Source organism: Meles meles, chromosome 2 (assembly GCF_922984935.1).
Source record: "Meles meles chromosome 2, mMelMel3.1 paternal haplotype, whole genome shotgun sequence".
In the NCBI taxonomy this organism is placed as follows: domain Eukaryota; kingdom Metazoa; phylum Chordata; class Mammalia; order Carnivora; family Mustelidae; genus Meles; species Meles meles.
In genome coordinates this window covers 155,069,388-155,213,566 of record NC_060067.1, presented here as the reverse complement: position 1 = coordinate 155,213,566, position 144,179 = coordinate 155,069,388, and the positions used below count along the sequence as shown (strand labels likewise).

The window sequence follows — 144,179 nt, the reverse complement described above, 5'->3', positions numbered from 1 at the left end:
TCAATACTCCAATTTCAATAATGGACAGAATAGCCAGAGAGAAGATCAATAAGGAAAGAGAGGACTGGAATAAAACTATAGACCAATTGGACCTAACTGACATATACAGATCACTCCACCCAACCACAGCAGAATATGCATTTTTCTCAAGTACATAAGGAACATTCTCTGGAAATGACCATATATTAAGTCACAAAACAAATCTTAATAAAGTTAATAATAACATATCTTTGTTAACCACAATAGAATGAAACTAGAAATCAACAGAAGAAAAACTAGTAAATTCACAAATATGTGGAAATTAAACAACACATTCTTAAGCAACCAATGAGTCCAAGAAGAACTCATAAGGCAAATTAAGATGTATATCTTGAGACAAACAGAAGTGAAGACACAACATGCAAAAACTTATCAGATACAGTGAAAGAAAGCAGTACTAAGCAGGAAAATTATAGCTGTAAATGTTTACATTATAAAAGAAAAAAGTCTCAAATCAAGAATCTAATTCTGTACCTTAAAGAACTAGAAAAAGAACAAACTAAACCCAAAGCTAGCAGAAGGAAGGAAATAGTAAAGACTGGAGCAGAGATAACTAAAATAAAGAATAGAAAAACAATAGAGAGCACCAACAAAACCAAGAATTGGTTTTCATTAAAGATGAACAAAATTGGCATGCCTTTAATTAGGTTGACTAATAGAGAGCACACATGCATGAGAGGATTCAGGTAACTAAAATCAGAAATGAAAGAGAGGACACTACTACTAACTTTAGAGAAACAAAAGGGATTACATATAAATATTCTCTTATAAAAAAGTACTGTGAAAAATTGTATGTCGGGGCACCTGGGTGGCTCAGTGGGTTAAAGCCTCTGCCTTCGGCTCGGGTCGTGATCCCAGGGTCCTGGGATCGAGCCCCACATCGGGCTCTCTGCTCCGCGGGGAGCCTGCTTCCTCCTCTCTCTCTGCCTGCCTCTCTGCCTAGTTGTGATTTCTCTCTGTCAAATAAATAAAATATTTAAAAAAAAAAAAGAAAAATTGTATGTCAACAAACTGGATAACCTAGATGAAATGAACAAATTCCTAGGAACATACAAACTACCAAGACTGAAACATGAAGAAATAGAAAAGTTCAAGTAGAGCTATAAGGGAGATTGAATCAGTAACCAAAAATATCCCAAGAAAATCCTGGGACGAGATGGCTTTACAGGTGAATTCTCCCAAACACATAAAAAATTAATACCATTTTTTTTCAAACTCTTCTAGAGATTAAAGAGGGTGAAATACTTCCAAACTTATTCTATGAAGCCAGTATTATTTTGATACCAAAGCCAGACAAAGACACAAGAAAAACTATAAACTAATAACCCTTCTGAATACAGGTGCAAAAATACTCAACAAAATACCAGCAAACTGAATTCAGCAGCATACTGAGAGGATTACACAATAATCCAAGTAGGACTTATTCCTGAAAAACAAGAATGATTCAAGTACAAAATCAATCAATGTAATACACATAATTAACAGAATGAAAGGGAAGAAAACCGATGCCATCATCTCAACTGATACAGAGAGAGAGAGAGAGAGAGAATTTGATACAATTAAACACTCTTTCATGGTAAAAACACTCAACAAATGAAGAAGAGAAAGAAACTACCTCAACATACTGAAGGCCATATATGAAAAAGCCACAACAAGCATCATGGTCAATGGAGAAAGACCTAAATGCTTTTCCTCTAATATCAGGAACAATTCAGTGATGTCTACTTTCACTATTTCTTTTTTCTTTTCATTTCTTCTTTTTGTAAAAAAAAAAATTTTAAATTTAAATTCATTAGTTAATCTATAATGTAGTATTGGTTTCAGGAGTAGAATTTGGTGATTCATCACTTATATTTAACACCCACTGCTCATCCCAACAAGTGCTCTCCTTAACACCCATCACCCACTTAACCCATCACCCCAACCACCTCCACCCATCAGCCCTCAGTTTGGTCTCTTAGCAATCACTCTCATTATTTCTATTCAGCATAGGACTGGACATCATAGAGAAATTAGGCAAGGAAAAAAAGAAAAGAAAGAAAAAAAGTATCCAAAATTCAAAGGAAGAAGTAAAACTATCTCTGTTCACAGTAACAGGGTCTTACAAGCAGAAAACCATAAAGATTGTAGTATTTTTTAAAAACTAAGAATAAACAAATTCATCAAAGTTGTAGGATGCAAAATCAACATACAAAAATCAGTTTGTTTCTATGCACTAACAATGAACAATCCAAGCGGAAATTAAGGGAAATTTTTCATATAAGATAGCATCAAAAAGAATAAAATACTTAGGAGTAAACTTAACCCAGGAGGCTGGGTTAAGTACACTGAAAACTACAAAATATTGCTGAAAGAAATTAAAGAAGACAAATAAATGGAAAGACATCCAACATTTATGGGTTGAAAGACAACATTTTTAAGATGTTATGCTACCCAAACAATCTACAGATTCATTGAAGTCCTTATTAAATTTTAATGACAGATTTGTGCAGAAATAGAAAATTCTATCCTAAAATTCATATGAATCCTCAAGGGACAAATCTTTAAAAAAAAAAAACAAAAACTTAAAAAAAAAGTTGGAAATCTCACATTTCCTGCTTTCAAAACTTGCTACAAAGTTGTAGTAACTAAAATACTGTGGTACTGGCATAAAGACAGATAAATAAACCAATGGGAGAGAGAATAAGCAGGAGCAGTGGGGGAGGCAGAGGGAAAAGCAAACTCCCTGTTGAACTGGGAGCCCCACCATGGGCTTGATCCCAGGAACTCGAGATCATGGCCTGAGCTGAAGATATGCAAATAGCCAAAAAGCAAGAAAATGGTCAACCTCACTAGGGAAATGTGAGTTAAAACTACAAGAAACTAACTATTTCACACCCACAAAGATGGTATTACAAAAAGGAAAACAAAAACAAAAAACAAAGTAACAAGTGTAATGAGGATGTGGAAAACTTGGACCATTTCCCCCACTCCCTTCCTGCTTGAATGATTTCTGAACAAAAGTCCAATGTAATTCTTATCCGTGCTCCTCTATAGGTAAGGCAAGTTTTCCTCTGGCTTCTTTCAGGATTTTTTTCTTTGTCTTTGATTTTCTGCAGTTTGAGTATGATATGCTTAGGTGTAGATTTTGGAGGGCGGGGGGAGCAATTAATCCTTTTTGGTGTTCTCTGAGTTTCCTGAATATGTGCCTTGGGAAATTCTTGGTCATTTTTGCTTCAAGTATTTCTTCTATTCCTTTTTCTCTGTTTTATTTTGCTATGTGAGGATATGTGTAATTCCCATACACATATGCTACACCTTTTGTAGTTGTCCCACAGTTCTTGAGTATTCCGTTCCTTTCTCTCTCTCTCTCTCTCTCTCTCTCTATCTATCTCTCTGCTTTTCAGTTTGGGGAGTTTCTTTTTTGTTTTTTGTTTTGTTTTGTTTTGTTTTGTTTTCAGTGTTCCAAGATTCATTGTTTATGCACCACACCCAGTGCTGCATCCAATACGTGCCCTCCTTAATACCCACTACCAGGCTCACCCAACCCCTCACCCCCCTCCCCTCCAAAACCCTCAGTTTGTTTCTCAGAGTTCACAGTCTCTCATACTTCATCTCCCCCTCCGATTTCCCCCAATTCACTCTTCCTATGGCCATTTCTTCTATGCACATTGGGGTACACATGGCCCTTCTTTTCACTCTCTGTATCTTCGGGGTAAATACCCAGTAGTGCAATTGCAGGGTCATAGGGTAGCTCTATTTTTAATTTCTTAAGGAATCTCCACACTGCTTTCCAAAATGGCTGCACCAACTTGCATTCCCACCAATTGTGTAAGAGGGTTCCTCCTTCTCCACAACCTCTCCAACACTTGTTGTTTACTGTCTTGTTAATTTTGGAGTTTCTATTGACATATCCTCAGACTTGCTGATTCTTTGCTTAGTCACATCCAATCTACTACTGAACCCATCAAAAGCACTCTTCAATTCTGTTATAGTGCTTTTACTTTGAACATTTCTTTTTTATTCTTTCTTAGAATTCCCATCTCTCTGTTTGTATTACCTGTCTGTTCTTGCATATTGTCCCCCTTTTCCACTAGAGCCCTTAGCATATTAATCATAGTTATCTTAACATGATAATTCCAACATCTCTTAATATCTGAGTTTGGTTCCAATGCTCACTCTGTCTCTTCAAACAGTGTTCTTTGCCTTTTAGTATGCCTTGAATTTTTTTTTTCTTAAAAGCCAAATATGAGGTACTGAGTAAGTGGAACCTGGTACTGGTTCCTGTGGAAGTTTCTCCTCGTGGATTTCTGCTCTGGTAAGTTGTGACTCTTTGTATCCACCTATCTGGCTCTCTAATCTTGGAGACAACAGTTAGCCTTGTGTTTGGAAAAACCTCTTTTCTTCCTTCTGTATAGGGAGAAAAACCCAGTTCTTCCCTACTGTATGTTTCTTCCCTATGAGTCTCCTTTACTACTTGCATGAAGAACTTCACTTCTGGTCGCCATATGTGTGGAAATTCTTCAAAACACCAAGAAATTCTCTGAAATACCTGTTGACTCTCCTATAATTTACTTCAATTCTGTCATTATCTACCCAGAGATAGCATCAGATCCCACAGGTTAAGGGCCTAGTCCCACAAGACTGCCCCCATGTGCACACACTTCAAATGCCAGTTGCAACACCTTCTTATCACCTATGCTTCTAAACAACTGATTATAGATCAGAAGTTCGAATGACCTCCTCCTTGGGCTCCACCAATTTACTAGAGTGACTCAAAGATCTCAGGAAAACCCTTATATTTACCAGTTCGTTAAAGGATACGATAAAGAATACAGATGAACAGCCCCATAAAGAGGTAAATAGGGCAAGGTGTGGGAGTGTCCTGAGCACAGGAGTGTCTATCCCTGGGGAGTTGGTATATGCCAGCTTCGTGCTGTGTCTGTGTTCATCCACCTGGAAGCTCTCTGGATGTCTGGATTTTGGGACTTTATGAAGGTTTTCTTGTGTAGATATGAACAATTGTTAACTCAATTTCCAGCCCCTCTACCCTTCTTGGAGAAGTAGGGAGTGGGGCTGAAAATTCCAAATCTGATCTTTCTGGTGAACCCCCCATCCAGGAGCCATCCAAATACCCACCCAGACTCACTTGCAAAGAACAAAAGATGTTCCTAGTGCTCTTATTAGGGAATTGCAAGGCTTCCAGGAACTCAGTCCTGGGAACCAGGGACAGAGACCAATATAGTTTTTTATTACCTCATTTTCACGACCTTTCATGACCTCAATTCTCTGATGGATCTAGAAAGAGTTGTTGAATTTCAGTTTATCTTTTTTCTTATTGTTAGAATGGGATTGATGATTTCCAGGCTCCTTACATGCCAGACTGGAAACAAATTGCGATGTTTTTAATCTATCTGTGTATTTGCTTCTAAAGTGAATTTTTTACAGGCACCATATAGTTAGTCTGGCTTCTTTTCCAATCTGACAATCTATTCCATTTAAATGAAGTGTTTAGGCCATAAATGCTTAATGTAGTCATCAATATGGTTGTGTTTTAATCTAACAACTTACTATATGTTTTTCTTTTCTTTTTTTATTTAAGATTTTACTTATTTATTTGACAGAGATCACAAGTAGGTGGAGAGGCAGGCAGAGAGAGGGGGGGAAGCAGGCTCCCCACTGAGCAGAAAGCCCGATTTGGGGCTTGGTCCCAGGATCCCAGGATCATGACCAAAGCCAAAGGCAGAGGCTTTAACTCATTGAGCCACCAAGGCACCCCTATGTTTTCTATTTGTCCCATCTGTTTTTTCTCTTTTTTTTCCTCATTTCATGTTAATTAGATTAATTAAAGTTCTTATGATACAATTTTATCAACAGTAAGTCTATTTGCTTTTTTAAAACACTGGTTGCTATAGAGCTTACAATATGTATCTTTAATTGATCAGTTTACCATTAAATAATGTAATATCACCTCGCATATAGAATGAGAACATCACAACAGTATATTTTCATGTCCCTTCTTATGGCCTTGGGACTATTGTCATAACATTTTATTTCTACATATTTTAAAAGTGCCATAATATAGTGCTATTATTTTTGCTTTAAAGAATCAACTATCTTTCAAGGAGGTTTTTAAAGTAGAAAAAATATTTTATATTTACCCATATATTATCATTCCTTTATGTGGATCCAATTTCCATCCAGTATCATTTCCTTTTGCCTGAAGGACTTCCTTCAGAACTTATATATATATATATCCAGCCTACTGATATATATCTATATCGATATTGATATCGATATCAATATAGATATATTGCCAGCCTACTGATAATGAATTCATGAAGCTTCTGCCTCTTTGAAAAGCCTTTAATTTGCTTTCATTTTAAAGGACATTTTTGCTGAATATAGAATTCTATGTTGAGGATTTTATAATTTTTCGTGGTTTAAGCCGCTGCCTTCGGCTCAGGTCATGATCTCAGGGTCCTGGGATCGAGTCCCGCGTCGGGCTCTCTGCTTGGTAGGGAGCCTGCTTCCCTCTCACTCTCTCTGCCTGCCTCTCTGCCTACTTGTGATCTCTCTCTGTCAAATAAATAAAATCTTTAAAAAAAAAAAAAAAAAAAAAAAAAAAAAAAAAAAAAAAAAAAAATGTTATTCCATTGTCTTTTGGATTGCATAGTTTCAAGCATGGAGTCTACTGTAATTCTTATATCTGTTCCTCTAATTATGTGTCCTTTTAACTGGTTGCTTTTAAGATTTTCAGAAGTCCAACTATGATGTGTCTATTTGTGGTCTCTTTATGTTTCTTCTGGTTGAAGATTGTTGATCTTTTTGAAACAGTGGATTTGTAGTTTCCATTAACTTTGGAAAATTTTTAGCCATTATTTTCTCAAATATGGATTTTAATATCTCCTTTTCTTCTGGGACTTCAGTTGCTTTTATGGTGGGCAACTTAATATTGTCTCACAGGTTATTGCTTCTCTATTTTTCTCTCTGCTTTTCATTGTGGATAGTTTGTCTCTTGTCACTAATATTTTATTCTGTAATATCTAATCTGATGTTAATCTTAGCTAGTTTATTTTATATTCCAAATATTGTATATTTCAATTTTAAAAATTTGATTTGAGTCATTTTAGATCTTTTATTTCTTTCCCTATTGTATTTTTTTCCTTATCTTCTTGAACATATGGAGTAAATTTAAAATAGCTCTTTTAATATTCTTATCTGCTAGCTCCATTATCATTTCTCTTTCTATTTCTATTGTTGCTCATTTTTATCCTGGCTATGAGTTGTACTTTTTTTTAATGAGGCAGTACTCTTCTGAGGACAATACCTGATGCCTCATGTATTAAGAGCTTTACACCTTGACCAGTGGGAACAGGAACTCCTTCTGGCCCCATGTGAACTCAGATTATTCCTCCTACTTTTTTTCCAGATTTTTTCCCACATAGCATTAGTCCTTTTTCACCTATATGTACAGATATCTGAGTACTCAGCCAAAGATCAAGGAGACCCTTCTGCAACTCTTTGAGGCTCTTCCTCAGTGCAGTCTCTTCTTTGCTTTGTCCTCTCTGAGCTCAGAATATTGTCTCCTTGACACAGCAAAAACCCTGGTCTTTATTTCAGTTTCTCTTCCCCGGGCTGTGGCTGGAAATTTTCTCCAGACAGTGAGCAGGGGAATTTACTGGGTTCACCTTGTTTATTTATCTGTTCCATGATTATTGTTCCACACTGTCTGTGTACAATGTCTGAAAACTTCTGTTTTATATTTCATCTAGTTTTGTCATGATTTAAGGTGAGAAGATAAATCTAATCCCTGTTTCTCCATCATGGGCAGAAGTGGAAGTTTCTATAACTTAAAGTTTACTTTCTTACACATCATATTATTTGTTTATACACAACCAGCCTCATTTCATTTGAAAACTACATCTTCTGGAGAACTAGCAATGAATGGGTCTTCCTGAGAGAACCTTGGGCTGAATCATTTTACCCATTCTGCCACTCACTAGCTGTCATTTAATGTCTGTGAACCTCAGTTGCTCATCTACAAAACTAGGGTATTAATAATATGTGTTCCTTGCTTTCCTTGTAGGATGTTTGGAAATGAAATGGGATGTGACTTGTAAGATCACTTTCAATTTTTTAAAAAATAAACAGCTAAAAATAAATAGGTAAAATACCTGTTTATATAAGTAAACAAGACTGTTATTAGTTCTGCTTCAAAATTACGTTGACTAAATTCAGTATTGAAGTGAGAGGATGGCAAGAGTTAAAACCCAGTTGAAGAAGGCCTTGGAAACTGTTTTCCCTACTTGTATTTCAATTCTTACCAAATAGCCCAAACCCCCTTCCAGTAAAACTTTACAAATTCCAGTTCCAAATGTGGATCCATAACTCATTAAGCTTTTTTCAAAATGTAATTTTGGTATCCAGACCCAGTCCCATCCTTTAAATTGTTTTATGGCCCTAATATACCTTGTGCCTCAGCAGTCTCCATCTTTGAAATGATATTATTGTTACCCTATTTCTATTATTTTCTTTGGGAAGCTTTGAAAAACCTTTTAAAGGAATGGCATTGTGTAATATATGTGGGCAGAAGAAATGAAGAAGAGGGTGACATACTTCTTTGCCTTGACTTTGACCTTGGGGTAGGAAAGAGTGCTGTTATGAGTTACTTAGTTGAGTTCTAAATTTATGGTGTTCTTACCACAATCATCTCACACATACACACATCTCATGTGGTTTCAAAGGTATGCCAAAATTCTTTAGCATTTCCCATACTGAGACTTGGGATCTATGTTCCCTCCCCTTAAATCTGGCCAGGCACTAGTAGGACTAGTAAAATTCTGTTTCATGATCTGAGCACTACTTATGTAGGTGTGTTCACCTTGTGAAATCTCAGCAGAGTCACCAGTGACACACTTCTCCATAGGCATGTTATACTTTATTAAAAAGCAAAACATAAAATAATGGTAAAAGCAAAACATAGAATAATGGCAAGCTGAAATCTATTAAAGAAGAAAATCTCATAAGGTAAACAAACAGAACGTATCCTTAGCTTCTCACACCAGAATTGCTGGTTGATGACACAGTTCTCCATGATGAGATCTCTGTAAGGATCACCTCACAATGTCAGTCATGATCCTGCCACTATTTACCCAGAAATCAGACTCCTGAACAGAAAGCCCAAGAAAAGACTCATTCCCATTTCTTCCTATTTCCACTGTAAATTATTTAAAGATGACTTTTAATCAGTTTCCCTTCTTCCTCCTAGGCATTTGGAAAAAATAGGCAATAGGATAAAGAGATAGAAACAGACCCCCTTGAACCAACTGTTAGTTTTTCTTGTAATTTGTTGGCTTTTTCATCTAAAGTTTGAAAGTCTAGCTTCTGAGTAATTAAAGAGAGATCATTTCAGTGCAGTAATCCTACATACATACTCCCTTACAGAAGAAAAACTGGCCATTGTTCAGAGTGGAGTAGGAGAAAATTAATGTAGAAAAAGTGTGTTCTTGGCTTGGAGCTCTGCCAGCCCTCAGTGCTAGGGAGAAGCAAACACAAAACCCAGAATGTGCACTGGCTTCCCTCTGTGTTGCCCTGGAGAATGTATACAACACAGGCAAGCCCTTCTTCTCACTGGGCTTCATGTTACTCTCCACCATGTGCACTGGTTAGGTGACTAGCTTAAACGTGTCAGCCAGCAGTAGCCGATGGGACTGGACTTACATCTTCTGGCTTCAAGTCAGGGTTCTTCCCACCATTGGCTGGGAGACAAGATTAATCGGCAATGAACACTTTTGTGTAGGGGGGGATTCTGTTGTGAGTGACAAGTTTGATGTGGGCCATCTCAGGAAATCTTGGGCTTCTGCACCCCAGTCCTTTTTTAGTATTAAGTCCTTCTTACAAAGGGATTTTGATATTGGCAAGAGGTCTACCCTCCCCACATTCAGGAACAATGTAGTTTGGAAACCCTATTCCACTTCCCCTAGTGCCTGTAGAAAAGCAGTTAAACCTCAGAGGCAGTGAAGCTCTGTCCCGGTTTCCTTGTGCTCTGCCTACTTCCAGGCCACCCAGGCAAGCCTACAGGTACATCTTAAGTCCACACAGTGTTGTTTAATCCCACCTGCCCAAATGATTCTAAATTAGGGACCTTGATGAATTCCTCCTGAATGACTATGAAGAGATTGCTCTAGGTTAGAAAAGAGCAACCCTGAGTACAACTGCTTAGAGGGAAGTCAGGGTCTCTTTTTGCTGGATCAGCTGTGAGGAGTGGGGGGAGAGGCAGCTGGCAGGCCTGGGCAGGTTTCCTGGCTCTCCAACATGCACCTCACCCATGGCCAACAGGGTTTGCTCGTTTGCTTTTCACATTTCCTTGAACTTCAAACACCCTTTGGGTGAGGAAAGCTCCAGTGGAACTTGGAGGGACCAGACTGGAGAGGGCACAAGGACAGAGGTAGACACAGCAGCTGGTTAGAAGCCCTTCTCTCTGGCGTGGGGCTCTGCTGAGGGTGGGAAGCTGGGAGCAGACCCTGGAGAGCCCTGCAACCAGGGAGCAAAAGAACGAAGGCGAGAGATGTGTGTTCATGTCTCTGCTCTGCCCCTTGCAAGCTGCAGCCTCACCTGTGTCATCAGGGAAAGGGCTTAATGACACCACTGGGTCTGCCTGCTTCCAAGAGGGTTTGTGTAGAGGCCCAGATGAGTCAGCAAATGACCTTTACAAAGACTGCCAGTCAAGTACATAAATTAGTGTGAGCAAAGATGATGGTGGTGATGATGATTTCAACCAAGGGATGAAATGCACCAGCAAACACATACACAAACCATTGTAGACATGAGAGCTGGCAGCTGTGCTCCCCCAGCCCAGTGCTCCCCCAGTCCAGATGCTGAGCTCCTGTGCAGGAGCTGCCACTCAGAGTAAGGAATGTGCACCAGACTCCCCTCCTTCCCCTTCTCCCAGGGTCACCAAAATTCTTAGGTTTGGAACAGAATAAGGAAAACTCCTTGAGAGGGAAGTTTCTGAAGGCCTGACCCTATTAACTTTATGTAAAATGTCATCCATTCATTGTAACAATTCACAATTCTTTAAAGCATAGGAGATGATTTCACAACTAATGTATCAGTCATCCTGATTTTGTCCCCATTTTACAGATGAAGAAACCCGGGGCTGAATCAAGTAAATGACACTGCTAGTAAATTGTAGCAATTTACACTGGGGCTTTCAGACTCCCAAGTCCTGTATTCCTGGAACCCATGTTCAACTACAGAGCTGAGCTGAAGAAAGACATGGGAGGGAGCAGAGAAAGAGGGGGAAAGTGGGAGGGGAGAAAGAAGGGGAAGGAGCGAGGGAAGGAGGGAAGGAGGAAAGGAAAAAGAAAAGAAAGGAAAGGAAGCAAAAGTCATTTGAGGGAGCAGAGAGTGCCGGTTCTCACAATACACACGGGAAGTAAAGGCTTGCTCAGGTCCCTGTGCGGACAGGTCTTATGTGTTGTACTCGCATGGCGCCCACTGTGTCCCTGAGGCCTCACACGCAGACCGCTGCTCAGACTCTTCTCTCCGGTGTTTGACGGAACTCCCATCCCATCCCGCTGGGGACCCCACTCCATTGCCCCTACTGGAGACTTCTTGGTTCGATTGCTTGCGAATTCACCGTGCAGAACCTCAACGGACTACTGGCTGCAGTCCTGGGCCCAGCGCAGGTCCAAGCGTAGGGGCTGTTGCTCGGTGAAGGAGATGGGGGGTGGGAGGTCGCCAGCCTTGGCCCTCCCGCTCAAGGCTCGGGAGCCCCAGGCTTTGGGGACGCTTGAGGTCCATTCGGAGTTCCTGAGACTGAAGGTCGCAGTGACCAGAGAGGTAGAAGGACACGCATCTCTTAGCACCGCCCTCAGCAGGGCACGTTCGCATAAACTTGCCCAGGTAAATCAATGCGCGGGTGCAAATTAAGAAGTGAAGAAAAGGAGCGAGCAAAAGAGCCCAAGTTCCCGTGAGCAGAGCGCTCATACGCTGAGAGCAGCGCTCATGCGAGCCATGTGGCCCTTAACGTTCCAGGTCCTGGACGACTCAGTCTCGTGCACTTTCTCCAGACGAAATGCAAGAAATTAAACAATTGGAAACAACAATCACAGCGTGTATTTTCTCTGCGCCCGCCCCCGCCCTTTTCGCCAACTTTGCCAAAGACGTTTGGAACCCAACTTGACCGCTCCGCGCTACCCGGATCCCGCGCCTCTTTCTAACCTGGTGCCTGGGCGCGGCCCCACTGCGTGCTCTCTCTGCTCCCGAAACGCGCCGGCAGCGCGCCAGAGGCTGGGGGCTGCAGTGGGAACGTCCGCGGCCGGCAAGGGAGCTCTATCCTCTAGAGGCCTCTGGGCCCTCGGAGCACTGTCTCTGCCCTGCAGCGGCGGTGGGCTTAGAAAGAAGTCGCAGCCGAGTTATTTCAGGGGCCCACGTTTGCAGCGCATTTCCCCCTCCGGAACCCTCAGGCGTGGTCCCTTCTTCCCTCCTTACCCCATCGAGGTGCCCTCCCTGGGCCTGGCTTGACTCTGGGACCCGGGGTTCCTAGATTATCCTGGCCTGGGGATTTTTCTTGAGGAATTTCTGGTAGAGGGGTCTTACACAGGAATTTACCTAGGCTTCCAGGGGTAGGGATGTCCGCCTAGACTGTGGACACATTCTCTCTACACGCACCACCCTCCCCCCCAATTCTCCCCACTGTCCACTTGGTCCCCGGCGCCAGCGAGGCCCTCCGCTCCACCTTGGGTTCCAGGATGCTCTCCTGGCTTCAAGACACCCCCTTTCTTGCCAGCACCTGCTCCCTTTGCTGTTCAGCTCTGGCCTGCGAGGGTAGTGTGTGGAGCACATGGGCCTAAGGTGCTGCTGCTGGATCCTTCTGGAAAAGGGGAAGAAAACTAAGCAATCTATTATTTTATGAGTAAAGCCCATTCTGAGATGAAAATTATCCCGGGTTCTATAGATTAAAATTGGGATTTAAAAACAGAAGTTGCATTTCTCCATCCACTTGCCTTGGGGTCCGTGGGGCCTGTCTGGGAGTGCATGTTGCACACGAGGCACTTATGAACTGCTTGCACCCTAGGGCATTGAAATTTGGTCTTCAGATTTACAGGGCTTTACATCCAGAGTTGTATTAACAGCAAGCATCATATAGAATTTAAGCTTTCACGTGTATTATCTCACGGAATCTTCACAACAGCCTCATGAGATCAAGTCTTATCATTGTCCTCCTTTTAGGTTTAGAAAAAAAGGCCTAGAGAGATACATGACTTGCCCAGAGTCATGCATTAAGTAATCAAACACTGAAGACAGGTCCTGGCTCCAGACCCCAGGGTCCTCCCAAGACAATGCTACCTCCTTTCATGGTCACCTCTACTAAGCCCTAAACAGGGATGGCGCTCAGTAAATACTTGTAGATTGAATTCCAGGATCTAATCAAGCCTCATGATTGCCGTGTTTTATACAGTAGGGTGTGTCTAAGCCTTATTTACTCACTCACTTATTCTTTCACTTATTTGGCAATCCTGAGCGCCTACTGTGTGCCAATGCTGCCCTGAGAGCCAGGAGGACAGCCCTACTCATATGAGTTGTCCTGGGGGCAGAGGGCTGGCATCTTGGAGAGACTATACTGAGCTCCCAGCTCCCAGCCCTCCCAGTTGAGCACAAGTCCAGAACCTGCCGCCATCTAACCTGGGAAGTTGGAAAGCCATTGAGCAAGGGGGGAAGGGAGGGCCATAGCAACTCCACTCCTAGAAGCAAGAGCCAGACGGAGACAAGATAAAATACAACCAGAAGGAAAATACAGAGAGAAGATGAGGGAGCTGGAGACCCCGAGGACCTCCGAGACTAGTGTGGTGTGGAGATAAGGGTGTTAGAGGAGAGAAAACAGAGGGCAGAGTGAATAAAGGAGAACTGAGAATGCAGTCAAGCCCTCAAGACAGCCTGGGAGTTGCAGGGGCTCTGTGAGCACTGCATAGGACCCCATGCAGAGTGCATCCCTCCTCCTGGCAAGTCTCTGGCCGCCAAAGCTGGCTGGGAGTGAGGATGTTGGAACCCTGTTCATTTTAGAAGAAGGGCAAGAATGTTCTCTTCAGAACGGTTCACACAGGCTGCTCTGGGGGGATTCATGGTCAATTCCTCTCCCACCCGGCCTGGCCTAGCGAAACCTGTCTGGCTTCAGTTCTCCATGGGATTCCAGACGCGGGAGGAGCTGGTGGAGTGTGGCTGGGAGAGGCCACGGCCAGTCGGGACAGGGCACTGGAGTCTGGCTCCCGCTCCGGGGCGACGGCACTGCGGGCGGCGCCAGCCTCCTGGCTCTGCGACACCTGCACCCAGAGCGGGCAGGACGGGAGGCGGCCAGGGGCGGATTCCCGGGAGGGACTCGGAAGGCAGAGGGGCGGGCCCGGGCGGGCGCGGGGAAGTGGCCCTCCCTCCCTTATCCCCATCCTGGCAGGTCGGAGCGGGGACGCGGTGGCCCAGGACGCAGGGAGTGGGCCCGAGCCTAGACGGAGGGAGGGGCCGCGCCGCCTTCGAGAGTCATTGGAGGACGCGGCCGCACGAAGCTGATAAATAAAGGGACGGGCCGCGGCTGCCAGCCAAGTTGGACGCCCGACCCGTAAGAGGGCCAGGTCAGCCCCTGTCCTGCGAGGCGAAGCGAGGGGACCCCCGTGCGGCCATGGCCTCGCTGTTGGGAGCTTATCCGTGGCCCGAGGGTCTCGAGTGCCCGGCCCTGGAAGCGGAGCTGTCGGATGGGCTGTCGCCGCCGGCCGCCCCCCGCCCGCCGGGGGACAAGGGCGCAGAGAGCCGTATCCGGCGGCCCATGAACGCCTTCATGGTGTGGGCCAAGGACGAGAGGAAACGTCTGGCGGTGCAGAACCCGGACCTGCACAACGCCGAGCTCAGCAAGATGCTGGGTGAGTAAGCCAGCGGGCGGGCGGGGCGTCCCGGGAGGTCGGCGGGCCGGGGGCGCGGGCAGAGGCGGATCCCAGGGGCTCGCTTCTAGGGGCCGTGTTGCGGTGCCTGGGTAGGACCCGGCGTGTGGGTATGCTTGGGGAGTGCTCGCACTCGCTGTGCCCGCGAGGTTGGGCATCTGTGCGAGCGTGGGTAAGCGCACAGTAACCGGGATTCAGAGCCGGGATACCTCGACGATGCCCAAAGTGAAACCGCGCGGCCTGCTGGGGTGGGCCAGGAAACCCACTCGCGGGAACCCAGGGGACAGACGGGGCCAACAGCTGCCAGGCCCTGGTCGCCGGGCTACCGGGACCTACGCGCACACAGGTCAGGACGGAAACCGGAGGTTGGGTGGAACCGGTGTTTGCTCGGAATATCGAAGCGGGAAACCCACTATTCCCTGAATTTACCACTGGCACAATCACAGAAGGAGGTTGTTAACTATTATTAACTAATATTCGTCAAGAGAGACCTTGCAGGAACGCATCCTTTAACTTAATTATTAAACCTACAGCAAAAAATACGCACATAGACTCGATTCGATAATGTATTTCTCAATCGCAGGAGGTAGATACTGTGATTGGGACGCTCTGGGCGGCCACTGAGGTCTGTCCTGAAGCCTGCCACTTTCCAGAGGGCTGCTGAGGAGGGGCAGCGGGCCTCGGGACAAAGACAAGCCAGGCCAGAGGAGCCCAGAGAAAGGAGTTAGGGCAGGTCTGAAAATTTAGAGTTCCAGTGGGGTTTTTGTGGGGGTTTCTTCTTTCCCAGGTCTGGAGCTGCGTACTTTCAACTGCTCTACTCCTTTTTGCCCTTCCACGGAGGTTTTATTCATTTTAACTTGTGGAAACATTTCAAAGCATTTTGTAGGCACAGTGGGACAAGGGGAAGTATGTGGTCACCTGAGGCTGGACTGACCCTCCCCAACCACACTCCTCCCCCCAGAACTGAGCTTTTTTTCTTTTCCCTCCAGAGCTCCAAACCCTGGAGTGAGGGCTGTCACCCACCTTTCTTCTGGCTAAACCTACAAGCCCCCAGAAGGGGTCCTTCCTGCAGTGTAGATGCCCTTTCAAAGCTGCCGGTTTCCAAAAGTCTCCTACCCATGCATAGCCCAGTCCCCTGGCTAGATAAGCCCGGGACACAATGGTGGATCAGTGTCTTAGTGAGCCCCTTTGTTCATAAAAAATATTAAAAATTATATTTCATACTGTATGGGTATAAAGACAAATATATTAATATATACAACAGTAAAGCATTTACCTAAAAGTTCATTTTTTTCTTCAGGTTTTTAAAGAAATGAAAATACTTTTTTTATTGGTGGGTCCTTCAACATTTTTTTTTCATGGGCCCAGGCACTGTGCCTTTTGATCAAGCGCAGCTCCTGTGACCAGGACAGAGTGAGTTTTCCGTTGCAGGCCCAGGCCAGAGATGGGAGAGGAGCTCAGGCTGGGGAGCCTTTTGGGACTGAGGCTGCCTGCAGCCCAGGGAATGGGAAGGCAAAAGGACCTACCTGACAAATGCCTCTTGTGAGCTGATCCCTGTTGGCAAGTCTCACTTAAGCTTCCGGAGGTTATAATTCATTTTGCAGGAAAGACACTGATTCCTTCCTGCCTAGCACTGCATAGCAAGGGGCAAGGGGCTTTTAAAAATATGGACTTCCTACACCTGTTACTAGGGGGCAGCATGATGATCCACTTCCACCCATGATCTTGCCCAGCCCTTTCCTTTCTGACCTAGTAAAGGGTCCCCAACTTTTTTGCCTCTAAGCTTTCCAGTCTTTAACATCACAATTTCACCTAGTAGCACTACTATTTTTAGGATACTATGAATAAAAAGGCACATAAAAACAGTTAATACATTTAATGGCATTTAAAATGACTATTTTATTAATATTATGATATCTATGTACACTTAGAAACTAGAGTCACATTTTAAATTCAGTCCACAGACAAGGTGTGGGGTGTGCCTCTATTTTAGGCCTCTTGCAACAACTTTGCAGTCTCAGGCACAGGCTGGGAGCTGCTGACCAATCCTAAACCCAGAGTTCCTGACACTTTTGGAGTTGCCCTTTTAAGTGACACCTAATTATATTAATTGATGGGTCTGTCACAATAGTTATAAACTTTCATCCCAATGGTAGAGTGCCCTTTAATAATTGCCCTCCTCCAGTGCTCTCTGAGGGCCAGGCATGCAGAGTCGGCCAGTGCGGGTACCAAGGTGACAGGACACGGAGCTCTGTATGGGGCCCTATGCCGAGGGTTCTGGGTGGGACATGTGGCTTCTTTCCTTACAGGGAGTGGGGATGGGGTACTTACCTCCAAGCTAATAGGTCTCAAACTTCAGGATACATTAGAGTCAGGTTGGGGTAGGGGACTTCCAAAGTTGCAGAACCCTGGATCCACCTGGGAGCTAAGGGTCCAGAAATGACCTTCAGAAATGCAGCAGCCAGAGGGATGTGCAATGAATGTACTGACAGATGAGAGAGAGAGAGAGAGATGCTAAAACAATTTATAAAACTATACAGAAGGAAGGATGAATAGAAAGTCCAAGTGAAACCAGCACTTTGCACCAATCGGTTACAAGCGTGAGATGCTTCTTAAAGAGAGAGTTTTGAATTGGACAATATCACAATACATTTTATAATGAGGAAAATAAAGACCCAGGGAAGTCAAAGAACTTGCTTCTATGAGAAGAGTCAGTGACTGCGCAATTGGCCCCGGCCACAGTCACAGGCGACTAATTAAGTAGAGAGCAGGAAGCCTTATCATGAGTGCATGTGTGCATGCTTGTGCACCTGTGTGCATGTGCACACATGTGTGTGCATGTGACTGTGCATGTTGCAGGCGGAGGCTAGCATGCTGGCAATGGGCTTCATATGGCAGGGTCCTAACTGACCTTCAGATGTGAGGGATAACTGTCTGTTCCCCTAAGTGAGATCCTGTAATTTACTTACATCTGTGAAACGATGGACTGAACCCAGAGTTCCCTCACAAGAGGGCCTGTGGGATTTATGCCATAAATAAATATAGCATCACTTCCTGAGAGGCAGCGATAATCAGCAAAGGCAGAGAGTTTTCATTAAAATGCACAAATGAGTAGACTTGGTCCACTTAGGGTAAAAAAGAGCCCAGATCAAAGTGGTCGTTGTATATATTTTTTATTTTTTTCTTATTTTTTTATTTTTATTTTTTTAAAGATTTATTTATTTGACAGAGATTACAAGTAGGCAGAGAGGCAGGCAGAGAGAGAGGAGGAAGCAGGCTCCCAGCTAAGCAGAGAGCCCGATGCGGGGCTCGATTCCAGGACCCTGGGATAATGACCGGAGCTGAAGGCAGAGGCTTTAACCCGCTGAGCCACCCAGGCGCCCCGTATATATATTTTTTTTAAATGAGGATCCTATTTCCTTTCTTTCTTTTTTTTTTTTTTTTTAATATTTTATTTCTTTGACAGAGAGAAATCACAACTAGGCAGAGAGGCAGGCAGAGAGAGAGGAGGAAGCAGGCTCCCCGCGGAGCAGACCCTGGGATCATGACCTGAGCCGAAGGCAGAGGCTTTAACCCACTGAGCCACCCAGGCGCCCCGGTCGTTGTATATTTTTATCCAGCATCTGACCTTGGGTCTGGTGGGCTTTTCACTGTGAACCCCGCATTGTTTTTATGTTTGAGTGATTAGCGGCTTTTAGGCTTTTATAGGAAAGGTGAAGCGACCCTGTGCATAGTTGTCCTTAGTGGTTTTGCGGGCTGCAAGTGGGAGAGATTGATTTGGCCCCACAGTGCCAGGATCTGGGATGGGAGCCGGGTGCGAGGGGTGCAGTGTCCTTTGTGTCCTTTGTTGGGGGGGCGGGTGGAATGGGGATATGGGATGGGGACGGAGGCTGACGGCGGCGTGTGCGAGTGTGGACGCGGGGAGGCAGGAGCGTCTGACACAGGTGAACCGGCCTCTCCAAGCCGCGCAGGTGCTGAAAAGGGCCTTCTCTGACTTGTGTGAGCAGGAAAGTCGTGGAAGGCGCTGACGCTGTCCCAGAAGAGACCCTACGTGGACGAGGCGGAGCGGCTGCGCCTGCAGCACATGCAGGACTACCCCAACTACAAGTACCGCCCTCGAAGGAAGAAGCAGGCCAAGCGCCTCTGCAAGCGCGTGGACCCGGGCTTCCTCCTGAGCTCCCTCTCCCGAGACCAGAACGCTCTGCCGGAGAAGCGGAGCGGCGGCCGCGGGGCGCTGGGGGAGAAGGAGGACAGGGGTGAGTACTCCCCCGGCTCTGCCCTGCCCAGCCTGCGGGGCTGCTATCACGAGGGGCCCACAGGCGGCGGCGGCACCCCGGGCAGCATGGACACTTACCCATACGGGCTACCCACGCCCCCGGAAATGTCGCCCCTGGAAGTACTGGAGTCGGAGCGGACTTTCTTCTCCTCCCCTTGCCAGGAGGAGCATGCGCACTCCCGCCACATGCCCCACCTGCCTGGGCCCGCTTACTCACCGGAGTTCGCCCCCAGCCCCCTCCACTGCGGCCATCCCCTGGGCTCCCTAGCCCTCGGCCAGTCCCCGGGCGTCTCTATGATGTCCACTGTACCTGCCTGTCCCCCGTCTCCTGCCTATTATTCTCCTACCACCTACCACCCACTCCACTCCAACATCCCCGCCCACCTGGGCCAGCTCTCCCCCCCTCCGGAACACCCCGGCTTTGATGCCCTGGATCAGCTGAGCCAGGTGGAACTCCTGGGGGACATGGATCGGAATGAGTTCGACCAGTATTTGAACACTCCTGGCCACCCAGACTCTGCCGCAGGGGCTGTGGCCCTCAGTGGGCATGTCCCCGTCTCCCAGGTGACATCAACAGGCCCCACAGAGACCAGCCTTATCTCCGTGCTGGCTGATGCCACGGCCACATATTACAACAGCTACAGCGTATCATAGAGTACAGCCTATCAAAGAGGCCGAGGCAGGCTCTGCCTCGCGCAGCCTCTCCTTCCCGCGCGCTGAGCAGAAGTGACCGCGCAGTGTTACCGACGTCCTCCAACGGCCTGGGGCGTGCATGTTTGAACTGTCAGCGGGGCAGAACCGGGCTCTGCCGGTCTGAGTGCCCTTTAGCTCCCTGCCGCCTACGTTTTGAGTATATTCCTTCAGATGGGTTTTCATTGGCTACACCAATATAATATAATAAGGCAAGGTAGTTGCCAAAAAGATGGTTAACTGGTAGATTTTCATTTACTTCTCTGGGTCCCCATCGTGGAAATAAAGGTGTGAAAATCTCAGCGGCCTTCACACCTCTCCAGCTTCTGACACAGACGCTGGTGGGACCCCCACTCAGTTCTTTTCCCCTTGCAGCCCCTACCCCAGTCTGTAAAGTTGGGGACAGACTTGACATCTAAGGCACCTTCTGCTCCGGGGTTTTCTGATCTAGGATTCTTTCAAGGCTAATTAAAAGGAAAACGAAGTTTGTCTTAGTAAATTCATTAATGTCCAGCCTGGTGATAATCCGTGTGTGCAGCCCAAGAACACACAGCTTTCTGCACTCGCACTACCTTCCAAATGATCGTGGTCTTTCGAAAGGACAGTACTCCTCTTGATTTGGGAAATTAACCACTAGAATTGACTGTGCTACTGAAAATGAGATTGAATTCAAGCCACTGGTTTTTAGACCATTTTTAAAGATAAATTATTTTTTTATCACACATTTCAAGAGAATATACACAGCCTGAACATATACAGTGTGGGACATGCACAACACACACACACCTTCATGCTCACCCTTAAATGCATGTCTGTGCAGCGTAGATCAGATACTCTTGTTGATGTTGGCAATTTCTTGTTAACTCCCTGTTCCCAATGACCCAAAGAGCAGGGAATCTAAAAAGAATTTCTACACAAAAACATCACTTACCTCCATCTGAATATATTCATTTCTTGAGCAAAATTTCAACACACTCTCCCCTCTGTGGGTGCAAAAAGAGCTTCCTTCTCACTGTAGCTGACTCCCCTTTGTCCTTTCCTGGGATTACTTTTTCTCTTTTTCACTGTTCTTCCTCCACCCTTGAGTTGCCCAGGAATTCAAAGATCCCCTGGCTTAAAAATCCTAAACATCATTCCTATGGCTGAGATGGGAATTCAGTCTCCTCACCAGACAGCTGGTTCTTGGGAACATCATGGGCTAACACTTCAAAACAACTTCCCCTTTGCTATACTGACTTCCCAAAGAACAGAACTGCACTGTGATTCAGAAAATGTTTCTGAGCCCTGACCCCACCCCAAAAACATTTCCATCCTTCTCTCAAACCTCCTTTGAAGGAACATACCTAGCAATGAGGGAAAAGACTGTTGTCTTTTAATTCCAGCCTATTATTGCCTGTATGAAATATGTAAGTGTTTTATATATTATCCTATTTTTAGCTTATATTTTATATTGTTGAGAGATCCTTTTTTTTCTTCCAAGACGTCCTACTATTAAATTACTTATAAGATATAATTAATCTTCATGCTATTGCTGTATACGACATTTGGTAATAAATAGTGAATCATTCACAACAGTATGATTGACTGGTGCAGTCCAGAATGTATATTAATAATCTTGTAAAACATTATCACAGACGTTAAGCTAAACTGTTCCATTTTTTTTTTGTAAGAACTACACATGCTTTGGAACGGTTGTAGATATTGATCTGTCTAAAATATTTAATTTAAATAAATGTTTTTGTACCATGGCCATTCTATCATTTGAAATGTAGTTTTGCAAACAGAAAAGGTTGTCCAGGGAGCCATAGATATTATGCCCAGTTCCCCTTTATAGTACTGGTCAAAATACTTTATCAATTTTTTTTATCTTAAAAAATTATCTTGTAGGGTTGGTTTATTTTATGAATTATGATAAAGAGATAAAGCCTAATTTGACATGTTAGAAACAGTGTTGTTATCATGAATATTGAAAGAAAAAACGAGTTCATAACCTACCTGCAGAACAATTTTCTCCGGATGACTTCACACTTGCAACGTGGAATGAGGTGATTATCAGGCGCTCTCAAGATAGGACGTAAGTTCTGCCCAATTGCTTCCTTAAGGCTGCCACATTTTTTCCCTCCTTTGAAATAATCTAGAAAAATATCTAGCTTTCTCCCGTTAATATGCATTTATTGATGTGGTATAACAAGAAATCACTGGCTTTCAAAACCCAGTGGAATGTTGTGGAGAAGGCAGAGAAGTGCCTGAATTGGTAATTAAAAGATGTAACATCTTGTGAGGTTTAGGATTAAAATCCCAGCCAAAAATGCCTGGAAAAAGCTGATGATTACTCAGTCCCCTTGCGGGTCGCCGTGCCTGGCTTCTCTCCGTGGGGAAGCAGTTGTAACTTGTTCTTCTCCCAGACTCTCTGGGCCAAGGAGTGGGTTCTGGGAGGGTCCAAATGGGCATATGTTTATCCTTCAATTCTGATCATAATCTATAGTCATTACTTTCATAATACGTTATAGATGTAGGGAAATTTACGGCAAGTTTTATGGGCTAATCCTCACCCACGATCCCAGGTGGGGTCCTGTCACCCATCCACCCGCTGTGCAGCCGGGACACTAAGGCCCAGGGTGGGAGGTGATGCAGTGTAGCTCACCCCACTCAGATGGTGGAGGCTGGCGTCCCTCCACTTCATCGGATACATTTGTTGGCAACATCAGTCAAAGAGTCTAGAGGCTTCATGCCTCTTTTAGCACTTCACCATGGCATGGGACGACATGCAGTCCAATTCCTACCTCTCACAGCCCTGGGAAAAGAAAGAATGGGCAAAGAGGAAATTACAGGGTCAGAGTCGGATGAAACCCAAAGTCATGGCCATCCAGGCCCACTGCTGTGGCTGGCTGGCAGTGGCAGACTTCAGGGCCATCAGCTGTCTGGAGGATGCGTCGTGCAGTGTCTGCACAGGACATGGGCCCTCGGCACTGCCAACTGGGCATTTTTCATTCCAGGACATACTGTGGGGACAGGACCATTGTCCCTGCCTCTGGGAGGGCAGGAAACAGGCAGGCGATGGGGCTGCTCTTTTATTTCTGCTCAGCCATGAGTGAGACAGTTGTGCCCAGAAGCCCAGAGTACTTAGGAGCTTTAGCTGCCCATTCGGAGAACACACCTGTCCCCAGCGACAAGAGCACCTTTTGCTTTGGCTGATGAGGATTGATGGGTATGCACAGTTGTCCTTTTTTTCTCCAACGTAGTTGTAGATATTTCACTTTTCCTTAAGATCCTTCAGTATTTGCTCATAGTGCACAGTACCCAGGGTGAGCACAAAGTGGGGTCACATGAATGCAATGAGGTTCCTGCTTCTATGGTTCTCACTTATTAGCTCCGGTAATATATTCATATGCCAGCTCCCCATCCCCAGCTTCCCAACTGTATTAGCTTCAGGATGCACAACACCTTGCTGAGCTCACCATGTGAGTACCCCTATGGCTAACCTTCTTCCTCTTTCCAGAAGCCTTGCACAGCCACCCCCTAACCACCATTGGATGCCTACTGCACAAAAAGCCTATTGTTCTCTGAGATGTTTTCCTTTCCCATACTTCTGTGTTTAACCCAGTGCTCTTACCCTACAGGGGAGATCCTCACTCCCATCACCTGTCTGATGACATCCCACAAACCCTCCAAGTCCAGCTTACCTGTTCCCAACCCTGCCTGGCAGAGGGGCCATCACTGGTGTCCCTGAGCTCCCATGGGTCTTGGGTAGACCTTGGTAACAGCCCTTACTGCTTGGCAATGGAATCATCCACGCATATGCATCTTCCCCAGCAGGACAGACACATAGTAGCTGCTCAACAGAAATATGAAGCAATAAATAAATAAATGTCTGAGGTATTCCTGTTCATCTTGGTAATAAAGACCTAAAACCTCCTGGGTCCCTATTTCCCTGCCCATTTCTCTGGATACTAACACCCTAGAGCTTTTGTGTGTGTCTAGTTCTCAGGGCTCAGGCTGAATGTGATGCATCCATGGCTATTCAGTCCCACCAGCTAGACCTGTAGTAAATAGGTCAGGAATGGGTGCAAGGGTACAGCAGGAAAATCCCCTATCCCATCCCATCCTAGAACAGCTGAATAGACCCGAGGCTTGTAACATTTGTAACTGCCTGCTTTGCTTTTGGAAAATTATGTTCTTGATTTCCTCCCAGTGAAAAAGATTTGGAAGGAAGGGAGGGAGGAGGGAACGGGAGAGGGAGGAAGGGAGAAAAGAGATCTATCTATCATCTTTTTTTTTTTCCATTTTATTTATTTTTTCAGCGTAACAGTATTCATTCTTTTTGCACAACACCCAGTGTTCCATGCAAAACGTGCCCTCTCTATTACCCACCACCTGTTCCCCCAACCTCCCACCCCTGACCCTTCAAAACCCTCAGGCTGTTTTTCAGAGTCCATAGTCTCTTATGGTTCGCCTCCCCTTCCAAATTTTTTTTTTTAAATAAACATATAATGTATTTTTATCCCCAGGGGTACAGGTCTGTGAATCGCCAGGTTTACACACTTCACAGCACTCACGATAGCACTTACCCTCCCCAATGTCCATAGCCCCCTCCGCCTCTCCCAATCCCACCTCCCCCCAGCAACCCCCAGTTTGTTTTGTGAGATTAAGAGTCATTTATGGTTTGTCTCCCTCCCAATCCCATCTTGTTTCATTTATTCTTCTCCTATCCCCCTACCCCCCCATGTTGCTTCTCCATGTCCTCATATCAGGGAGATCATATGATAGTTGTCTTTCTCCGATTGACTTATTTCACTAAGCATGATACGCTCTAGTTCCATCCACGTCGTCGCAAAAGGCATGATTTCATTTCTTTTGATGGCTGCATAGTATTCCATTGTGTATATATACCACATCTTCTTTATCCATTCATCTGTTGATGGACATCTAGGTTCTTTCCATAGTTTGGCTATTGTAGACATTGCTGCTATAAACATTCGGGTACACGTGCCCCTTCAGATCACTATGTTTGTATCTTTAGGGTAAATACCCAGTAGTGCAATTGCTGGGTCATAGGGTAGTTCTATTTTCAACATTTTGAGGAACCTCCATGCTGTTTTCCAGAGCGGTTGTACCAGCTTGCATTCCCACCAACCGTGGAGGAGGGTTCCCCTTTCTCCGCATCCTCGCCAGCATCTGTCATTTCCTGACTTGTTAATTTTAGCCATTCTGACTGGTGTGAGGTGATATCTCATTGTGGTTTTGATTTGTATTTCCCTGATGCCGAGTGACGTATCTATCATCTTTTTAATCTATCCTTCTATCCATCCATCCATCCATCCATCCATCCATCCATCCATCCAGTTATCCACCAACCTGACCCATCCATCCATCCATATCTATTATCTATCTTCTACTGATATTTAAAATTCTCAAAAGAGACAGTCTTTGTAGAAAGTTTAGAGAAAAAATATCATCTATTATCCACATTTTCAAGACATTGCTAGTAATTTTTTTACATAGGTCATCCAGTCTTTAAAATTTTGTTTGCATCTAGCTCTATGAACACATATGTTTCTTAAAATACACATTTTTATTCATTGATATTAAGTAAACATTTTCCTGTGCTACTAAACTTAATTTTTCTGCAAAAGGTGTTTTCTTGCCAGTTGAAACAGCAATTTGAAAAAAAGAAAAATCAGCCACCCCATGACTTTGATGTAACTATTTTCAATATGCTCATTTTGGTATCCTGAACTTGCCAGGCTTATATTTGTGTGTTCAAAGTTGTACCTGGTGTGATCACAGCATAGATATAGATACTGCTGGCATTTGGCTTTAATTTTCTCAAGAATCATAGAAAACATCGAAGTTCGCCATATTGATATTTATCTTCATAATATCATTTCCAATGATGGCTCAGTATTTCAGGGCATTAATGTAGCTTAATTCACTTGACCACCCTCTTGCTATTCTCCAACTTTTATTTTTTTCCATTACAAATAACACTGCAGTGAACATTTCCTTGTTTATGTCTTTGACTTGACTTCCAGCAGGGAATCACGAGATCTAGACAAATGAACAAGTTTACAGCTTTTGCTTCAAACTGCTTTATTGTTGGGTTCCCAAAGAGTCTTGATTGATAGCTAAAGCACAAAATGTCTCCGTTGATTTCCCAGGATGAACTAACTCTCAACAGGAAGAATTAAAACTCCTGAATACTACTTCTGACTGATTTAAATCTGACCATGCTCACTTGGCTTCACTTGTCACGGAGACTTTGTTTTTCCGAGGACCTATTATGTGCTCACTGCTGGTTTCCATCGTCAAATTGTGATGTTCCTTTCCCCCAACACCACAATGGATGGCATGTGTTTCCCTGAGCATCAAGTAACTACGTAGGGGAAAGGATTACTCTATCAGCAAGGCACTTGCTAATATCAGCTGGGTTAGTCCCAGAGCCCCTCAGAATACCATCAGCATGCTGGCTGCATTCACAGGGCACTCAGAGCTCTAAACTCTCTAGGAGAGCACCTGGAAAATGCCTGGACCTGGAGGCAAGTGTCTGACCTAACTCCATCACTGGATTTTAATGGGGACTTGCATAAATACTAAGACTCGTTCTCTCATCTAAGGGGATAGTGAATTTGTAGACTCTTTTTTTTTTTTTTTATTTGACAGAGAGAGATCAGAAGTAGGCAGAGAGGCAGGCAGAGAGAGAGGAGGAAGCAAGGCTCCCCGCCGAGCAGAGAGCCCGATGCGGGGCTCGATCCCAGGACCCCGGGATCATGACCTGAGCGGAAGGCAGAAGCTTAACCCACTGAGCCACCCAGGTGCCCCGAATTTGTAGACTCTTAAGAAATTGTAAACTTTAAATGCATGTATAGGATACCTGTTTTCTATGTTTGATTTCTTCAAACAATTTAGTTTTGTTTGTTTGTTTGTTTGTTTGTTTGTTTGTTTTAGGCTTGGAGGCTGGTACTAGTTTGAAAAATCTGGAGCCATATGATTGTCCTACTGGGGTTGCTTGTGTGAGAGAAATAAGGGAAAGGGACTCCTTTAATATGGCTAAGGGGATTACAGAGGACTCACTCAGTTTCCTTGTCTGGACACTGAGTGGGATTGAAAGAAAGCATGGAGTCATTTAGACCATTCTCTATTGAGGGCTGCCTCTTAGCCACTCGTGGCCGACGGCTTTCCATCGGATGTGAGTCCTTCCCAAAAAAGGGATCTTCCTCTCTGTAAGCTAATCTAACAATGTCCATCATCAGAAAGTTCTTTCTTGTACCTCACTTAAATCCTTCCTGTTTCAGTCCATGTCCTTGTGGGCTTGTCATCATCTATGGAGAGGGACACATTTGTCCCCATCTTGCCCAGGTCATTCTCATCCCTGCAGGCTGGTGGTCATGCTCCTCTGCTCTTCGCTGTGAGACCCAGGTTGGGTGTGCTTTCCTCCAGGTCTTCCCTGAGGTCTGGATTCCCTTTAATCAGATGCTGAACTTTGTAGAGATATGGGAGGGGCAGGAGGAGGAGGTCTCGTTGTATGCTGCATGAGAGAGGGAGGCTGGGGATTTCACCAGGGAGTGGGAGAGTGGACTCTGTGGGCACTATTGGAATGTTCTGTGAGTAGGCATAGGGTGTAGTCATTTCTCAGAGGGTCACACAGCTGGGTCACATGGTGGGTCCCCTGGCGCTGCTCACCATCTTTCAATGGTCACTCATCTTCAATCACTCTGAGGGGCCATGGGGTGGCCCAGGTCTGGGACAAGTGGAGGGAACCTTAAAACAACAAAAATGTTCCAGTGGATTCTGGAAAAATCACTAGTTTCTGATAAATGAAGAGCTTTCAGCCTTCAGGGGCCTCAGGGAGCTGGCTGTTGCGTCTTAGAGGTTCTGATGACAAAACTTAAAGGTGGGGCTGTGACTTCTGTGGGGATCAGGTCATGTGAAGGGGACAGGTAGCCACAGGCATCCACCTGCTCCAGCCTGTGTCTCTCCACACCGACTAGTTCTTATCATGTCAGAGGAGCTGGAGAGGTGCAGAGCTCTTCCCTTCCAACCCAGCAAGTCCTGGAAACTGCTTTTCCTTCATTTCTTTCCCTGAAAAGCAGAAGCAGCAGTTCCACATCTCAGGGCCCTGTGAAGGTCAGGGGAAGTGTGCAACCTTCAAATCACGATGAAGTGATTTGTTCTGATGATGACTGTCACTCTGCTGGGGGTATCTTCATGTAAACAGAATGGTTACATTTTCAGTGGAAAGAACATGGGGCTAGAAATTAGGAGATTCTCGTCCCAATTCTGTGACCTTGAAAAAAATCACTGGAGGTCAAAACTGGAAGGAATCATTTTTCTCATTCTGTCAACCCCCAGGTTTGATGAGAAAGGAAATGGAGGCCCAGAGAAGTCGGGGACTGGCCTAAGAGCAGGCCACTGAGAGTAGAAGCGGGTGCAGGTCTGTGGGGGGAGAGCTGTGATGGGGAGGTGAGGGGTGAGACCCTTCAGGACCAAGGTGGTCAGTCTTCCTTAGCTATGCAGGGTGGCTAGGATGGAGCTGTGGGCGAGGGTGCCCCCACAACTCTCTCTGTTACATGGGCAGGGGAGTTCCTGAGCAGTGGGCAGAGGCTAGTGGCATAGGTACAGGGGTGTGGGGTAATGGGAAGAAAGAGCCCTGGGAATGAGATGGGAGGAGGGGCAGGAGCACTGTGGGTTAGCAGGTCTTCAGAAGACCTCTGGAATTTCTTCTTGCACTTCTTGAAACCCAGCTGGTCTTGGTGGGTGCTAGCCCAGGAAAGGGAGGCTGGGAACAAGCCTCCCAAAGGACAGAATGCCAGTGCACTCTGCTGGGAGGCAGGCACACGACCCTAGGGTTCCCAGACACTCCAGAGGCTGGCCCAGAGGGGCCTGATGAGCACACAGAGACCTCTCCGGGAGCCAATGGAAACTTGTGCTGTGTTTCTGCCGTCCCTGCTTGCCCTCCCTTCCTGCCCCTCCATGTCCAGGCTGTAGGGACCCTGAAAGGTAGCAGGGGGTCGGGGGCAGCTGAAGGGCTGGGAGGCCAGGGTGCTGGGGCAGAGCTCCAAGGGCAGCAGGCCATGGCCTTCCACGCCACCTCTCCAGTGTGTTGAAAGTTGAAGAGAAAGGGATGGGGGAGGGGCCTAGAGAGGGCGGAGGAGCAGCCTGGCTGCTGAGTATTTTCCTGCCATGGGAGCTGCTGTGACCAGGAGGAGGAGGATGTGGCCGGAGCCCAGTGTTTCCTGCCTGATAAGCCAGCCCCTCCCTGGGAGCCCTGGCTGGGCCCACCTTCTCGCCCAGAGCCCTGCACAGGGAGGGACTGGCTGAGGAGGAAAATCACTTCTCCAGATTAGCTCGCGCAGGCTGAGCCTTCCTCCTCCACCCCTGTCCCTACGGCAGTCACAGGAAATGAGGCTGGGGCCCAGCAGCCCAGAGGTCCCCACCTTCAGAGCACTCAGGCTCCAGGCCTAGGGACTCCGGTCTGTCTCAGGACCCCTCTGTCCAAGTCTCCCAAGAGCGGAAGCCTTCTTGCTCCAAAGTCAACCATTTCCAAGGGGGGCAGTGAGTGCAAAGCTTTCATGTGTTTGTCAGATCTTATGCCTGGAGTTGGGGCCTAGAAAACTAGACCCTTTACTCACGGTCAATCCACACCGCTGGCCCCTCCCACCTGGCTAACTGTCCAAGGGCACAGAGTGAGGAGGACTTGGGAGGCAAGACGCTAAGCAGGCCTGGGAGACCCAGCCCCTGCCCTGCTCTACCTGGCAAGCGTGCGGTTGGGGTGAGTCTCTGACCCTTTCTAAGCATTGCCTCCCCACCTGTACATAGGAGGGGAGAGCCAAGTGGGAGCTAGAGGCCTGTCCTCCTCCCAGCATTCATATCGAGGACTGGACTCAGGGCGCTCCTGGAGAGGCAGGTACAGTGGCCATTGCTGAAGAGGGCTGGGCACACTGAGGGCAGTCCATCCCCACTGAGGGAGGGAGGGGGGCTGGAGGGAGAGCACCTACTCTTCAGTGTCATCTTGGACTGACCAGGCTTTATGCTCCCCTCTCTGCTGCCCATAGAGAACATCCTCTTCTGGTTTCCCACACGCCATCCTGTCCCCTGAGGCCAGTATCCTCCCTGGGAGCCAGGGAGCCTTGGCTCCAGGTTGGAAGCAAGGGTTGTGCGTAGGCTCTCAAGGCAAAGAAGAGATGCTTTTCAGAGAACACTGTTTCAAAATAAGGACAGAGTCCCAGAGAGTGTAGGGACACTGCTCAATGACATATTCACAGATACAAGCCTTACCGGGACTGCAGACCACCGACCCCAGGTGGGCCCCTACTACAATGGTATGGTGTTCCCAGCATGCATGGAGGGCCACCACCTTCCCTGCAGCCCAGACCTTCTTCCCAACACGCTGGAAAAGGCACCCCCCTACACACCCCCACCCCCACTGGGAAGCTGATTCTTGGTAACCAAACTGGCCAAAGGGAGTATTTAATCCCAGTACAGATGAACGCGCACTTGCCTGGGAGAAAACATCTACATAGGTGTGGACAGATACCTGAGTATGCACACTCATGTGGGTGAGCAGGCAGCCCCTCTCCCTTCACATCTGGGGGTTCACTGCCTTTTATAAGGCAAGTCCTTATTTGGCATTTCACATAATCTTCACAGCAATCCCGATGTAGGTATGGTTATGCCCCGTCACAGGTCCCGGAGCTGAGGCTCGGGTGGGGCAAAGAGACTGAGGAAGGTCCCATCGCTGGTAAGCGGACAGGGACCCTGCCCAAGGATGCTCCCCGGGGTCTGCTCCCAGGGGTGAACATCCACACAAGCTCAGCTGAGACTGAGGAGCCCAGGTAAGCCGAGGAAGGTCTGGAATTCCCTGGGCAGCAAGACTACCTGCATCCTGGCTGAGCACTGGGAGCTACCTAGGCTGCCAGGCCTTTGCAGTCCTCTCTGCTAGGTGGTCCCCTGGTCACAGGATACTTGGAGATGAGAGAGGTGGGTGAAGGGGAGAAGACTGGGGGTTACACCTTTTCATTTTATGCTCTGCAGGGCTGGGCCAGCCAAGTGCCTGCTGTGCTGCTGTATGACCTGGGGTAATCACTTTCCCTCTTTAGGCTTCCATAAATGAGGAGCTTATACTCAAAAGTTTCCAAGGGGCAGAATGCTCTGCATCCCTGAGCATGTGAAAGAGAAGCAAAGAAAAGAGGGGAGTTCCCTTCCTTTCTGTTCCTGGCCTCAGCATGGGCAGTAGTCTCTGGGAAGATGGTCATGGTGGGCTGTCCCTGGTAGGTGTCACTCTGAGCAGAGCCAGAGCTGTGGTTCTGACATCCAGGCCCTGAGCACCTCCTACCACATCATCCGTTCTGTCTCAGCTACCCTCGGGGGCTGCCCAGCCTCTGTCACCAGGCTACATCATGAGGCCCCCAGACACCTGATCTGACCCTATTCCTTTGTGTCACCCGGCCCCACCTCCTTGGGACTCTGCCCCACCTTACTTACATCAATGATCTTTCTACCTCTCTGCATAGGTTGTTGGGCTGGACAGGATGAGGTAAGAGGCCTCTGTCTTCTGAGCCCAGCCTGGCAGGTCCTCACGTAACCCTGACACAGGGGAGCAGCCCTCCCCATCAGGTATGACCTAGTGCAAAGTTTGCAGCTGGTCTCTGGAGAGATGCTGGGATTCCTCCATGGTCTATGGAGACTTCTGGGCCCTGTCTGGTCAACCCCACTCCAGGCACTCACCACCGGCACTCACAGGCTATCACCCTGAGCCTCTCCACCTCCAGTCCTGCTAGAGGTTCCATAAGGTCTGGAAATATGACCCTTTTCATTAAACTTTTGCCTACAAGGTGAAGCCCAAATTTTTCAGAAGACATTCAGCCCCCACTCTCCTGGCCAGTATCTTCTCCCCTGACTTACTCCTCATACCACAACCTGTGTTCTGGGCACAGCAAATTTCCAAATAGGACCTGTTTCTTCATACCCCAGTGCCTTTGCATAGGTTGTTCCCTCAGGGTGGAAAGTCCTTTTTCCCACCTTCACTCTGTAGATTCGTCCTTCATGTCTCGGGACCTAGTTCAAATGTTTCCCTCTCAAAAAGCCGTTTCCACATGCCTTCCACTCATCTGACCTACCCTGTCCCAGTCCTCCCCACAAGCCCCATCTATTCCCATAGCGCTCTCACACAGCATCTATGGTGCGATGAGGCAATCTCTCTGTCTTTGAGCATCTGTCCTCCCACTGGTCTGGGAACGTGTTTATCTGGGAAGGCATCTTATTTATCTTTGACTCTATGGGGCCTACTTCGTGTCAGGCACATAGTAGGTGTCCCATCAACCTCAGTTGGTTGACAGATCAGCTCTGCAGTGTTCAGACACTTATAGGTCTGTCCTCTGCCCAGTGTTTGATCTTAGACATGTCACCTCATTTCCCTGTGACTCAGTTTTTCTGTCAGTTGGTGCTGGTTTATGTCAAGAGTTTTGAGATTAGGTAACATATAGAAGCAAGGGGAATAGCTCAGGAGATGATCAATGGTGAGATATAAATTTCTGAGACAATCACCTCTTGATGATCCCTGGAAAAATTCGATTCTACACTGGCTTTCTGCCACATCCTAGCCCACATTCAGACCCCCAATTTGGCCATCAGTCAGGAATGAAAACTATTTGTACTATTGTCCCTACCAGAGGAGATTAGGAGGAAAATTGTTGCTGCATTTGGGACGATGATATGTGTGTGTGTGTGTGTGTGTGCGTGTGTGTGTGTGTGTGTGTGTGTGTATGTATGCATAGAATTTATCACAAGAAGGAGCTAACTGTTAATTCTACAGTAATAAGGATGCTAAACTCACTTTGGAAGTAAATTTAGCCCTTTGGTAAGTTACCTTTTCTAGGCCTAATTAAAAAATACTTTTATTATTTCTTCTATTAAACATGCTATGTAGATACATACAGAAAACTTGGAAATACACAGGTACAAGGAGAGAGAGAGGGAGATGGAGAGATTCCCCCCTCTAATCTCCATGAAAAGGACACTTGCTGTTATCATTGTGTTGTATTCCTTTCAGACTTTTCTTTTTAGGTATATATGTGTGCTCACATGAGTATTTTTTTAACTTATTTTAGAATATTGGGATTACATTGTTTAGTGACTCACTTTTTTAAAAAGTGAAAATGTATCCTAAATATGTTTCTGCATCAATGCATGTCTCTTACCGGATGATGAATATTCTTTTTTTTTATATTTATTTTTATTTGTTTATTTACAGCATAACAGTGTTCATTGTTTTGGCATCACACCCAGTGCTCCATGTAGTACGTGCCCTCCCTATTACCCACCACCTGGTTCCTCAACCTCCCACCCCCCCCACCCCCCGCCGCCCCTTCATAACCCTCTGGTTGTTTTTCAGAGTCCATAGTCTCTCATGGTTCATCTCCCCTTCCAGTTTCCCTCAACTCCCTCTCCTCTCCATCTCCCCATGTCCTCCATGTTATTTGTTATGCTCCACAAATAAGTGAGACCATATGATACTTGACTCTCTCTGCTTGACTTACTACGCTCAGCATAATTTCTTCCAGTCCCGTCCATGTTGCTACAAAAGTTGGGTATTCGTCCTTTCTGATGGAGGCATAATACTCCATTGTGTATATGGACCACATCTTCCTTATCCATACCGGATGATGAATATTCTGTTGTGGGCTCTTCTAGAAGTTGCTTTTCCATTCCCCATGTTACTGGATCCAGTGAACAACCTGTGGTTTGCTGAAGAAGTCTGAGTTGCCCTAAATGAGGACCCAACTCTTCCACCAGAATGAGTGAAGTATACAGTCCCCACCTTTGGGGGTTTCTTAGACTTCAGCTGGATCCCCTTTCCCCTAAGACTCCCTCCCATGCAAGTTCCCCAAGAGGTATGTGGAGCTTTCTTTCCGGTGGTGTGTATTATGAAAATAAATAGGCACGGTTTTCACTTTCTAAGTCTGGGATTTGTTTTCCTGCTAAATGGCAGTTCTTAAACACCACATTCCCTCGTCTCCCACATCATGCAGCCCCCTCTCCATGCCACCAGCTGCCGCTCAGCTCTGGTGGGAAAGGCTGCTCTGGCACGGGGAGTGCAGGCTCAGATCCAGGCAGCCAGGGACACAGGGATGCCCACTTTCATTGCTATGCTGGGGGCCTGGGAGGGAAGTGACTTGTCTCAAGTTTGTTTAGTGAGTCAGCAGCTTGGCCCGGCTGTCCTGAGAGTGCTGGGAATCGGCCCCAGGCTCAGGGCTGCCAGGCCTCAGCCTCTGACATGCACAATCTTGCTCAGGGTGGAAACCTCTCTTCCTGGGAAGGCGGGGCAAAGGCCCTGGGGTGTGCGCCTGAGCCTGGGATGATCTCCCTCTGCTAAAAACTGCACAGGGTGCTTCTGGGTGGTATTTTCCTGTGTTCGTCTTCTCTGTCCAGCCAGACTGTGACTGGACAGGACATGTCTTCCTGTCTCCAGTACCTTTCCAGGTTGAGCCCCTTCTAGCACATTGCTGCAGGGGAGAGAAAGTGTACACAGAGGGCAGAGACTTGGACCCGGCTCTCAGCTCCTCCACTTGCTAGCTGTGAAAGCCAGTGTGAGTCACCTCATTTCCTTGAGCCTCAGCCTCAGTTTCCTCAGCTGGAAGAATGGGGATACTGAGACACCCCTTCCCCCAGTGGATAAGTGGATTGAAATCTCATGCTGTCATCTCGTGACTCAAAGCAGGCACGTAATAAATGAGCACTGCTCCTTTATGCTTCATCTTGCCATGACCCATCTGGGAATCACAGCGGCTCCCTACCCTGGGCAAACAGCCTTACATTTAGGGCCCTTTCCATACTCCTGTCCCCAGCCCTTGTCTGCACCGAGACAGGCTTCATGGAGTGGGCACGGTGCCTCAGTAAACAAACAATTTATAGAACCACAGAGCTTGCTATGCAAATGCAACTTCAGGCCAGGATCCCCCAGTCCCCTTGTTGAACTAGGAGGAGAGGAGGCCCCCAGCACTCCTACACAGACATCCTGAGTCTCTAGGATCCCAGCAGCCACACTCACCTCCAACACTGCTGCCAACTTGAACCATCTGCTCTTCTTCCCAGCAAAGAGCCTTTGCTCAGATCGGTGCTCTGCCCGCTCAGATGCCCCAGCCTGCCTCCCTCTCTCTGAAGCCTCCTCTCCCTGAGGCCTGGCCTCCTGTTCCCTCCTGGGCCTAAGGCCTGCCTCTCCTGTGACTCGTCCGCCCCTGCATGCCTCTGGGCCTGCCACCCTCTGTCACATACTACCCTATGGTGTTTGGCTTCTCCTCCAGATGGAACCTCCTAGAAGACAGAGAGATCAAATCAGTGTGATGGCTGATTTAGGGGAAAGGGTGGAGAGTTAGGGTTAGGTCAGGGTTTGAATCTCAGAAGGTTACTTACCAGCTCAGGCGGGAAGAACAGGTAAGTTCCCCAACTCCTCAGAACCTGTTTCCCCGTCTGTGAAATGAGGATAATGAGATGGAGTGTCTGGCACTTGGTAGGTCCTCATTATTAAGTTGAAGATGGCTTTTATTGTGTTATGTCTGCATTCTCCTCTGCACCTTGCACACTCCAGGGGTTCCTCAAGTACTCCCCAAAGGAGGAAGCAGCACACTGTGGATGCTGTGAGTGGTGGGGCCAGGACAGGGACACCAACTGCCCAGAGTGGCCTTACTGGGTCCAGTTTGAGCTCCTCCCCTGCGTTGACACCTTCAGCCCTCTCACAGGCTCCCTTTCATGCTCAGTTTTAGAGAGTTTTCCATAGGTACTCACACAGATTGGAGGGTGGCATGTCCAGGGATAGAGACTAGAAAGGGACTCAGAGGCAGAACTTCCTATGGGGAAGGCAGCCCTTCCTCTACACACATACACACACACACACACACACATACATGCCTGCCAGGATCGCAGTGTGGTGGGAAGAGTGGGACTGGAAATTTTGGAAAGTTGGGCCCTGGGTTGGTGTTTTCCTTGCCAGTGGGCATGATACTGACCTTGGGCAAATCCCTTCCTTTCCCTGGGACTCACTTTCCTCCACTTCAGGTGGCTGAAGTGGATTCTTGCGTCTCTAATATTCTATGACTCTGAGGTCAAACAAACTTCCAGGCTCAAATAAATTAGTATCAAGGTAAGAGCTTACTCTAAAATTTCGGATAAGTGACAGTGGCTGTACAGGTGCAGGGAAGATTACCATTGAGTAATGGCTGGCAGTATTAATGAATGAATTTGCTTATGAAATTTAACATTTATTTAACCCTTCATTTACCTAGTGTTCTGTACCAATGTGGCAGATCAGATATGGTTAAAATTATGCCACTCCCTGCACTGAGAGGTATGTCTATTTTCCTACTCCCTTGATTCTGGGCTTGATTCTAACACTGCTTTGGCCAATAGAATACAGTGGAAGTGGAAGTGAGGCTCTTTGTGTTCCTTCTACTTCCTCCTGCTTGGAGCCCAGCTGCCATGCTGCAAGAAAATCCAAGTAGCATGTAGAGAGGCTGACGTGAAGGAGAATCAGGGCTCTGTATCAACAGTCTCAGCTAAGCCAACCAGCATCAACTTGCCAGCCATGGAGCTCAAGCATCTTGGAAGTGGATCCTTCAGCTCTGGTTGAGTGGTCCTAGCTGATGCCTTGTGGACAGAGCCAAACTGTCCACATGAACCCTACCCAAGTTGCAAAGTCATGATTGTTGTTTTGCGTCACTGAGTTTGGGGAGAATTGTTATACAGCAAAAGATAATGGACACAGAGCTAGTGCTGGTATATAGGGATCCAAAGATGAAGAAAGCTGTCTTGGCCTATACTCCTCCCTGAAAAAGACCCTGAGACAAAGATTTGCTTACAGCATATAGTGTTTTGGGGAAGTCATCTCACAAAATGGAGGAAAACAGAGAAGGAGGAAAACGAATGTAGGGTGTGCCTCTGAGTTTTCCATCACTGTGGGTGACTGGTGCTTGATACCACTGGGACCTTCTGAGGAGCCTTACAGATCATGTCTCAATATCTCCTGACCAAGGAAGCACTTAGCCATGAGTTCCCACTTCGAATTGGCTGGATTGTTCCATGGGATGTTAAGTTCCCTGTACTTCTGGGATGTGCATGCATGAATATCATGTGAGTTCCTGATGGTGCCCCATGCTGTGACTTCAGAGAGGTCCCCAGGCAGGAAGAGGAGACATTCAGCATATGCTGGAGATGAGCTGTTGTCAGCATAAAGTGGACAAAATCTTGATGCGGCCATGAGAAGAAGAGGTAGCTCACAGGAGGTGTCCAGGGTTACATGGACCTTTGAGGAGGTGGTCATCTAGTTCATCTCGTGGTGGCTATTCCATGAAGCTGTCAGCCTATCTCAGCTGCCCCCAAAGGCTGGACTTTATCCTGGGCTTTTGAGTCCCAACCACCAGCTATCTCCAGGTTCAGATTTTGAAAATGAGTGTCCTCCAAACACCTAAGATGTCCAACTGGTATTGTCCTTGAGACAGAAACCACTGACTCAAGTTAGTGCTTCTTGCCTCAACTGCCCCACTTTCACCAATAGATCTATCCTTTCATTTGTCCACCTGTCTGGCCTAAATTGTACACAAATGCATTAGGGACATTTGGGGTCCAGATCCCAGATACCAAGTCTGTTCACATGAGAAATTCAGGGCAATTTTGAACTGTGCTGTTTCCTTTGCTGTAGGGTCATGGAGGTGCATTTCCAGATTCTGCTGGAAGTCTGAAACCCACAGGAAGGACAACATCTGGGGAAACTCTTCTGGGATGATGGGGCCTGGATAACATAGTCTCACTGTGTTATCCATAATATCCATATACTATCTGAACCATATTAGGTTCAGAAAACGATTTCCCTGTTCTCACTACGGCCCAGGTGCATGTGAACCTTGGCTGGAAGCCATGCTGCCATGTTCTGAGAATGCTGGAAAAGGAAGTAGCCTCAAAAGGGATATGAGTACCACCTTGTTCCTCATTTCACACATGCAGGGACTGGGAATGGCCTGTTTTCTCACCCCTTTAAGAAGGTAAAAATAACTAAAGAAAATATTAGAAAGCCTTTTCTGTTCTTTAAAGGATGTTTTACAAGCACCACTGTGAGGAGTTAAAATGAGGCATTAATAATTGATAAATTTTGGACTTAATGCATGTTATAGTAGACACCCTATTGAATGAGTAAGGGCTGGTGACCTTGTTTTTGGGGGAAGACGTTTTCTGAAGAGGGAACAATGATAACTGGTAAATTCTGTATAGAGTTGCTCAAATCTTCCATTTGACTTTGACTTTGTGTGTGCAAGTTCCCAAGGCAAAGGTTTGATCCTCTGGCCCCTGAATGGTTTTCCAGCATTGAAGAGTAGATGCTGTGGCTTCATTCCATGTCCAAGTCCAGAACAAAAAGAACGGCTTATACCCAGATGCCTTTGCACAAGAGCACAGGGTGATAAACATGTGTATAAGGGCTTTGCCCTTTAAGGCTATGGATGAACCAAGAGCTCTCATCCAGAGGACGGAAGTTCTCGTTGCTTTTGCTAAGGCTTCACCACCTATTAGTCAAGTGACCTTGATAAATCACTTTACCTTTCTATCTCTGTGTCTTCATCTGTCATGGGGGAAGCATTCCTTGCCCTGCCTGTCTTACTGACCTCAGTCAGATCATGGGAGTGTGCACGTTGGCTCAAACCACTGACAGGGGAGAGATGTCTCTAGGATGACAAGATAAAAGAGCAACCTCGCAGAGTAGTCAAGATGGCGGAGAAGTAGCAGGCTGAGGCTACATCAGGTAGCAGGAGATCAGCTCGATAGATTATGTAAACATTGCAAACACCTACAATTCCAACGGGAGATTGAAGAGAAGAAGAATAGCAATTCTAGAAACAGAAAATCAACCACTTTCTGAAAGCGCATTTTTCTGGGGTCTTTGCCACCCTTTTAGTATTTTATTTGATCCTTCATATCCTCTTATCTGGAAAAAATGACAAGGTGGAAAAAAATCACCACAAACAAAAGAACAAGAGGCAGTGCCGAAGGCTAGGGACCTAATCAACACAGACATTGGTAATATGTCAGATCAAGAGTTCAGAATGACGATTGTGAAGGTTCTAGCCGGGCTTGAAAAAGGCATGGAAGATATTAGAGAAACCCTCTCTGGAGATATAAAAGCCCTTTCTGGAGAAATAAAAGAACTAAAATCTAACCAAGTTGAAATCAAAAAAGCTATTAATGAGGTGCAATCAAAAATGGAGGCTCTCACTGCTAGGATAAATGAGACAGAAGAAAGAATTAGTGATATAGAAGACCAAATGACAGAGAATAAAGAAGCCGAACAAAAGAGGGACAAACAGCTACTGGACCACGAGGGGAGAATTCGAGAGATAAGTGACACCATAAGACAAAACAACATTAGAATAATTGGGATTCCAGAAGAAGAAGAAACAGAGAGGGGAGCAGAAGGTCTATTGGAGAGAATTATTGGAGAGAATTTCCCTAATATGGCAAAGGGAATAAGCATCAAAATCCAGGAGGTGCAGAGAACCCCCCTCAAAGTCAACAAGAATAGGTCCACACCCCGTCACCTAAAAGTAAAATTTACAAGTCTTAGTGACAAAGAGAAAATCCTGAAAGCAGCCCGAGAAAAGAAGTCTGTAACATACAATGGTAAAAATATTAGATTGGCAACAAACTTATCTACAGAGACCTGCCAGGCCAGAAAGAGCTGGCATGATATATTCAGAGCACTAAATGAGAAAAACATGCAGCCAAGGCTGCATATCCAGCTAGGCTATCATTGAAAATAGAAGGAAAGATAAAAAGCTTCCAGGACAAACAAAAACTGAAAGAATTTGCAAACACCAAACCAGCTCTACAGGAAATATTGAAAGGGGTCCTCTAAGCAAAGAGAGAGCCTAAAAGTAGTAGATCAGAAAGGTACAGAGACAATATACAGTAATAGTCACCTTACAGGCTACTAATGGCACTAAATTCATATCTCTCAATAGTTACCATGAATGTTAATGGGCTAAATGCCACAATCAAAAGACACAGGGTATGAGAATGGATAAAAAAACCAAAACCCATCAATATGTTGCCTACAAGAAACTCATTTTAGACACGAAGGCACCTCCAGATTTAAAGTGAGGGGGTAGAAAACAATTTACCATGCTACTGGGCATCAGAAGAAAGCTGGGGTGGCAATCCTTATATCAGATCAATTAGATTTTAAGCCAAAGACTATAATAAGAGATGAGGAAGGACACTATATCCTACTCAAAGGGTCTGTCCAACAAGAAGATCTAACAATTTTAAATATCTATGCCCCTAACGTGGGAGCAGCCAACTATATAAACCAATTGATAACAAAATCAAAGAAACACATCAATAATAATACAATAATAGTAGGGGACTTTAACACTCCCCTCACTGAAATGGACAGGTCATCCAAGCAAAAGATCAACAAGGAAATAAAGGCCTTAAATGACACACTGGACCAGATGGACCTCACAGATATATTCAGAACATTTCATCCCAAAGCAACAGAATACACATTCTTCTCTAGTGCACATGGAACCTTCTCCAGAATAGATCACATCCTGGGTCACAAATCAGGTCTCAACCAGTATCAAAAGATTAGGATCATTCCCTGCATATTTTCAGACCACAATGCTCTGAAGTTAGAACTCAATCACAAGAGGAAATTTGGAAAGAACCCAAATACATGGAGACTAAACAGCATCCTTCTAAAGAATGAATGGGTCAACCAGGAAATTAAAGAAGAATTGAAAAAGTTCATGGAAACAAATGATAATGAAAACACAATGATTCAAAATCTGTGGGACACAGCAAAGGCAGTCCTGAGAGGAAAATATATAGCGGTACAAGCCTTTTTCAAGAAACAAGAAAGGTCTCAAGTACACAACCTAACCCTACATCTAAAGGAGCTGGAGAAAGAACAAGAAAGAACCCTAAACCCAGCAGGAGAAGAGAAATCATAAAGATCAGAGCAGAAATCAATGAAATAGAAACCAAAAAAACAATAGAAAAAATCAATGAAACTAGGAGCTGGTTCTTTGAAAGAATCAATAAGATTGATAAACCCCTGGCCAGACTTATCAAAAACAAAAGAGAAAGGACCCAAATAAATAAAATCATGAGTGAAAGAGGAGAGAACACAACTAACACCAAAGAAATACAGACAATTATAAGAACATACTATGAGCAACTCTACACCAACAAATTTGACAATCTGGAAGAAATGGATGCATTCCTAGAGACATATAAACTACCACAACTGAACCAGGAAGAAATAGAAAATCTGAACAGGCCCATAACCAGTAAGGAGATTGAAACAGTCATCAAAAATCTCCAAACAAACAAAAGCCCAGGGCTAGACGGCTTCCCAGGGGAATTCAACCAAACATTTAAAGAAGAACAAATTCCTATTCTCCTGAAACTGTTCCAAAAAATAGAAATGGAAGGAAAACTTCCAAACTCATTTTATGAGGCCAGCATCACCTTGATCCCAAAATCAGACAAGGATCCCACCAAAAAAGAGAACTACAGACCAATATCCTTGATGAACACAGATGCAAAAATTCTCACCAAAATACTAGCGAATAGGATTCAACAGTACATTAAAAGGATTATTCACCACGATCAAGTGGGATTTATTCCAGGGCTGCAGGGTTGGTTCAACATCTGCAAATCAATCAATGTGATAGAACACATTAATAAGAGAAAGAACAAGAACCATATGATACTCTCAATAGATGCTGAAAAAGCATTTGACAAAGTACAGCATCCCTTCCTGATCAAAACTCTTCAAAGTGTAGGGATAGAGGGCACATACCTCAATATTATCAAAGCCATCTATGAAAAACCCACCACAAATATCATTCTCAATGGAGAAAAACTGAAAGCTTTACTGTTAAGGTCAGGAACATGGCAGGGATGACCCTTATTACCACTGCTTTTCAACATAGTACTAGAAGTCCTAGCCTCAACAATCAGACAACAAAAAGAAATTGAAGGCATCCAAATCGGCAAAGAAGAAGTCAAACTATCACTCTTCGCAGATGATATGATACTATATGTGGAAAACCCAAAAGACTCCACTCCAAAACTGCTAGTACTTGTACAGGAATTCAGTAAAGGGTCAGGATATAAAATCAATGCACAGAAATCAGTTGCATTTCTGTACACCAACAACAAGACAGAAGAAAGAGAAATTAAGGAGTCAATCCCATTTACAATTGCACCCAAAACTATAAGATACCTAGGAATAAACCTAACCAAAGAGGCTAAGAATCTATATGCAGAAAACTATAAAGTACTCATGAAAGAAATTGAGGAAGACACAAAGTAATGGAAAAATGTTCCATGCTCCTGGATTGGAAGATTAAATATTGTGAAAATGTCCATGCTACCTAAAGCAATCTACACATTTAATGCAATCCCTATCAAAATACCATCCACTTTTTTCAAAGAAATGGAACAAATAATCCTAAAATTTATATGGAACCAGAAAAGACCTCGAATAGCCAAAGGAATATTGAAAAAGAAAGCCAAAGTTGGTGGCATCACAATTCCGGACTTCAAGCTCTATTACAAAGCTGTCATCATCAAGACAGCATGGTACTGGCACAAAAACAGACACATCGATCAATGGAACAGAATAGAGAGCCCAGAAATAGACCCTCAACTCTATGGTCAACTAATCTTTGACAAAGCAGGAAAGAATTTCCAATGGAAAAAAGACAGCCTCTTCAATAAATGGTGCTGGGAAAATTGGACAGCCACATGCAGAAAAATGAAATTGGACCACTTCCTTACACCACACACGAAAATAGACTCCAAATGGATGAAGGACCTCAATGTGAGAAAGGAATCCATCAAAATCCTTGAGGAGAACGCAGACAGCAACCTCTTCGACCTCAGTCGTAGCAACATCTTCCTAGGAACATCGGCAAAGGCAAGGGAAGCAAGGGCAAAAATGAACTATTGGGATTTCATCAAGATCAAAAGCTTTTGCACAGCAAAGGAAACAGTGAACAAAACCAAAAGACAACTGACAGAATGGGAGAAGATATTTGCAAACGACATATCAGATAAAGGGCTAGTATCCAAAATCTATAAGGAACTTAGCAAACTCAACATCCAAAGAACAAACAATCCAATCAAGAAATGGGCAGAGGACATGAACAGACATTTCTGCAAAGAAGACATCCAGATGGCCAATAGACACATGAAAAAGTGCTCCACGTCACTCGGCATCAGGGAAATACAAATCAAAACCACAATGAGATATCACCTCACACCAGTCAGAATGGCTAAAATTAACAAGTCAGGACATGACAGGTGCTGGCGAGGATGCAGAGAAAGGGGAACCCTCCTACACTGTTGGTGGGAATGCAAGCTGGTGCAACCACTCTGGAAAACAGCATGGAGGTTCCTCAAAATGTTGAAAATAGAACTACCCTATGACCCAGCAATTGCACTACTGGGTATTTACCCTAAAGATACAAACATAGTGATCCGAAAGGGCACGTGTACCCGAATGTTTATAGCAGCAATGTCTACAATAGCCAAACTATGGAAAGACCCTAGATGTCTACCAACAGATGAATGGATAGAGAAGTTGTGGTATATATACACAATGGAATACTATGCAGCCATCAAAAGAAATGAAATCTTGCCATTTGCGACGACGTGGATGGAACTGGAGGGTATCATGCTTAGTGAAATAAGTCAATCGGAGAAAGACAACTATCATATGATCTCCCTGATATGAGGACATGGAGATGTAACATGGGGGATTAGGGGGATAGGAGAAGAATAAATGAAAGAAGATGGGATTGGGAGGGAGACAAACCATAAATGACTCTCAATCTTACAAAACAAACTGGGTGTTGCTGGGGGGAGGTGGGGTTGGGAGAGGGGGAGTGGTTTATGGACATTGGGGAGGGTATGTGCTATGGTGAGTGCTGTGAAGTGTGTAAACCTGGCCATTCACAGACCTGTACCCCTGGGGATAAAAATACATTATATGTTTATAAAAAAAAAAAAAAGAAAGGATGAATACCCAACTTTTGTAGCAACATGGACGGGACTGGAAGTGATTATGCTGAGTGAAATAAGTCAAGCAGAGAGAGTCAAGTATCAAATGGTTTCACTTATTTGTGGAGCATAACAAATGACATGGAAGACATTGGGAGATGGAGAGGAGAAGGAAGTTAAGGGAAATTGGAAGGGGAGGCAAACCATAAAAGACTCTGGACTCTGAAAATCAACCTGAGGGTTTTGAAGGAGCGGGGGTGGGAGGTTGGGGGAACCAGGTGGTGGGTAACAGGGAGGGCATGTATTGCATGGAGCACTGGGTGTTGTGCAAAAACAATGAATACTGTTATGCTGAAAAAATAAATAAATAAATAAATAATTAAAAAAAAAAAAGAGCAACCTCTCAGTCAATGTCTCCCCCTTCTCTTCTGCTTCCTTTGTATGTAGTCTTCCTTCTCTCAGGCTAGAATCACAGCTACTGGCTGTTCTGATCAGAACCCTGCCTGTTCTCTAGAAAAATACATGAATCAATCAACAGGGCTGGGGGCATGTTGGGTAGGGTGAGAATAGAGTATTTTGATTTGTCCAATGTGGGTCATGTGCCCATGCAGGGCCCAACCACTGTAGCCAAGTGCAATGGAGTACAATGTGCCCATCCTTCAGCTTGGAAGGACTTCACTAAAGCTAGGAACCCCCCTCAGAAACACTTGACTGGGGCAGAAGAAGGAAAATAGTTCTTCAAAGGAGATTTTGACCTAGACAGTCAAAACTGGAAAATTCCATGGAGGTGCAAGGCTACTTTGTAAACTCATCTGTAAGCCAGGTAATTGTTAGATGCCACTGGTGTCTCTGTTGTTATTCCTGTACCTGAGTTTCTACAGAAAGGAAGAGGGACTGGGACCCTGGTCAAGAATGATGAGAACATAATTCCTTACTTGTCACTGAAAATGCTGGTATCTTTTAGATAAAACAGTTCTCCCCATTGACACAGAGAACCTAGAATGAGTGCTTCTTATCCATCATGGTTCTCCTTTCCTACCCCACCCATGCAGCCACTTGATCCCCCCTGAACAGCTGGCCTTCAGCAATGCTCCAGGCCCAGAGCCTGGACACATGTCCAGATGTGTGAGGTAAAGAAGACACAACATATGTACAATGGCTCCTGGCTCTTGTTGGAGTTATCTGTCTACTAGCTGGCAGCATAGTAGACAGATAAGCCACCACAATGCAGAGGGATGACTGCACAATAGCTGCTGGGGTAGAGGAGCTTGGGTTGCCTGGACTGGGGAGAGGAAGTCCCCTTTTTTGTGGACTTCTCTTCCCCACCCTCTGCTGTTGCCAGACCACCAACCCTTGAAAGGCAGTAAAACATGGAGGTGAAGGGTGTGAGCTCTGTGGGCACTGCCTGGTATTATTTAACCCCTGCTCATCAGTTTTCTCATTTATATAATAGGGATGATATTACTAGTATGTATATTATAGGATTATTATGAAAATAAAGTATGTGATGACATAACACGTGCTTACCAGAGTGCCTGCACACAGTGTGTGTTCAACGCACATAACTTTTCACCATGTGTTACACCCAATATTTACTTGTTTATTCATTTTCTCTCTCTCTTTCTCTGTCTCCCCACTAGATTAGAACCTTCCTGAGCAGGGACTTATTTACTGTTTGGTGCAATATTCTCAGGGCTCAGAGTTGCTAGCACACAATAGACACTTACTAAATATTTGTATATTTCACACATGTTGGCGAATATTATACTTGGCTTGAATTATTTTAATAGCCTCCTTCCTAGTTGCCCTCCAGCCTCTATATCCCTACAATAATTTTTCTCCCCTAAGCCCTTTTTAAAAACATGGATATTTTCTTTGTTTTTTTTTTAAGATTTTATTTATTCATTTGACAGACAAAGATCACAAGTAGGCAGAGAGGCAGGCAGAGAAAGAGAGAGAGGAAGGGAAGCAGGCTCTCCACTGAGCAAAGCGCCCAACTTGGGGCTTGATCCCAGGACCCTGAGATCATGACCTGAGTCAAAGGTAGAGGCTTTAATCCACTGAGCCGCCCAGGCACCCCTTTTTCTTTTTTTCCTTCCTTCTTTCTTTTTCTTTTTTTTTAAGATTTCGATATTTTCTTTGTTTTTAAAAATTTATTTTACCTACTTAAGAGAAAAGAGAGAGAGCATGCATGGGAGTGGAAGGAAGGTCAGAGGAAGAGAATCTCAAGCAGACTTCCATGCTTAGTGTGGAGCCTGACACGGGTCTTGATCTCACAGTCCTGAGATCATTATCTGAGCTGAAATTGAGAGTCAGGTGCTTGCCGACTGGACCACCCAGGCACCCTTCCCCTGCCTAAACATTTTGTTTTTTATTTTTTAAATTGTTATTTAGATTCAGTTAGCCAGCATATAGTACGTCATTAGTTTTTGGTGTAGTGTTCAATGATTCATTAGTTGCCTATAATACCCAGTGCTCATCACATCACATGCCCTTCTCTTATCCAGTGCTCATCACATCACATGCCTAAACCTCTTAAGGTCTCCTTTCCCCACAGATTAAGAGCCCACACTCTTCCTCCTCTTTTTGTTGGTTGTTGTATAATAACCCCCCACCCCCGAGTGTGGATGGCTTTGTCACTTGCCCTTGCACTATCCTTGCAACCACCTGGCCCAGTCCACTTGCCGTCCTGGCTCCTGCTTTTTCTCCTCCAACCATAGCCTGTAAATACGCTTTTATTTTCTTCTATTTAATGTGCTTTCTCCAATTTCCCCCCTCAGCTATAATCCTAATTATCTTTCAAAAATCATTTCACATTGTCCTTCAAGGAGCACCTCTCCTTGATCCCTCCTATAATAGTTTATTTCTCCCCTTTGAGTGTCTATTTTAGCACTGTCTCCTTCTTCCTTGTGTTAGCATTAACAGTGTATGCATCTGCCTCCTGTTTAGACTGCAAGCTCATTGGGGCACTAACTGTGTCTTTTTCATATCTTCATATTTGCCCAGCATCAGGCATCTAATAGACACTTAACATGTGCCTGTTGAACAGCCTCAGTAATAAAGTCCCAGTTACCCCAGAGTTACTCGAGTTCTGCACCTGCTTACAGTCTCCATAGCTCATATCCCAGCCGGTGAATATCTTGCTTATTTAATTGCTTCATGTTTTGCACTGAATGTGAGCTCATGGATGGGAACCGTGTCTATCTTTTTACTCTTGAGTCCCTAGTGCCTAACAACATCCGGTATGAACATTGGTCAAGTGATATTTGGGGGATGAATGAGTGAATTCCAACTGGCTCTGAAGCATAGTCAGAGGAGTCTGACTCTTGTGCGGAGTTGCTCATCACTTTCTCCCATCCCTTCTCCACCTCATTTTTACTTTCTGACCCTCTTGGTGTAGGTCTGACATCTATATGTCCAACAACCAATTCTAGGTACATTTCTGCTCCATTTTTTTTAATTTAGTGAGAACATTGATTTTACCAACATTTATATATTTGAAGTGATATTATCACCTCAAAAACAATTACTTGCCTCTGTCATGTTGAACTTTTAAAAAGCAAATTTCCAGTAATACTCACAATACTGACAGATAGTTCACCTTGAATGAAAAAATTTCTAAAGGATTTACTTTGATTGCCTGAATTATATGAAAAAAGCGAGTTGTTATTGGAATTACCAGATTTTTCTTTTTTTATTGTTGCACCGGATTCCGTGAGTATAACACTGGCATCATTTAACCATGTGTGACGTTCTTCTCTGGGTGGTGCTATCAAAGAAACACTTACCACTTCACTTGTAGCATGTGTGCAAGAAAACTTGGAACTGACAAATGTTCTAGGCAGGATTCTCCAGAAAAACACAACCAATCAACAGAAGATTATATACATTCATGGAAAAGACGTATTATAAGGGTTGGCTCACGTGATTATGGAGACTGGCTAGTCCCAAATTCTCACAGCTGATGTCTCTGGCTGTCAGACTGCCATAGAAATAGGAAGAGCTATGTTCCATTTCAAATGCTGTCAGACAGGGACCATTCTCTCATACTCAGGGTGGGGTTGGTGTGGGGAGGTCAATGTTTTGTTTTATTCAGGCCTTCAACTGACTGGACAAGGCTCACCCACCTTGGGGGGAACAATCTGCTTTATTTAGTCAGTCAATTCAAATATTAGTCTCATTCAAAAACACCGTTACAGACAAAGCCAGGATAATATTTGACCATGATTTTTTTTATTTTTTTAAAGATTTTATTTCTTTATTAGATTGAGAGAGAGAGAGGGAGAGAGAGAGACAGAGAATGAGCAGGGAGAGGGCAGAGGGAGAAGCAGACTCCCCACTGAGTAGGGAGCCCAATGAGGGACTTGATCCCAGGACTCTGGGGTCAGGACCTGAGCCAAAGGCAGATGCTTAACCGACTGAGCCACCCAAGTGTCCCTGAGCAGGATTTTAGACAGTGTTCTTAAAGTCACTGATAACCTTTGAGTTAGATGGTGATACTCTCTGAGAAGATTTGTGCCTGCTTTTTATGTAGTCAGTGGCATCACCATGATTCTCAGGGCTGATGGTAAATGCTGATAACATTTTTTTGTGATTGTTACAGTTTTCCATTAACTTTATTGAAAAAGAGAAAGATATTTACATTTTCATGACTCATGCACTTTCCTTTTTTGTGGAACTCCTTGCTACTGAGGGTTTATTGAAAAATGAAAATACAGTAGCAAACACTAAGATAAATAGTTGTAGGTTGATAGTACATGCTAAGTGGGAAAGTCGCTGCAGCAGCGCTGCCCATTACTGCCTATGAACTCTGGAGCAAGACTGCTGCCTTCTCAATCCTGCAGTTCATACCTGTCACTCCTTACTTTCCCCACTAACCTGGAGTCTGTTGGCCTGCAGCTTCCTGAACCTTGCAGGCCATGGCATAACTGACAAGAGCAGAAACACTGAGTCTTTACCTTCCCACCACCCCAGAGGGGAAATGACTTTCCTCCATTGCTTGTGTCTGTGCACATTTCAGGGTCTAGGGGGAACTGCATGCGGTGTCCCTGAGAGGTTGCACTGGGTTGGGAAAGGATTGGGAAGGAGAGGCAGGTTGGCCCTCATCATCTTCCAGATTTAGCCTAAGTTTAAGTGAAAACTCACTTGCTCACAGCACACATCACTCACACACCAAGAGATGCAACTGTGGCAGAAGCTGGAAGTACAAGCAAAGGGGTACCGATCTGATCTTGGCTTCTTCTAAAGCAATTCTTAATAGGACTTCATTAAGCAATGACAAACTAGATAGAACACCAGGACAATAGGGGGCAACTGACACCATCCATGACAAACAGAGCATTTGGTTGCCTTACCTACAGGAGCTTTATCCTTCGGCTCGAAGGGATGCTCTGATCTCAGCCCAGTTTTAGGGTAGTTTCTCCGTTTGGGGTTTCCACGTCTATGTGGTGTCAGTGTCCAGGCCTTGCGTGAGCATAGGGGCACAGGTGGAGACTCTGCTCTTCCACAGTTGACTTGGGGTCCTCTGACAGTTGCAGCAAAAGCCTGCTCAGTGCTCCTGGGTGTGAGGGAGGGAGGGTTTTCTCAAGGGGATCACCCATTCTCTGATCTTACCTTGATGTAGGCCCAATTTTAACTCTCAGTATATATATGTGGCCTGAGGCCTCCACTCCTGTCCCCATGCAGGCCTTAAATCCACTCGTTGATGTGGCTTCTCACCTTGTTTCTGGTCTCTTGTGACTTCTCTGTCCCAGTCTCCTTCCCAAATGCAACTCAGCTACCCCTAAAATGGATATTTAACAAGCACTGAAACCAGAACTTTGGTATATTTGAGTAGGAGCTGGAGGAGGCAGAATGCTTAGAGTGTCCCTCTCCCTCCCAGACACCAACCCCCCCCAGGCCTCCTCTGCTTATCCTTGAGGAGATGACACCAAATGATTGTGGAAGTCTGATGGGTATTGGGGTATTTGTCTCCCTTGCTAATTGGGGAGAAACATATTTTCTTTTTAAGAGAGAGAGAGAGAGAGCGCATACGAGCAGGAGGGAGAAGCAGAAGGAGAGGGAGAGAGAGAATATTAAGCAGGGTCCATGCCCAGCATGGAGCCCAATGTAGGGTTTGATCTCACAATCTCGAGATCATGACCTGAGCTTAAATCAAGGGTCAGATGCTTAACTGACTGAGCCACCGTGATGCCCCCAGGAGAAATTCTTGAGGGTAGAAACTTCCAGCACAGGGCTGAGCCCAGTGGAAGATTCCATTGGGAAGGCAGGGTAGGAGAGAGTCCTACTTCCATCATATGGTAAATCCTACAACTCTGTTTTACCTTAGCAAGAGGGAGGAGTGTTTTATATCTGAGAGGTTTGGTAAGATTCTCCATATCTGTTTGGACAGAGAAGTTCTAAGTTCCAAGTTACAAGTGGCAGATTGGAAGTTCCAGGATTTCCTTAACATTTTCACTCATTCATTAATTCATTCATTCATTCTTTCTTAATTCCCCAGATATTTTTTAATATCTACACCTAGTGTGGGGCTGAAACGCTAGTCCTGACTCCAACCCTTCCAGGTTAAGGAGAAGAGCTACCCCTGAATGGGAGGGAGGGCCCTGCAGGCTGACTGTGCAGACACAGGGCTGCAAGAGACACTTTCTTCTCCCTCACAGCCACTACAGGGAGAACCCACCCCCTTGCTGGAGGAGTAATAGGAGGATACTGGTCAGGCTGTATGTCCACCGGGGGTGGTGATTGGGGGTCCCTTAGCAGGAGAATTCCTGGGAAAGGTCCAGGTCCAGTGGGGAGGACAACACCAACAGACCACTGTCCATACCCCAGGGTCCAAGTGGCCTGAGACTGAAAGGTTTCAAAGCCTCAGGGGTTCTGTGGGTCTATCTGGGCACTGGACACTGGGACAGGACAAGGCTGGGACCCTGGGTATGGATGAGATTGTTGAGCCACCAGCCATGTGGGGAAAAGCAAGGCAAGAAGGAGCTACAAATCCTTTTATACTTGATTGACAACCACTACTTTCAGTGTCTCCTGGACATGAGAACAGAGCTTTCATCCCAGTTTCTTGCCAGGCTGGCCAGGGTGCCTGATTCTCTGCTGCTCCAGCATCAGGAGTCTCCAGCTTATGGTCTGGGCTGGAGTACTGCCCACTTGCCCCTTCCACCTCCCCCCCAAACACCTACACATACTCACGCACATGCACGCACACATACTTACAAGCATAAGTACACCCACATGTGCACGTGTGTGCGCATAGGCGCACACACACACACGTCTCATCCACATAGGCTACCAGAATGTTTTGCGGGCCTGGTCAGGTCTGGGCAGGATAGGATGGCAGCTCACATGCTTCTCTCTGGGTCACTGTGTTTTCAGCCACACAGAAGATGTGGATATTAAAAAAAATGTGAAATATGACTATGTTAATGGATGAGTGAATGAAGGGATGAATAATTTAGGAAAACCTGGAACTTCCTTTCTCTGTCCAAAGAGGTATGGGAAAGCTTACAGAACTTCTGAGATACAAAGCGCACTCCCTGTGGCATTGAGGTAGGTGGGAGAATGGGGGAGTGCTCCTGGTGAGGCCCCTTCCCAGCTGAGGGCCTCCTGTCTCCTGGACTTCTGTTAGAAGTCTCTGGGTAGGGGCGCCTGGGTGGCTCAGTGGGTTAAAGCCTCTGCCTTCAGCTCAGGTCATGACCCCAGGGTCCTGGGATCGAGCCCCGCATCGGGCTCTCTGCTCAGCAGGGAACCTACTTCCTCCTCTCTCTCTCTGTCTGGCTCTCTGCCTACCTGTGATCTCTATCTGTCAAATAAATAAATAAAATATTAAAAAAAAGAGAAGTCTCTGGGTTGATGATATGCCCCCTTGGGGATCCCTCTCTCTACCTGAATCCAGCTTGGCCTCCAAAAGCAGGATGCGTTTGCCTGGAAACACACAGAGCCAGGCACACTTTGGTTACAAGACCTCAAGTGCGGCAGTGGCGATGGAGAGATGATGGGTATGAGATTGGTACAGTACACAGAGGCCCATCTGTAATCAACAAGGACATGGGGCAGATGGCAGAGGTGTGCAGAGCAGGTTGCTGGTGTGGGAAGGGACAGTGAGTGGCAATGTCTTTTCTGCCCTGATCCTGGAGGCCACAGTCTCTTGTCAGTTACATGGCTGTGATAAGCCAACTACTACAGGATTTGTATCCCTATCACCATGAGACATGATGCCGTAGGGGAAAGAGTGCAGAAATAAGAGTCCAGACACCTGAACTCTAGTCCCAATTCTCTCACTCCCTCTTGTGTGACCTTGAGGTGGGTACTTGATCCCCTTGACCCTTGAATCCCTTGAAAAATGGGAATATCCAACCTTGCTTCATCATCTCCAGGTTAGAGTGGCAGAAAGACCTGACGCCAGCGGGCAAGACTCCCACCTAACAGAGAGGGAGAGGTGGGCACTAGAGATAGAAGGGATGTGGGCAAGGTCACACAGCAGACCAGAAGCAGAGCTAGGTTCAAAGGCAGGTCTCTGGCTTCAGGCAGTACCGAGTGCCCTGCCTCAGTCTAAGCGATGTAGGTTCTCACCAAAGGAAGAGTTTTGCATAGGTTCTAGGCAGCTCTAGGTCTTCTAGCAGAAAGACTGGCATGTGAATAACAGGCTGTGAGCTGTCAGTCCTGTTGTACAAACTGCAGAATGGAAACAGAATCCTAGGTCCTGTTCCCACTCTAGCCAGAGAACCACTGTTTTAGCTGGAAGTCCTTCCTGGTGTCTGGTGTCACCCTCTTATCCACTTAAACCTACTGGTGGTGGTTCTATCTTTAGTGTCTAAACTCAGACTTAGTTAACAAGTGATGTTTGCCTGCCCATGCAACACAAATTCTGTGCTCAGCAGAGAAAGACAGCTTTCTTCCACCATGCAGGAAAAACCCATTTGGGTTGGATTCTCATGGGGTATAAGATAGAGGAAGACAGAAGAGGAAATCTGAGGACTGTTGTTTTATTTCTTTTAATCACTAGAAACCTCTGATCTACTGGGTGCTGAGCACATCACATAATACTTCCAAAATTGTCAATGGCTTTTCCTCAGTCAGTGTCTTCAGTCAATGGACACCAAGGGCTTTCTACTTCTTCTTTGCTTTTGCTTTCTTTCCTCTGCTTTGTTGAACTTAAGAGATTCATCTTGCCCTTGCTGGCCAGTGATTGCAAGTGGGGAAGGAATAGGAGCATTGAGGTTCAAAGTCTTCTTCTGAAGTTTCAGATCCAAAATGTCAAAAGTTATTTGTATCTCATACTGCAGCAACTCCTTCAGGCATTCGATCTGGATGTGAATGGCCTCACTGATGAGATTTTCTAACTCCTGGAAGAAACGGAACATGGCTGGTGATCAGGGGGCTGTAGGAAAGGCTGAGGCTGTCTACAGATACAGTCCCTCCACAGGATCCAATGCTGAACACATCGGCTCCTTTTTCTGTATTCTAGAACTTTCCATTTCCCCCACCAGCTCTCTTGACCACCATTCTCCACCCTACTCTGTGCTCTGAGAGTCTAACTTATAAAGGCTGTCTCAACTGACTACCTTACCCCTCTGGCTTTAGGGTGAATTCAGCCAATGGGAGGCACTGGCAGGAGATCTGAAGCTGGAAAGAGAATGAAGTCTCTCGCCTCCCTCCCAATCTGCTGCGGGTTGGCCATGGCTCTGATCTTCTCCTTATAGTGACATCTCCTATCCCATAGCCCTCTCCCATAGCTCTCCTTTTGGACTTTCTTCCCTTCTCGCTTCAGGACTACTGTAGCAATAACCCTATTTGAGTGGGTCATTTATTACTAATATTGTTCTGGGTCTATATGCCAGTCCCATATTCCCATATCTTCTGATCAATGCGTGTTTCATTTGGATATTATCCCCCTTGCCTACCCTCCTGCCCTCATCTTATTTTTACATCTTGAAGTTTTAGTAGCAGGCTTCATCAGAAGGGACAGGGCAAGTTGCTCAGAGAGTGGGCCTGTCCCTCAACCAACCAGTCATGGGAAGAATAGAAACTCAGCCACCATCTGCCATGTTAAACAGGAGACACTATCTGTCATCTCAATAAGGACTATGGCATCATGGAATCCTGGAGACATGGACCATGTAACTGTGTTTCTCCAAATTCCCCGTTCGAACAACCAAACTGTAGAGGAGAATTTGTGCTTGTCTGGAGGGGAAATACTTGGAGTATCTGATTGCCTAAAAGATATCACTTTGAGATCTCATATTTTAACTTAAAAATTCATGCAAAATCTGACATTTTCCCTGTACTATCTCCTTGATTGTTTTTATATAAAAATAATATTCTTCCCCTAAGTCCTTGGGAAGGATCATGCTCCAAGAGGATGTATCATGTTTATCCCATGGTGTTCATTATCTCCAGCTCAGGCACAAGACTGAAGGCACACAGTGGAAGGGACTCTAGTCCCTGAGCTCCACCAGGCAGGGACCAACAACAAAGTAATGAGGGCTGGCAAGGGAAGCTGGGAGGGGCAGAGAAGGACAGCTGTGTGGAGAAGCAAGAGTAGGAGGGAAGGCAGACCCTCACATCTCTGGGCTGGTCCACATATTCTAGAGTAAGGTCCCCCACAGTGGGTGGAGACAAGCTGTTGCTTAGGTTTTGCTGTGTTCTTGTTTGCTGGACATCTTAATGCACTAAGATTGCATGGTAGCCTGATGTGTTATTTCTCTGGAAGACTTGACTTAACCTTAGAAGAGTATCATTTATTCTATTGTGCTAATTTCTCTTTAAAGATTTTCCCCATATTTTATATATATATTTAAGGGAATATTTCCTAGGGCCATTCACTCTTTGACTGATGATTTAGAGACCTTTTGAAATATATAGGCTCTGGGACTCTCTACCTCCACCTCAGCCCCAATCTCCTCAACACATGTACACAATTGTGTATACACATACAAGGACAATTGTCTATGTGTTTACAGATGATGTGACAGTGTTGATATAAGTGCCTATGTCTAGATTAAAAAATGAATTTGGACGCTTCCAGGCCCTTAAGAAGTTGGTGGCCCTGGGGCCATGCTAGTTACCATTAGTAAAGGGCTGGTCATTGAGCCTCTGGCTCCTGGAGCCTCAGTGGACTTAAGAGTGGTCAATGAAGGAGCTCAATTTCTTAGATCCATGCCAGACTCTTCTAGGTTCTCTGACCCCCTAGCCCCACTCCTTTGTCTATCTCAGCATATCACCCACTCGGGCTACCCCAGTGGCCCTTCCTGTATCATCTTCCCCCACTACGAGGCCTCAAAGGATGAAGGGCACTGAGAGAATCTGTGGTGATTCAGAGCCTAGGGTCTTCTTTAGTGGATCTGTCACTGATGAATGTTGCAGTGGAAAGAACTTAGACTTTGGGGTCAGCCAAGCCTCAGCCCAAATGTAAACTCTACCTCTTGCTAGCTTGGTGACCCTGGGTGAGTCAATTAAATTCCCTGAGCTCCACTCCTTTCATTTCTAAAAATGGGTACATAAATTAGATCTCACAGAGATGTTTCATGAAACATGCACACAAAACCTGTGGCCCATGTTCAGTGACTGTCTGTCCCCTTCTGCCCCATCCCATGTGTGCAGACAATGGGGTCCTCTCTGAGAGTCTGACTCCAGCTGCCATGCTTTCTTGGTAGGAATGGGCATTTGTATGTGGCAGGTGAACATCTTTCCACCTCACAGGCACAGGCTTACCTCTCTCTTCAGAACCCGACTGGGCTGCTCAGGCACCTCCGAGAACGTTCTCTGTAGCTTGTGCTCTTGCTCCAGGTGCAATGCCTCCTTTAGGAGCAACATATTTGTGCGTTTCTGCACCTCAGCCATATTGAGTTCTGCCATCTGCTGCTCAAGCTGCCAGATGTCCCTGTCCATGCCCTCAGCCAGAGGGAGGGGATGGGGCGGTGCACACACTTCCAGGTGTGTGATGGTCAGGTTAACTTCCTGGTCCTGGCCCAGGACATACTGGTAGAGTTTGTAGTGGCGGATGAAAGTGTTGTGGAAGTAGTCACAGAGGGCCAGCAGGTGGGTGGTGTTGAACTGCCCCTGGTAATCTCTGAGCTTGTTCCCCAGAATTGTCACAGCCTCAGTGATGGAGCAACCTGCAAGCACAGAGGGGCTAGACATTAACATTAAGCGTGAACAGACGTAGAGCTGCATTGATAGCTGATCAGTATAGGTTCTGAACCCAGACCCTATGAAAGCAGAGCCCACATCCTACCAGCTATTCTATATTACCATTTATTAGCTCTTAAAAACTATGGAGTGTATCACATTTTCCCTTTTGTCTTGGCTTCTAGGAAGCTCAGTGCCTATTTTATGTAGTAACCTACATTTATCTCATTTTTATATGGTTATCTCACTCTTTACCTATATTTTGACTTTTAACTCTCATTTTAAAGGTTTACTTCAGCTGTGATTTATATTGTTTCTACTTCAAACCCCTCAGAAAGGAGATGAGGGTGTAAAAAAGGGATTCTGGTAAGAATGGAGCATGAGATGATGAGAGACAGATGTCCAGGCAATCATTATGCTGTAGATGTGTGTCACAGAGTTAGGCAAATATTGTTTCTACCATGCAAAATTCTGCTCTGGAGTTACACCATGGGCAATGCTTTTCCTGAGCAAACCTCTTCTCCCATCTCCTCCCATTCATTCCTTTTGCTCACAAATCCATCAAAAGCTTGGGGTAGTGTTATGGTTAAGGAGGTAGGACTCTTTGCAGCAGATGATTGGATCTTAACACAGAGGGTGGTTCAGTAAATGGTCATTGCTAAATGATATGTATGCCCTGGCGAACAGACATCAGGCAGAGAAAGAGGCAAGACAAGGGAGAGAGAAAGAGCATGCCCTGGTGTAAGCATATCTGGGTCCTCACACAAATGCCTTCCCTGAAGTGCACTGTAAACTCAGTCAAGTGTTCTCTTGATTCAGTGTCTATGTATGACATATGGACATATGTCTATGGGAGCTTGGGCTAGATGACCAACAGGTCACATGCTTTTGGGTCTCCCACAGTTTCATCCACTGAAGATAGAGATCAAGCGTTGGATGCAGGGAACCTGGCTTTATTCCTGGAGTGGAGGTCCAACATGTGTGTAGCTCCCTTTCCTTGTCTTTCCTGTGTGAGTCCCCCAGGGGGCCCTGGAAGAGTCTCTCACCTTTCCAGCCAGAGGTCTCCATATTCTTTTAGGAGGGGCAGTCTCAGTCTTGTCTACATGGTTTTTGTAAAGTCCTCCACACCCCACCCCCACCATATGTTCATCTTGGCTCCTCACTCTTGGCTCTGTATGAGAATATTTACCTTAAATCTACCCAGAATACTGAGATAGTAAGGCATCACTGTTTTAGAAAAATAGTAGTAGAGGGGCGCCTGGGTGGCTCAGTGGTTTAAGCCTCTGCCTTCGGCTCAGGTCATGATCTCAGGGTCCTGGGATTGAGCCCCGCATTAGGCTCTCTGCTCAGTGGGGAGCCTGTTTCTCCCTCTCTCTCTGCCTGCCTCTCTGCCTACTTGTGACCTCTCTCTCTCTGTCAAATAAATAAATAAAATATTTTAAAAAAAGAAAAAAAGAAAAATAGTAGTAGATGAAGCACTACTCCACTTTGAGCCTCATTAGAATGTGCTGGGAAGTATTACTTGGATGTAGACTTCAGTCTCTTGCAGAAGGTATGAAGAGGGACTTCTCACTGTGCAGAATTGAAGGTTGTTGGGCTGTGTTTTCCCCTTCTTTTCAAGGCAAATAAGCAGGTTCAGAGGTCCAAGAGAGTGCTTCTGTTTCAGAGTGGTGTAGAGGGAAGGTTTGGAGGCCTGAGACAGCTCTGTCACTTTCTAGCTATAACACTTGGGCCTTCATTCCCACAGATATAAAATGGGATAATTATATTTAGTTGATAGGATTGTTATGAGAATCAAATGGGATGATATGTCCAAGTGCTTGCACAAAGCCTGCTACATGGTAGTAATTAATAAATGCTGTAGGAAAAGAAGAGTTTGTTTCTGCCCTCTGGGAAAAGTCTCTTTTAGCCACATCTATATTTCCTTCCTTCTATCTCTCCATCTATTCATCCACCCACCCATCCATCCATCAATTTGTCCGTCCATCTATCCACCGTCCATCCATCCATCATCCATTCATCCATCCACTTGTCCATCCATCCATCCATCCATCCATCCACTCATCCGCCTACCCACTTACCCATCCATCCAAGATTAATTTGTCAACTGTTACTGAGTGCTTATTAATACTAAGCACTATGCTAGGTATGGCAGTACTATGACAAATAAGACACATCCCTTGCGTTCAAAGTGCTCATAGTAGAGACACATAAGTAAATATTACATGTATAAAGAGAAACAGAATCAGGTGAAGAGGAATGTTCAGCTGAGGACAGGGATTCCCCCCGAGAAGATAATGCATGAAGTACACCTCAGAGACTTAGTGAGACTGAGCCAGTAAAGATAGTGAGAGAAGCACTTCATGGGTACAACTGAGTGAGACCATTGAGGCAAGAAGCTGTATGGCATGGGTGGAGAATAAGACTGGGTTTGTTGTTGTTGGCACTTAGAGATGGAGACAACATATGGCAAGCATTGAGTGGAGAAGTAGGTGGGAAACAGATGGGAGGGCCTTGGAGGCTACATTCAGAATCCAGGGATTTGCACTGTAGGCAGTGCAGGGTCGGCACGGTGTTGTAGGCAGGTTGTACACATGGCTGTGGTTGCCTTGAATTAGATCGCATTGATGGTCCTGTGGTGCTGGTGCATGGTGTGGCCCAGTCCAGATGAGAGTTACTGTGGCCTGAGAATGCCAGGTTAGCAGGTATGGGCAGGAGAAGATTTGAGTGGCAGGACTGTTGGTCAGATGTGGAGTGTGGTAGCAACCTGCACAATGCCCACGTGCTCACTCTGGGACAGTTGGAGGGTGGCAGGGCCACCAATAGAATATGGTATAGGTGAGACATTTACCTCTGACATGACCTCTGTCCTCAGAGCTTCCAGTTTGTAGAAAAGGTGACAATTACACAAATGCTTAGCCCCTAGAACAGGGCTTTGCGCACAGTAGGAGCCGATGAGTATCTAGCAAGTAAATGGACAAATTCTGATACTAAGTGTAGTGATAGAACTGTTCATTTAACCATCCAGCAAGTATTAGGGGCCTTCCATGTGTCAAGAGCTCATCTGGCTTCCAGAGAGGCACTGAAGGGCTAGGGAGGAAACACAGCATATAACCCTGCTCAGAGCTACACAGGCTGGGTGCGCACAGAATAGGAAGAAGTGACTTTGTCAGGAAAGGCGGGGAGCAATTCTCTGAGGAGGTGATGAAAGAGATGAGATGAGCAGTGTCAGAGGAGTTACTTGGCAAAGAGAGGTAGGAAAGAGTGAAGCAAGCAGGGGTAACATTGAGGTAAAAAGGGCCTGTGGTTGAAGAAAGCATGGCCTATTTGAGGAACTAAAAGCCTGGGGATGAGGAGTTGGCAGGCTAGAAGACAGCTGGTAAAGATGAGGTTGGATTCTAGATGAGGTTGGGAGATGGGCAGTGACCTGGAGGTTCTGGGCCTCCTAAGCCCTTATGGGAGGAATTTGGTCTTCAGTCCTTAATAGTGGTATTGTTAAAACAATGCCCCTTCCACAACATGGTCAGATCATGGTCCTCCTCCTTCCCCCTCTCCCTTGGCTCCTGCCTGGCACACTGGCTTTTCCCTATTTTTCCACCATACCCTGTATACCCTTGTGCCAGACCTTGACCTAGGATGCCCTTCCTGGCTGTGGACATACTCCTCACTCCCAGGATGCCAGCTTCCCACAGACTCCTCCTGGGCCACCACACCCCCACCCCATTTTCCCTATAAACTAGTTATTTACTGTATGAGGCAAAAGTGAAAGAGCTGAGATGCCCTTCAACAGACGAATGGATCAAGAAGATGTGGTCCATATATACAGTGGAATATTATGCAGCCCTCAGAAAGGATGAATACCCAGCTTTTGCATCTATTTGGATGGGACTTGGAGGAGATAATACTGAATGAAATAAGTCAAGCAGAGAAAGTCAATTGTCATATGGTTTCACTTACTTGTGGAACACAAGGAATAGCATGGAGAGCATTAGGAGAAGGAAGGGAAAAATGAAGGGGGGAGATTGGAGGGGAAGATGAACCATGAGAGACTGTAGACTCTGAAAAACAAACTGAGGGTTTTAGAGGGAAAAGAGGTGGGGGGATGTGTTGGCCCAGTGATGTTAAGGAGGAAACGTATTGTATGGAGCACTGGGTGTTATGCATAAACAATGAGTCTTGGAACACTACGTCAAAATCTAATGAAGTGTTGGAGAGTTTGTGAAGAAAGGGGAACCCTTTTACACTGTTGGTGTGAATGTAAGTTGGTGCAGCCACTTTGGAAACAGTGTGGAGATTCCTCAAAAAATTAAATATAGAGCTAACCTATGACCCTGCAATTGCGCTACTAGGTATTTACCCCAAAGATATAGATGTAGTGAAAAGAAGAGCCATATGTACCCATATGTACACATATGTGTACATAGCAACAATGGCCACAGTCACCAAACTGTGGAAAGAGCCAAGATGTCCTTCAATAGACAAATGGATAAAGAAGCTATGGCCCATATATGCAATGGACTATTACGCCTCCATCAGAAATGATGAATACCCAACTTTTGTATCAACATGGATGGGACTGGACGAGATTATACTGGGTGAAATAAGTCAAGCAGAGAGAATCAATTATCATATGGTTTCACTTACTTGTGGAGTATAAGGAATAACTCGACGGATGTTAGGAGAAGGAAAGAAAAAGTGAATTGGGGGAAATTGGAGGGGGAGACGAAGCCAGAGACTGTGGACTCTGAGAAACAAACTGAGGAAATTAGAGGAGAGGAGGGTATGTGGACAGGTGAACCCGGTGGTGGGTATTAAGGAGGGCATGTATTGCATGGAGCACTGGGTGCGATGCATAAACAATGAATCTTGGAACACTGAAAAAATAAAATCAAATTAAAAAAGAATGATGTACTGTATGGTGATGAACATAACATAATAAAAAATAAAATAAAATACCCCCCAAAAGTTTTAAGTTTACTGAAAATAACTAAAACAATTAATTTTGAAAATTTTTTGTCAAAGAAATGGCACTTTTGCATGACATTTTAAGATTTGAAGCATTGTTATTATGTATATATATAAATTGCTTCTTTGAACGTGTAATTTGATAATCACAATTTACATAAATAAATAAATTACATTAAAATTACTTAGAAGGTACAGTTGTAATGTCAAGTTAGATGTTGACAGCTTTTTATTTTTTATTTAAAAATTTTTTATTGTTATGTTAGTCACCATAAAGTACTTCATTAGTTTGATTCAGTGTTCTAAGTTTTATTGGTTATAAATTTTTTAAAAGATTTATTTATTTATTTATTAGAGAGAGAAAGAGAAAGAGAACAAGCGTGAGTGGGGAGATAGGAAGGAGCAGAAGGCAAGGGAAAGAGAAAATCCCCAAGCAGATTCTCCGCTGAATATGGAGCCCGAAATGGGGCTCAAACCCAACCATGAGATCATGACTTGAGCCAAAATCAAGAGTCAGACACTTAACAAACTGACCCACCCAGGTGCTCCCACCCATCGATACCTTTTAAATTTTGAATTTAATTTAAAAATTTGAGTCATCTTTAAAAATTTTTTAAAAATTTTTAATTAAAATTCAATTAGCCAAGGTTTAGCACACCCCGTTAGTTTTTGATATATATAATGTTTAGTGACTCATTAGTTTAACTCTAAATTAAATACAAAGAATAATTTATATATATATAAATTATTTTATATATATATAATTTATATATATATAAAGCAGATGTACCTACAATATGTAATCAGAATATTTATGATGCTAAAATTTGAAAGGGGTGGATCATTAAGGAAAAATGTGTAAAATGCGTCCTCGGTATGATCCAGCAACTCCACTTCGGAATATATACCCAAGGAAATGAAATCAGGAACTTGAAGAGCTACCTGTACTCCCTTGTTCATGGCAGCATTATTCACACTAGCCAAGACACCTAAGTGTCTGTTGATGGATGAATTGTTAAAGACATTGTGAGATATATAGAGAGATAGAAAATATAGAGAGAATTCTGTGTCTATAATATATATATCTCTATGTAGAATATATATAAAGAATATCTATCTATATACATAGAATATTACTCAATCTTAAAAAAGAAGGAAATCCTGTCATTCCCAGCAACACTGAGGGACCTGGAGGACATTATGCTAATTGAAATAAGCAAGATGCAGAAAGACAAATGCTGCATCATCCCACTTACATGTGAAATCTAAAAAAGTGAAACTCAGAGAAGCAGAGAGTAGAATGATGGTTGCCAAGGGCTGGGGGAGGGGAAAATGGGGAGATGTTGGTCAAGGCATAAAGTTCTAGTTATGCAGGATGAATAAGTTCTGGAGATCTTCCATACGGGATAGTGCCAAGAGCTAGCAATACTATTTGCATATTTGAAATTAGCCAAGAGAGTAGATATTAAATATTCTCACTACAAATAAAAGTGGTAACTGTGTGAAATAACTAATTAGCCTGATTGTGGTAATCATTTAAATATTTGTAAATATTTTTGTCAATTATACCTCAATAAGGCTAGGGGTATTTCCCACAGAAAATATTCAGAAAATAAAACAGCTTCTAGGGAAATGGGTAATGCTTTAGTGTGCTGCAATGAGCAAGGCCCTTTTTCTCCATTTTCTGTTTTGATTCTCAGAGCCTCTCACCTGTGTCACAGAACCCCAGCAGGCCCTGGAACAGTGGCCCATGTGTTCCTTGGTCCATCTCTTGTGCTGGGAACTATCTGTCCAGGCAGATGATCCTGGGAACACTTTCATTTCTGAACTTGTGTCCCAGGTCCGCAGTGGGGAGGGGGCCGTGGGGCCAGTTGGAGCCCTGTGTTCCATAATTACTTGGTGCTTTCCAAAAATACAGACACCCCCCCTACAAACCCCAGCCACACACACACACACTTCTCAAAAAATGAAGTGCTGACCCAAGAGTGGGGCTAGCTTGGGAATGGCTGTCCCTCAGTTATGAGCCAGACTGAGCCCCCAAAACTCAGACATTAACACGCAGGGAGTCATGAAATTCTCAACTGGTAAAGGATAAAACCAAAGCCCCCAGATGCCCCATTCTGCTGAATGACATTTACACACGGCACTAGTCTTCAGGACCTCAGTCCCCTCACCTGTCACATGGCCACTAAGTCCCTTCCTGCATAGATATAAGCTTTGTGCTGCTCGGATTGGGTGGGCCTTTCATTCTATTCTTTTTTTTTTTTCCTTTGGTTTTGGAGAGGGCATGGAATATGACACAGAATATACAAGTCTCCATTTTTTAAAAAAATTTATTTGACAGAGATCACAAGTAGGCAGAGAGGCAGGCAGAGAGAGAGAGGAGGAAGTAGGCTCCCTGCTGAGCAGAGAGAACCTGATGTGGGGCTCGATCTCAGGACCCTGGGATCATGACCCAAGCCAAAGGCAGAGGCTTTAACCCACTGAACCACCCAAGTGACACATCCATTTTTTTTTAAAATAGTACTCATGTACATTACATAATGACATAACAAGAGCTGAAGACTCCTCCAAAAGAAACATTCAAGCAAGTACCCCGGTGGAGGCAAAACCAGGCCCTGCAGTGTGGCAAGGAGGAAGGGGAAACCTGAGGAGATGAGGTGGGTGCTTGCATGAGGAAGGCATCCTGATGCAGGATACTGGGGGGCCAGAAGTCACGGAGGGCTTCCTACAGAAAGGACACTGGGAGTCCAGAGTGGAAGAATGGGGAAGTAGGTAGGAGATGGTGGGGAAGGGCACTCCTGGAGAAGAGACGACAGGGATAAAGGCTGGAAGGAAGTAGGGTACAGCATGGGCATGTGCATGATCCACATGGCTCAGAGTTTCTGGGAGGAAAAGCTGGAGTCTGGGAGACTTGCCTGGGGGAACAGAAGGGCTTTGTGTCTTCAGTTTGCAAGGGGCAAGCTTGTGTATGTCACATGAAAGAGCTGGACTTCGAAACAGAAGCTGGGCTCCTCAACCAGAATTTGTGGACCCCAAGGATGGGCCACGAGGCTGACTAGCACTTCTAAAATTGCATCCAGAATTTCACATGCACTTTCCCCCGCCCTGGGGAGTGTGTGCAAAGAAAGAACCATCACATTTCTGAAAGGAAATGAACTGTGGCTAGAGCTGCAGAGCCACTCAGAGGACTGAAGCCGGGAAGGGAGAGGTCAGCTGGGCATTTCAGAAGCATGGTGGTGATGTGCAGAGGATGGCAGGTATGATCAGTAAAGGAATCTCAGAGGTTGGGGGACCAGGGTGAAGTCATTGGTTTCTGATCATCAAAGCTGGACTCCAGGTTGGTGTAATGGCGACTGAAATTCACGAGGTGAGTCATTGCATCTTCTCTGAGCTCCACGGAGCCAAATGAACATCCTGGCAAGTGCCCTTTCTCTCCTCCAGCCTGGCCTGGAGTATGTGGTCACTTGCATCTTCCAGACGTGTGGGTGGCCACAATGGCCTGTTTTGTCAAGGCCGGCCCCTGGTCTTTTTATTCAGCTCCCAGCACAGAGCCCAGGTTTGAATCAAGAAGTCTGAGGGTGGGGCGCCTGGGTGGTTCAGTGGGTTAAAGCCTCTGCCTTTGGCTCAGGTCATGGTCCCAGGATCCTGGAATCGAGCCCCGCATCCGGCTCTCTGCTCAGTGGGGAGCCTGCTTCTCCCTCTCTCTCTGCCTGCCTCTCTGCCTACTTGTGATCTGTCTGTCAAATAAATAAATAAAATCTTAAAAAAAAAAAAAAGTCTGAGGGCCAGGGTACCTGGGTGGCTCAGTAGGTTAAGACTCTCCCTTCAACTCAGGTTATGATCCCAGGGTCCTCGGATCAAGCCCTGCCTCTGTCGGACTCCCTGCCTAGTGGGGAGCCTGCTTCTCCCTCTCCCTCTGCAGCTCCCTCTGCTTGTGCTCGTTCATGCTCTCTCCCTACCTCTCTCCCTCTCAAATAAATAAATAAATTCTTTAAAAAAACCCAAGAGGTCTGAAGGTCCAGTCATGTTGAGTGACCTCAGCAAATGCAGGCAAGTGCTCCCAGCTACCTATTATCCTGGCAGATGCCCTCTTATGGGCATAACTATGGCCTTAGCCTAAAGGTCATAAAACCCAAGTATGGACCTCCTCCATGGTCACAGGAGAAGGAGTGCCTGGGCTGGATTTTAACTTCCAGCCCCAAGACTCTTTTGACCAGCTCTGGTTTTCAGCAAAGATCATCCCAAGCTGGCTCAGGAGACACATTTTCTTGGCCCTCAGACCATTCTCCATTTGCTGCAGGTTGAAGAGGTTCCGATGACTCAGAAAGCCAAGGATTAAGTCTCAGAGAGAAGCCTCTAGCTGCCGGGGGACAGATCTGTACGTGCAAGTTGCTCTTCAATAACAGGGAGTGGCCTTCATTTGCATTGGCTGCTGGGAACTTCCTGAAGATGGTCCCCAAACCCCTGGAGGCCAGCACCTGCATGGGGATGCAGGCACAGGAGTGGAGGAGAGCAATAAGCTGGGAAAGAGCGGGGGTGGGGTGAAAACACCAGATGCTCCAGAATCAGGGCAAAAAGCCACTGGGCTTGGACCAGTCACTGTGGGTGCCCTCCTCCCAGTGCCCCTCATATGTGGAGTTTCAGGCTGGGTGAAAGCAAGGGAGATGTGCCACGTCCCAGAAGGGTTGGGAACAGTGAAGAGATGCTGCTCCTTTTGGGTGGGAGTGAGGGGGAGGATCCAGGTGCCATCAGTGCCCCCTGACAAACCAGTTTGTTTGCCCCTGCCTTGGCTCAAAGGGGAGGAGCCAAGTCAGGCTGCAGCCTGGCTGGCTTATCTTTTGGAGCACCTACAGGGCTGGCATGGGACAGTGGGAAGCAGACAAAAGCCCAGGACCCACATCTCCACCCCCATCCTGCATCCTTGAATGCTGTCCCCTGCCTATCTCTCTGCTCATGGTAAGGTTCTGCCAAACTCATTTATACCAAGGTGCCAATGACAGTGACAGCTCAGAAGACAGGGTATGCTTTCCTTGAGCCAGCAAAGGACTCTTGTTTGGGGAGTTCCCACTGGGCCCCGTGTGCCCTGGGTCATCTCAGGCTCCACCCAATCCCTCCCAGCTCTGTGAGGCAAGTGTAGACACTTTACCCACAAGAGAAACTGAGGCTCAAGGAGTAAAGAGATTTGCTTAAGGTCACATAGCTGGTGGGGTGGGGAAGTCAGAATTGAAAGCCCAGTCCTACCCAACCACCCATTTCCAACCAGCCACGGGCTCTCTCTCTAGACCCTTGGAGGTGGACACTGGAAGGAGGCCCCAATCCTCTCTGCCATGGTTTTCCAAAGGATGTTCTGCAATCTGTATCACACAGAAATGATGCAGCCAGAGACCTTGAAGATATGTTGGACCAAGAGAAATTAAATGGAGCCCTTAATTTGCTGGTGGGCTCAGGGAATAGCCAAAAATGGTAGAGTGTAGGCAATATTGCTCAAATTTATTTGAGGCAAATGGTCTCTCAGACCAAGAAACACATTTTGACAGCTATTGAATTAGTCTAGTCCTCTCATGCTAGAGATGGGAAACTGAGGCTCCTTTCTGCCTCCATGAATCTGACTGCTCTAGATACCTCACACAACCACAATCCGACAGGACATGGCCTTTTGTAGCTGGCTTATGTCACTTAGCATAATGCCCTCAAAAGTTATCTAGAATTTTGGGGCACCTGGGTGGCTCAGTGGATTAAAGCCTCTTCCTTCGGCTCAGGTCATGATCCCAGGGTCCTGGGATCGAGCCCTGCATCAGGCTCTGCTCAGCAGGGAGCCTGCTTCCTCCTCTCTCTCTGCCTGCCTCTCTGCCTACTTGTGATCTCTGTCTGTCAAATAAATAAAATCTTAAAAAAAAAGTTATCTAGAATTTCCTCCCTTTGTCAGGCCAAGTAACATTTCATTTTATGTATGCATTCCATTTTGTTTATCCATTCACATGCTGATGGACATGTAAATCCACATGGATGGGTTGCTTCTGCCTTTTGGCCATTGTGAACAATGCTGCCATGAACATGGGGGGACACATATCTGTTCAAGTCCTTGTTTTCAGTTCTTTGAGTGGGGGGCGGGGTTAGACCCAGAAATGGCATTGCTAGGTCACATGGCAATCTATGTTTAATTTTTTTGAGGAACCTCCCTACTATTCTCCTGCCTAATAGGTGCTTTGCTTTTGTTTTTAAGATAAACCAATAGTCACATTACAGAAAAAACCCTACCCCAACAGCAGGATTAGAAAGACTTTGTTGACCTTGTAACTATTTCCTCATGGTTCACTCTCCTGGGACTCAAAGGGCAAATACAGAGCCATGTATTTTGGAATGTCATGGACTTTTGCCAAAACTCTTCTCTTTGCCACAGGTGGTCCCCCCAACCTCATCTGCTTAGCCTAGGCACCCCCTTCACTGTTCCTCACCCCCCATTCCTCAAGAAGTTGACTTTTTTTCCATTAAAAAGGAAGTTTTTATTTTTTTAAGTTTTTATTTAAATTCTAGTTAGTTAACATACATTGTTATATTAGTTTCGGGTGTGCAATATATTGAATCAACACTTCTATATATCACCCAGTGCTTGGTGCTCTTCACAAGTGCCCTCCTTAATCCCCGTCACCTATTTTACCCAAACCCCAACTACGTCCCCACCGATAACCATCAGTTTGTTTTCTATAGTTAGGAGTCTGTAAAAGAAGTTTGCATGCTTAATGCTAAAGAGCTTTGGCAGGAAGAACAGACTCTGGGGCCAGAAGATCTCAAGGTTAGTGATGGTTCTGCCCTTTACTGTGTGATGATTTGTAAGTTACCTAACCTCTCTGAACTTCAGCTGCCTCATTTTGAAATGGGTACAGAGTACCCACCCATCTGCAATTGCTGTGAACATTAAAGGGATGATCTATGAGGAGAGCTCAGCACGTAAGGAAGGCTTCATCCCCTCACACAGTACCCTGGCAACGTTTGCTGAAGAATGGCTGAGTGAGGGGTGGATTGGACTGATTCAGGGAGGAGGCTTTGGAGGACAAACAGAAGTCTTCAGGCAGAAGGCTCAAAGCAACCCATTTCAATTCAGCAGCAGGAGAAACATTCTAGAAGCAAGAGCTTTATTAAAGGAGCAGTCTAGACTTGAGGAGTGAGGAGGTTTTTGGCTGGTGAGAGGATTCTTGAATAACATGTGTGTGGTGGTGTTGGTGCGGCTTAAGTCAGGTGATCTCTTGGGTTCCTTTTTGATTGAGCTGACAGTCTTCCACAGCCACATCTAAGGGCACTGTAGGCCAAGCCCTGCAGCTGTCTCAAGTTTAGTGAAGGGAATCCTGACTTCGAATCTTCATCATCATCCTTGTTGTCATCATCCTTGAGTTGAAAATGACTAAGTAATCCCATGGTCTCAGGGACACGGAACTGTACCTAGACTAAAAACAGGCTATTCCATCTCCGGGCCTTGTCCCCGCTGATGTCCAGCTGACTAGGGAAGGACATGGGAAGTTAGAGGTAGAGCATGAGGCCACTCCAAAGGGCCAGAGGTCAGGTTTGAGGGCACCCGTACCACCCGCCCACACACAGGTGGCACATATGGGCCAGGACACATTAGCCAAAGGACACGGCTCCTCTTCTCAGCTGGGCCTGCACCACCCACCACCTTGGAGCCATCCTACTGGGGGGCAGGTTCCCAGGCACATGCTGTAACTCCAGGTGACCCAGTTAGGAGCCCCACCCCCAGGTGTTCCACACCTTGTTCTTCCAGGTGCTCAGCTCTTCCTGCATGCTAGCAGTCTCATTCCACTTACCATGGGGTGCTCTCCCAGGTTTCATGCCTGTTAGACTCTCATGTAGCCCATGTACAGAGACCTTTGGTCAAGATGGAAGGTCACATGGCAGGACATGTGCTCCACTGTCAGACGGACCTGGATTCAAATCCCAACTCCATCTACTGGAGGTGTGACCTGCGCCAAGTTATTTCGACTCTTCGGGCCTCAATTCCTCATCATTAAAATAATGTCTGTGATGCAAGATCACAGTGAGGATTATAGATGTTACATGGGAAAATACCAGGATCATAGAGTCCTCACTGTTCTTCCCTCTGAGGGGTGTATGTCCCTCAGGGAAGGCTGGGGGAGGTTTCTATGGCACAGTCTTGATTTCTGGCCTAACAGTCTCACCTAGAGAGCTGTGACCTTCGTGTATGGGCTGAATTAACATCGTGTCCCCCATAATTCATATGTTGAAATCCTAACCCCTGTGCCTCTAGACTGGATCGTACTTGGAAATAGAATCTTTGAAAGAGATAATTCAGGTAAATGAGGTCATGTGAATAGCCGTAATTCAATATGACCAGTGTCCTTGTGAAAATAGATTAGGATACACGTACACACACAGGAAAGGTCATGTGATACGCACAGGGAGAAGGTGGCCATCTAAAAGCCAAGGAGAGAGGCCTCAGAAGAAACCAACCCTGCTGATACCTTGATCTCGGCTTCCTGCCTCCAGCACTGGGAGACAATAAATGTCTGTTGTTGAAACCTCCCAGTCTGTGGTACTTTGTTCTAACAGCCCCAGCAGACTGACAGACTCATGGAGGTAGCTCTGGAAGGGCAGTTGCCCATTTGTCCCAAGAAATGCTCTCTCAAGATTTCAATCAATGGTCTTTGTGGAAGCTTCCACTCTCCAGCAACAAAGAAGTTGTCACCAAAGGCCCCTCCTCCGGGTCTAATGGGAGAGACATGGGGTTCAGGCCACCCTGGAGAAGGCTGCTGGACAAGCTACTTTCCAAGACAAGTGAAAGTGCATTTTTTCTCAGCTTGTGCTAGTCCTGAATCACTGGAGGCTCCCCGACACAGGGTGGGGTACTCAGGGGGCTGGTGGTGCAGACCCTGGGCAAGGCTATGAGTGTTCTGGTAGGAAGTGCTTGCATAGGTTACCTTGGGGGAAGTAATGCCTCCTGTTAGCCCCAGGTTTCTGGAGACCGGTGGTATGGCTGCCTTCAATCCTATGTCTGCCAAGATGACATTTCCTGGAGAATCAAGAGTGGCCATGGATGGAACTACCAATAGGGAGCTATGACTGATTGAGCACTGCCTATCTCATGCCTCCACCAACCGATCATCAAGGTCCACTTCCTCAAAGCCCCAGGAAATGGGGCCAAACCAGAAGGAAAGAGGTTTTTCTAGCCCAGATGTGTAGGGAAAGCATCAGAAGGTGAAGTCTGAGGCAAGATAGGTTGTTCCCCTCACCCCTCACCTGCTGCAATGTGTCAGTCAAAGATAGGATGTATGGGCCTTCTGGGTATTCCAAATCTCTGCCACTCCCAGTTGCAAAGTTGGAGACCTCAAGGGTTCCCATATGCCCCAACACCTCTCTCTTCTCCTTTCCCAGAGCAAAATCTGCCCACTTCCTGTGATTTCTTCCCATTAAGACAGAGCAGCAGCTTGTTGTTTCTCTGTGCTGGGCCCAGTAACTTTCCTCCAGGCCCATGGAGACAGCAGGATGGGATCTGCCCAGGGCTTCCTGTAGGCTGGCAGTGGAGGTGATGTCGACAGGACTCTCTCTTTTGGCCTGGGGTTGAGATTGGAGCATCCTGGTGAGACATTTGCCAGGACAGAATCAGCTTGTGCTTTTGAATAAAGGGCAGTTCTTTCTGTCCTGGTAGCAAGGCCCGAATGGGCCAGGACCTGTCAAAGCTTTGAATCACTGTTGTACAAACCTGAGCTTCCTTAAATACTATCAGCCAGATTTGTTATCTAGTATGCAAACAGAATTCAACCATCCTTAGCCTCAGATTAACAACAACAACAACAACAACAACAACAAGAAATCCCTGAGAAGTTCCCTTCTGAGAAGAGTGACAGTCTCCTGTGGACATAGTCGAAACAGAAGCTTGCATGTGAGCTGGCCAGCCAGGAGGACCCTACAGTCTGCATCCTGCACCTCTCTATCTGTGATGGGTGGGACGCGGATCCCTGAGCAGGCGCAGGGTAGGATGTGAGATGGGAAGCACTACAACTCTTTCAGGACCTGACCTGCTGTCTTGACAGCTCTTCCTGCCCCTTGTTGCCTGGATCCCCTTACAAGGGTAGTGAACAGATGCCTTCCCCCTTAGGCTTTTGGGCAGTGGCACTTCTTCACATGTGTGCCCAAGGGCAGGTCATGGCTGTGGGGTGGCTCCATTAGGCACTGGGCTTGAGGTTGTCTGGACCTCCATTCTGCTGGCCTGTGATTGGAATACATCTGCAGTCCTGCCTGCAAGGTGAGGGGAAGACAAAAAATTTCGCAGACAGTAAGCCCTCTGAGGAACGTCAAACAGCAGCTTCTATTCCTGGACAGACAGCACCTTCCGTTCATCCCATCTCCTGTCCGTGTGTCATGGGCACATGGGAGTTAACATTTATTGAGCATTTACTATGTGTCTGTCACTGTGCTATACATTTAGCAGGCCCTGTCTCATTTAATCCTCCCAACTACACTAGGAGTTGGAACTATTATGACCCTCATTTTAGAGCCAAGGAAATGAAGGTACAGACAGATACAGTAACATTTTCAAGGTTACACAGTAATAAGTAGTGGAGGTGGGATTTCAACCCAAATCTTCTGACTGCAGAGTTTCGTGCTAATCCCCCTGCTATGCTGACTCTGACATCACCTGGACATGCAACGCTCAAGGCAGTCACCCTGGACAAGTCAAGCACTCTAACCTCCTCCCTGCCTACAGGAAATATCATCTCCAGGGGAACCAATAGTTAATTAATTTTCTTCACGTAGCACCTACTGTGTGCCACATGCTGCATTTGGCATGGGGGCACAGATAGAGGGAGAAAAGTGAAGTGGGTATAGACCCCTCTCCAGGGTCTCCAGCCTCCTCAGGGTCTAGCCTTTCTTGCTGTCTGACCATGGCTCTTTGGGGGAAGAGTTTAGATCTGAATAGATAAGGAAGGAGGATACCTCCATGGACACAGGGTTTGAGCAGAATGAATGAGGCAGCCACTGCTGGCGGCAGTGGCGGGATGCTTGCATCCATGTGCGTGCCCAGAGAGGATACAGCTGCAGAAATCCAGTTATGAAGCGTTGAGGACCTTGGGAAGGTGTGGCCGTGGCTACGAGAGAGGGGGCCAAACTTGGGCCTGATGTGGCAGGGTCCAAGACTGGCTCTGGGTGGCAAAGTCTGGGGACCTGGAGGGTGAGGAGATGGAATAGGGTGTGGGAGTGTGAGAAGGCCCTGGGCTCTAAGATCAGCACAGGGGGCATCTCAGAGGTGGTGCACAGGGCCTCGGGAGGGGCAGGGGGAACAGAGAAAACATTTGGAAACACCCTCCAGCAGACGGGGCTGATGTCGTGTGCCCCTTTGTCCACTTGGACAAAGTGGCCCCCACTGGGATTGTGTCCTGGATTAGGAGGGGAATCTACCCAGAGCTGGTAAGCACAGGAAGGAGCAAATGGTACATGGACCAACTCCTTAAAGAATGTGGTCTAGACCTGGGTAGTGTGGCTCAAACAACACCAGGCGGGAGAGAAAGAACAGATTAAGGTCGGGTCGGGAATTGGGTTGAGTGGGAACAGAGCTAAGTAAGCAAAGACAGGGGTTTTGGGAACAAAGCCAAGAGGAGCAAACCAGGTTCCTCCAATGAACAGTGCTATAGGGTTTCTTCCTGCTGCAGTGGTAAGACCTACACTTCTGGATGGACAACAGACCCAATGGGAGTGCCTGAAATCCCTGAGGAATGGGTATTATAATAATAATGGCTAACCAACTGCACATTCACAGGGCTTCCTTGTACCAATCACTGTTCCAAGTGCTTTACATAAATGAACTCATCTAATCCTTGCAATGATCCCATGAAGTTGGTGAGATTCCTGTCCTCCTCTTGTCCTTACAGTCATCTGAAGCAGAGAGAGATTAAGTGATCCTCACAGGGTCACACAGCAAGGAAATGGCAGAACCAGGACTTGAACCAGGGCACCAGGAATGTTGAGGACCAGTCCAGCTTGAGACTGGTGTTGACTGTAAAGTGAGGAGGACACTCCCACGGAAGAAGGAGGCTTCAGCTGAAATTCTATCCCCTATCTCAGGAGAACCGATGAACTTGTTCATGCTCTTTCAAGTGTCCCTGTACTGGATTTCTGAGAAGCAGTGTGGGTGTGGCATGGAGATCATCTGGGCCAGGCTGACCATCCTCAGGAGCAACAGGCATCATCCTGAATGGCACCATGGGGGACCCAAGGTGAGCAGGACCTAGCTCAGGATACCTGGTTCTAGAGTGGCTCCGTATCCATGGGTGCTACCACCGCAACCCACTGTCACTCCCTGCAATTCACAGCCAGCCGGTGGTATTACTCTCAAGAGTCAGCTCAAACGAGTCTGTTACCTGGGAGCGGAGCTGGGAACAGTCTTGCCTGCCTCTTTCTCGCCTCCCCACTTCCCAAACAAGTCTGTCAGTTTCCTTTACCTCCTTGGACTGCCTCTGGCTGAAGTGCCAGCCCCTTTGCTCTCAGCCCATTGTCCTGTCCCACTCTGTGTGATGCAGAGTCAGCTGCGTTAGTGCTGGCGGCTGAGGAGAAAGGGCCTCGGATGATCTCTGCTGCCCTCGGGAGGAAGCTGATGCTGCTTCTGAACCTGTGGAGGCTGATCTGTCCTGGGTGCTGCATTGAAGTGCATGCAGCCACTTCTGATCATGCCGTCTCTGAACCACATCACTCTCTCAGGTCTTCTGCCTTTGTCCCTATGGTCCCCTCCTAAGAAAAATGGCTAGCTCTCACTGAGTCCTTATTAGGCACCAAATTCATGTTATGAGCTTTATGTATATAACCTCATTTAATCCTTAAAACAATCCCAGGAAGTAGGTATTCTTGCTTTTCCCATTTTCTGGATGTGTAACCAGAGGCATGGAGGTGATGTGACTTGCCAAGGACCATATATCCAGTAAGGGACTGACATAAGATTGGAATGTTCCCTTTGGGTGCTGAGCCTTCTGATGGATTCTGTTTTCAGTGAGTCAAATTTCAGGCATGAGGGGCCCACCCAAGAGCTTGTTCCTATTCTGTGTTTGTACCAACCATGTTTCTCAAATTTGGGGATGATTTAAAGGTAAGAGGAAGACCTCATAAGCTGGAGAGCCCAGGATCAAGATTTAGAAGATGTCAGGAGGAAGGAAAGATGGCCAACACTGACAAGATGGAATCAGCGGAAATAATTGGGAAGTCTTGCATGTATAATCAAAATTTCCATTACACAAGGGCAGGATTGGAAAAGTGGATCCCATGTGGGACTGCCTGCCCAATATAAATCAATGTGACTTTGATGTTGATTAAGTAAACTTACCCATAGGCTATATAAACAGGAGCATCATCACCAGGACAGAGGAGGTGATAAAATCCCTAATCACTTCACTGATCAAATTGCAGGCTGTTTTGTGTTTGGATTTGGATGACATATTTTAAGAACAATATTGGCAATCACAAGTATACCCCGAGAAGGACAGAAAGGAAGATGACAGTGGTGGGGAGGTAGGGGGAAAGGGTCTATGGAAATGATTTCATATTAAGAAAGACAAAAGTAACTGGGGATTTCTGGTCTAAATATAAAGACATGATAGTCACATTTTATAAAGCAAACGAATTATCTGCAGGTCCTGCATTCTGGTTCTAGAGGACAGACTTTGATCATTTGAGAAAAAGGTGCAGAAGACAGATGTAGCTAGATATAAACAGGAACTTCCAAATAAGAGGAGTGGTTGTACAACGGAATGAATTGTTTCAAAAGGAGGGAGCACCCAATAGCTTGGAGGGTGTCGGCAGAGGCTGGAAGAACCTTGCTGGCTGGTTGAAGGGGCTCCCTGCAGTAGAGGGAATTAAGTTTCTGGATCACCAACTGTCCTTCCAACTGCACGGTTTTAGAAATCCACAAGGCATAGCTAGGCTGTGCTGGCAAGTTATGCGATAACCAGAAATGCTGAAAGCACCAGTATGAGCTAATCTCCCAAGTCTGAGGCTGGGTTTGCATCATCATTGACTGCCTTTCACAGACTCAGCTTGTGGAAGTCTCTGATGGAAACTTGAAAGAGCCCGTGTTCCCACCTGCTTGGGGCTGACATTCTTCTTCCTGCTTGTCAGTGTTTGTTCTGGCCATGAGCCACTACAGAGCTCAGTCATCAGGCTTGAACTCTGATACCTGTGCATTGCTGTGAGCAACAGGGAATAGGACCAAGAGGGACGCCAGGAAGGCTGTAGGGATGAGGGCTGAGTGGGGGGTTGGGTGGGATACAGTTACCAAGGATCTCTAAAGCCAGCCCAGAAGCATTGCCATGTCTGGCTTAAGCCTTCAGACCGGGATCACTGGTTTGGAGGAGAGAAGTGGAAGGAAGGGTACATGAGCAGTTTAAGAAATAAAAAGAGTCTAATCCACATGCATATAAAATGCGTGATTCAGTGCCAGCCCCTAAATAGCTTGAAATGGAGGATTGATGGGATTTTATTTGTATCTGAACAAAATCACCATGCTGTTCAGTGAAAAGATGCAGTACAAGATTTGAAAGCTGTGGGTTGGCCAAGAGATGGAGGTGGGTTAGAAATGGTGGTGGACAAGGAGCTGGTGAAAAGTAGTAAGATTAAGGAGGGACATCGAGTTACTGTTGCTGGGACTGGTGCGTGAACTCTGGGCACATAAAGGATGGGGATATCATGTATGAGGGACAGGGCGTCGTGTGTCCTATTTGCTTGGCAGCGGTTGGAGGCCTTGGACAGAAGTCTAGAAGAGGACCTCAAATATGCCACATGTTAAAAAATATTATACTGAGGGGCGCCTGGGTGGCTCAGTGGGTTAAAGCCTCTGCCTTCGGCTCAGGTCATGATCTCAGGTTCCTGGGATAAAGCCCCGCATAGGGCTCTCTGCTCGGCAGGGAGCCTGCTTTCCCCTCTCTCTCTGCCTGCCTCTTTGCCTACATATGATCTCTCTTTCTCTGTCAAATAAATAAATAAAATCTTTAAAAAAATATTATACTGAAGAAAATGTCAAAATAAAGAAATACAGAAAAGTTTCAAAAAGAGTATATAATCAAGGCAGTATGGTATCGGCAAAAGAATAGACAAATAGACGAACAAGGCAGACACAAGAGAGAGCCCAGAAACAGACCCACACAAATATATGTGACTGATATTTAACAGAGGAGCAAAGGCAATATAATGGAGCCAAGATAATCTTTTCAACAAATAGTGCTGGAACAGCTGGACATCCGCATGTATAAAAATGGAATCTAGATACGGATCTCATACATTTCCCAATAATTAACTCAAAATGGATCACAGGTCTAAATCTACAATATAATACTATTAAATCTCTAGAAAATAACATCTATAAAAAACGTAGATGATCTTGGGTTTGGTGATGACTTCTGTAGGTACAACACAAAGACATAGTCTATGAAAGAAGAGCTGGTAATTTCGACTTCTTTAAAATTTAAAATTTCTGCAAAAGACATTGTCAAGAATAATAAGACAAGCCACAGGCTGGGAGAAAATATTTGCAAAAGACGTACCTGATAAAGGACTGTTATCTAACACAGACCAAGAACTTTAGAAATTCAACAAAAATAAAACACCCTGCTTGAAAAATGGGTAAAAAACTTAATAGACACTTCATCAAAGAAGTTATATATAGATCTGTCTATCTAGCTAGATGGCAAACAAGCATATGAAAAGGTGATCATTATTATATGTCTTCAGGAAAATGCAAGATATCACTACACAGTTATTAGAATGGCCGAAGTTGAGAAAACGGACACTACCAAATACTGGTAAGGATGTGGGGCAGTAGGAAATTTCATTCATTGCTGGTGGGAATGCAAAATGGCATAGCTACTCTGGAAGACAGTTTGGCAGTCTCCAGCAAGACTAAACACATTCCTACCTTACAATCAAGCGGTCTCATTCCTTGTTATTTACCCAAAGGAGTTGAAAACTTATGTCTACATAAAAACCTGCACACAGATATTTATTGCAGCTCTAAATTGCCAAAATCTGTGAGCACCCAAGAAGTCCTTCAGTAGACTGAATGGATGCATAAACCCGGGTGCATCCAGACAATGGAATATTATTCAATCCTAAGAAGAAATGAGCTATCAAACCATGTAAAGACATCAAGGATACTTAAATGTATGTTACTAAGTGAAAGAAGGCAATATGAAAAGACTATGACTTTTAACTACCTGACATTCTGGAAAAGGCAAGAGTATGGAGATGGTAAAAAACCATGGTTGCCAGGGATTTGCGGAGAAGGAGGAATGAATAGATGGACCACAGAAGATTTCTAGGGCAATGAAATTATTCTGTGTGATACTTTCATGGTGAATACATGTCATTATACATTAACTGAAATCTATAGAATGCACAAAACCAAGAATGAACCCTAATATAAACTATGAACTTTGGGTGATAATTATGTGTCAAGGTAGATTCATCAGTTGTAATAAATGTTCCACTCTGATGGGGTACATTGATAGTGGGGGAGGCTGTGCATATGTGGGACAGGGTTTCTGTGGGAAATCTCTATACTTTCTGCTCTATTTTGCTGTGAGCCCAAGCTGTGCTAAGAAATAGTCTACTAAAAAATAGCATAACTGAAGCCATAAAGCTTCTGCAGGAAAACAGGAAGAAACCTCCTTGATATGGGTCATGACCATAATTTTTTTTAATATAAGGTATAAGCAACAAAAGCAAAAATAAACAAGTGGGTCTACATCAGAGTAAAAAGCTTCTGCACAGAGAAAGTAATTATCAAGAAAATGAAAAGGCATCTTATGAAATAGGAGAAAATACTTGCAGAACACATATCTGATAGGTGTTAATACAATGAACTCATACAACTCAATAGCAAAACCCCATATAATCTAATCAAAATGGGCAATGGACCTAAACAGGCATTTTCCCAGAGAAGATATTCAAATGCCCAATAGGTCCATGAAAAGAGAACCTCTATATCACTCATCACCAGGGAAATGCAAATCAAAACCAAAATGAGATACCTCCTCACACATGTTAGAATGCCAGTATCAAAAAGACAAGAAGTTGGTGAGGATGTGGAGAAAAGGGAGCCCTCATGCGCTGTTTGTGGGAATGAAAACTGGTGCAGCTACTGTGGAAAACAGTGTGGAGGTTCCTCAAAAAATTAAAAATAGAACTTCCATATGAACCAGCAATTCCACTTCTGGGCATATATGCAAAGGAAGTGATATTGCTATCTTGGGTGCGGGCACCTCAGTGGCTCAGTCGTTAAGTGTCTGCCTTCGGCTCCCATCATGATCCCAAGATCCTGGGACTGAGCCCCACACTGGGCTCCCCGCTCAGTGGGAAGCCTGATTCTCCTCCTACTCCCCCTGCTTGTGTTCCTGTTCTCACTGTCTCTTTCTGTCAAATAAAAAAAGTAAATAAAGTCCTTAAAAAAAATCACTATCTTGAATTGATATCTGTACCTCCGGAGTTGATTTGATAATGTTGAATTGATAATGTTCCCTCCGGCATTATTCACAACAGCCAAGACATGTAAACAACCTACAGTCCATCAATGGATGAATGGATAAAGAAAATATGACATTTTGGCAGCAGCTCTTCCTGCCCACGGGTCCTGTCCCTATGCTTTAATAAACCAACATTTTGCACCAAAAAAAAGAAAATATGTTATTTTTCAGCCATAAAAATACTACTCAGCTATAAAAAAAGAAAGAAACTCTACCTTGTGCAACAGGTGGATAAACCGAAAGGGTATCAAGACAAATACTGTATGATCTCGCAAGCGGAATTAAAAAAACAAAAACTGAACTCATGGAAATGAAACAGACTGGTGGTTGCCAGAGGTGGATGAAGGTGTTCAAATAGTACACACTTCCAATTATAAGATAATTAAGCCCTGGGAATTAATGTACAGCATGGTGACTGTAGAAAACATGATTCTGTTGTATATTCGAAAGGTGTTAAGACAGTAGATCTTAAACATTTTCACCACCAGAAAAAAATTGTCACTCTGTGAGGTGATGGATGTTAACTCACCTTACTTGGGTAATCATTTTACAATATGTTCATATGTCACATCATTATGCCACATACCTTAAGTTTATATGATGGTATATGTCAATTATATCTCAATAAAACTGGAAAAACATAGTACAAAGAAATTTTTCCCAAACTACTTAAAGAATAAGCAGCCCACAAAAATGCCCCACCATCAGATTGCTTTCATGTAGGTTACCTAACACAGGGCATTCATAACCACACTCATCAGAATCAGATCTCCCATGACACACCACTATTGCTTAATCTCCAGACCTCATTTGCATCTTCCCCGTTGTCCCCTTTTTACATCCTTTATATCCTTTTCACATCCTTTTTACTCTGATGTAAAGACCCAAACTGAGGCCACGTGTCACGTTTAGTGGCCACATCTTGGTGTCTTTCAGTTTAAAACAGCTCCTCTGTCTTACCTTGGCTCTCAGGACCTTAATATTTTTTTTAAAAAATTTAAAAATTTTTTTATAAACATATAATGTATTATTAGCCCCAGGGATACAAGGACCTTAATATTTTTGAAGCTCACAGGAGAGGGACTTTGTTCAGTGCCACTAATTCAATGTTTCCTTGTGATTAGATCATGTTTTGAGTCCTCCTTAGAACCATCACTGAAGGATGCTAGGTTCTCCTTTTGCATTCTACCAGGTGGAACATGATTCACAATGCATACTTTTACTGATGATGTTGACTGGATCATTTGGTGAAGGAGATGTCTGCCAGGCTCCCTCACATAAAAGTATTCTTTTCTCCTTTATAATCAGCAAGAATGTTGTGGGGAGGAAATATGTAAATATCCCATTTCTCATCAAGCATTCAGCCACTGGTTTTAGCACTTATTAGTGACTCTTGGCTGAGTGTTACAATGATGGTGGCCCAAGAGGGGCTGTTCCAGATATTTGCTTAAAGAATGAATCTGCTGCTCACAGCCCAAGAGATAGATGGGTGTGATCATGTTCCCTTGTGCACTAGAGTCCCAGGGGGAGATGGCTCTTCTAATGAAACGAGGGCAGGGGTGGGAGAGATGCTCCCTCTTTAAACTCACTTGACTGCTTTTACCCCATCCCTGCCAGCAAGCTGATGCCTGTAAAGGATTTCTCTAAGACATTCAGCAAACCTAAACCTGATATGTGGAACAATTCGCTGTCTTTCAGGAATGCAATGGGGAATCAGTGAAGGGTTTTAAACAGAGGAGTCACATGTTTATGTAAGTAAAAGCAAAATGAAACCAAACAAAAGGTATGAATCATGGCCCCTACTCCCTTCCCCAAAATAAACCTGACTCCACTCTGAGCCTACTCTCAGCCAGCTGCCCCAGTGGTATTGATCTGATAATGAGAGTCACACTAAAGTGTAAATGACTGACCAAGAGACAAACACCCTGGCTGCTGTGTGAACAGCTTGGAATAGTGCAAAATTTTCAGCCAGAGAGATGGAGTGAAAAGACCCAGGAAGAACATTCAGTTTGCTTCACTTTCCAGAAACCTAGACAGGAATATTATCTATGAGCATGTGAGGATACTAAATGTCGGAGGAAGAAAGGAAGGGGCTTCCAGTTCCTCAGAAGGTTCCTGAGACTATGGACTTTGGTGGGGGGAGGTTTTGACCCCCATTCCCCAGAAAGCCTTGCCGACTCCTGCTCCAGATGTCCCATACCTTTGGTTTCCTTGAGCAGCTCTTCTGTGAACTTGACCACCTTGGTCACTTCCACCCATGGGAAGCCTTTGCCTACGGCAAAGATGATGCTTTCGTAGAGGGTATCCAGCAGAATGCTTCGGCGGGAGTCTCTCACTTCATCAAACTCCTCCCAGTTCAGCAGTCTCCGTAGGTGCTCCCTACCTTTTGGTTTCTGCAGGGCATGATATGAGGGATGGTGGGTGAGACTGAGGAATCAAGATGCCAACCTCATTGAGCAAACCACTACTGGGGTCTTCAGGGCTCCCCATCATCCTGAAGAGTGACCAGGAATGTGGGTATGCCTGGGCAGAATTATGCTTTCATGTCTGGACAGCTTTCCCTCTCCTTTCTGGGAATGTGTTCTTTTTTCTAACACCTCTCCTTCCTCTGAGAATTCTCGTGCTAGTCACTATAGCTTCCAGGCTTGTATGCCTCCAGCAGGCTTCAAGTCCTGCTTTATGGTCCTTCCTTCCTCTTCCTGAAGACAAGATTTGACTTCCCTCTGTGTCTATTCTCAACTAGCTGCCTCGGAGGTATTGATCTGATAATGAAATTTATGCTAAAGTGTAAATGACTGCAAAGAGGCTTGGTGAGGCTATGCTGTAGGAGAAGGAATATGTCTTTTTTTTTTTTTTTAATTTTCAGAGTAACAGTATTCATTGTTTTTGCACCACACCCAGTGCTCCATGCAATATGTGCCCTCTCTATTATCCACCACCTGGTTCCCCAACCTCCCACTCCCTGCCCCTTCAAAACCCTCAGGTTGTTTTTCAGAGTTCATAGTCTCTCATGGTTCATCCCCCCTTCCAATTTCCCTCAACTCCCTAGGAGAAGGAATATGTCTTACTTGGTGAAAATTCAGGCATTTTAGTAGACTAGTTGGGGGAAGGGGAGCTTGATCAGAGTCCTAACTGTAAGAACCCAATTCACCTGAGAGTTTGTCTTGCTTTTCCAGAAAGATTCCTGTAGAACGTCAACAGATGTAGGAGAAGCAAGTGCCTTTTAAAGACGGGGTAAGTCAAGGTGCAGCATGAAGTAGAGACCCACTAAAAATGGGAGTGTTGCAGCTCTGGATGGGGAAATCAGAGCTGGCTGGGAGATCCCCAGCAGCTGGTGAGAGCACATGCCCCAGGGTGGGGAGGGAGACCCCACCAAGAAAGCCTTTACCTGGTGCCTGCCCATCAGCTCATGGCTGCAGGTCAGAAGCTGATCTGTGCTTGGGGTCCTCTTGTCTGATCTCTACAGCAGTGCCCTGAGACACCTCTGTGGACAGCCCTTTTCTGCAAGGAGCTTGCAGAGAGCTCCAGGTCCTGCACTAGGGTCCTCATTACTCCACAAGGCCATCCCTATTTGCTCATGTCTTTTGGTCTCAGCATTGGCTCTGAGAAATCAACAAAATCTGCCCTCTCCCTGCATTAAAGTAACAATGCCCTCCACCCCCCAACCCACAACCACACACACACAACCACACACATTGGCATACAACCCCAAAGGGCTCAAGGGCCCTGAGTTTATCTGGTGGGAGGTGGCATCCCATGGTAACAAGCCCCAGGGGTCTCCCTGGCCCTCCTCAGAGTAGAGGAAGGACAGTGTCTTTGTGCTCGTCTCCTCCTTTGCTCCAGCCAGGCTCTGTTCCTGCAGGCTGGGAAAACAACCTCTAAGCTCCAAAGGCTGCTAAGCCTTTGGCCTGGCATTCCAGCTGGGACAAACTGATTGGGGGGCTCACAGGTGGTGTGCTAGGAAAGGAGTCATGTCCAAGGTAGACACCTTGAGGAAGAACCATCGAGGTGCCACTTCTCACACACACACACAGCACACTGTTTTACCAATCTGAGCAAACTCTTTTAAAAGCTGTCTTTTCTCTTCACCTGAAATTGGAAGACTTTTTTTACTCCCTGTGGTGTTAAGAGTGCCATGGCCCCTGCATCCAGTTGCTAGGAGACCTAGCCAGGACTGACTCAGAGTTTCTGGAACCCTGGAGGTGAGTGTGCCAGCTTTGTGAGATCATGAAGACCTGCTCTGAGGTGGCTTTTTCCAGGCTTCTTTCCTCATGACCCCTCCTCTCCGGCCGGGTTCTGGGTCTCATTCCCCCACACCTGTTTCAGGGGTCTTGATCCGTTTCCTACAATGTCCAACCTCTCCTTCACAGGAGGTGAGATTTCTCATGCTTTCCTGTGAACACTCACAAATGTCCCCCATCCTACATCTCCTTTAACCCAAGCCCCACTTCTCTCCTTCCTTTCACAGTCAAGGATTTGTCTCCATGTTTTCACGGAGTTGCTGTCTTCATGTCTTTCTTCACTGACTTTCCTCCAACCAAGACCTGGTTTTAGATTCATTCTTCTTTGCTGGCCAGTAGCATCTGTGACTCCCAGTATCCTGCATCCTGACTTCTCTTCAGGGTGCAGAAAACAGGTTTGTAGGGGTGTCCTCTAGCTCAGTGCCCAAGCTGCCACAGCCAAGATGAGTAGGGATTGAGTCTCTTCTCTTGGGGTTGATAGCTGAGCCATCTGATCATGGGACTGCCTCCATTGGTACCTTCCCAGACATCCTTGTCTCTTTTGGTTTGGGCCTGGCAAGGGAGTTTCTGGCCCGAAGTGAGAGCTCACAGATCATAGCCCTACCCTGTGCCAGGGAAGAAGTAAGAGCTCCCAAGTTTCCAGCATCCACCACTTTAACCATTAAAAGTCATTATTCCCATCAGACCCATGGCTTCATCAAACTGGTTTCATGACTCACCTTTGCTACCCTCATGGACTTCAGGGCCCTTGCTACCTTTTCTTCCATGAGGAAGACCTTGGTTAGGGCCACTTATTTACACTCCTGCAAATTACTAGGGACAAAGGGATGGGGAAGTGTTGCCCTTCCTTCCCATGAGGCCCTCAGGCTCCTCAAGTCAACTTACCCATTCTCTTTTCAGCAACCCTTGCATTCTTGTTTATCTCATGGGGGGTGTCCCTTTTCAACCTGTGCTTCCTTCATAATGGATCCCTTTTCATCTTCATCATCCTTGGCTGATGTTTCTTGATTTCATTTCATTTCCTTTTTTTTTTTTGTTTTATTTAAATTCAAGTTAGTTAATATATAGTGTATTATTAATTTCAGGATAGAATTTAGGGATTCATCAATTGCATATAATACCCAGTGCTCAATTACATCAAGTGCCCTCTTTAATGCCCATCACCCAACTGTTTTCTCCCAAAGGATCTCTCTACCCTTCTCCTCGCCGCCTTCTCTGAAGACTTCTCTTCCTCTATTTGTTCCTTACATGTTGGTTTGTCCATTGCTCTATCTTATCCTTTTATCCTTCTAAGCCACATATTCTGTTTAAAAACTCTAGCACTTAACACAAGATCTACCCTCAATACATTGTTAAGTGCATAATACAGTCTTGTTAACTACAGGCAGTATGTTGTATGGTAGGTCTCTAGAACTTATCCACTTTGTATAACTGAAACAACATATCCATTGATGAGCAAACCTTCACACTCTTCTCCTAGACCCTAGTAACCACCATTCTACATGCTGACTCTATGAGGGTGACTACTTTAGATACCTCATGTAAGCAGAATCACATGTACTTGCCCTTTTGTGACTGGCTTCTTTCATTCAGCATAATGTCCTTAATGTTCACAGCTCATGTATTCTTGAGGCATTTTCTTTTCCAGTTGCATAACTTTAATGTCCATCCATAGAAAATGACTTGCAAATTCATGCAATGGATGTGTCCAGTCTCCTCTGTCCCCAGCTTGGAGTGTGCTGTTGTGCTGTCTCTTCCCTGAGAAAGGATGACAGGTAGCTCTGCTACTTGTTAAGTTTGAGAGAGATCACAGGGTCTCAGGGCTTCTGTGGGGTAGAATCCTGATGCAGGTGTTTGAAGGAGTGAGTCCCCAAGTCTAGTGCTACTCGGTGGGAGCTGTCTCTATCTATAGTCCTGAGGTAAGTGATGCAGGCCAGCTGCTGTGCCTGGACACTCTGATGCTCTTCCTTGACTTCTTTCCCAAGTAGTGTTGGGCTGGGTCTCGATATCCCAGACCCAGAGCCCCTTCTCATCTCCTTTCCCATCCCTCTCAATTTTCTCTTTATGGCCACAACTCTCTTTGTTACATCAGAAACTCAAACAGGCTTAGAAATGAGATTTTATTGTTGCACATAACTAAAATGTCTTGGGGTATGTTTAAGGGGAACCTAGATCCAGGTGTGCCAATCTCTATTCATTCTCAGGATCTTCCCCGAGATTTTCCTTTACCATCTCTTTCCTAAAATGTAATTTTCACTTCCCTTACCTGGCTAACTCTCATGGATTTTGCAAAACCCAGCCCGCACATCAGCTCTTCTGGAAAGTCTTTCAGATCCTTCATCCTCAGGATTGTTAAGCATCTCTCCAGCTGTTCAAGTAAGCAATCTGTGGGATGTTCCTTACTGCTTCTCCCCCTGTTCCTTTGAAGATACTCCAAGCTTTACCAACTTTACCTTCTAAATATTTATTGAGATCCTTCTTTTCTTTTCATCCCCATTGCTACTTACCCAAGTAGAGTCCCATCAATTCTTGCCCCCAATCCCTTCACCCTTTCTCCATACTGTTGCCAGAGTAAACAAACAAACAAATTTGATTATGGGCTGGAAACAGGCAAAGGGGAACTTGCTAGGGTGTTCATAACATTCTGCATCTTGTTTTGGGGGTTGGTTACTCAGGCTTATATCTTCACTTAGGATCTCTGAATTCTATTTTATATAAATTACATTTTCCCCTTTGTCTACACATGCAAATACATTCACACATAAAACTGGATCATGTCAGTTTCTTGCTTCAAAACTTTTAATGGTTGCTCATAGAGTAAGTCCCAAAACCTTCTCAGGGCTTAAAAGTCCCTATAATGATCTGGATCCTTCTTCCTTGTCCAGCCCATCCTGGCCACTCTGCCCATGGCCACTTTTCCAGTCCTCCTCTGTCCTCCCTCCAGAACTTTGTACACACTATCTTATCTCCTGGAACACTCTCTCCTCCCTCACTCTGCATCCAGCATTCTAATACCTCACATCTCAACTTTATCATCTCTTTCCTAGGAAACCTTTCCTGAATCCCTGTGACATGGTCTTTTAGTACTAAATGCATCACTGGCAGCACTTTGCTCATCGTAATTTTTCACTTTGATTAAACATTTTGATGATGTGTGTTTTTTTTAAGTTTAATTTTATTTTTTCAGTGTTCCGAGATTCATTGTTCATGCACCACACCATGCCTGTTTCCGTCTAGATCATAAGGCAAGATGGCATTTTATTTTCTTAAAAGATTTTATTTATTTATTTCACAGAGTGTATGAGAGCACAAGCAGGGGCATCAGAGAGTGAGAGAGAAGCAGGCTCCCTGCTGAGCAGGGAGCTGGATGCGATGCAAGGCTCAATCCCAGGACCCTGGGATCATGACCTGAGCTGAAGGCAGATGCTTAACCAACTGAGCCACCCAAGCACCCCAGCATTTCATTTTATTGATGAAGATTTTATTTCCTGCTCTACAAACCATAGTAGACAGAGCTGCTTGTTGACTGGATGTGACTATCATAACAGCAAGATATTTCACCTGTTTATTGAGAACTTCTCCCTCAGCCTGCTTTTCCCATGACAACATGAACAATGTCTTCCTCTCTGGGGCCCTGCTGCCTTGCATAGGGCCTGAATGGTAGCTGGCACTCAGTAAGTGTTTTCTAGTTGAATAACTGGAAGCATCATGAGGTGATATTGACAGGAGGAAAACAAGTTATATCTGCCTTTGCACTCGACTCATTTTGACCCCAGCCAATGTTCTTTAGTAATTTGTGGACTTTCTCAGATCTCCTCTGCAATCCATACAAAAACCACAGATTCCAGCACTCTTAAACTTAATGGTATTTGAGGCACCTTTCCGTATTTACTTTTTTTTGGGTGTGTTTGTGGAATTAATATGTGTATATCAACTCAGCTATGTTAAAGATCTGTTTGGTCATAAGAATAATTTCATATACTTACCAAGCAATGATTAAGAGTGTTTTCAGTTAGTAAATAGTGAGCACTATGTTTCAGAAACTTTAACTATCTCTTTGAATCCTTGCAATAATTCCATAGGTTAGATATATTAATGATCATTCCTTTTTGGCATATGAGAAAACTGAAGTTTAGAGAGATTAAGTATCTCTCTAAGAGATTAAGTACAAGATATCACAAAACTAGTGTTGGAACCCTGACCTTAACACTAGGCCATACTAACCACTATTGCAAGATTCAAGAGTTTTCTAGATAAGATCTGGACATTTGGGTTCATGGACTCCAGTTAGTGCTCAAATAGAGTTTATGTAACTCCTCACTTTAGGCTACAGTATACCTTTGAATGATTCAGGGGAGATCTGACCATTATTTTTCTTTTTATCCTTTATCATCATCAGCAACTTTTTTGTAGCAGTCATCGTGTTACCCATTAGATCCTCAGACCTTATTCATCTTGTGACTGGAAGTTTGTTCCTTTTTACCAGCCTCTCCTTATTTCTATTTCCCAACCCCAACCAATGACAACCAACCACTCTTGAACTCTCTGTTTCAATGAGTTTGACTTTTTTTTTTTTTAAAGATTCCACACATAAGTGAGATAGTTTTTGTGATGGACTTATAACGTCATCATAGATCATCCATGTTGTAGCCTGTGCCAGAGTTTCCTTTTTAAGGCAGAATAATATTCCATCATATGGGTAGACCACATTTTGTTTATCCATTCAACCACTGGTGGACACTTGGGTTGTTTCTACACGTTGGCTTTTGAGAATACTGCTGCTATGACCATGGGTGTTCAAAGAGATCACTGTAATTTGGAGTCTTACAGGATCAAAAATAAAACTGCTTCTATACTTCAAACTGAACAATCTATAAATAATGGCTTAAAAATGACAGCCACAGTAAGTAAAGACTGCTATCTCACTAGGCAAAGACAATGATCTCCTAGTAAAGATAAGATTAAACCTTCCAAACAGAACATTGTTGGAAATTACCTCAGGTCAGTAGTCCTATTTTATGGGCTAAAGTATTTGCTGTGGCCAATAGAAAAAGGTCAGCAGCCTTAAAAATTAAGTCTAGATAGGATCTTTGGTTCCGTGTGGTTGGTTGCACATGGAATCAGTAGGAACCAATGAGAACCAAAGTCACCTAAGTTTTGAGAGATTAATGTTACCATCGAAACCCAACCTGACTTGCAACATCCCATGACTCTTAAAACAAAACTACTCCGATACCTCCAACCCCAAATAAATGAGAGGTGAGCTTTAACAATTGTGAATTTCTAAGAAAAGTCTCCCAAACATCATTCTGAGATGGAGCTTGGAAAATAATGGATGAGGTAAAACTTTCCAAGAGAGGAGAACTATGAGGAAATGCTTAAAGGAAATTCTCTCAGAGGTTGAAGCAACTGTCCAGGAATATAATCCATGGCCAAGACCAAGAGCCTACACTGGTTCTATTCCAGAGTATTCCAGGATTGCCATGAATCAATGAATGCTGTGGGTTTCCCATTATTCTCTCTCTTTCTCTCTCTCTTAAAATTATCTTTTATGGGAGTTTTAAAGTCAGTTATCTTTGCTTTCTGTCATTGCATATGAGGGCTGCTGGGGCAGATTCTTTGACTTAATGGTTTTTAGACCTTGGGCCACAGGGACCATATTTATTTTTATTTTTTTAATTTAATTTTATTTTTTCAGTATTCCAAGATTCAGTGTTGATGTACCACACCCAGTGCTCCATGTAATATGTGCTCTCCTTAATACCCACCACCAGGCTCATCCATACCCCCATCCCCTATCCTCTCTAAGACCCTCAGTTTGTTTCTCAGAGTCCACAGTCTCTCATGATCCATCTATCCCTCTGATTTATCCCAATTCACTTTTCCTTTTCTTCTCCTAATGTCCATGTTATTCCTTGTGCTCCACAAGTAAGTGAAACAATATGATAATTGACTCTCTCTGCTTGACTTACTTCACTCAGCATAATCTCCTCCAGTCTCATCCATGTTGATACAAAAGTTGGGTATTCATCCTTTCTGAAGGCTGAGTAATAGTCCATTGTATATATGGACCACATCTTCTTTATCTATTTGTCTATTGAAGGGCATCTTTGTTCTTTCACACTTTGGCAATTGTGGACATTGCTGCTATGGGCACATATGGCCCTTCTTTTCACTACATCTGTATCTTTGGGATAAATACCCAATAGCGCAATTTCAGGATAGTTCCATTTTTAATTTTTTGAGGAATCTCCACACTGTTTTCCAAAGTGGCTGCACTAACTTGCATTCCTACCAACAGTGTAAGAGGTTTCCCCTTTCTCCACATCCTCTCCAACATTTGTTGTATCCTGTCTTGTTAATCTTTGCCATTCTAACTGGTGTAAGGTGGTATCTCAATGTGGTTTTGATTTGAGTTTCTATAGGGACCATATTTAGACATGATAGAAAAGAGAGCATCACTCTTCATGGGCATGAATATGAATATGAAGAAGGGTATTTATGAATGATGTGTAGTTCAAGGGGCTGGATCGCTTTGTGGTTTGTCCAGTATTTATTCTCCCCTAGTCATACCAATAGGACTCCAATCCTCTTAAGATTGCAATGTATGCAACTGAAAAATATTTACCTGCCTCCCTTGCGTATTGGAGAGATTATGTAACATTTACCCTGGACAGATTTTCTGGGCTTTGAAAATCCTACTTGCCCTTTATCCCTTTCTTTCTTCCAGTTTTGAATGTAGAGATGATCACAGAAGCAATAGCAGTCATGTTGCAAACACATGAGTGAGAATCCCACCCTGGAGTCTCTGATGATAGCTGAGGCTACTGCACCAGCCACTGACTACAGAAATCTGAACTTTTGTGTTATGAGAGAAAAAAAACACCCACTTCTTAAGCCACTGTTATTTGGGTTTAGAGTTTTGTGTATCTACACTCAGTCTCTCAGTATTGCAGAAACTAATTTCTGAGGCCCAAGTTGGGTCAAACCAGGTCATAAGATGGATCCGGCAATGGGGGTTTCTTGTTCACAGAAATAAAGTGATTTGCCAGAACCAGGAAGTGGGGGCGTTTAGGTTGCAGGATATCTCCCCTGGTTACCAATGTGCATTGCACGTCCTACTTCCTGTCAGGGCCCTGAGAAAGAGACAGTCATCAGTCATCTTGGAAGACTTTTCCATGGCTGGGGGGTGGGGTGGGCAGGAAGTCTGCTCATTAACATAAAAGGAGTCCCGTTAAGGACAAATTATTATGAGAAGCCAAAGGTCTACCATGTTTTGGACACTTCTCAGAAGGTAAATTTAGGCTTTTGAGCATGCAACCTGTTAGACCTTAGTTTCCCTGGGCAAGGACCCCTGGAAGTGAGATGGGGGAGGTACACAACAAAGAAAGGTTAGTTTTAGGACCCAGTAAACCTCAGCATGTTTCTAAGCATTCATTTATTCATTCATTTACTCAAAAATGTTTATGAAGCATGTAAGAGAAACCATTTTGCCACAAATGTGAGATATATAGATAACCTGTAAATTCCTCTATGATGTGGCCCCTCACCCAGCCCTGCCTTGGGGTATGCTCCTTCTTGAGGATTTTGAGCCTTTTCTTGCCTCTATCCAGAAGGCTCTTCTCTCAGGTTTGGCCTGGAAGAGAAACAGGGAAGAGCTTGTTTGGCCAACTCTTTCCACTCAGGACTCGACCACATGTCACATCCTTAGAGATGCTTTTCTCTCACTCTCTGTACCCTCATCCTGCTTTATTTTCCTTCACAGCACTAACCACCACCTGCCATATATTTATTTGCTATATGTTTGTCTTTTCCTCACTAGAATGTAATGTCCATGAGAGCAGAGTCTTCTCTTTGCTCACTGCAGGGACCATGTGCCCACAGCAGTGTCTGACACAGAGCAGACACTTTATATTAATTGAATGAATGAACAGACGCCTTGTCCCCAAGATGCCTCCAGTTTGGGAGAGGAGCAGATCAAGTCACCAATAGTGCTGTCTAAATGTAAGAACAACACTCAGGAGGCTGAGAGGAAGGGCACCTGGACCAGACAGGGATGGATGTCTGGAGAAAATGACTCTGCAGAGACAGAGAAGAACTAACAGGGTACTCAGGGTCAGGGCAGAGAAAGAGGATGGAGTCTGGGTGATTAGCCATGTGAGATTGGTTCAGGAACATTCCTTCCTCTAAGAAGAAATGGGTGGATGATAAAAGAAAGACAAATACTATATAATTTCACTCATATGTGGAATTTAAGAAACAAAGCAGATGAACATAGGGGAAGGGAAGGAAACATAAAATAAGAAGGGAGGCAAACCATTAGAGACTCTTAACTCTAGAAAACAAACTGAGGGTTGTTGGAGGGGAGATGGGTGAGGGGATGACATAACTGGGTGATGAGCATTAAGGAGGGCATGTGATGTGATGAGCATCGGGTTTTATATACAATTGATGAATCACTAAACTCTATGCTGAAAGTAATAATACAGTGTGTTAACTAAATTGAATTTAAACTGAAATAATAATGGTAAGGTGGGGGTGTGGGGTCATAATGCAAAGTTGAGAAAGGCCATTGTAAGACATGATCCTAACTTCAATGTAGGAAAGAGACATGTGGAAGTTGTCTTTAGGGTCAGGGGAGGCATCATTCTAGGGAGAGATTTTTTTTTTAGAATAACTTAATAGGCTTCTTTTGTTGTGCCAAGATGGCTTTTGGAGAATACTGGAGCAGAGAGCAGAAGGCTACATAAATAGCTCTGCATAAAAAGTGGGTAGAACATTCAGTATTTAACCTCACAATGGGAGTTCTTACTGCCAGTGAAGAAAGTAGGCATGGCCGTTAGGTAGGCAATCAACCTCATCTACTCCAACAACAAAGCCTTTCTACCTAGGAATAATAAAGCATTTCTTGGGATAAAAGAAGGGGCAGGGCCTTGGGTGTAGAAGAGGTGAAGAAACAGGGGACTCCAAAGAAGACCTTGAAGAACAGGATACAATGAAGGAAGCTGGGACCCAAGAAGAGGGACCACCATGAGAAGTTCTCACTGGTGGGGAAGGTGTGATGATCAAGGGCTTTGGCGTATGGGGGTGTGTCAGAGTCACTTTAAAGTGTCCTCCTTCACTGGGCTATGACATAACCCCAACTGCCCTTCTTTACCCCTGAAATCACAGACATCTATTATGCACAATGGTCTGGTTATGAAGAAATTAAGACCAATGTGGGGCAAAGAATGGTAACAGCTCAAAAGCTACCAGGTGAGAGAGTGGGAATTGAGCAGTATGAAAGTTCTAGTCCCACCAAATCCCTCCAGAGACATGGGGAAGGAGGCTGCATTTCCCATCAACATGGGATGGGGCTGGATTCTGTTTACCTTCTTCTTTAAGAAGAGAGTGACCCCAGTATGATTTTTACTTTACAATAGTAGGGCATAGATGATGCTATTGCTAAGGGAGAGGGGGCATGAATGGGGTTTGGTCAGGTGGGGAAAGCAGAGATTTGGAAGAGCAACTGTAGAGGATAGCCTTATATCCCCCAAACTGTAGAAAACATAATTTAAATAAAAGGATTTACCACACTTGGTGAATACATATTAGTCCAAGTCTAAAGTTTCCTTGAGAGCCTCTCTTGGAGAGGAGGGAGTGGTAGAGAGATCAAAATCCAGGGAAGGGCAAGTAGTGGAGGAAAAATTTTAATCCTATGAACGGAGAGCCCAACTTCTATTATCCTGGTCAGAGGTCTGTTGAGACAGTGACCTGGAGAAATTGGTGATGATTTGGAATAGCTAGAGTGAGGACTGACCTGACCAGAGAATTGTAGAAGCACTGAGGAGTAGCACTGGATGCTCAGATAATGTTGATACCATGAGTTGGCAGAAACTTCAATCCCCAGGAATGAATGAATTCCTCCAGAAGCTTCCCACCCCTGAGTGTGGAAAAGAAAAAGGATGTGGCAGGATTGATCAGAAAGACAGTGACTAAAGTAACATCCCATGAGCACTGGGTTGGATGCAAAGTGATCAGGGGCCAGGAAGGGGGCAAAGGAATCTGAGGAGGGTGACTAAGTTCTGGTGAGCATGAAGAACAGATATAGCAGGGATGGGGGAGAGAGAAAGAGAGCCAGAGATAGAAGACCATGGCCTGACAACAATCTCATAGAATTGAAATTTCCAGAACCAAGAATGTCCTGGGTCACCAGACCAAGGAACAGACATGGGTTTTCGCAGTGCTACACCCCTCCCATTTCTTGACTCTTCTCTCCTCATTCCCTTTTTGAAACTTCATGTTCTTTTTTTTCTTTTAATAAAATCATTCCTTTTCTTGGCCTATGCTGTTCTCCCCATAAAAAGCATAGTAGAGTGGGAGACTGATACCAAGCAGCCTGAATCTAAATTCTGGCTCTATTTCATACCAGCCAAATGACTTTTGGAAAGTTAACCTTTCCAGGATTCAGTTTCTCTATTCAAAAAGTGTGATAATAAGATCTACTCCATAGACTAGATGAACCAGCTTTTCTTGAATATCAATGAATGTTGTACACTTTTCAGGTATTCAGTGAGCCAATACACACCATCTGAAATTTCTTCGTGTTGCTTATGGTGTACAGTTGGCAAGAAGAATCTGGATTTCAGTCAATGACTATTGCATTGGACAATGCCTGTTCTGACTTACTACCATTATCTGGGGAAGCCTGGAGTGACGATTAATTTTAGGTATCAACTTGACTGGGCCAAGGGATGTCCAGGTAGCTGGTAAAATATTATTTCTGGTTGTGTCTGTGAAGGTGTTTCTGAAAGATATTCACATTCAAATCAGTAGACTCAATAAAGCAGATTGCCCTCCCAAATGTGGGTGGGTGCCATCCAATCTCTTGAGGGCCCCCAAAGATCAAGAAGGAGGAGGAAATGTGAATTTGTTCTCTTTGTTTGAGCTGAGACATCCATCTTCAACTGCCACATCAGTGCTCCTCAGTCTTGGGCCTTTGGACTCAGACTGGGACTTATACCATCAGCTCCTCTGGTTCTCAGGCTTTCTGGCTGGGACTGGAACTACACCACCAGCTATCCTCACTCTCCAACTTGAAGATGTGGGACTTCTCAGTGCACGGGACAATTCCTTATAACCTCTTTCTATATATCTAAATCTCTCTATATTCTACTGGTTCTGTTTTACTTGAGAACCTTGACTAATACACCTAGCTTTCAAATACAGAATGATCTCCACTCTGCACATGTATACACATCTGATCGGACTGAGTCCCACACCTGTCAACCAGAGGCAAGACTTGAGTGATTTTGTGGAACTGATCAGTCACGTTGATATTGAACGTACAATGCTTAAGTTGTCACCTTGTGATGGCAATGCATTCTCAGTCCCCTTCGTTTCTGCAGCTGGCTCTTTCACCTCATTAAATCCCAGTGAAGAAGCCCAAGTATTAGGTCATGTAGTTCATTCCTGCCTCTAAGAAACTCTTCACCTAAATGTGAATATTCTAAGAAAGGGTAGTTTTCTGCTCTCAGAGAGAGTGGATTTGATAATTCCAGGCTTCAGTAGTTCCCCAGAAGTGTTGCCAACATAAAGCCAAAACAATCAATTCAGTCTAAAGTCAGTAAGCGGGGTGCTCCAAGACTTGGTAGAGAGAATAGATGATGGATGGTTTTACCCGCCAGCTGGTTCTTTTAGGCCTTTATACACCTAATTCCTATCTCATACAATGACATCCTATTTCCTTTTCTGATTCGTTCAGGGAGATGGGAACCAGCCAGCCACCTCTCCCCTAGTTTCCCTGACTCAGGACTTGTGCTTCCATGGAGCGACCCCTGCCAGCACAGGCTGCTTGTGGCCCACCCAAGTGGCTGGAATCAGGCGGGAGCCCTGGTGCTGGGAGGGTGCCCCTGAAAGCCCATAGGGGGCTTTCATAGGGGCTGTGTTTAACAATCTTGAAGAGTGCACCCTTGGGCAGAAGGCCAGGAACAATCTGTGTAAACCACTAAGCTAATTATTCTCTCTGCAGATGGTGTCCCCCACTAATCCTCTCTTGGTTTGTCATAATCCAGTTCTTTTCTGAGGGGAGCTGCTGGGTGCCTGGCTTTTGTGCAAAAGGGCTATCTGCTAAAGCAGAGGAGATAGGGTGACTGCTTTATGGGACTGGGGTTCTGGCCTCTTGAGCCAAGGAGAGTGGCTGCAAGTACTGTCCAGAAGAAGGCCTCAAGCCCTGCTTTGGAGAGTGGGGAAGCATCCACACTGGCCTGACTTTCCACAGCTGGCCGTCTCCTTGGGGCTCAGATCGCTCAGAGGAGCTGGCCATGACCTTTTGCTCTGCAGAGGACGGTGAGTCTGTAGGTCTGTATCCCTTGGGGTCAGCCGCCCCAGTAGCAGAGTTTCTTAGCTCTGAGAAGTCACCGCCAACAGGGGGGCCATTTCAGCCTGAGACTCTGGGAGGGACGTCTTGAGTGGGATGCTTGTGGTGATGCAAGACTGGGTCTCTTACCCAGTCTGCTGGGCTGTTTGGAGTAGGTCATGTTTAAACACGGTGCTGCTGAGATTCAGGTTCCTGCTCGTTGATTTACAGGATATTAATATTATAGCCTGTCTGGTTCTCCCACCCATCCCGGGAAAGTGAACAATGCAGTCACTGGAGCCAGAGAGGGAGAAATCCCTCCTGAGGACCCTCCTCAGACTGGTAGAGTGGAGGGGGCACTGCCCTTCAACTTCTGCAAGGTGAAGATGGCCCATGGTGAGAATGTTCAGGGATCACTGTTGGTTCTCAGAGGATCAAGGCTTCAAGGGAAGGCTATGAAGAGCCAGGGTGAATATAAAGATTGGCAGGGAGAAGGGTTGGGGATCCCTAGGAATTGACGTAATTGAATTTTCTCTACTGGTTTAGATTAGCACCCATTCCTACAGAAGAAAGTGGGACATGGAGAGATTAAATTATAGAAGGGCCACAAAGCCAAACCCAGTTTCTGCCTCAAACCTCTTTCCTCCTTGTTGCTCTTTCTATGGTCATTCCTGAATAAAGACAAATGCCATCCTCCTATCCCAGGTTTACTGACCAAGAGACCGAGACTTGGGGTAGGTGGGTGATTTGAAGAGGGCACACAGTCAGCGAGGGCAGACTGTTAGCCAAGTCCAGTGTGAATGCCACTAATTGTCTCTGTGCCTCAGTTCTGTACCTTCCCTCAGGGTTCCACCCTACTGCCAACTCATCCCCTACTTGGAGGAGGACGTCCGCTCCATAGTATGGGGAAGGGGGCACAAGCCACTGCCTCCTGTTGTGTAACTATACAGGAGGAGGCCTGGGAAGGGATCTGGTCCCTTTTCTGGTCGAGAAGTGCACCTCAAAGAGTGAGAATATCCTCTGCTAGGGGCAATTTCTAGAGAAGTACAACCTGCATCAGTCTCTATTTACCCTCTTAGATATACGGATGTCGTCTAGAAATCCTCTTATTACAGTGACGTAAGACAGGCCTGCTTCCTTATTTAAGCTTGGGGGAAAGAGGAGAGCTGGTTGCCATTTTCTTTTTTTTTTTTTAAGAAAGAATTTTTTTTAAGGTTTGGTTTTTTTTTTTTTTTTTTTTTTTTTTTTGACAGACAGAGATCTCAAGTAGGCAGAGAGGTAGGCAGAGAGAGAGGAGGAAGCAGGCTCCCTGCTGAGCAGAGAGCCCGATGCGGGGCTCGATCCCAGGACCCTGGGATCATAACCTGAGCCGAAGGCAGAGGCTTTAACCCACTGAGCCATCCAGGTGCCCCTGGTTGCCATTTTCAATACCTTTATGCTTCAATGTATGTTTGGCTATGTGCATGTGGGGGTACATGCCTATATGTATGTGTCTGTGTGTGTACAAGTCTGCATGTGTAAATGTACATGCCTATAAGTTGTGTATATGTGAATGGGTATTTCTTTGTGCATGTGTATGCACGTGGGTGTGTGTGTGCGCATGCTGATACAGGAGAGCTGGAGGTGCTGAGAGACCACTGGACTAGCAGTCAGAATGTCTAGACCTGCTCTGGCTGGCTGCCTGGTACTCCTGCTCTCTAGGTCTTGGTTGTCCAGGTGGAAAGAGAGCAGGATGGACTAATGGAGGCATCTCTTCTTTACAGGGCAATAGCCTATGCCTGCAGTGTTCACCCGCTTTCTCAGCTCCAAGTGAAATAACCCCAATCCCTATAACCTTTCCCTGTAAAGCACATTTTCCAATCCTTTAATCATCTTGGTTATTTTCCTCTGAACTCCCTCCAAGATCCCTATGTCACTGGATAAGTATGTCGTATAAATTAGTCAGTGAATCAATCTGTCAACAATATCTCTTGAGCAACCACCCTGTGGCTTGCAGGAGGTGCAGGGCTGATACAATCCAACCACACAGGCACAGAAAGAGTTTTCACTGTGGCTCAGACCAAGGGTTCATTTGTCCAACAGTGGCCTGGGGCACTGTGGACATGCTAGAAAGATATTGTTCCTTTTAATACCACCATCTCTTGAAGGTCAGGGTTGTGTCTCAACATCAATATCTGAAAATGTTTAAGTAAACACTTAAGGGCACCTGCTTTGTTCAGAGCCCTATGATAGGCACGTTAAGAGTTAGGAAAATGAGCATGATGCTGTCCCTGACCACTGGGAGGAGAGGCAGGTGCAAGAGGTAGAGAGTAAAGGGTAGGTATGGAAGCAAAGAGGAGTAAGGGTGTCCTAAGAGAGAACTTGCCAACTTCAAGGCTGCAGATAGGACATTGGTATTCAATGTGGGCTGCTTTGAAAGCTTTTCTCCCAGACGCAGCATGATCAATAATAAAGTGAAGTAGCCAAAAGAATTCAGAATTCGGAGTAAACCAAACCTTTATTTGAATAATGATTTCACCCCTCATTAGCTGGGTGAACATTCAGGCAAGTTTATTAAGGTTTCTGAGTTTCAGGTTCCTTACATGGAAGAATAATATCTACTAAGAAGGATTGTTTAACATGACATCACATTTGTAAAGTGTCTGGTGCATAGTAGGTGATTGGTATTATAATTTCCCTTCCCCTGTCAATTCATTAAGGATCATTTGCTGGAAAGTCTTCAGCTCTTCTGAATGGATAAATATTGTTGGTCATACCACCAGTTGGGGTTCTAAATTCTGTGAGTTGATGATATGAGTTGACCTTTCTGAGCCTGCTTCTTTATTTATAAACTTCTACCTCATAGATCAGATTTAAAGGTAATAATTAGAAAAATTATGATGAGCAAAGCACTTCATAAACTATAAAACACAATATAGCTATTAATGGCTTAATATTACCCATCAGCTTTAGCTTACTCACCCATAAAATGAGTATAATAATAGTAATTTCTAGGAAGATGAAGTGAGATGACCAATATAAAAATAATTTGTGAAATTATAAAGAACTGTGGAGTCTTGTTCTTGTAACTTCCCTAAGCTTCAAATTCCTCATCCATAATATGACAGGATGGTCAATGGGTTCATCTTATGTGCCAACCTTGGTCATGTAGTAACTCATTATTTTACATGTGAATAGTGCAAATTTCTAGTTAATACCCTGCTGCTGGTTGCCCTGTGTCCCATTGGCCCCTTTGGTCAAAGTTACATATTGGGCCACTGTTACATTAGGATGCTTCTGGCTGCAAGAAACAGAATTCCCAGCTAAAAGTGGTTTTAAGGTAAGGGATTTGGTGTCTCATCTAACAAGAAGTCCAGAGGCAGGGTATTTCAGGGTTGATTAGTTCAGTGGTTTGACTAAGTTAAGACTCTGGAATTCTCTTGGCTTTCTCTTCACGGTCACATGGTGGCTATGGCAGTGCCAACAATCACATCTACATAATGACAACAATCTGAAGCAGGAAGAGATGAATCCCTTTTAATGTAAAAAACAAATTCTTGGAAGCCTCTTATTTTCCAGGGTTGTATCACATGCCCTTTGATAGGGGGAATGGATTGCATGATTGAATGTGACTAGTGAATATTCAACCTCTGTGGCTTGAAGAGGCTCATGAAACACTTGGTCATCCAATCAGGCTTCTGTTAGCAAGGGAGAAAGTCCGCAAGTTCAAAGAGGGAGGTGACCAGCAACATCTCTTTCCAATTAGAACCAGGTCCATAGGGCTTTACTTGCACACCTCCCCACAATGCTGTGAGGTTTTCCTGTAGCTGGGGTCACAGCTAGAAAGGGCCCCCACCACAATCCTGAAAAGCAGTTTAAACAGATATTCGCCACCCTTCATGAGAGAAACTGAGCTTTCTGGGAACCAGTGGGAGCAATCCAGCCTCCTATCTTGGCAGGAAATTTACTTGTCTAGAGGGTCAGGGCAAGATCATAGCCTTGTGGACTCAGCGGCCACAGAGTCTTTCCCAGGCAAAGTGCTTGACCCTGAGAATTCACAAATCAGCATCGCAACATTACTACTGTGTGTCGTATTTCCTTCTGAATCTAGCATAGTGCTAGTACCTAGAGCACGTGCCTGAAAAACACCTAATGCTTAAGAAAGGCACTATAGGGGCGCCTGGGTGGCTCAGTGGATTAAGCCGCTGCCTTCGGCTCAGGTCATGATCTCAGGGTCCTGGGATCGAGCCCCGCATCAGGTTCTCTGCTCCGCGGGGAGCCTGCTTCCTCCTCTCTCTCTGCCTGCCTCTCTGCCTACTTGTGATCTCTCTCTCTGTCAAATAAATACATAAAATCTAAAAAAAAAAGGCACTCTAATTGCCACAATTTAAGCAGTTCGATCAGCAAGTGGGGTTTTTCTTTAAAGATTTTATTTATTTATTTGAGAGAGAGAAAGGGAGAGCATGAGCAGGGTGAGGGGCAGAGGGAGAAGCAGGCTCTCCACTGAGCAGGGAACCCAAAGCAGGGCTCTATCCTGGGACTTCAGGATCATGACCTGAGCCTAAGGCAGACACTTAAGCAACTGAGCCACCCAGGCACCCCAAGAATAAAGTCTTTTACAGTGGAATAGGTTTTGCTGGCATTTTAAGAAAATCATTTCTGTGGATTTAAAAAATCTCATTCTCTTCCTCCATAAGAGCTTTGTGGAATCCATTGGAATGGTGGATACAGGGGCTTTCTGAGGGAAGAGGAAACCTCCACCAGGTATCTATTCTAAGGAATAGGCTCTGGTCTAGGCCCAAGGATGGCCACGCAGCTCTGAAAGGAAGCAAATCTGGGAGGGAATGGGATGGCCACAGCCCTCACTGCCCTGGATCCTCATGCCCACTAGGTGGATGTTCCCTATTTAACTCCTATTAAGTGTTGTGGGAAAGTTATGAGGTTGAGTCTCTAGGGGAGATATGTGTAAGGTGGAGGAGGATAAACACTGAGAAGATAGAAGATTGTGTCTAATTCCCCTGTATGTATCGTATCTGTCCATGCTCAGCAAAAGTGATTTCTATAAACGAGTTCTTACTTGGAACTCTAGCACAAGAGGTGGATAATGGCAAAGCCAAATGGACCTTATTTCTCTTCCATTTTGGAGGTCTCATTTTACTGGCAAAAACAAGGAAGTCACTTCAAATAAGACAAAGAACTGAGGGCTTTGGATGTCAGGGTCCATGCCTATCCCACCATTCCTTGTGACTTGTCTTAAAAGCTTGAAGATTTAGATCTGTGCAGGAGCAGGATGCTATGAGTACTAGATTCCAGAGCGGTGGTTCTCAAATCTATTTGTGGTGAAACTGCCTGAAGCATTTAAAAAAAAAACACAGCCCCTCTAGGACAAGGCCTGGAAACTTACATTGAAAAACAATTAGCAACCATTAGGCTGGCTGCTATCAAAAAGAAAAAAAAAAAAAGAGGAAATAACAAGGGTTAGTGAGGATGTCGAAAAAATGGTGTAGTCTCTATGGAAAACGGCATGGCAGTTCCTCAAAAAATTAAACATACAATTACCATATGATCCAGCAATTTCACATCTGGGTATACACCCAAAATCATTGAAAGCAGCGTCTTGAACAGCTTTTTGTGCACCCGTGTTTATAGCCGTATCATCCATTATACCCAAAGGATGGAAGCAACTCAAGTATCCACCAACAGATGAAAGCATAAGGAAAATGTGGTATACATATACAGACAAGGAAGTTCTGACACAGGCTACAACATGGATGAACCTGGAGGGTGTCATGCTAAGTGAAATAACCCAGCCACAAAAGGACAAATGCTGAATTATTTCACTTATGTTAGATTCCTAGAGGAGTCAAATTCATAGAGACAGAAATGATAGAATGGTGGATGATGGGCGCTGGGTAAAGTGAGAATGGAGAGGCAGTGTTTAACGTGGACAGTATTTCACTTTTGCCAAGATGAAGAGTGTTGTGGGTAGATGAGGGTAGATGTACAACAACGTGAGTTGTTGTACACTTATAAATGTACACTTATAAATGGTTAAGATGGTACACTTTATGTTATGTGTACTTTACCACAACTGAAAATAACGATAGCAGCAATGATAATGAAAAGATGTTCTCAGCTGTCACAGATTAGGTTCCTTGGGAAGCAGAATCTGAGAGGCAGGTTAGGGTGCTGAAGTTTATTAAGAGGTGCCCTTGGACCAATCCCCATAGAGGAGGGGGAAGAAACAGGATTGACAGAGGGAAAAGTGGGCTGCCATGGAGTTTCAGTGGAAACTCGGACAATTTTGCAGAGAGTTCTGAAAGTAGACAGCTCTTTACTGCTGTCCCAGCTTGGGGCGAGATGACCAGGTATTTACAGCTGGGCAAGGATCTGTCATTGGATGTGTGGCCCTGGGCAACGCTATCTTCTGCTGAAGCAATTCCGAAGGGGGCTCAACCCTGATGTCTGCCATTTGAGAAGAGCAGATGCAAAGTGCCTATTAGCATGAGTACATACTAGGCTTCAACACCCAATCCCTGAATCTTCTCAGCAATCTTCGTAGTACTTTCTGAGAAAAGTCTTATCTCCTTGTTCTGTAGATAGGGCATAGAGCAGTTAAGTCACTTGCCCAGCCACGTGGCTAGTAAGTAGCCTCCAACCTCTTGTCTGAGTCCAGGGCTTGGTCCACACCTGCCACCTGTAGATGCAGGCAACAGTGGCTCTGCCTTGGATCCTGGACATTAGAGGGGCTGGCCCTGGCCCACCTCCATTGATATACCCTTCCTAGGGGATGAAGAGTCCAGAGGGAACAGCATATGTGTCCCACCTAGAGAACTCATTTTTCCCTCCCTTCTTGAGCAGACACTGGGGAGTCATGATTCTCTGGAAGTTACTAGGGCCTACATCACCTCTTCTCTGAATCCATTCTCCCAAGCCTCCTAGTAAGACACGCAAAATCCTTCAGTGGCTTGTAAGTGATAGACAAAGCCTTCACATAGCGCCAAGACTCATAGCCATTCAGAAAACCAGTGCTAGTGTCCATGTTTTTGGGTTCAAGCCCTAGCTTCCCTTTGTAGTTGCTGCCTGTCTTTAGGTATTTAAATCTCTAATTTCTTCATTTTCTCTACTACAAAATGCAGATGATAGTGGTGGGTCTTACAGGGTGTATGGGGATCAGGTTGGCAGGGCAAGTGACACATAAACGGACCTTAAGAGGTCCTCATCACATCCCAATGACATTGCTGAATCTGATTTAATCTTTGCTTCTCCTGACCCAGCCTGGTCCTCCTCACCTGTCTCTAGATGAGACTCTAAGTTCCAAGGTGCAGGGATGGCTTCTGTTGTGCTCTCCTTGGTGACCCCAGAGCCAGTTTTTATCTGTTGAGTAATAGAATGAAAATGGGGCAGGATGGCCTGCAGGGTGTTGAAGGAATCAAGACTTTCTGAGTGAGATAAAGTGCAAGCAGGAAGGAGAAGAAAGCACACATCAGCAGGTGCCTCCAGATTCCACAGTGTGGAATCTGTGTTCACTGGTAACCAAGATAGGAATGTGTCCTCCGCCCAGCCTGGTTGTGACACGGGAGCTCTACTCCCTTGCGGGATGAGAAACAGCTTGTGAGTTTTGTCTCTGAGCATCTCCAGAGCCCATCATTTACTAGTGTCCCATTTCACAGCTGGGACCATGCAGGCCCAGTAAGCAAGCAGAGGCTGAAGGCTCAAGGGCACATGACTGCTTCCCTTCCCAGAGGCCTCCTTTCCTGGCAAGATGTGCTCATCCCAGAATGTGTTAGCAGTGATTCTCTAAGCTGGCTGTGCTTCAGGATCACCTGGAATGATGGCTTATACCAATTCCCCACCCTCGAAGGTTCGGATTCAGTTCTAGGAAGCAGTGTTTGGAAAATCTGGGACTTAACCAAAACCTCTGGTGGTCTGGATAATTTGGTGTTGAAGACTGATGTTTGGGAATCACTGGTTTGGAGAAGATCTTTACAGAGATTAATTTAAGATTTTATTTCTTCTATTTGTTTCTTCATTCCCACAATAGCATAAGCATTTAGAAAGCCAAGAGATCTGTTGTTAAAATAAATGGTCGTTACTACAAAAATCAGTCAGTTGGGTTGTTAGTGTTGTATAAGCTAAATAACTGTTGGCTTTATTAGCAATAACATGTATTTATGCGGAGTTGGAGAAAAGTGGTTCTCATTCCTGGCTATACATTAGAATTTCAAAGGGAACATTAGAAAAGAGCTGGTTCAATAGGGATTTTTGAGGTGGGGCTCTAGGTAGAGTCTAACATCCAGCCAGGTTTGAGAACTGCTATGGCATTGCCAGAGCTCCCCCTAGTCACCAGCTTCATGGCATCCTCAGAACAAGCCTGTGAAATAGGAAGGGATTTTGTTTTTATTTTATTGATGAAAAAGAATGAAAAGGCTGAGGCCCAGAGAGGTGAATGAACCTGCAAGAAGTTAGAGAGGGAAAGAGCTGGTTCCGTGTCTTTGTTTATAGATGGCTGTAACCTCACCTTGACCCAGTCAACTCTTAGTAGTCATACTTTGCTGTATAGTTGAAAGCACGCATGAATCCAACCTGCATCGTCTTATGTGCACCTTCAAAGAGCAGGGGTAGCGCAAGGAAAGCAGCTGTGGGCTGCCTTTCTCTGAAAGCTACAATTTGGGAGAGCTTTTGGTTTCTTGTAGAATCATAGACTTTAAGGAAGAACAGCTTCTGTAGGGGCCACCTTGTCCAGCCTCTTCATTTTTTTGGAGAAGAAATCAGAAGTCCAGAGATATGGTATGAAATCCTCGAGTCCCCATTGTCCCAATGAGATAGCATCTCAGTCACCTAGTCCTGAGCACTCCTTGTAATTCGAGTTGCCCAGACCTTGAATGGAGCTTGGGTCCTCCTGGAGGAGGCCAGGGAGCAGAGCATAAGCTTTCACAGAGGGCAGAATTGGGATGGATGCTCTCAGGACCACACATGACCTTCTCAAGTCCCAAACTTGTCCCCGACAATATGCCCCATTGTTGACAGATGCTGGAAGTTTCTTCTACCCTTCTTGACCACTTCCCAATCTCCTCCCACCCACCCTTTGCCACATTTGCCAGAATGACACAGACTGTACCCAGTTTTATTGCCTGGTGTTGTGAATCAGTTCCTTGTAACATACCAGTTGCTTCCATTCTCTGAATTTCCATAGATCCATCAACACGTTCTTGGAACTGGGTGGTTTGCCATTCACCACCACCTGCCCAGGTGAGAGGTAGTCGGCAAGCCCCCAGGCGAGAAAGGAGTGTTTTTCCAGCACCCACACTAGGTTCTTGGCTGAATCAGGTTCCTTTCTATCCTGGTGCAGGGATTGGCTTTTCTCTTCTAGGCAGGAAAGACCACATTCCAGCTTTTTCCAGGCTCTTTGTTACCTTGTTACCTGGCAGCAGAGACACTGTTTTTTCCTCCCTAGAAAATTAATCTCAGTGCTTTCCCTTCCTTTCTGAGAAGTCATGAATGTGTTCATCATCCCTGAGTCTTTCAGAGAATGCACAGCAGACCAGCCATCAATCACCCTATGGCAGAAGCTGGCTTGGGAACCATCAAAAGAGTAGAAGAGCTACCACCAGCACCTGAGGGATCCAGGCATTCTCACACACATGATCTCATGTAGCATTTGGGTAGTTTTTAGTTTCCTTTTCAGATGAGAAAACTGGAGCTTGGGCTACTAATTAATTTATCCCAAATCACATAACTTGTAAGTGGGTAAAAAAAATTTGACTTCAGCTGTGTAACCATAAGCTTCCTTGTGTCTTGCTTGAAGCTCTGCATTAAAGATAGAGAGAGACAGAGAGAGAGAAATAGGAGTGCGTGGGTGGCTCAGCCAGTTGGGCTTCCAACTCTTGGTCTTGGCCTACTTTGTGACCTCATGGGTCATAGGATTGAGACCTGCCTCAGAATCTACACTGGGCAGAGAGTCTGCTGGAGGATTCTCTCCCTCTTTTCCTCCCCCCAACTTATGTACATGCATGAATTCTCTCTAAAATAAATAAGCCTTCAAAAAAAAAAAAAAAAGGAGAGAAATAAAACCTCTGTAATACTCTTCACCAAAAATACTTTTGTACTTTTTAAAAGTTGATCATGGTTTTGTTTGAGCCAATGTTCTCCTGCTTGTGAGTCCTAAAAGGACCTTGCTTTCTTCTTATCTTTCCCCTAAGTTACTGAGCATCTAACTCAGGGAATCCTGGGTACATAGACAATTCTTGTGTAACCAAAATGCACCAGGGTTCTCGGTTGGCACTTCACAGCATCTAGGCAGAATCAGAGAAACTCATTCTGAAATTAAAAAGAAATTTTTTTTCTCAAAAATCCAAATATTTACTACCCCCCCCCCAGAAGCTGGAAGGGTGATTTCACAGCAAAATATACAACAGCTCTTCTTCAGCTATCTTCCATCCACTACCCAGATTTTTCTAGTTTTTCCAAAAAAATTTCTCTCAGGATTTTAGCCAGTACTACTCTCCTTTTATCTCTCACTTTCAACTTCCCAATTATTTTTGTTTTTCTTAAGTTTCTTGAGAGTTTTATTTTCTTTCTTTTTTTAAAAAAAAATTATTTATTTATTTGAGAGGGAGGGAGAGAACACATGTGTGCGCATGGAGGGGAGGGGCAGAGGGAATGGGAGTTTGCGTTCTTTATAGATTTTAGATATCAATCCTTTATCTGTAGTGTCATTTGCAAATATCTTCTCCCATTCCGTGGTTGCCTCTTTATTTTGTTAACTGTTTCCTTTGCTGTGCAGAAGCTTTTGATCTTGATGAAGTCCCAAAAGTTCATTTTCGCTTTTGTTTCCCTTGCCTTTGGAGATGTGTCTTAAAAGAAGTTGCTGTGGCCAATGTCAAGGAGGTTACTGCTTATGTTCTCCTCTAGGATTTTTAATGGATTCCTGCCTCACGTTGAGGTCTTTCATTTATGTTTGTGTATGGTGTAAGAGAATGGTCTATTTTCATTCTTCTATAAATAGCTGTCCAATTTTCCCAGCACCATTTATTGAAGAGACTGTCTTTTTTCATTTGGATATGTTTTCCTGTTTTGTCGAGGATTAGTTGACCATAGAGTTGAGGGTCCATATCTGGGCTCTCTACTCTGTTCCATTGGTCTATGTGTCTGTTTTTGTGCCAGTACCATGTTGTCTTGGAGATCACAGCTTTGTAATAGAGCTTGGAATTGGGTAATGTGATGCCCCCGGCTTTGTTTTTCTTTTTCAACATTTCCTTGGTGATTCAGGGTCTTTTCTGGTTCTATACAAATTTTAGGATTGTTTGTTTCAGTACTTTGAAAAATGCCGTATTAGTATTTTGATCAGGATGGCATTGAAAGTATAGATTGCTCTGGGCAGCATAGACATATTAACAATGTTTATTCTTCTGATCCATGAACATAGAATTTTTTCCCATCTTTTTGTGTCTTCTTCAATTTCTTTCATAAGTGTTCTAGAGTTTCTAGATTATAGATATTTCACCTCTTTGATTAGGTTTATTCCAAGGTATCTTATGGTTTTTGTGCTATTATAAATAGAATCAATTCCCTAATTTCTCTTTCTACAGTTACATTGTGAGTGTATAGAAAAGCAACTGATTTCGGTGTGTTGATTTTGTATCCTGCCACATTACTGAATTGCTGTATGAGTTCTGATACTTTAGGGCTAGAGTCTTTTGGGTTTTCCACATAAAGTGTCACATTGTCTGTGAAGAGAGAGTTTGACTTCTTTTTTGTCAATTTGAATAACTTTTATTTCTTTTTGTTGTCTGATTGCTCTTGCTAGGACTTCTAGTACTATGTTGAACAATAGTGGTGAGAGTGGAGGTTTCTCAAAAAGTGAAAAATAGAGCTATCTTATGACCCAGAAATTGCACTACTGGCAATTTACCCCAAAGATACAGATGTAGTGAAAAGAAGGGCTACATGCACCCCAGTGTTCATAGCAACAATGTCCACAACAGTCAAACTGTGGAAGGAGCTGAGATGCCCTTCAACAGATGAATAGATAAAGAAGATGTGGTCCATATATACAATGGAATATCACTCAGCCATCAGAAAGGACAAATACCCACCATTTGCATCAACAGGGATGGAACTGGAGGGGATTATGATAAGTGAAATAAGTCAAGCAGAGAAAGACAATTATCACATCGTTTTACTTATTTGTGGCACATAAGGAATGGCACAGACGACGTTAGGAGAAGGAAGGGAAAAATGAAGGGGAGAGAAGACAGAGGTGGAGACAAACTATGAGAGACTATGGACTCTGGAAAACAAACTGAGGGTTTCAGAGGAGAGGGGGTTGGAGGGATGGGGGAACTAGGTGATGGGTTTTAAGGAGGGCACGTATTGCCTGGAACACTAGGTGTTATACACAAACAATGAATCATGGAACACTGCATCAAAAACTAATGACGTACTGTATGGTGACTAACATAACATAATACATTTTTTAAAAGTCAAAAAAAAATTGAGTGATTTACGGCATAGAACCTTGGTATTATATGAAGAAAACCTGCTGTTATTTGGAAAGTTGAAATATGCAAAATGGCTCATTTTCCAACTATGTGAAGTATATGAGACCTCACAGTCAAAACAGTATCACTATTGAAGTAAAATCAAATTCAAATAATTCAGCTTTCCTGGGCCAGTTAAAGGCTCCTCAGATCTTCCAGTTTTTGTAGTTTCTTTCCTATGACTGGTATCATTCCGATGGTGCTTTATTTTTCATTTTATTTTTTAGTAGATTAAAGTAGAACCAAAAGATAAATGAACAATAACAGCAACAAACCCTGACCATTCAGAACCCTGTTATAAATACATCCCATGCAACATTCTGCCACCATCATCTCTAAAAAAGAGGCAAGTGTTACAGGAATTCTTTTGGCCAGGCTGTTCCTTCTACTTGAAATGGTTTTCATCCATCTTCATCAAGAAAATGTCGTTCATCTTTTACATCTGTCATGTGGTGGATACCTTGATGCATTGGTACGTCTGAGTAGAGTTCAGCCAAGCTTTCCCTGTGGTCATGAAACAAAAAGGCTCACAATTAGATGCTCAAATTGCATGGTTTCTTTTTATTTATTTATTTATTTATATTATTTACCCCAGGGGTACAGATCTGTGAATCATCAGTCTTACACATCTCATAGCACTCATCATAGCACATACCCTCCCCAATGTCCATAACCCAGCCACCCTCTCCCTACCCCTCCACCCCCTCAGCAACCCTCAGTTTGTTTCGTGAGATTAAGAGTCTCTTATAGTTTGTCTCCCTCCCAATCCCATCTTGTTTCATTTATTCCTTCCCTACCCCCCAAACCCCTGCCCTGCCTCTCAAAAATTGGTATCTTAAATAAATTGAAAACATCATCAAGAAGCAAAGAGAAAGAGGTAGGTCAGATTAACACACTTAAAATTGTATTACCTGGATCCTTTTAAACATAATTTCCATATGTCCTATTTCTCTTTCTCTTTCTCTGCTGCACTGTCTCTTCTGCTGATGATGGGGTTACAAGGACCAGAACTGAGAGTGAGCAAAGGGGCTCAGCAAAGTAATGTGTGCTTGAGCTGTCAGAAAGCAGAGGCAAGAACACCTGGTTCCAGGTGCCTCTCTGTAGTTCTTCTATTAATCTGTTTGTAATAGATTAATGGTTTTAATACAGTTAAACAGCTAATGGTTTTAATACAGTTTCTTCTGTCTGGTGATCCCCTTTATTTGTCTCAGCTCTAGTCTGAATAATTCCAATTCTCAAAAAATTTGAATAGAAATTTTTATTGATATTTTGAGAAAAAATCAAAGGAATGAATTATTTAAATTATTCCTTTAATTTTTTATTTCCATGTGATACTGTCTTAAATTTCTGCTTAAGTTCCAGCATCTATGGAAAGTTCCTATTTCAGTGCTTTCATTTGTATTTTGATCATTAAGACTAACCAAACTATACACAAATGGTTAACAGACACATGAAAAAATGTTCATTATCATTAGCCAGCAGGGAAATTCAAATCAAAACCACATTGAGATACCATCGTACACCAGTTGGAATGGCCAAAATTAACAGGACAGGAAAGGACAAGTGTTGAAGAGGATATGGAGAAAGGGGAACCCTCTTACACTATTGGTGGAAATGTAAGTTAGTGCAGCCACATTGGAAAATAGTGTGGAGATTCCTCAAAAAATTAAATATAGAGCTACCCTATGACCCTGCAATTGCACTACTGGGTATTTACCCCAAAGATACAGATGTAGTGAAAAGAAGGGCTACCTGTACCCCAGTGTTCATAGCAGCAATGTCCACAATCATCAAACTGTGGAAAGAGCCAAGATGCCCTTCAATAGAGGAATGGATAAAGAAGATATGGTCCATATAGACAATGGAGTATTATGCCTCCATCAGAAAGGATGAATACCCAACTTTTGTATCAGCATGGACGGGACTGGAGGAGATTGTGCTGAATGAAATCAATTAAGCAGAGAAAGACAATTATCATATGGTTTCACCATGGAGGGCATTAGGAGAAGGAAAAGAAAAGTGGGGTAAATTGGTGGAGGAAACAAAGCATGAGAGACTGTGGACTCTGAGAAACAAACCGATGGTTTTACTGAGGGGTGGGGTTAAAGGGATGGGTGAGCCTGGTGGTAGGTATTATGGAGGGCACATATTGCATGGAGCACTGGGTGTGGTGCATAAACAATGAATCTTGGAACACTGAAAAAAAAGTGACTTGGTTTCAAAATTAAAAAAAAAAAAAAAAAAAAAAGACTAACCAAACTGTTTTAGTATTTGGTTAGACTTCAGTGAGAATCACTAATATTTATAAATAAGTGGAAATATGTTTGAATGTGTTTAATTTGCATAGGCAAACTTAGCCCATATTTTTGTGGTCCCATGTGTAATTGCCATAAGCCATACCTGAAACTAACAGAATATTGTCCAATCTTTCTTTCCTGTCATGGGCTTAGGGGATTTTCTCCAGGTCTGTGTCTGCTCTGGCATCTCTGGTCACCAGTTCCAGGAATGGGTGCCATTGCCTGCTCTTGCTGGAGAGTGGACTGGGCCCTGGGGCTATAGACAGGAGGGGTGGAGCTATCCCAAGATTTAGTTCCTTATCAGGAGGATACAGAGTCCTGAAAAATCCCCCCACTCCCAGAGTTCGTATTTCCTTTTGGATCCCTGAGCATCTTTTGATCTTGAAATGAACCCATTTTTCCTCTCTCTCTTCCTATTTCCCCCTGTCTCTCTCCCCTCCTGTCTCAACCAACTTAGGGAAATAAGAGCCTATATGGGAGATAAGTTACCACAAATAACATCTACATTAACTCTTTCTTTGCAGAAAAGCTCAACTGAGACATTAACTAGAGCATCTGACATATTATCAAGTGGGTCAACTGACCAAGGGGAGTTCTTTGGACTATACTTTTTACTGCTATATTCATTCCTCCATTTAATACCAAAAAGAACTAGAGGAGTCTTCCAGTTGCTGTATAGCATCACACAAAGTAAATTTATCAACTAATTAAATTTACCACCTACCTGGCTTGATTTCAGTACAGTAGATGAGTACTGAAGGAGATAATGTACTCTCCCCAGGAGGTGGAAGAAGGCACAGTCACTCATCTTCTGTGATAAGCGAGGATGGTTGGAGAATGTGAAGCTGATGTCCTGTGTGAGCCTTGATTTTGGGTCCAGACTCAAACTGCTTTCTCCTTACCTGTTCCTTGGGCTCTGAGCAGACGCTTCTCCTCTCTGGGCCCCAATCTCTTGCTCTAAATGCTCTCCAAGGATAGCTGAGAGCAGGTGAAATTTCTTTGTGTCCCACAAAGAGTCTCCTCTAACAGGGATCTTTTATCATGACTTGTGGTCCTAAAGCTGGTGGCCTAGGAGCTGTTTCAGGGAACCATGTGGACAGGTTGATGCTTGCCCTGGTCACTCCCACTCCTTCTGGGTGGCAGATAGCTTCCCAAGGGGCACTGTGCCCAGGCAGCCTGAGTGACAACAAGGATAGGTTGGTTCCTACCTTCTGCGGGCATAAGGCCCAGCTCTGAATTACCTAATCCCAACTAAAAGCATTCTGATTGCTTGACTGCTGACCTCCTGCAGCTGGATTATCAGATGTGGCTTTGGGGAATAGTCTTGTTTATAATGCCAGAGACAAAGGGAGGAAACGCGGAGCAGTTAAAACAACAGTCCTTCCTGTTGCCCCAGCGCCTGTCATCTAAGGAGGTCATTACGAAGCAGGCTCCTTGGAGCTGGCGGGGCCCTGAGATGCATTTCAAGAGGGAAGGGGAAGAAGAGAGGCATTGATTCTGCAGGGCAGGTGTTGATGTCTCTACTTTACGCAGGAACAATGACCAGTCTCAGATAGGTTGATTCATTAGTCCAAGTCAAGACTTTATAGCTGCTAGAGAGTAGCGCTAGGACTTTGAGGGGGATCTGGCTGACTGCAAACCTACCTCTCTTTCCTTTGCCTCATGTTGCCATTATCATCCCAGACAAAGCAAGCCTTAACCTATCCCAAATGCCCTCAGTGCCCTTCTGTAAGGCCCAGATGTGAAGCATCCTAGAGTCCTCGTTACAGACTCAAGAAGGGTGAGCACTGAAAGGACCCATATGCATCACTGAATCCAAATAACCCATTTTACAGATGAGAAAACTGAGACACAGAGAGATGAAGCAAATCCTCCACACCACATGGCATTTAACACTGCCTGGCAGAAGGCAGGTTGTCCATAGGGAGTTGTTGACTAAATGATGGAATTGGTGGTGGGACTGGACATAAACTCAAGTCCCATTCCCATGTAGTTCTCATTCTGTGCCAGCCTCTTCAAATGGATCTTTGTCCACAGGTCCACAGAGCTTGATCTGGGGGATCTTCTCCTGCCACCTCCAAGCATTCCACCCACTGACCTCCAGCTGACCCTGAATCCCCATTATTCATGCTTTTTAAGTAACTAATATTTATTTTAAAGTAGTTCCAAACCTACTGAAAGGTTGCAGGAATGATACAAAAAACTCCCATTTCTCCACCATCTCTGTAGGTACCCCAATACCCTTACCAATGGCTCCTTCAACCAACAGCTCTGTGCCAGGCAGGGAAGGGAAGAGAAATGTGGAGGAAATGGGAAGGTCTTAGTGTTATTTAAATCAAAATGTTTTCCTTTTCTCAGTTTCATGGTTGCCCAGAGAGTAGAACATTGAAGAACTCTGTCCTAAGAAGTTACCTAGTCTTTCTTGACAATGTCCAGCATTCATTAGCTATTCAGTAGGTATTTCTAGAACAAAGGAATGAATTGGTCTCATAGACTAACATGAGTTTTATTAATTATATTCCCTTAGGACATCCAAGAGAAAACAGAAAGTACATGAGGAACTGAGTATCTAGGGATGGGCTGGGGGTAAAAAGGCAAAGTGTGAAGAAGACCCAGAGATTAACATGAGGGGTTTTGGATGCCTAGAAGGGGTTCCTCTTGGAGGAGTTAATAGAATCCAGGATACTGATGCTCAAGGGTCACTTGGAAAGCACCTGGGCTTCTATATCCTACCCCATTCGTACCTAGTGAGGTAAACTGACTTCCTCAAGGATGAATGTTGGTCCATGGTGGGATTAGGATGAAGACCATGAAGACCTAGTCTTCTGACTCCCAAGACTGTGCTTGTCTCCCCTTCTTCCACAGTTCATCTAGTTTGTGCATATATTATTGGCTGACATTAATGTAGGAAAGAGGAGGCAAAAGCTCATAAACACTACATATTTTCAGCTATGCCTGGCAGAAACTGATCAAGAAGGCTCAACAGTACCTATGGCATGGATGGATGCATTCCTGAGGGAGGTGGGTCCCTAATTCTTGGTGAAAAGGGTCCCAAGGAGACTGGAGAGGCCACGTCTATTGATGCTCCTTAAGGAGGGGGTATCCCACTTGAGAGTTGGTGAACTCATACGAGGTGAAAGAGTCATAATGCCTGGAGGTATATTTGCTCTGCCCACAGAGGGGATGGAGCCCCCTGGCCTAGTGGGTTCTGTGTGGCGCTTCAGTAATGTTGATAGTAGTAGAAAATGTAACAGCTACCACCATGCCTGTAGACTCAATTCCTGTTGGTATGTCCCTGAATCCCTTGGACGGCCTCCTAATCCAGCAAGAGCCAAGGGTATTGGAACTCTTCTGACAGCTTCCCTGCTAAACCCAGAACATCCTTCAGCTCCAGAAAGCAGCACCCAAGTAATGTCAGTAACTTTGAGGGTAGACGTGGATAGTCTGGAACCAAGTTCTCTTCATGCAGTAACACTGGACCCAATACCCCACTTCTGTGCTTTGTTTTGCTTTCTTTGATTTGCTGTTCCTCAATTATGGCAATCACAAAGGATCACTTCACATGCTTGTAGAAACCTTGAAGATGACAGTGAAGATGAGGTTGTACAGCAGGGTGCATCTTGTCCTGTGGTCCATGTACTGAGCATCTTGTTGCTTGTGCCCAAAGCCACAGTTGCTGTTACTTCTTGGATACTGTGAGAGCATATATTCTGTACTATCTGCATAAGAATGAGTGAGTGGGGTTCAGAGAGGAATCAAATGTACCTTCTTTCCTCTGTAGGTGCTCTGTGGCATGAGCACTCCACACCCATTTCATGCCCCAATCATCTCTCTTCCTGCTCAGACAACTGTGCTGTGGTCCGGCCTGACCCTCTGGGCCCTATCTTCTCCTCTTCAGGGGTCTAAGGCTACCTCCAGCCTATAGCTGGGAGGCAGGATGAGTTTGGGAACCTGGTTAGGCCTTTAGCCACCCTTCTTTACAGTACGAAGGCAAGGTTTCTAGAGTCATGAGGATCAGGTAACCTTTACATCTACCAATCAATTTTCTCATCTGAGGGAAAAAAAAAACAAACAGGAAGGGTAGAAAGGACTATTTTTCATTCCTCATGGTACGAGGTGAAGATTATCTACAGTACTAAGAAAATGCCTTGTAAACAGTGACCCACCATGAAATAGTGGCTACTGAAGTTCATATGAAGTTGATGGAGGTCTGGAGAACTTTTGTAACTGGGTTACAGTCTGGAGGTTTGAAGCCCCTCCAGCTACTCTAGGTTGATACCAAATTCAAATTTGGTTGATATAAAAAAAATGACCTTTTGCTTCCTGCCAGGACCCTGGACTCCTCTGAGCAGGCTTATGACTCCGCAGTGACTCTCTGGTGCCTGGCACATAGGAAAGATGTGGAGAGGATCTTTGGAGCTAAGAGGCATCATGGTCTCAAGCATGTTACTGGTGCCCCTGCCCAAGGTTTCCTTTGTCTGGAAGCTGACGTCATTTGGAATATTTGGTTTGTTAAATCTCTGTCTGCCCCTCCAGATCTATTCTTAGTCCTTTGACTTCTGTGGATTGCCTCACAGATTCCCCTGCCTTCTGGCTGGGTTTGGGCAATGGCAGTGTGAGAAGACACATTGGCACTATTTGTTTTCCCATCCACCGCAGGACACAGTTTTGGCAATGTCTACATTTTTCTATTCAAGGCTCTCAGGTGTTTTCTCTGTAGTTTTATCCCTCACTGGTCCAGCAATACTCTTTCACCCCTCTCACCCCTTTAGTCACAGGGGCAGGAACAGCGTCCCTCTGTTGTGATCTCATAGGCACATCATCATCCCTTGTTGGATACACAGCGTTGGATATTCTACCCATGTTTCCTCCCTAAACTCTCAAAATCCACCCTTTGACTGTGCCCTGTGTTTCTCAAGGGGGCCCTTACTGACCAAGGTGGGTACAATTAGATGCTGACCCTCACTCCCAGAGTGACTCCTTGGGTTCAGTGGCTCCAGATCCAACCTTCGGCGGCGGGGCAGCTTAGCATAACAGATAAGCAGGGGAAGTGGCTGGCGTGCTGCTCATTATACGTCGGTCTTATCCGAGGAAGAGTGAATATAAACTTTTTTTTTAAATTTTATTTATTTGACAGAGAGAAATCACAAGTGGGCAGAGAGGCAGGCAGAGAGAGAGGAGGAAGCAGGCTCTCCGCGGAGCAGAGAGCCCGATGGGGGCTCGATCCCAGGACCCTGAGATCATGACCCGAGCGGAAGGCAGAGGCTTTAACCACTGAGCCACCGAGGCGCCCCAAACTTTTATTTATTTTAACTCTGAGTCTGGACTGAGCAGTCTCAAAGAGTACTGAGGCTCCCTTCCCAGTCTTCTTGTGATGATGTGAGATGCTAAAATGGCTGCATGTAGAGATGAAGTAAGGTGAATGATGCAGGCACCGTGATGTAGTGTTAGATTACTACTCACCTTCTGACAATAGGTCAGAAGGAGATTCATCTACTTCTGGATGGCTGCTGATGGTGGGTAACAGAAACTGCAGTAAGGGGTGGGGGACAAATGCCCTCATTAAGGCACTCAACAAACATTTTCAGAGCACCTTCATTGTGCTGTGCTCTGTACATAGCTATGCATGGGGGACCCCAAAATAAATGGCCTAGTTCTCACCCCCAACCATCCTCTAGTGCCATAGGAGAAATAAGCCATGTGCACACACATCAATAATACAATTAGCATGAGAAATGAGAGCAAGAGAGATAAAGCACTGTAGGTACTCAGGAAAGAAAGAGGAACCCGGGAGGAGACAGGACATCACCTCCCCTGGATTTGGGGTGGAAATAACCCATAAATCAATATATTGGATTGTACAGCCAAGAGACAATTATTTGCCAAAAAGCTAAGCTAAAAGGGAGACCTAGGGGCGCCTGGGTGGCTCAATGGGTTACAGCCTCTGCTTTTGGCTCAGGTCATTGCCCAGGGTCCTGGGATCAAGCCCCACATGGAGCTCTCCGCTCAGCAGGGAGCCTGCTTCTCTTTCTGCCTGCCTCTCTGCCTTCTTGTGATCTCTGTCTGTCAGATAAATAAAATCTTTTAAAAAGGGGGGGGAGACCTACTAATCTTTATTAATGTCCTGTTGTGTGCCAGGGACTTCACAGCCATCATCTCAAAACTCCTGGGAAACACTATTATCCTTATGGTGCAGGGAAGGAAATAGCTTTGAAGGTTGAATGGTTGCCCAACAAGTTCTAGATTCAAGATTTGCCTCTGCGTAGTCTCTTCCACATCCATGCATCACAGAAAAACTGCTGTCCATTTCTCAGAGGAGAAAAGAAGGTTCTGCCTGCATCCAATGAAGGGTCATAGAGTGCAGTACTAACCAGCTGTTGCTAAACCTAAGGAGGAAAAACAGGGATTGTCTACTGTTCTTGCATCCCAGGGTTGCCGCAGGTTATTTTATATCATTTCTTCAAAGTCATGAACTTTATGAGTCATTTTGACTGGGTTAAGGGGGTGTCTGGATAGCTAGTAAAACATAATTTATTGTTGGTGTGTGCACAGGTATTTTCAGAAGAAATCAGCATTTGAATCAGTAAACTGAGTAAAGTAAATTACCTTCATCGATGTAGGTGGGCACCATCCAATCCACTGAGGGCCCCCATAGAACCAAAGGCAAAGGAAGGGAGAATTTGCTCTCTGCTTGAGCTGAGACCTCCATCTTCTCCTGCTCTCAGACCCCATTGCTCCTGGTTCTTGGGCCTTCAGACTCTGCTGGGACTGACACCATCAATTCCCCTGGCTCTCCAGGGCCTCCAGCTGGTGATGACAGACAGTGGGACCCCTCAGCCTCTAGAGTCTCCTGCACTAGTGCCTCATGATAAATCTCTTTGTGTCTCTCTCTATACATTCTGTTAGTTCTGTTTCTCAACCTGGTTTCTCAACTACTGTACAGAGGTAGGATAGTGGAAAGAGAAACTGCCTGGCCTATACCCTTCTGCCCCCTCCTTAGGCTATACCCCTGTCCCCTGTCTTTCCTCCCTTTCCTTCCTCAGTAGGACCTGTCCTCTGGTGGCCCCTTGACGGCTCCTCCCCCACCATCTCCCACCATGTGAAACGTGATGACAAAATGACAAAAACATTCTCAAGGAAATGAGCGGTACCTCTCATGGAGGCCACCCTAAGTGTCAAGAGAAAGCAGGATTTGGAATTATTCATTCTACTTCCATGGACCGATTCCAAATCTACCCTGTGCTGGTTTCCCCCTTCCTGTTTTTGAATCCAGACGCTTGCGGTCACAGTGTCTTCCCCGTGGGGCAGTCTTTAAGGGCTTGTCATCCTTGGTTTTCATTTCATCAAGAATGGGCTGCTTCTCTTCTGCCTTTGACCAGTCCTTATCAACAATGGATTGAGGCACCCCGAGGGAGAGATGAGGTATTGGCAGTCTGAAGGCTGGCGGAGCTTTGGCTCTGTCATTTGTGACCCAGAGACCAAGGGACAAAAAAACTCTGGAACTGTGCCATTCTATGGGTTTCTCCTTTGTTCAGTAAGGTTTCCCATGCTCTCCCTTGTAGGTTAAGGTAGGAGCAATGAGATAATACGTATGTGTGTGTGTATATATATATGTATTACACTTAGTGTCATGTAAATATATTTATGTACATATATAATCATTTTGTAAACTAAAAAGGGGTTCAGATATGTTGCCTTAAAGAATTCTTCTCTTCTTTTAATTTTATGTTTACAAGGGTGTTTTATGTCAGGATTGTCTATAATAATCACAGTAAGAAAAGCCTACCCATAAGGTATTGGCTAAATATATTTGGTAAGTCTAATCAACAGGATATCACAAAGCTTTTTTTTATATTGGACTTTATTTTTATTGAAGTATAACATCATACAAAAGAGTATGTAAATCAGGAGTGCAGAACCTGCTACACTTAGTAAGTTGTCGCTGAGCAAAGCAACGTAACCATTACCAGCTCAAGAACCAGGAATTAGCAGCATTCCAGAGCTGTCCTCAGATATGCTCCAATCTTCAATCCCTTCCACATCTCCCCTGTGAATAGAACCACTGTCTCTTTTTTTTTTAAATATTTTATTTATTTGACAGAGAGAAATCACAACAAGGCAGAGAGGCAGGCAGAGAGAGAGGAAGGAGCAGGCTCCCTGCTGAGCAGAGAGCCCAATGCGGGGCTCGATCCCAGGACCCCGGGATCATGACCTGAGCCGAAGGCAGAGGCTTTAACCCACTGAGCCACCCAGGCGCCCCAGAACCACTGTCTCTTAAAAGTGTAGATGATTAACCTTATTCTGAACTAGATAAAAGATTACTGCATGATTCCTTCTGTGCAGTTAAGGGTTCTTAGGTTTCATGAGCTCTTGCTGAGCTATGGTTGTATATTTATCATGTATTTTAAAGCAGTGCCCCCTGCCCACTTGGCATGTGCGTGCGTGCGTGTGTGTGTGTGTGTGTGTGTGTGTGTGTGTGTGTACTGTTGCCATGACAATATCTTCCCAACCGGCCCTCCAATTCATCTTGCTGGTTGATCTTGGCTGATCATCATGTCCTGCTCAGAAGTTCCCCATGGCTTCTGAGTATGCAGCTCCTTATATACAACACTTTTTCCCCCAAACCAGGCAATCTCACTATTCTTGAGAGTTGGGAGATCATTCCCTCAAGCAAGGCCCCACTCACAATGTTGCCGCAGGCCTCACCCTGCCCTGTTGTGCACATCTTCCCATGTCCCAAAGGCCTACTGGGAAGTCCTGTAAATATTCTCTGGCTTGAAGCCAGTCTCCCCTTTTATGAATTTCTGTTGTACCTTGACTTAACATCACTTGGGTTGGCCTGCAATTGCCATACAATATAGTCCAGGTTTTACTTTAGCTTAGTGGGTTTCAACACTGGCTGAGAATCACTTGGGGAGTTCTTTTTTTTTTTTCTTTTCCCCAAGAAACTGAAAGCCATTTTTAAATTCTAAAAAACTGTTTGGGCTTCAGGCCAAACCAAAAGCTCTGAATCTCTGAAGGTGGAGTCTGAGTGTCAGTACTTTCCAAAGCTCTCTAGGAGTTCTGGGTAAATTGTGTCCCCCACTCCCACCAAATTCAGACGTTGAAGTCTTAACTCCCAGTACCTCAGAAAATGATTGTGTATAGGGTCTTCTAAGAGGTAATTAAGTTAAATGAGGACCACATTAGGGCAGGCCCTAATCCAATATGACCAGTGAAGAGGAGGATATTAGGACACAGACACACATAGAGGAAAGGCTTTGTGAGGGCCCAGGGAGAAGGCAGCCATCTTCAAGCCAAGGAGGGAGGCCTCAGGAGAAACCAACCTTGCCAGCACTTTGATCTTGGACTTCCAGCTTCCAGATCTATGATAATGTAAATTTCTGTTGTTGAAGCTGCACAATATGTGGGACTTTGTTACAGCAGCTGGAGCAAACTCATATACCAGGTGATTCTACTGCACGTCGAGGGTGCAGCACCTTGCTGGCCACAATGATCTCCCTCCACCTGCCACCTCTCCAGCTGGATCATCATCTCCCTGAGGTGGGGGTGGAGCTATACCTTTCGATTCCCTTGGTATAATAGCTGGCTATTCACCCATTGATAACTAATGGCTTATTATGTCACAGAATATGGCCTCCATAGGCATTTCTTCATGGTTTTTTACTCTTTATGTACCCATTGTAGTTGCAGATGCTTTGGACATTTTTTTTTTTTTTTACTGTATGACCTTGTTTAGATTCTTTTTTTTTTATTAAATTTATTTATTTTTTTCAGCATAACAGTACTCATTGTTTTTGCACAACACCCAGTGCTCCATGCAATACGTGCCCTCCCTATTACCCACCACCTGGTTCCCCCAACCTCCCACCCCTGCCCCTTCAAAACCCTCAGGTTGTTTTTCAGAGTCCATAGTCTCTTATGGTTTGCCTCCCCTTCCAAATTTTTTTTATAAACATATAATGTATTTTTTTTATTTGTTTATTTACAGCATAACAGTGTTCATTGTTTTGGCATCACACCCAGTGCTCCATGCAGTACGTGCCCTCCCTATTACCCACCACCTGGTTCCTCAACCTCCCACCCCCCCGCCCCTTCAAAACCCTCTGGTTGTTTTTCAGAGTCCATAGTCTCTCATGGTTCATCTCCCCTTCCAGTTTCCCTCAACTCCCTCTCCTCTCCATCTCCCCATGTCCTCCATGTTATTTGTTATGCTCCACAAATAAGTGAGACCATATGATACTTGACTCTCTCTGCTTGACTTAAGTCGATCAGCATAATCTCTTCCAGTCCCATCCATGTTGCTACAAAAGTTGGGTATTCATCCTTTCTGATGGAGGCATAATACTCCATAGTGTATATGGACCTCATCTTCCTTATCCATTCATCCGTTGAAGGGCATCTTGGTTCCTTCCACAGTTTGGTGACCATAGCCATTGCTGCAATAAACATTGGGGTACAGATGGCCCTTTTTTTCACTACATCTGTATCTTTGGGGTAAATACCCAGCAGTGCAATTGCAGGGTCATAGGGAAGCTCTATTCTTAATTTCTTCAGGAATCTCCACACTGTTCTCCAAAGTGGCTGCACTAACTTGCATTCCCACCAACAGTGTAAGAGGGTTCCCCTTTCTCCACATCCTCTCCAACACACGTTGTTTCCTGTCTTGCTAATTTTGGCCATTCTAACTGGTGTCAGGTGGTATCTCAATGTGGTTTTAATTTGAATCTCCCTGATGGCTAGTGATGATGAACATTTTTTCATGTGTCTGATAGCCATTTGTATGTCTTCGTTGGAGAAGTGTCTGTTCATATCTTCTGCCCATTTTTTGATATGATTATCTGTTTTGTGTGTGTTGAGTTTGAGAAGTTCTTTATAGATCCTGGATATCAACCTTTTGTCTATACTGTCATTTGCAAATATCTTCTCCCATTCCGTGGGTTGCCTTTTTGTTTTGTTGACTGTTTCCTTTGCTGTGCAGAAGCTTTTGATCTTGATGAAGTCCCAAAAGTTCATTTTCACTTTTGTTTCCTTGGCCTTTGGAGACATATCTTGAAAGAAGTTGCTGTGGCTGATGTCGAAGAGGTTACTGCCTATGTTCTCCTCTAGGATTCTGATAGATTCCTGTCTCACATTGAGGTCTTTTATCCATTTCGAGTTTATCTTTGTGTATGGTGTAAGAGAATGGTCGAGTTTCATTCTTCTACATATCGCTGTCCAGTTTTCCCAGCACCATTTATTGAAGAGACTATCTTTTTTCCATTGTATATTTTTTCCTGTTTTGTCGAAGATTATTTGACCATAGAGTTGAGGGTCCATATCTGGGCTCTCCACTCTGTTCCACTGGTCTATGTGTCTGTTTTTATGCCAGTACCACGCTGTCTTGGTGATCACAGCTTTGTAGTAAAGCTTGAAATCAGATAACATGATGCCGCCAGTTTTGTTTTTGTTTTTCAACATTTCCTTAGCAATTCGGGGTCTCTTCTGATTCCATACAAATTTTAGGATTATTTGCTCCAGCTCTTTGAAAAATACCGGTGGAATTTAGATCGGAATGGCATTAAAAGTATAGATTGCTCTGGGCAGTATAGACATTTTAACAATGTTTATTCTTCCAATCCAAGAGCATGGAATGGTCTTCCATCTTTTTGTGTCTTCTTCAATTTCTTTCATGAGTGTTCTGTAGTTCCTCGAGTACAGGTCCTTTACCTCTTTGGTTAGGTTTATTCCCAGGTAGCTTATGATTCTTGGTGCTATAGTAAATGGAATCGATTCTCTAATTTCCCTTTCTGTATTTTCATTGAACATATAATGTATTTTTATCCCCAGGGGTACAGGTCTGTGAATCGCCAGGTTTACACACTTCACAGCACTCACCATAGCACATACCCTCCCCAATGTCCATAACCCCCTCCCCCTCTCCCAACCCCACCTCCCCCCAGCAACTCCCAGTTTGTTTTGTGAGATTAAGAGTCATTTATGGTTTGTCTCCCTCCCAATCCCATCTTGTTTCATTTATTCTTCTCCTATCCCCCTAACCCCCCCATGTTGCATCCCCATGTCCTCATATCAGGGAGATCATATGATAGTTGTCTTTTTCCGATTGACTTATTTCACTAAGCATGATACCTTCTAGTACCATCCACAGTTGTCACAAATGGCAAGATTGCATTTCTTTTGATGGCTGCATAGTATTCCATTGTGTATATATACCACAACTTCTCTATCCATTCATCTGTTGATGGACATCTAGGTTCTTTCCATAGTTTGGCTATTGTAGACATTGCTTCTATAAACATTCGGGTACACGTGCCCCTTCGGATCACTGCGTTTGTATCTTTAGGGTAAATACCCAGTAGTGCAATTGCTGGGTCATAGGGTAGTTCTATTTTCAACATTTTGAGGAACCTCCATGCTCTTTTCCAGAGTGGTTGCACCAGCTTGCTTTCCCACCAACAGTGGAGGAGGGTTCCCCTTTCTCCGCATCCTCGCCAGCATCTGTCATTTCCTGACTTGTTAATTTTAGCCATTCTGACTGGTGTGAGGTGGTATCTCATTGTGGTTTTGATTTGTATTTCCCTATGCCCAGTGATGTGGAGCACTTTTTCATGTGTCTGTTGGTCATCTGGATGTCTTCTTTGCAGAAATGTCTGTTTGTGTCCTCTGTCCATTTCTTGATTGGATTGTTTGTTCCTTGGCTGTTGAGTTTGCTAAGTTCCTTATAAATTTTGGATACTAGCCCTTTTTCTGATGTGTCGTTTGCAAATATCTTCTCCCATTCTGTCAGTTGTCTTTTGGTTTTGTTAACTGTTTCCTTTGCTGTGCAAAAGCTTTTGATCTTGATGAAATCCCAATAGTTCATTTTTGTCCTTGCTTCCCTTGCCTTTGCCGATGTTCCTAGGAAGATGTTGCTGCGGCTGAGGTCGAAGAGGTTGCTGCCTGCGTTCTCCTCAAGGATTTGGATGGATTCCTTTCTCACATTGAGGTCCTTCATCCATTTTGTGTCTATTTTCGTGTGTGGTGTAAGGAAGTGGTCCAATTTCATTTTTCTGCATGTGGCTGTCCAATTTTCCCAGCACCATTTATTGAAGAGGCTGTCTTTTTTCCATTGGACATTCTTTCCTGCTTTATCCAAGATTAGTTGACCATAGAGTTGAGGGTTTATTTCTGGTCTCTCTATTCTGTTCCATTGATCTATGTGTCTGTTTTTGTGCCAGTACTATGCTGTCTTGATGATGACAGCTTTGTAATAGAGCTTGAAGTCCGGAATTGTGATGCCACCAACTTTGGCTTTGTTTTTCAATATTCCTTTGGCTATTCGAGGTCTTTTCCGGTTCCATATAAATTTTAGGATTATTTGTTCCATTTCTTTGGAAAAAGTGGATGGTATTTTGATAGGGATTGCATTAAATGTGTAGATTGCTTTAGGTAGCATGGACATTTTCACAATATTTCTTCTTCCAATCCAGGAGCATGGAACATTTTTCCATTTCTTTGTGTCTTCCTCAATTTCTTTCATGAGTACTTTATAGTTTTCTGCATATAGATTCTTAGCCTCTTTGGTTAGGTTTATTCCTAGGTATCTTACAGTTTTGGGTGCAATTGGAAATGGGATTGACTCCTTAATTTCTCTTTCTTCTGTCTTGTTGTTTGTGTACAGAAATGCAACTGATTTCTGTGCATTGATTTTATATCCTGACACTTTACTGAATTAATGCACAAGTTCTAGCAGTTTTGGAGTGGAGTCTTTTGGGTTTTCCACATATAGTATCATATCATCTGCGAAGAGTGATAGTTTGACTTCTTCTTTGCCGATTTGGATGCCTTTAATTTCTTTTTGTTGTCTGATTGCTGAAGCTAGGACTTCTAGTACTATGTTGAATAGCAATGGTGATAAGGGTCATCCCTGCCGTGTTCCTGACCTTAGCGGAAAAGCTTTCAGTTTTTCTCCATTGAGAATGATATTTGCGGTGGGTTTTTCATAGATGGCTTTGATAATATTGAGGTATGTGCCCTCTATCCCTACACTTTGAAGAGTTTTGATCAGGAAGGGATGCTGTACTTTGTCAAATGCTTTTTCAGCATCTATTGAGAGTATCATATGGTTCTTGTTCTTTCTTTTATTAATGTGTTCTATCACTGATTGATTTGCGGATGTTGAACCAACCCTGCAGCCCTGGAATAAATCCCACTTGGTCGTGGTGAATAATCCTTTTAATGTACTGTTGAATCCTATTGGCTAGTATTTTGGTGAGAATTTTTGCATCTGTGTTCATCAAGGATATTGGTCTGTAGTTCTCTTTTTTGGTGGGATCCTTGTCTGGTTTTGGGATCAAGGTGATGCTGGCCTCATAAAATGGGTTTGGAAGTTTTCCTTCCATTTCTATTTTTTGGAACAGTTTCAGGAGAATAGGAATTCGTTCTTCTTTAAATGTTTGGTAGAATTCCCCTGGGAAGCCGTCTGGCCCTGGGCTTTTGTTTGTTTGGAGATTTTTGATGACTGTTTCAATCTCCTTACTGGTTATGGGCCTGTTCAGGTTTTCTATTTCTTCCTGGTTCAGTTGTGGTAGTTTATATGTCTCTAGGAATGCATCCATTTCTTCCAGATTGTCAAATTTGTTGGCGTAGAGTTGCTCATAGTATGTTCTTATAATTGTCTGTATGTCTTTGGTGTTAGTTGTGATCTCTCCTCTTTCATTCATGATTTTATTGATTTGGGTCCTTTCTCTTTTCTTTTTGATGAGTCTGGACAGGGGTTTATTAATCTTATTGATTCTTTCAAAGAACCACCTCCTAGTTTCATTGCTTTTTTCTATTGTTTTTTTGGTTTCTATTTCATTGATTTCTGCTCTGATCTTTATGATTTCTCTTCTCCTGCTGGGTTTACAGTTTCTTTCTTGTTCTTTCTCTAGCTCCTTTAGGTGTAGGGTTAGATTGTATACTTGAGACCTTTCTTGTTTCTTGAGAAAGGCTTGTACTGCTATATATTTTCCTCTCAGGACTGCCTTTGCTGTGTCCCACAGATTTTGAATCGTTGTGCTTTCATTATCATTTGTTTCCATGAATTTTTTCAATTCTTCTTTAATTTCCTGGTTGACCCATTCATTCTTTAGAAGGATGCTGTTTAGTCTCCATGTATTTGGGTTCTTTCCAAATTTCCTCTTATGACTGAGTTCTAGCTTCAGAGCATTGTGGTCTGAAAATATGCAGGGAATGATCCTAATCTTTTGATACCGGTTGAGACCTGATTTATGACCCAGGATGTGATCTATTCTGGAGAAGGTTCCATGTGCACTAGAGAAGAATGTGTATTCTATTGCTTTGGGATGAAATGTTCTGAATATATCTGTGAGGTCCATCTGGTCCAGTGTGTCATTTAAGGCCTTTATTTCCTTGTTGATCTTTTGCTTGGATGAATGTCCATTTCAGTGAGGGGAGTGTTAAAGTCCCCTACTATTATTGTATTATTATTGATGTGTTTCTTTGATTTTGTTATTAATTGGTTTATATAGTTGGCTGCTCCCATGTTAGGGGCATAGATATTTAAAATTGTTAGATCTTCTTGTTGGACAGATCCTTTGAGTATGATACAGTGTCCTTCCTCATCTCTTATTATAGTCTTTGGCTTAAAATCTAATTGATCTGATATAAGGATTGCCACCCCAGCTTTCTTCTGATGCCCACTGGCATGGTAAATTGTTTTCCACCCCCTCACTTTAAATCTGGAGGTCTCTTCGCATCTAAAATGAGTTTCTTGTAGGCAACATACTGATGGGTTTTGTTTTTTTTATCCATTCTGATACCCTGTGTCTTTTGATTGGGGCATTTAGCTCATTAACATTCAGGGTAACTATTGAGAGATATGAATTTAGTGCCATTATTAGCCTGTAAGATGACTGTTACTGTATATTGTCTCTGCTCCTTTCTGATCTACTACTTTTAGGCTCTCTCTTTGCTTAGAGGACCCCTTTCAATATTTCCTGTAGAGCTGGTTTGGTGTTTGCAAATTCTTTCAGTTTTTGTTTGTCCTGGAGGCTTTTGATCTCTCCTTCTATTTTCAATGATAGCCTAGCTGGATAGAGTATTCTTGGCTGCATATTTTTCTCATTTAGTGCTCTGAATATATCATGCCAGCTCTTTCTGGCCTGGCAGGTCTCTGTGGATAAGTCTGTTGTCAATCTAATATTTTTACCATTGTATGTTACAGACTTCTTTTCCTGGGCTGCTTTCAGGATTTTGTCTTTGTCACTAAGACTTGTAAATTTTACTATTAGGTGACGGGGTGTGGACCTATTCTTGTTGACTTTGAGGGGGGTTCTCTGCATCTCCTGGATTTTGGTGCTTGTTCCCTTTGCCATATTAGGGAAATTCTCTCCAATAATTCTCTCCAATATACCTTCTGCTCTCCTCTCTGTTTCTTCTTCTTCTGGAATCCCAATTATTCTAATGTTGTTTAGTCTTATGGTGTCACTTATCTCTCAAATTCTCCCCTCGTGGTCCAGTAGCTGTTTGTCCCTCTTTTGCTTGGCTTCTTTATTCTCTATCATTTGGTCTTCTATATCACTAATTCTTTCTTCTGCCTCATTTATCCTAGCAGTGAGAGCCTCCATTTTTTTTCAAAGATTTTATTTATTTATTTGTCAGAGAGAGAGAGAGAGAGCGCACTGGCAGACAGAGTGGCAGAGGGAGAAGCAGGCTCCCTCCGGAGCAAGGAACCCGATATGGGACTCAATCCCAGGACGCTGGGATCATGACCTGAGCCAAAGCAGCTGCTTAACCAACTGAGCCACCCAGGTGTCCCAAGCCTCCATTTTTGATTGCACCTCATTCATAGCTTTTTTGATTTCAACTTGGTTAGATTTTAGTTCTTTAATTTCTCCAGAAAGGGCTTTTATATATCCAGAGAGGGTTTCTCTAATATCTTCCATGCCTTTTTCGAGCCCGGCTAGAACATTCAGAATCGTCATTCTGAACTCTTGATCTGACATATTACCAATATCTGTGTTGATTAGGTCCCTAGCTTTCGGTACTGCCTCTTGTTCTTTTGTTTGTGGTGATTTTTCCAGCCTTTTCATTTTGTCCAGATAAGAGGATATGAAGGATCAAATAAAATAATAAAAGGGTGGCAAAGACCCCAGAAAAATGTGCTGTAACCAAATCAGAAGAGACCCCAAATTGTGAGGGGGAGAAAGGGGATAAAAAGAGGTTCAGAAAAAAAAGAAAAAAATTTTAAAAATAAAACAAATAAAGAAAAAATATAAAAAAGAAAGAAAATATATATATATTTAGATAAACTAGTCAAAAAACGTTCAAAAAGAAAAGGGTAAAAATTTTAAAAAATTTCAGGGGAAGAAGAAAAAAGAAAGAGAAAAAAATTGAAAAAAGGAAAAAAAATTGAATTAACCGCAAGACTAAAGAATCTTGGGGAGAAGGTCATGAGTTTCGTGCTTTGCTTTCTCCTCCTCTGGAATTCTGCTGCTGTCTTAGGAATTGAACCTGCTTTCCTTGATAGATGAACTTCGTCCTGGCTGAATATTTTGTTGAACTTCTGTGGGAGGGGCCTGTTGTAATGACTCTCAATTGTCTTTGCCCGAGGCAGAATTGCACCGCCCTTACCGGGGGCCGGACTAAGTAATCTGCTCGGGTTCGCTTTCAGGAGCTTCTGTTCCCTGAACGCTTTCCGTAGAGTTCTAGAGGACGGGAATGAAAATGGCGGCCTCCTAGCCTCTGGCCCGGAGGAGCTGAGAGCCCGGGGCCCCACTCCTCAGTGCACCTCCAGAGGACAGCACCCAATCACTCCCGTATCCCCAGCCTCTAGCCGCGCTCCGAGCTCACCCAGCCCGCGACCAGTTCAAGGTAACCCCCAGCTGAGAGTTCAGTCCTTGGCTCTGTCTCTGTAGCCGGCTTCTCTGTTCTAATACCTGCGAGCTCTGCAACACTCCGACACCCCTGATCCTTCTGTGACCCTGCGGGACCTGGGGCCACGCTGACCCCACGTGGGCTTCACCCCAGTTTCGCCTCTGGAGCAATGTCCCTCAGTGGAACAGACTTTTAAAAGTCCTGATTTTGTGCTCCGTTGCTCCTCTGCTTGCCGGGAGCTGGCCCCTCCCCCCCGCGGTCTATCTTCCCGTCGTTTTAGATTCACTTCTCTGCCAGTCCTACCTTTCAGAAAGTGGTTGATTTTCTGTTTCTAGAGTTGCTGTTCTTCTTCTCTTCGATCTCCCGTTGGATTTGTAGGTGTTTGCAATGTTTAGATAAGCTATCGAGCTGATCTCCTGCTACCTGATGTAGTCTCAGCCTGCTACTTCTCCACCATCCTGACTCCTCCTCCTGGACATTTTTTTAACAGTGATTTTCTGCTTATTATCTTGGCCACTTTTACTTCTGCTATAGTTTTCTGTAAAAGGCCTTTTTCTATTCCAGGGAGCCTGACCTGAATTGGCATGGTTAATATTTTCTCTTATATTGAGTAAACATCTGACTTTTCTGATCTTCTTTATATGGCATATGCTTGGTCTACTGGTGTTAGATAACTGACACTTGTCCCAATGACTTGTCACTTCTGGTAGGATTTTAAATCTTATGCAGTGTGACCACTGACCTTGACCTGCTCCCTTCTCTCTGGGGTCATCGTTCTGTTCACTTCTGTTGTGCACGCAGGAGAAAACCTTGCCAAAGAGTTCAACCACCTCCGTATACCTTTTGTTGTTCAAGACCATCACACCCAGGAGAACTCTTTTTTCTAGAAATGGACCATTTGAGAACCACTGGATTCAGGGTTTGGAAATGAACATAGATGTCATTTACTGTTATGAAACTGAGGCCAAGAGGTGAAAAGTGGTTTGCCCAGGGTTAGACAGCTAGGGAGTGACCAAGCCCATGTTTTCAAGCTGCCTGTCAAATAGTGCAGAACTCTATTCTCTGACCCACACTGCTACCCTCTAGACAGAGATTTATTTTCCCCAGAAACAATGTGGGCATAAAGCAAAAACAAAATGCATTATTCTCCAGAACTTGTCTTGAAGTTTTCTCTCAATCTGTCCTTTATAATTCCTCAAACTTTATATTACATTCTCTTTTCTCCACTTGAAAGCCAATGATGGCCTAGAGTGGTCATTACTGTCAAACCTCACTTCTACCCCCCTATGCAGGTTGCAATGGTCCTGTAAATTCTGCAATAGGAAGTAGGTGGACGATGACAGTTTCAGGTTAACCTTCTAAGCAACTAACTCAATTGATAAGTACCTCTGCCTTCCCCCCATCTTCCTCCTGAAATGTGGATGGGTGGCAAAGTAAAGAAGAGTGCAGAGCTAGAACAAAGCAAGACAGAGTTCTGGTTCTTCGCTCTCCACTCTCTGCAAGTGAGTGACACCTCAACAGCAAATGGCTTTTGTCTAGCCAAGACCGATGACCGAGCTCGAAAGGAGACCTTTTGGACTCTTTAACTCCATCCCACTTGGAGCAGGGTCTCATCAAGTTATTTTGGGCAGAGTGGATTGGTGGGGACTCTGATGTTCACTTTTCTAAGCTACTTGGGTGACTTGGGGTATGGATAGGACCACACAAGAGCTGAGGGGCTAGCAGTCAATCTGTGGTAGGTGGTCTTGATGAGCACGGAGCATGAGGAGGCAGACCATTAGTTCTGGGCTGAATAGATTCCAATCAAACTGCTTGCCAACAGCAGCTATCTTGTTGCCATGAGGAAAGCTAGAGAGAGAAAATCGGCAAGGAGTATGGGCAACAGGGCAGAAAAATGGAAGTTGTCAGGAACATTCTGTACTAGCTTAAGCGTGTCCATCACTAGACTTCTTCTATATGAGAGAAAAATAAACAACTACCTGGTTTAAATCATTTTGGGAGGAGGGTCTCTGTTACTAGGAGCCAAATGCAATTTCTGATAAAGCAGTCTTCTTAGGATCATTCCAGTTATCTAAAAGTTGTCTCCTAAGCTCAGCTGACACCTCAATGTCAGGGGAAGGCTCTGGCCATTCTCAGAACACCCAGTAGTGCCTTCTTGGCCTGCCCCAATGAAATATATTCCTTCCTTCTCTCCAGCTTCGGCCCAGTTCCTTCCCATTAACTTGTTTATTTGATCTTTATTCCATTGCTTTTACCTGTGGTTGTATGTTTGTTGGAACTGAGGCCTCCTTAGTTGATTTCTTGGCTTCTTGGGGCCATTGGCAGCCTGAGGATGTGTGCCCTGTCTGTGTGCCTCACAAACCCTCCCAGCTCTCTCCAGTCTAGGGCAGTTGTGGGACTTGCACTTTTATTGTCTGTTTGTTTTTTGCATGCACTGGCCCATGGGCAGGCAGGAGAGCTTTCCACCATTGGGTTATCCTGCCCCTATTTTACCGTTAGTTCTTGCCATTGCGTGGTTCCCCAAGCATCATTTATTCTATAAATATTTGTCAAGCACTTGTGATGTGCCAAGCACTGCCTTGGGCAGAAAGGATAGAACCAGAAATATTTCCTGCCTTCTTAGGAGCTCAGACATCCCGCTTTGCACATTGCACTGTACAATTTTAAGCTGTATAAATCCAGGCCATCTCATTAGCCTACTTCCCTTGTTGATAAGCTGTCTCAACAATATTAGCAAGGGTGGGGGGGGGGCTGGACAGGAACATATTCTAACCCTGTGTTGTCTTTTTTTTTGCTATTATTTTTAAAGACTGTTTCCAAGGATTTTACTTTCTATGTTAATGTCAAGTTTCTTCCCATCCTGACGCTCTTTTCCTGACTTATTATGGTCATGTCTTTCTTTTATCATCAGGCAGAAAGGAAACCATCTGTGGAAAACTTCTCCCTGTAGCTACAGGTTGAACAAGAGCATCTATGTTCACAAACACAATTTCTTTCCTTCCTCCTAAATCCCGCTGCCTACCTATACTGGTCAACCAGAGCTCCATGTCTTCCTCTCTATTGTCCCTCCTCTCAGTTTTCTCATCTCCAAGAACTACATCAAAGCTTTTTTGTATATGTAAGACAACATTTAACTTTTACTCTCTTGAGGCACCTGGGTGGCACAATTTGTTGAACAACTGACTCTTGGTTTTGGCTCAGGTTGTGATCATGGAGTGGTTGGATTGAGCGCCACATCAAGTCCCTCATCGGGCTCTCTGCTCAGCATGAAGTCTGCTTGGGACTGTGTCTCTCTCCGTCTCACTCTGCTCCCCCCTCAAATAAATAAGTAAATCTTTTTTTCCCCAAAAATAAATAAATAAATAAATAAATCTTAAAATTTTTTACTCTCTTAGCAATTTCAATTATGGAATACAATGTTATCAACCATAATCAACATGTTTTATATTAGATCCTCAGATCTAGATAAAAAAAATTACCCTGGACTTCATGAATCTCTGGGGGTCATCTATGGGTGGGCTTCAGAGGCCCATGCCCCCTGAAATTGTGTGCAATATTTTGTGCTTATAATCATTGGATGTGTGGAATATGGGAATGTGCTCATTTTTTTTCTGGGGTGGTGTTCATGGTTTTCACCGTAATTTTGAAAGGGAAGGATATTACCTGGATGATTTTAAGAATTAATGACTCCAATATTTTTAAGAACTAATGACCCCAATATTTCTTGAATTTGCAAGATTCGAAGGTAATCATTTACAGCATAACATTATGTGTTCTCTTTTCCTATGAGCTCCTAGTGTAACCTCAGTGGCCCTTTAGTCTGGCACCTTCTTTTTATTATTAAAGTAATTGATGCTCAGAGAAGTTAAGTAGCTTGTTCAGAGACATCAGCTAGTTACTGGAAGAGCCAAGGTGGGCTCATGAGCCTGAGTCCCCCTGGAAGCAGAAGGGACAGTCTTGTGCCCAAAGGTCAGGACCCTGGCGCAGGTGTTCTGTTTCCTTTCCTGGATTATAAATTCTGTTAGACATAAACCCGTGTCTTCATGCTGTGCCACATTATGTGTCTAACCAAATTTCCAGCACATAGCAGATCTCAGTGTTCACTGCTAAATCCCTTCACAGCCACTACTCTTGTTACACCAGCCTTCCCTCTCACTCTGTGGGTGCTCTTTCCGAATCCACTGCTCAGAACCTTGAGCACGGAGAGTGCCTGGTCTGCTGTGTGGAGCCAGTATGCTGTGTGGAGCCAGTCCGATATGACTACCCTTCACCACTTCAGATCTGGAAAGTCTCCATCCACCAAATCACCTTTCTCCTCATCACCTCCTTTGAATTTTATTATTTTATTTTACATTTTTTATTGTAGCAAAATATATATAACATAAAATTAACCATTTAACCATTTTAAAGTGTATAGTTCAGTGGTATTAAGTACATTCACATTGCTGTGCAATCATCACCACCATCCATCTTAACTCAGTTTATCTTCTGAAACGGAAACTGTCCCCAGTAAGCACTAATTCCCTGTTCCCTCTCCTCCCAGTCCCTGGTAGCCACCATTCTACTTTCTGTCTCTATGAATTTGACTGTTCTGGGTACCTCTTGATGAATGGAATCATACACGGTTTTTCCCTTTGTATCTGGCTTATTTCACTTAGCATAATGTCTTCCCTTCTTTTTTAAGGCTAAATAATAATCATTTGTATGTCTATACCACTTTGCTTATTTGTTCATCTATCAACAGATACCTGGGTTGCTTTTGCCTTTTGCCTATTGTGAATAACGTTGCTATGAACTTGGGTGTATAAATATCTGTTTGAGTTCCTGCTTTCAATTCTTTTGGGTATAGACCTAGAAGTGAAATGGCTGGACCATCTGGTAGGTAGTACTGTATCTGATTTTTTTTTTCTGTATCTGATTTTTTGAGGAACAACCATATTGTTCTCCATAGCAGCTGTCCCATTTTATATTCTGATCAGCAAAAATCTCCAGATCTTTGTCAATATTTGCTTTCTGGATTTATTTGTTTTTGGTAATAGCTATCTCAGTAGTATGAAGTGATACGGTATTGTGGTCCTCTCCTTTTTTTTTTCAGAGAGAGTTGGGGGTGGGGTGAAGCAGAGGGAGCAGGAGAGAGAGAATCTCAAGCAGAATCCTTGCTGAACATGGAGCCCAATGCAGAGCTTGGTCTCATGACCCTGAGATCATGGCCTGAGTCAAAATCAAGAGTAGCATGCTTAAGTGATAAGCCACCCAGGTGTCCTGGTCCTTCCTTTTTCTAATGAGTCACATTTGTGCATCTGGTCACCATGATATGACTACCAGGTTGTAGCACACCGATTCCCTGATGTGGTTATCACTCTAAATCAATAGAACTTGATTTTGAATAAACTCCATGGCTTTGTCATAGCAATGTGTACAGCCCATGCTTGGTTCTTTGTCACACTGTATTTCATTGACTTTAATACACACAGGTTCCCCTCCCACCCCGCAGATGTTTTACTATCTCTGCAGTCAGGATGTATCTTGCAATTGATAGCATGACTTTGTCTGCCACCATGTCTTTCCTTCTTTCTTCTTGACTTATAATACAATGGTGCTCCTTGGCAAAGTAGAGTCATTGAAAGGTGGTAGTGAAATGGCTCTAGCCCCCATACACCCTGTATGGACCCATGTGTAACTGGAGGAACCTATGAAGGGCTTAGCTACCTGAATGACAGCAGTTCTTATTCTCTCTGGAGGCTACGTGCCATAAGCATTTTACTCCGGGTGCATGTACCATTGACATCATCACTGCTTCTTTGAGATGTTGATGTGTAGTATCAATCAACCCGTCAAGGCTTTGGCTACAGTGCTCTCCCCACTTCCTGCTCCCTCCCTCTTAAGTCTAGCTTTGGTGTCCTTGCCACTTGGAGTTTTTCTCCTGCAAAGCCCAGCCTCCATCCTGCCTACAGGATTCACTCTATTTATTCTCTTCCTGAGTCCATCACTCTTGTTGCCTGCTCCTGCCTCCAGCTCCTCATCCTGGCTTAGCCTGCTTCCAGAACTGCGGACAACACTGTTTCCTCCCCTGCAGGCCCACCCTGCCAATTTCTCTACCAGGGCTATCACCTTTTTGAGCATTTCCTGTGACTTCTATTTTTTTCTGCTTTTGCCCCTTAATCTGTTTTTCCTTACTTCCCTCCCCCTCCCACACACAGCTGGAATGCCTCCTCTGCTTTCTTGCCCTGCTTCCTTCTGAAATCCCCTGGTACCCCTCCCCCATCCTTTGCTGCCCTAAACCAATCCCATAATAGCTCTGACTGGTGCTGTGGACCCTGGGGTTTGCTGGGACCCATTCAGCACCAGTGGTTCACCCCTATAGCCTCTGTGCTCACCAAGCCTATGCACCAGAGCTTGGCAGCTGGCCCCTGATCTCCTGCAGCACCCTGGTCACCTGGAAAAGCTGACATTAGAGTTCCCTCCAAACCACTCTGCCCGGCATACCTTGGTGAGGTCCTGCCCCCAGTGCAAGTTGGGTGGGGAGTCCAAGAGGAGGTCTCCTTTAGAGGTCTCCTTTAAAGTTTAGTGGTGGGGCTTGAGTGCCAGAAACCCTCCGTTGTTGGAGTGTCTCTCACCTTATCAAGACCCTCATCCCCCACCCCAACCACCAGTATTCCCCCACTTGACCCTAAGCTGGAGTTTGAATGTGGAGAGCTGGAAAGCAGACCTTATCTGCTGTCCTCCAGCTCCACACCATTCTTCTCTCTGCCCATTCCCCCCAACTATTCGTTGCATCCAAAAGACTCAGGCCCTTCCTTTCCTTTATACCCTTCCTTACGAAAGTATTTCCCCCCATTTTGGGGGAAAGAATGTCTTCTCTCTACCATGAGGAAGGTTCATGTGATAAAGAGATGCTAAAAGGCCCGGGCCACCCTCTTTTTGTGCTGGGCCTGGAGTCCTACTTTGATTATCTGTTAAAGAGGTCAAATCCTCTCCCTCTAGTGCTTAGGGACAGAAATCTCCTGATTTTATAAGGAGGAAAGCAATGAGGGAAAAACTGATATACGCAACTGTATGTATCAGCTGATTATTAATCCTTCATCCCCCATCTGAGGGCCTGTTTTACATTCACTTTCCTCCCACCCTCACCGGCATGTGAGAATGGGGCAGCTGTACCATACTGGGAGCAGAGTAGGAGGATCTGGCAAGGGCTTGAGGACTGCCTTCCCACCCAAGGGGCCTTCCTAACTCAGAAACCCAGCTTTGGAATCCAGGAAAGGCAGAACACTCACTGGTCCTCTCACCCGTCCTTCTCTCTGGTGGGTCCAAGTGCCTTTCTATTTCAAATAATAGAAACCTCCACTCAAATCTAATAAACTAAGGTGAGAATTGTTGGCTCATATCACCAAAGAGTCTGGTTTTCCAGTTTGGATTCTAGTTTGAGGCCTTGCTGAGTCTAGGGGCTCACCCAGCTCCATGAAGCAACCCATGGAAGTGCCAGCTTCTCTCGACTTCCACTGGAGTAAGGCCAGTGGGAGAAAAAGGCCACCGACCCTGGGAAACACACGGGGCACACTGAAGGTGAATAAGGCTCTGGTTAGCTTGGGACAGGGAGTGGCAAGAGAAGGTTGGGTCTTAGCATTTGAGGGGATGGTTCAGTGTTAAAACTAGGGCAATCCTAAGCAAGTTGGACAGTTGGTCACCTTGGCCTGAAATGATATCTGCTTCTTATTTCTCCACTATTTTTACCAGACTCTGTCACTGTCTCCTTTTCTCCACTTAACCTGTTCTTGGATCTAATGTCGGCAACCTGAGTTTGCTTTTGCTAAGCACTGGCCCTCAGACTTTTGTGGAGAAGGGCTTTTGAGTCTGCTGTTGAGGTTCCTGGTTCCAGAGCTGTGTGTGCTGCTTTATCCTCATGGAGATATTTAATAAAGTCCCTTTAATGATGTCAGATGAACTCATGTGAAGTGCATCTGCCTCCACAGAGAGGATGGCCTTTCCCACCACTCCCTTACCCCTCCCTCCAAACTGTTCCTTCCTCTGCTCCCTTGCTGGGTGAGTGGACAGCACCACCTCCCATCCAGGTCCCTGAGCCTGAAACCCCCAGAGTCATGCAGGGCCCCCGCAGTGCCCTTCACAGCCCATCTTTTGGTCAGCAGTCCTGCTGGTGCCTTCTCAGCCCCTATGGGATTAGTCCCTTTGCTTCACACAGCAATTGCCCTCATTCACCAACTATTTTCCTGCCTTCCCAAGCCCCATCCTCCCTACTGCTACCAGAGGGGTGGGTCTTTCTAAAATATTGGGATGACATCCTTGAAGGCTCTTGCTGAATGCCCAAGCTTTTCACTGCAACTTTGCATATACACCCCCACCCCAAATGCCCTGAGCAGAGCACCGATGGCAAGTGTCTGTTACCCTATAACCCTTCTTTGCCCTGATGGGGCAAAAGCAACATTGCTGGCTGATCACAACACACAGGATGCCTGGGCACCTTTCCTCCCATCCTTCCAGCTGCCTACCCCTGTGGGTCAGAGTGGTACCAAGGCCATATCTATTTGGCATGCTATTCCTAACTTCTTCCTTTTCTGGATAATCCTTAAATTGTCCTTTAGGTCTCAGCTCAGGAGGCTCCATGTCACCTCTGCCAGGAAGTCTTCCCTGATTTGCTATTCCTCTTAATCTGCTTTCAGTCACACCCTGTGTATAATATATCTATAGCTATATATCTCAAAACATTTCTTATGCAGCATTTTAATAATGTACTTGCCTGTCACACTAAAATGTGACCTTTTGAAGGTGCATGAAATGTCTCAGTAATCTTCATATTTCCAGGACCCAGCACAGAGCCTGGTAGTATACAATAGATGCTCAGAACTCTTGAATGGGTACACCAATGAATGAATGACTGGGTGATTGAATGAATAACCTGGTCAGGCCAGGTTATTTTGAAGGTGAATGAATCAGAAATTTATTAAGCCTCTTTGAAAAAGAAAATCAGTTTGCTTCTCCCTTCCCCGTAGTTGCAAGAGAAGGTCATACTTAACTTCTCAGCGATTTGCCAGGAGATGAAGCTGAACCTGTTTGTTTCAGTAAGTGAGGTTGGAGAGCAAGCAGTTGCCTCACCTTCCCACAAGGAACAGCGTGAGTCATATGTGCCCTCACCTTTCACAGGGCACAGATCTAGGCCACCCTGGATCCTTCAGCTTGTTCTCCTGGACCCTAAATTTTTTCTAATGTGTGTGTGTGTGTGTGTGCGCGCGCGCCCCTGCATACGCATGTGGGTCTGTATGTGTATTTATGCATGTGTACAAGCCACCTAGTTATATTTGAGTGCCCCTAGATGCATTCAGCAGGGGATGATCAATAGTTTCCCTCAGCTTCTCTTGGGGCCATGTGCTTGGTTTCATACTGGAAGGGAGTCTTCATGGTGAACTGTAGCTGCTACTAGCCTGATCTTTGGTACTTTGGATGCATTTCTCTTTTTATTTCAAAAAGCCAGTTGGAGATTGAGAATTCTAATTCAAAAAGATGTTATTTTCTAGAATGACAGAGGAAAGGGGCAGTCAGCCTCTTGAGTGTATATTGCAATATTAAACACTTTTGCGTAGGTCCTCAAGAATGGTCTTTGCCTTTGATTCAGGCCAGGTTTCTGCTTTCCCACAAAGGGTCCTCTTCTCACTGGAGAGTTGTTGTCCCAGAGGTCTCTAGAAAGGCCCTCTCTGCCCAGAAATGTGCTGCAAGGAGCAGAAGGCCTTTGGAGGCAGCAGAATGCAGAGGAGATGTGGCAATGCTGGGAGACGCAGTGACACTGGGAACATGATGACAACAGAGGACACAGTGACAATAGAGAACATTGACATTGGAACACGGTGACACTGGGGGACACAGTCACCCTTCATTCCCCTCTCAGTGCCTCGGTAAAGGCCAGGAAGGATGCACATGACCACAAGTGAAAATGGAAATCAAGTGGGAAGAAAGGTTAGGACTGCAGGAGGACACGCCTGGGTAACTGCGTCTGGCCACTGCAGGGACATTAGTGGGAGGTCTAGGGAAGCAGCTTAAAGGGATTAGTTGGGAGGGAGGAGTTTGAAGAAGCTAATTATAAAGTTTGTAGCAGAGATGAGAGAGGATTATAAGACCTCTTTGTGCACCATGCTTTTGAAAATGAGAGAAGAGTTCTTTCTCCTGAGATGAATGTGGTAAGATAGAGAGCAAAGGTAAGGAAGGGAGATGGGAGATCCTGAGCCATAAATGGGACTCATGGCTACAGCAGGGAAGACCACGTTTCCTTGCAGTGTGCACATTTATGAGGGTCCTGCTGTGGTCTGAACCATGTGGGAGTGGGAAAGACTCCTCACCTGACTGTAATTCACCAAGTGTCAGTTTACTGACAGGATTAAGCATTGTTAGGAGGATCTGTGAACTATACATGTTAGTAATCAGTGTGTATTTCCTGGATTTCTGGTCTATACTGAGCATGGAGCATGGGGCTTGGAGCCCCAGGGAGTACAGACTTGCCTCCCAGCTTTGGGGTACTTGGCCAAGAAGGATATAGGCCCAGGATATAGGAAATGTTGGGGAAGTTGTACTGAAAATGGGGTTGCCCCAGACTGGAGGGTTGAGGCAGGCTCCACAAAGGAGGGACTCCAAGGCAGGGTACAGAAGGATGAGGAGTGCCATGCAGACAGAGTCTGGGAGCCAGGAGACTGGGTGGGAGTGGAGAACTCCTGTGGGAAAGAAGCAGGAGCTGAGGCTCAAGGGGGCAACCAGAAGGAAGCCTCAAATTGTGAGGTAACAAGCCTGAACTGCTTCTGTAGACACTGGGGAACCATATGAAGGATTTGGAGCACAGGAAATGCCCAGGTAAAACTGGGTTTCAGGACAACTTGGCCAGCAGGTACACGGAACAGAGCGTGGCAATGCCAGGGAGTTCCTGTGAGAGGATTTTCCAAAGCTCTCGGCAAGACGGTGGGGCTTCCCTAAGGTGGGAATGGAAACCAAGAGTTGGATGAAAGGGCTCGACCCTATCAAGACTAGGCTAAGCCCCCAGTCCCCCATGTTAATAGCAGTGGGCCAGGGTATTCTCCCAGAGGGTCTATCATGCATCCTCCAAAGACTTTGGAGGGATGAAAGGAAGGGGGCATTCTTTTTACTTTAAAGCAAACATCACCATATAATAAAGAGAAGTCATGGTGGTATTCTTTTTGGGTTACAAGTCTCCTTGTCTATACTCCTGTCCCTGAGGGGTTTGGGACCAAGGAATTCTGCTCACCTGGCACCAGAAGACATGAATCCAGAAAGCTGAGAGTTCCCCTGGGTTACAGATGAGAACTTGCACTATGCAGAGTGAATATGGCTGCATGTTACAGGTGGGATCCACCAAGACACAGATTATGTCACTAACCTCCTGGATCACACAGATAGTAAGTGGGCAGTTGGGATTCGAATTCATATCTGTCTGGTGCCAGACCTTTGGCCTTTCTTCTATTCCACCAAAAGGGATTAACCAGCTTCTACAAAGTTGAGTGGTACAAACTTGGGATGGTCTAAAAGTATCTCTGTAACAAAGGGGAGAGAGGAAATGCAAGTTCCCCTGGGTTGCTCTCTGACTCTCCTCCTTCTCTGATCCACTCCAGCTGCCTGGGCCTCTCGGCCATGAACAGCACCTTAAGGGATGCCCAAGCCCTGAGCCACCGTGAGTGCCTCCTGCCTTCCATGGCCCGGACTCCCTCTGTTGCCCAGATCACGCCAGCCAAGAAGATAACTTTCCTCAAGCGAGGGGATCCCCGATTTGCTGGGGTTCGCTTGGCTGTTGACCAACGCGCTTTCAAGAGCTTTGGTGCTCTAATGGACGAGCTTTCTCAGCGTATGCCTCTCTCCTTTGGGGTGCGCTCTGTCACCACACCCCGCGGCCTGCATGGCCTCAGTGCCCTGGAACAGCTGGAAGATGGTGGTTGCTACCTCTGCTCTGATAAGAAGCCCCCCAAAACACCTAGTAGGCCTGGTTGGTCACAGTGGAGAAGTCCATCTATTCAGCAATCAAGGGATTTTGAAAGCCGGTGTGAAGCACCAGGACCATCGTCTTCCTGCAAGGGTCCTAAAGCCCCAAGGAAGATAATGCTGGTTAAGAACGGAGACCCTAGATTCCAGCAGACTCTGGTTCTCAGCTATAGAAATACAAGAAACATGACAGCCTTTCTCAGCAAAGCCTCAGATCTTTTGCACTTTCCTGTGAAGCAGGTTTACACGACGAGTGGCAAAAAGGTAGGTTGTTGAGGTATGCTATTTCCTTTAAAAAGCTCTCTGGAGGGGCACCTGGATGGCTCAGTGGGTTAAAGCCTATGCCTTTGGTCATGATCCTAGGGTGTTGGGATCAAGCCCCATATCTGGCTCTCTGCTCAGCGGGGAGCCTACTTCCCCCCCTCTCTCTGCCTGTCTCTCTGCCTACTTGTGATCTATCAAATAAATAAATAAAATCTTAAAAAAAAAACCTCTCTGGACCTCAAATCAAAATACTTAAATGGAATGGGGAGGTTATTCCTTGAAAAGAGGCACTGATTGCATTGCTACTAATTAAAGGTAAATTAAAGGAGTGGAGACAGGCAATCTGTTAAACAAGCAATTATTATTTGCATTTTGGTTACCATTTCATGAGTGCTTAGTGAGTGCCAGACACGGTGCCTTGCACATTTTTATTTTCCTATCCAATTCTTCTATTATCCAATACCACCTATTTCAGGAAGAGTTCAGTGCCAAAACCAAAAACTCCTCCAAGTACCTTGAGCAGAAAGTAATCTAATGCAGGACATTATGGGATTCCCAAATCTTTGGACAGCTGGAGGCATGAGCTCTAAGCTAGATCTACAGGAATACCTCCCAGGCCAGTGCAGGAAGTTACTACCCTGCTTGAAGCTACTGTGATTATTGGTTCAAGGATACTTCTCTGAAGTGGCATCCAAGCTTATAAAGCTGGGATCAGGAAACTGCCACAGCTGAGTCTTGGCACTCTTGACACGCAGGAGCACTGGGGTGCCGGGACTAGCCTGCTGCCTGGGTTGTTATGGCCTCCTGGTACCCACACATTTCTCTCCCAGCAACAACAATCAGAATCAAGAAGAGATGGTGTCTGCCCTCCTTGCTTTCCCAGACTTGATCAAGTGCATCTAATTGATGGAGAGCACAATCTGCATACAGCCTGAACTGTGGAGAAGGCTAGTGAATATAACTTTTGCCTTTTCAGCTCCTGCAGAACATGAATGTATATCATAGATGCACCGGATGGAGGTTGGAGGTGGTGTGATCTAATCAATAGTTTCCCCGTAATCTAATCCTATCGGTACTTAACACCTGCATACACTATTCTACCACTGCTTAAATTTACAAGCAGCAGCTACAGCAGCATATTCCCACCTAAGTATGTAGCTATCTTTCCTACAATCAAAATACATTTGCCTTCTCCCCAGAGTCACATCAGCACAATACCATCCATCCTCTGGGCACAAGCCCACCTTTGTAGTCTCTGTCTTAAGATTTAACTGTCAAGTCACCAAAATACCTTATAAAAAGTGCTAGAGGGAGGCAAGGGCAAAACATAGGAAATTGATTTATGCCTAGCAGAGTTGTGAAGAAAACTAGGTTATCTACTGCAAGGCCATTGATGGTATTAGGTTTCCTTCTACTGTCCATTTTATGTTCCCCCTGCCCTCTGCCAACACCTCAGCTGAATATGGTTATAGCTATGGTGAGTGGCTGTGGACCATTTCCATCATCTAAATTATAGTGCATTTACAATGTGCTAGCATGTGCTACATCATTCCTGCAGACTCTGAGCCCTTGGAGGTCCTTCTTGAGTTGTATTCTTGTGTTAATTTTTTTTTTGAAAAAAAAATTTTTTTATTTGTTTATTTACAGCATAACAGTGTTCATTGTTTTGGCATCACACCCAGTGCTTGTGTTAATTTTTACTACTGAATATGGCAGCCACAGAAATCACCCAACAGATTCCCTGGGCTATAGATTGCTTTGTCCCTGACCCTATTTGCATAATAGCATCCTCTTCCCCCTAACCAAGTTTGAATATGATCCAAACTCTCATTCTGAGAGACCCATTACAGACCCATTCGACACAGAACCCCCCTTGTTGCCTGTTGGTGCATATGGCCAAGTGACTGTCTCAACTTTCAACTTCAATGACCCCTGTTGTGTCTCCTGGTGGGAACTTTTTCCCTTGGACCCAGAGTCCTCCAAACTAGTAGAGCCTGAAGTTGTTGGGGTGGGAAGCAAAATGTCTGTAGCTAGGTCATAGGTGTAATAGTGAGAGGAGCTGTTCTCATTCCCACCCTTTAATTCCCAGGTATCTGTCGTCTGTGCAGAAACAGCACTATACTGTAGAGTGGTTGCCAGTCCAGAGCACATATCACATCTTGCAAGATAATGCCTCAACATTATAAAGTGATTCCTTTGTGTTGGTGCCCATAGGATGATCCACTGTTCTATAAGTTATAGCTACTTTTGGGTGATGGGGATATGGCTACACAATCAACTCCATGGATATTTGTGCATTTCCTCACTCCTTTTGCTATGAAATCAGTTCTTTGGATAGAAGTGATTCTCATGGATTATGGCAATGATGAATGAGGTATTCAGTAAGTCCACAGATGGTGATACTGGAAGAAGAATTTGGGCAAGGAAGGAAATGTATATTCAAAGTTAGTGTCTATTCCAGCGAATCCACATTTGTTACTCTGCCCCTGATGGAGGGGTTCAATGACCATCATTGGCTGCCATGATAGACCTTTCTAATGAGAATGAGAGTTGCAAGGACTATGGAGTAGGCTGGCTTCTCTGACCTAAAGAAATTAAATGACCCATGAGATGATGTCTGAGCACCTCAAGGTATGCTGCAAATCTGAAGTGTTTGGGCACAAGTTTAGCATAGATTTCTGCACTTGGAAGATTGGACTCTCAGCATACATGGCATCAGATCCACATGAATAAGGTACTTTACATTTCTAGTTCATGTTTACTTTGCCGCTCTGCTCATGAACCAACTGAGCACACCTTGAGGTGGTTGAAGGAAAAGAATGACTAATAGCCATTAAAACAGGTCATTTGTCCACATGATTATCACCTTCTGGTGGGAATTCAATGGGACACAAAGTTCTTATTCTCCAGGCACATTTTGGGAGACCCATTTAGATTCTTCTCTAGAGTTCCTTGTCACCAACCCTCCAGTCTTGTTCTGTCCAAGGCCCTGATTGTCAGTTTGAAATTCTAGCCACTGCCCATGAATTGCCATAGGACCTCCTGCCGTTGCTCCTTACATGAAAAGTAGCCAATCAAATCACATTGCGTCTTGTACTTTCCTTCCTCACTGCCCTTCATGGCCCCCCAAGTAGGTCTGTAATGGTGTAGCAGTCAACTTTTCTCTTGTGTCAGCATATCCTGTGAAACCATCTGAAACCCAGAATCAAATATTTTCTTCTTCAGTTAAGTGGTCATAGGGAATTCCTCTAGGAAGTTGTAGGTGGGAGGGCAGGAGAGGTGGCAACGCAGCACAAACAGGTGAAATGGGAGTGTGACTCATGAAAATTACTTATGCCTTCTGCTCAAATGTTTGGAGCCTGATCTAGTCCATGTCACCACCTCCTGATGATGGGGTGCTGCTTTGACACACTTGCTTTATGGCTTGATGGATCAAGAAACACTCATTTCAGTTTTATTTCAACAACTAGAAGAATTTGTTTCTGCATCTGATGTTTGGCGACAAGAGAAAAAACATTCTTTTATAATAGTAGTGAAAACACCCAAGTCTTCTGGCTATCCCTGAACTGAAAGTTTAGACTTTGAGCTTGCCATTTTCTTTAACTCAGAGAAGCCAGCCTACTCCATAGTCCTTGCAGCTCTCATTCTCATTAGAAAGGTCTATCATGGCAGCCAGTGATGGTCAAAGTCTTGCTCTCAGTAAGCTGCATTCTACTATCAGAGGTGATCATTCAAGAGCCTGTTTTAGCACTTTGTGCCAGAGACCACCAGTATCCCATTGTAACCATATTATCACTGCCTTCAAACACAGTCAGGTCAGATGACTAATTCAAGGCTCCTATCCTTGAGGCTCTATTGCCTGCAACAATCTCTGATACTGTACCTTGAATCAGTCATGATTCAGTATAGGGAACAGACAACTCTGTAGGTATCTTAAACATGAAGAAATTATGCACAGATAGTTTTGGGCTTAAAGATTGGAGAGCTGGAGGAGCATAGGCTTGATTTCTGGAAATAATTCCCAGAATATCACAGAATTGACCCATCTGGGTAGACACCTTTAACACAATCAAGCAAGT

At 44.7% G+C, this 144,179-nt stretch overlaps 3 protein-coding genes across 4 annotated transcripts in view; 2 read left to right on the top strand and 1 right to left on the bottom strand.

Annotated features, from left to right (window-relative positions):
- The first annotated feature begins 14,521 nt into the window (after window positions 1-14,521).
- On the top strand, window positions 14,522-21,630 carry SOX7 (SRY-box transcription factor 7). Of its 2 annotated transcripts, none has more exons than XM_045986814.1 (2): window positions 14,522-14,933; window positions 18,959-21,630. In XM_045986814.1, exons 1-2 carry the CDS (start codon window positions 14,696-14,698, stop codon window positions 19,879-19,881), a joined length of 1,161 nt encoding a protein of 386 aa, XP_045842770.1. In that variant the 5' UTR covers window positions 14,522-14,695; the 3' UTR covers window positions 19,882-21,630. The 2 variants fall into 2 exon arrangements, with proteins under 2 accessions (XP_045842770.1, XP_045842774.1); XM_045986818.1 differs by lacking the exon at window positions 14,522-14,933 and adding an exon at window positions 15,042-15,297.
- A 31,449-nt stretch (window positions 21,631-53,079) lies between these two features.
- On the bottom strand, window positions 53,080-82,733 carry C2H8orf74 (chromosome 2 C8orf74 homolog). Its single transcript, XM_045988014.1, is given in 5 exon segments — window positions 53,080-53,111; window positions 53,114-53,315; window positions 55,684-56,087; window positions 80,797-80,989; window positions 82,686-82,733. Coding segments are annotated over 5 exon segments (879 nt in total).
- Window positions 82,734-139,491: 56,758 nt separating this feature from the next.
- Window positions 139,492-144,179, top strand: part of RP1L1 (RP1 like 1) — a 13,608-nt gene continuing 8,920 nt past the window's right edge. Inside the window, exon 1 of the mRNA XM_045997424.1 lies at window positions 139,492-140,100. Coding sequence (XP_045853380.1) covers window positions 139,492-140,100 — 609 coding nt within the window. The remainder of the gene's footprint in view (window positions 140,101-144,179) is intronic.

Bases quoted from the DNA above. Each gene is read 5' to 3' on its own strand.
- SOX7 (XM_045986814.1), top strand. From the start codon at position 14,696: ATGGCCTCGCTGTTGGGAGCTTATCCGTGGCCCGAGGGTCTCGAGTGC. The intron at 14,934-18,958 runs GTGAGTAAGCCA...TTGTGTGAGCAG, and splicing joins CGAGCTCAGCAAGATGCTGG to GAAAGTCGTGGAAGGCGCTG.